The following is a 139,013-nucleotide window of genomic DNA, read 5'->3' as shown; positions in this document are numbered from 1 at the left end:
CTTCTTCCCCAGATGCCTCCTGTTCCACATTTCTCTCCCTCCTCTGCACACTCAGAACCCCAAAGCACAAACTCATACAAGCTAAATCGCTGTTTGCAGAGCCTGTGGCTGCTTGCAGATCCTTGCATGTGTAAAGAGTTCAGCCCTGTTTCAAGAATGTGTCGAGAGTGCTATGCCCGATTTGCCCAGCCCGCTCATGTCAGCTGAGCCTGCCGCTTGCTGCTGTGTCCTGCGTTGCAGGGTCTGTCTGGGCTTTGCAGAACCTTTGTCTTGTCTGCAGGGCCTGTTTCTGCCCCGAGCCTGTGTCTATCTTCAGAGTCTAGGTCTCTTTAAACTGTCTGCCCCTTCTTCCCTGTGTATAAGATTTGCTTTTATTGCAGAAGCTGCCCTGCGAGCAGAACCTATCCCTGTCTACAGAGCTTGTCTGGTGTCTTTGGGATACCTCCTTCTGCCTAAAGACACTGTCCCTGTTTAGAAAGCTTTGAAGCTTTGTCTGTTTACAGTACTTGTCCCTGTCAGCAGAACCTGTTTCCTTTGCAATAAGTGTCTCTGTCTCCAGGCTATGTCTCTGATGGTAGAAACTTCTCCTATTTTAGAGCCAGTTTCTGTCTGCAGATTCTAAGCCCTTTGTGTAGCATCTGTGACATTTTTCAGGGCCTTAGCTTGTTTGCACAGACTATCTGAATTTCCCTGGGTAGAAACCGTGTCTGTTTGCAGGGTTTGTTCCTATGAAGAGTTTGTCACTGTCAGGGGAGTACCTCTGTCTTTCTGCAAAGCCTATGCCTGTCTGCACCCTCTATCCTATTTCCATGTACACAGAGCTGTTTCTAGAACTTACCTTCTTCTATAAAGTCTGTCCCTGTTTGCAGAACCTGGGGCTCCCCACAGAACCCAGCCCTGCTTCAAATCTTGCCCATGTCTGGAGCATCTGTGCTGATTTCTCTGCCAGCTTGTTTCAGCAGATCCTGTCCCTCTCTGGAGAAGCTGTCACTGTTAACGGAGCCTATCTGCAGAACCTGTGTAGGCTTGTAAAACCTCTCCCTATCTGCAAAGTCTCTGTCTATGGAGCCTCTGTCTGCAGGGCCTGTGCCTTTTTTCAGCACCTGAATCTCTTTGCAGAGCTCATGATTGTTTCCTCAGCCTGCTCCCACCTCCCTGTATGCAGGAATTGAGTCTGTTCCAGAGGCTATCACGCATGCAGGGCCTGTGTCCAGAGAGTTTCTGCCTGTGTCCAGAGCTTGCCGCTGTCTGGGAAGCATTTCTCCAGCTGAACATGCTGTGCCTGTTTGCTGAGCCTTGCCCATCTATGTACCTGTCCGTGTCTGCAGTCTGTCCTTCATATAAAGAGTTCCTATCTTAAGGGTTTGTCCCCATCAACTTCTGCAGAGGCTTTCCCAGTCTGCAAAGCTCCTCCAAGGCAGAACCTGTGACTGTTTGTAGAGCCTTTGTCCGCGTTCACAATCTTTGCTTACGCTTGCCCATCCGATCTGAATTTCCGTGGGTAGAGTCTATGTCTGTTTGCATAGACTGTCCTTGTACATATAGAGGGGTCCCTGTCTATAGACCTCACTGCTGCCAAAAGAATATGTAACTGTTGCAATCCTTCTTCAGTCTGAGGAAGCTGTCCCTGTTTGCAGAGCCTTTTTCTGTCTACCTAGCCTGTCCCTGACCGCAGATCCTGTCTTTCTGCACGGCCTGTTTCTAACTCCCTGTTTGCAGAGGTTGTTGCTGTGTTCAAAGCCTGGCCCTATCCAGACAGCTCAGCCCGGTTTTAAGAGTGTACCCACAGACAAACAAGGCCCCTGTTTGCAGAGCCTCTATGTGCTAGTCTGTAGTACTTGTCCCAGCTTGCTGACATGTGTGTGTTTACAGAGCCACCTCATGAAAGTCTTGTGATGAAGGGGCTTTGGAAAGCTGTAGGTGGGGAGAATTCTTGCTTGGAACACAGAGTGCAGGTGGTCAAGGCTTGGCCTCCAGCCTGAGAACTCTGGCTCTTGTTCCCTGTGTCCTCCCTCACTCCTGCCTGGCCTAGGATGGACGTCAGCAAGGGCCTCCCAGCCATCGAGAGCCACAGGGAACTGCACATATGGATCGTTGAGGTGAGAGGCATGACCCAACAGCAGAGTTGGTGACATGGAAGAGTGTGGGGTCTCTGACACCAGGTTCCTCCCACACCCAACTCAGAGCTCTGGGTGTCACAGGTAGGGGGCGCTCCTGAGCTATCGCTGAATACTCTCCTTTCCCAGAACCTGAAGATGGTGTCAGTGCCAGAGAAGGCTTATGGGAACTTTTTCGAGGAACACTGCTACATCATCCTTCATGTGAGTCGCCTGGGGAGTCTGTGTGAGCGGCCGACATGGCCCGGGGCTGGGGAGACTGACAGCGCAGGCATAAACTCTGCCCTGGGATGAGGCGAGTTGAGAGCCCCAGAATCACATCCCACCGGGGACACGGCCAGTAAGGATTCTTAGCCCTCCCTTTCCCCTCGCGCCCTCCTGTCCTTGGAAGCACCTTCCCAAGGTATCCTCCTCGTGGCCCCTGGTACATCCTCGACCTGGACTTCGCTCTTCACCTGCACCTCAGCCCCGGGTCCCTCACCCCACCCCTGGGTCGTCTGTCCTCACCCCCACCCCCACACGCAGACACCTGGGCCCTAGGTCCCCCAGAGCCCGAAGCCAACGCAGGGGGCATCCAGCGACCTGCACTACTGGGTCGGGACGGCGGCGGGCGCGGAAGCGCAGGGCGCGGCGGGCGCCTTGGTGCAGCGCCTGCAGGAGGCGCTAGGAAGCCAGACCGTGCAGCACCGCGAGGCGCAGGGCCACGAGTCCGACTGTTTCCTCAGCTACTTTCGCCCGGGAATCATGTGAGTGCCGGCCGCGGAGGGTGCAGGAGGAGAAAGGGGAACGGGGGAGGGAGGTGGGCGCCTAGGCTGGCGCAGCCTTGGGGTGACCATCTTCCTCATCCGCTGAATGGGGGCAGGGGTGGGCAATGCCTTTATTGAGATACAACTCAGCCCACACTCTGCCCATTTAAGTACGGATACATTTCAGTGACTTTTAACAGATGTGTGCAACCATCACCATAATTTTAGAACATTTTTATCACCGTAAAAAGAAGCCCCACAACTTTTAGCAGTCACTTGGCATTTCCCTCCAACACTCCCTCCCCTGCCTCAGGCAACCAGGCAGTACTTCCTGTCTCCATTTGCCTGTTCTGAGCTTGCAGTGGAAATGAATCCTGTAAGTGGTCTTTCCTGGCTGGCTCTTTCCCCTTACCATACTGTTTTCAGCGTTCATCCATGGGGCAGCATGTATTATTACTGCATTTTTTATTGCCAAATAATATTCCATTGTATTGATATACCGCATTTTATTTATCCAGTGATCATTTAATGGACTTTGGGTTGTTTCCACTTTTTGGCTGTTACAAATAATGCTTCTATGAACATTTGTGTACATGTTTTTATGTGGACAAGTGTTTTCATTTCTCTTGAAACATGGGAGTGGACACCAATGTTGTTTTGAGTTTGCTTTTGTGTGCTGGTAGAAATATGTCTTTTGCTGTAAGTTGCTTCAAGTGTTTTCTAAAATTAATAATTGCAGTATATTTAGGAGTATAGGAAATTGCCAATATTCAACCATTTCCATTTCGTACAGTTGTACCTAATACATGCATACAGTATATAAATGAACACATGCACACAAGTTTATGTGCACATGCAGAAACACACACCACCCCCATGTGTGTCCACCTATAGATGAGCATATGTCAATATTCATGTCCACCCACACATATATATGCTGTTACCTGCTTCCATGCATTCACATCTAGACTTACATGGATAAACAGATGCATACTATGCCCACAAATGTATGCACATGTACATGTATATGCATATGTCCACATCACTACACGAGGATAAACAAATGCACACTCATGCCTCATGTGTGTACCCATGTACTTGTACATACATATGTTCACATAGACTCAAGTGAATATATTCGACAGACACATATCCCCCACATACATATGTGTATGTGCTCACGTCTGCACTCATTTGTGCACAGTCCGTGTTCTTACATAGCACCCCATTCCCTCCTCAGCTACAGAAAGGGAGGGGTGGCCTCAGACCTCAAGCATGTGGAAACCAACATGTTTAACATCCAGAGACTGCTGCACATCAAAGGGAGGAAGCACGTGTCTGCCACCGAGGTGAGGGCTGCCAGGGGGGCCTCTTGACCTCTGGACTCAGCTTGAAGTGGGTGTACTGAGGTGGAAGGAAGTGTGAAAATTGGCAGGGGCTCAGGGAGCTGTCAGTGTTCATTCCCAGATGGCCTTGTTGAATGAGAAGAGAGGGCACCAGACAGACTTCTAGCTTCTAGCCCCACCTCTGCCACTGCTCCCAGACCCTCTGTTTCCTCATCTGTCTCATGGGCATACTAAGAACTTGGGCAGAGGAAGCAGACAAGATGGCGCATGGGGATGATCCTTGTCAGCAGCACCATGGGAGGTGGCATGATGTGGAGACAGGGTGCACAGCCTCACACTCACACGCAATGTCATTGTGCGTGCACAGAGTGTGTGCATATGGGTGCATATGCATAGAGGAGCCTAGGGCTCCTCTAGGCCATGTAGTGCCCTTTCTTCTACTGTCAGGAAGTTAAAGGAAAATACAGACTGTGTTAGAACAAGACATTTTGCTGCCATCTGGCTGGAATTTAGTGTAATGAACATTCAGGTGGACAATGTCTGCAATGAGAATGGCCACCCTTGAGTTATGCATGTTACAGTCTGCACAGTATGTGGCAGCCCTGTGACACACAGACAATTCCACACAGGCTCTGCGTTGTCACCCACAGACCCAGTGACCACACATCTCTGATCATGCAGGGACACAGTACAGCCCCAGGCTTTGCCTATTATCCTGGCATAATCATTTAAAGTACTCCCTTTTGCTCTCAACAGTAGCTCAGTTTGGATAACTATCCTTGTTCATAGGTGTACACTGTCCCTCACACAGGCACACATATGCAGTCATCATGAGTGCACACACTTGTTCACATCTGATGTGCTCCTACATATGTGCATGTGTACATGTAGACACACACAACACAGATAAACAGATACATATGCCCCACATGTATACATGTACAACTACAGGCATGCACCGAGTGAAAAGTGTCATAGTCACGTAGACCTGTGGAATGCAGCATTACCTACAGCCACACATGCCTAGAGATGCACATAACCACACCCACAGAGTGACCCCGAAAGTCACATATGGTTCCACAGATGCATGTCTGTACACCATGACAGGTAGTGTCAGTCACACATACATTCAGTTGCACATAGCTTCATGCACACAAGTGACACATCCCCTGTGCTCCCCTCCAGATGGGTGCTGGTACAAGGGTGCTGAGACAAGTGTGACTGACACCTTGTCTCCCTCCCTGCCCCTCCTGGCTCTGGCAGGTGGAGCTCTCCTGGAAAAGCTTTAATAAGGGTGACATCTTCCTGTTGGATCTAGGCAGGATGATGATCCAGTGGAATGGGCCCAAGACCAGCATTTCTGAGAAGTCTCGGGTCAGTGTCTGCCCCAGAAACTGGGGGGTGCAGGGCTTGAGGGGGGGTGGTCCTCCAGGTGCCTATCTTCCCACCACCCCAAGAGGTGGGCTTGGCTCCCTGCCACTACCCAAGAAGCACCTACTATATACAGGCTGAGTTCAGACCCTGCACTGGTAGTGTCCCCTGGATGCCAGCATGAGGGGACACCGGCTTTCCCCTCCCCATACCCCAGCCTCTGGGAGCCCAGCAGTGACAGGAGGGCTCTCGCTGGGCTGTCTGAGGAGTGAGGGGAATGCTGGTAAAGCCCTGACTGCGAAGTCCTCTCCTGCAGGGGCTGACCCTGACCTGCAGCCTTCAGGAAAGGGAACGTGGTGGTCGTGCACAGATTGGTGTGGTGGATGATGAGGCCGAAGCCACTGATCTCATGCAGATCATGGAGGCTGTGCTGGGTCACAGAGCAGGTAGCGTGCGTGCCGCCATGCCCAACAAGAGTATTAACCAGCTGCAGAAGGCCAACGTCCGCCTCTACCAGTGAGCAGAAGTGGGGCGGGCAGGGTAGGTGGGACAGTCCGGGATTGTATGTCCATCATTACTGCAATAACAGTGTCTCTAGAAAGCCCTTCAGAAAAGGCTGGTGGGTTTCTGGGACAGGCCATGTGGACCTTGGACCCAGCTTGTATTCTTGCATGGTGTGTGGCTGCCTTGATGAGAAACCCATTGTACAGGGACTGTGGCCTTGCCTAGGCTCCACAGCAAGTCTGCAGTAAAGTCAAGACCACGGCTATGGATCCAGCCTCCATGCCTCCGTCTTGCGGTGGGAGGGTTGCTATAAAGGGACTGGAGTGGAGCCAGATCAGGGAGGGGCTGGGTTGGCCACACCTGGGTGCCCGTCCCCCAGTGTCTATGAGAAGGGTGAAGACCTGGTGGTCCAGGAGTTGGCGACCCGCCCACTGACCCAGGACCTACTGCAGGAGGAGGTGAGGAAGGCCTGGTCCCAGCTACCCCCATCTATCTCCACCCCACAACCCCAGTCCAGACTGGACCGCCTACTGACCAGCCCCACCCTTGCTCCCAGGACTGCTGCATCCTGGACCAGGGTGGCTTCAAGATCTATGTGTGGCAGGGACGCATGTCCAGCCCCCAGGACAAAAAGGCTGCCTTCACCCGGGCTGCGGTAAGGCCCTGGGCCCCTGTCTGAGAGGGATATAGCACTGCCCTGGGGTCTGAACAGCAGGCAACCCTGCCTTGATCCGACTGAGGAGGTGGCTTGCCCTAAAATTTGGTAGGGGGTACTCTGCCCTGGGGTCTCAGAGAGGAAACAGCCCTATGCTGGAATTTGAGCTGAGAAACATCCCTATCCTGGGGCCTCATAGGGGAGGTAGGCCTGCCCCAGGAGCCTTGACTGAGAGTGAAGACCAGGTGGCATCTAGGAAACCATGTGTACAAGGGGAACGTGGCCCTGCATTCAGGTCGGGGGAGCCTACTGGGCACCCCTTCCCTTCTGGGGGTGAGGGAAAAGACAGGGCTCTGCCTGGGGTCTGTGGGGGTTGTCATAGCCAGCCTTTCCTGAGGTCCGGACTAAGGGGACCCGCCTGCCCTCAGGGACCTCAGAGAAGTCAGTAGTGACAGAGTCAGTTCGTTAAGTGGGTCATGAGCTCTGTTAATTAATGCTTCTCAGAACTCGGCTGTCCCCGCAGCCTGAGCAGGTCCCCAGGGGGGTGGAGCGGAGCAGTGGGCTCTGGGTCGCAGGCCTGACGGAGCTCCCGCCCCAGGGCTTCATCCGAGCCAAGGGCTACCCGACCTACACCAACGTGGAAGTGGTGAACGACGGCGCCGAGTCGGCCGCCTTCCAGCAGCTCTTCCGGACGTGGTCTACGAAGCGGAGCAAGAGCAAGAACCTGGGCGGGACAAGCGAGCGGGCGGAGCGGGGCCGGCGGGGCGGAGCGGGTTAGGGGGCGTGGCCGGCCGAGAGGGGCGGGGAAGGGGGCGTGGCCGGCTGGGAGGGGCGGGGCCTGTAGGGGAAGGGACGGGCGGGACAGAACTGGGCGGGATGGTTAAGGAGCGGGCGAGGGCGGGGACAGGGGCAAAGGACGCCACTGACACCCTGTGCCCCCCCTTCAGATAAATTGATTCCGGCAAAGCTGGACGTGGGCTTGCTGCACAGCCAGCCTGAGCTAGCGGCCCAGCTCAGGATGGTGGACGACGGCTCTGGGAAGGTGGAGGTGAGGGGCACTGGCTTAGCGGGGGGAAGATGGGCACACGGGGGTGCGCTTCGTCTACAGGTGAGCGGTGTGACTGCTATCTAGTGACCCAGGTACGTGCAGGTGCACGTCCACACACAACCAGGGACGCCGAGGGGCACATGTGCATGTACACACCCCCTCCCAACAGGTGGCTCATACACAGTCACATCAAGCCTAATTATTACACAGCCATGGCCACTCACATACCTCAGACACACGGCACAGTAGCACTTGGACACTTAATTGTGCCTTGTCCTATGTGTCATAGGACAATGCAGACACACATAATCATACCTTATAATCACAGCCTTACAAGCACATAATCACAGCCACGCAATCATAGCCAAGTATACACCTGCAAATATGAAATTGCATATACTGTATACCACAGTCACACACAACCATCAACACACAAGGACACACCAACACAACATTAGTCACACGTCAATCACACCCCCACACACCCAACCCCCAACATACAGTCATACACTGTCAACCTCTCATCTGGTTTCAGACCAAGGTTCTGAGAGACGCAGGGGTTGGGGGCCAAGTCCAGGCTCTGTATACTGTGGGGTTGCATCTTGTTGGCTGACCCCTAGGCAGAGCCCTTAATTCCTTTAGGCCTCAGCTTTTAAATCTGTATAATGGGTGCAGAAACTGTGGTTCCATCTGGCCCTAAGGCTGTGAAATTATGAGAGCAGGACTACTGGGCCTATCTCTGTAAGGGGTCCTAGTCTCAAGGCAGGTGGAGGTCAGAGAAAACACAAGATTTCCTCTTACTTTTGTGCTAATATGGATGGACAGAGGTGATGAGTGGAAGAGACAGAGAGGAGGAGAAGGGTCCAAGGTGGAAGAAGGAGGAGGCAGAAGGAGAGGAAGACAGGGAGGGGGGACAAGGAGAGACAGGGAGTGGGGAGGGGACAGAGAGAGAGGAGGAGGAGGTGGGGTGGAGGAAGAGCAGGGAGAGATGGGGTACAGAGAGAGGAGAAAGGGGGGCCAGGGGGAGATGGGGTACACAGAGACAGAGAGGGCCAGACAGGCAGAGAGGAGATAGGGAAGCAGAAAGGAGGGGGAGGGAGGGAGGGAAGGAGGGCTCTGGGACCCAGGCTCCAAGCACAAAGACAGAGAGGGGTCCCTCCCAGCAGGCAAGTGGACAGGAAGGCAGAGAGGGCCTGAGCCAGGAGGCTGGGCTGCCAGGTAGCCTCTTCGGTGGCATGTGGTTGGAGTCAGCCTCTTCTGCAGAAGGTAGGACTCTGGATGCTTTGATCTGGAGGGGAACTTGCTCAGAGAGCGCTGTCGGGCTCAGTGTGGGTAAAGGATGCCCATGCATTCTTTCCTGCCACATGGAGGTGAAGTGAGGTAGGCGTCTCATTCCTGGATTCACAGGTGGGAAATGCCGAAGCTTAGCATGGTCTCATGGCCAACAGGGGGCTGACCTGGGGTATGACCACAGTCTGCCTGGCTCCATGCTCGGTTACCCACAGCAACAAGAAATCACATCATCAAATGTGAGGAAGTGTTTTCCCTTTAGTCTTTGAACAGGCTTTGTGTTTTTTAAATGACACTTGAAGACAGGAAATTTTTCCAAGAGTTTGAAGGCCTCACTTTCTGCCTCATTTCTGCTGCCCTGGCCTGAGCAGCGAGCGGCTGTGAGGGGACCTGTCACCTAGCAGGACTGTGGCTGGTGGGGTCTGGTTGGGGATGGGCATGTGGCAGGGGTTGGATCATCTCAGTGGCCTCTGGCATCCTCACCACTGTTCACCCAGTTACCACACACAACCCAGAGTCCTGGCTGAGGGCAGGCTGGCGCCAGTGTGGTGGTTTTCAGGGGGCCCTGGGGAAAAGGGTCACCTAAAGACCCTTGCACAAGCCCAGCACGAAGCACGGGGTGGGCACAGAGCTGAGGGTGAGCCCCTCGCCCAAACAGCTGAGGAATGCCTCGGAGGCCGAGGGGAGCTTTCCGACTGGGGGCAGGATGGGTAGGCTGCTTCAGGTAGAGGAGCCACCTCTACCCACTGGTCCCCTGTTCCCCAGGTGTGGTGCATCCAGGACTTACGCAGGCAGCCTGTGGACCCCAAGCATCATGGACAGTTGTACGCAGGCAACTGCTACCTTGTCCTCTACACATACCAGAAGCTGGGCCGTGTCCAGTACATCCTGTACCTATGGCAGGTGTGCCGGCCTAAGGGTGGGGGTACGCACCTCAAAGCCCAAGAGCTGGGATCTGAGAGTGGGATGTGAGAGCTGCACCAGGCCCTCACCGCCCCCACCTGCAGGGCCACCAGGCCGCTGCAGATGAGATCAAGGCCCTGAACTGCAATGCTGAGGAGCTGGACGCCATGTACCGCGGAGCCCTGGTGCAGGAGCACGTGACCATAGGCAGTGAGCCCCCCCACTTCCTCGCCATCTTCCAGGGACAGCTCGTGGTCTTCCAGGTAGGGTCCGCCTTACTGCCGTGGTGGCAGCCTCACCGGGCCTGCATGTGCCCATGGCCCTTGCACACGCTTGCTAAGCACCTTCTCTTCAGGCCTGGGGGCAGCTTACCGTCTCCTGGTTTCCTGGTGCTTGTCCAGGGCCAGGAGTGCCAAGGGTGACCCCCCACCTGAGTTTCTTCCCTTGGTCCCAGAGCCAGGGGAGGAAGTTGAGTCAAAAGGGAGCCAGGGCCTTGCCTGGGGTCATGCACGGGCAAAGCCAGTCCCCACTTTCCCCCTTCAAGGCCTGGACAATTGTGCCCTGCCCCTCAGAGATGGGGTGGGGGTCCAGTTAGAAAGGGCCTGCTCCCTGTCCTGGCCCACACTCCGTATTCAGAGGGTCCAGAAGACAGTGGTGGCTTCAGGCGAGGGTCCCTGAGCCCTGAGGTCGTTTGTCCCCCACTGGGACACGGAGGTGGCCCCCAGGAGCCCTTGCCTCAGCCTGAGGCCCACCTCTCTTTTAGGGGAGCACCGGACACAAGGGAGAGGGGCAGCCAGCATCCGCTGCAAGGCTCTTCCACGTGCAGGGAACTGACAGCCACAACACCAGGACCGTGGAGGTGGCAGCCCGTGCCTCATCCCTCAACTCCAGTGACATCTTCTTGCTGGTCACAGCCAGTGCCTGCTACCTCTGGTTTGGGAAGGTACCCACAGCACTGACCACTGACTCATGCCCCAGGGTAGTGGTGCCAGGCTGGGGATGGGTCCCCTCCACGGGGGATGCAGACTTCAAGTCCAGCCCCAGATAGGCCAATGGGGGACAGGGGGCAGGGGAAGCCACAGTGTCCCCTCTGGAACTTCGGGAAAGTTACAAAGTGACATGTGGGCTGGGCATGGTGGTGTGTGCGTGTAGTCTCAGCTACTTGGGACGCTGAGGCTGGAGGATCAAGAGGCTGCAGTGAGCTAGGATTGCACTATTGCACTCTGGCCTGGGCGACAGAGTGAGACCCTGTCTCAAAAAAAAAAATTAAAAATTAAAGAAAAACACCAAAGTGACAGGTGGGCATGGGAGGGTCCACAGGTCAGAGCCAGGCCAGGCCCAGGTTGCCTCCCCTCCTTACTGCCTTGAGCACAGGGCATGTCCCTTCCAAAGTCTCCTGGGAAAAGGAGGAGGCCTAGTCCAGTTTTCTGGAGTTTTCTCCAATCTTCAGCATAAACTGTGAATGACCCCCTAGCCTGAGGATCCCCAGCGCATGCTCTAGACCCAGGGAGGGCCCCAGACGCTGTGACCCTGACCAGCTGTGGAGACGGAGGCCTGGGGGGTGAGGAAGGGCGAGCCTTTGCTCGTGCGTGCCCCACTGTCAGCCTAGCACCCCCGTCACTGGAGCCCAGGCCCCAGGAGTGGGATGTGGGACCGGAGGTGGAGACCCCTCCCCGTGCGGGGCCTGACCCAGCTCTCTGCCTGCAGGGCTGTAACGGTGACCAGCGTGAGATGGCGCGGGTGGTGGTCCCTGCCATCTCTAGGAAGAACGTGGAGACGGTGCTGGAGGGTCAGGAGCCTAACCACTTCTGGGTGGCCCTGGGAGGCCGGGCCCCCTACCCCAGCAGCAAGAGGTAACCGGTTGGGAGGAGAGTGTTCCTACGCAGAGGAATTGAGGCCCGGAGAGGGTGGATTACTACTTAAGGTTCACACAGAGAGCTGGACAGGCCAGACTAGGACTGAGGCCCAGGAGCGCTGCCCCAGGGGCTCCATGAGCGCAGCCCTCCTGCACTCCCAGCCCGGGGTAAGGGTGGCAGGAAGACAACTGGGAGAGCAGGGACAGTGACGCCCTCTGCTGGCAGAGCCCACTCCCTGCATTGTTCCTGTCTTGGCCACGGGGACAAAGCATCATTCCCCAGCCCCACAGTCCCCAGGGATCACGGTGCCGGTGTGCGTGCATACAGTGTCATGTGACGTGTGGGTACACGGCATATGTGGAGTATTGAGAACAGGTATATGCAGTGGTGTGCGTGTGTGTGTGAGTGGACAGGGTGTGTAGGAGGGTAGGGCAGAGCGAGGCCACAAAGGGCGGAGGGAGCTCAGTCCCAGGTTGCTCCTGGTCTGTGGGGCCTGGCTTCTGAGCTGCACAACCCCCCAGTCCCCTGGGCTCAGTACGACTGCCGCCCTCTCCCCGCCTGGCTTCCCTCCTCCCTCCAGGGAGAGGGAGACTCCCGCTCCCCCCTCCCCACACAGCCAGTCCTCCCCTCCCCTTGAAGGCCTCTCCTGGGACATGTGTGGGGCAGCTCGTGTCACAGCTGGCTGGGGCTAAACTGCTTTCTCATGGACCAAGGGGGCCCCTGTGGCGCAGAGAGGAGCAGAATGCTCCTGGGGTGGGTGGCGCTCAGAGCCCCCCTCACGGCCTGCTGTCCACGCCGGCCAGGCTCCCTGAGGAGGGCTGCAGCTGCCAGCCACGACTGTTTGAGTGCTCCAGCCAGATGGGCTGCCTGGTCCTCACGGAAGTGATGTTCTTTAGCCAAGAGGACCTGGACAAGCATGACGTCATGTTACTGGACACCTGGCAGGAGGTACGGTGGCCACTCCTGTCTGGCTGGGGTGTGGACAGGGTGTGTCTCTGTTTGTGAAACTGGGTGTATCTAACTGTGACTCTGTACACAGGCTGCGAGTCTGTGTGACTGTGTGAGACTGTGTCACTGTGCATGTGACACTGTGCGATTGTGTGGCTGTGGATGTGAGACCGTGCATGCGTGTGTCACCCTGGGATGGGAGTGAGACTGTTGGAGACATGACTGTGTGCTAGGACTCAGGGGTGACCGTGCCCATGTAGTTGTGTCACTCCATGTGCCTTACGACAGTGTATGTGACTCCAGGGACTGAGTGCCTGCGGCTGAACGTGCATGGGTGTCCCGCGAGTGGCTGTGCATGGAACACCTGCTCATACGCACGTGTGTGCTGACGCTGTGTGACTGTGCGTTTCCCTCCGTGTGCACGGCTGTGTGCGCGACTGACAGGTCAGTGGCTGAGAGGTCATGGAACGCCGGGACGGGCCAGACCGGTTCTAACTGGTGAGCCGGGGTGAGAGCGAGGCTGTGTGTGTGGGGCTGTATGCCGTGGCGTCGCTGGCAGGGTGTGTGCAGCTGTGGGATCAAATGTGGTTGTTTTTATGTGCAGCCGTGTTTGACAACAGCGGATGGCGGTGTGTGGCGACGGGTGGTCGTGTGTCTGTGCAGCTGTGATGATGTGTGTGTCTCTGCATCACTGTGTGCGTGTGGGACCGTGTGAGTTAGCGATGAGGCTCTGGGCTCCCATCTCACTCAGAAAAACCCAGAGCCCTTTCCCCAGCCCTGTGCGACCTGGCCAGCCCCAGCTGTGACCCGGGGCCTCCTGCGCACCCTCACTGGTTGTGCCCCAGCCATGACAGCCTCCTTGCGTCCCTGCATGTGCCAGCACACTGCTGCCTCGGGGCCTTTGCACCTGCTGTTTCTTTTGGTTAGGACATTTACCCCCGGACATACACACAACTTGCTCCCTCATGGAAGGGCAGGGATTTTTGTCTATGTGTTGTTGAATCCCAATGCCTAGAACAGTGCCTGTCACACAGTAGGCGTTCAGTAAATGTGTGCCTGTGACCTTGTGTGTTCATGGGTGTGTGGGCGTGGTGGCTTGCTGGGTGTGTGTCTGGTTGGCCAGCGTGTGGGGCTCTGAGACATTTGATGGACAGGGAGTGGGTAGGAGGTGGCCAGCTCTGGGTGGCCCCTCCACCTGCCCCAGGCCAGGCCCCCTCTGTGGCCCAGATCTTCCTGTGGCTTGGGGAAGCTGCCAGCGAGTGGAAGAAGGCGGCGGTGGCCTGGGGCCAGGAGTACCTGGAGACCCATCCAGCAGGAAGGAGCCCGGCCACACCCCTCGTGCTGGTCAAGCAGGGCCACGAGCCTCCCACCTTCACGGGGTGGTTCTTCACTTGGGACCCCTACAAGTGGACCGTGAGTGAGGCCTGAAGCCCCCTGCCCCACCCTAATCTGCGGGAGAGGGGCCTGCCCTGGGCAGACCAAAGGAGGAGCACTGCCCGGGTTGGGGGTCCCCAGTGTACGTGAGGGAGGCCTGGTCTTGTGCTCAGGCCCCTCCCGAGTCCCAGTGGTGCCCCCTCACCCTGCCCTGGCCCTGATCCTTGCCCTGAATCTGCTCCCAGAACCACCCGTCCCATGAGGAGGTGGAGAACAGCCTGGGAGCCACACCTGCCGTCTCAGAGATAACAGCAGTGAGTACTGGGGCCCCCGGGCTTCCCTGCAATGCCCCAGGCTCTGACAGCGCTGTCCAGGCTCGGGGCTGGCCCTGCTAGGTGGGTGGGGTTACAGTGGGGACAGGAGTTCAGTGTGGCCTCCCAGTGGGCTGCCTGTTCCCCATCCTCCCCAGCCTGAGGCCCCTCTCTGGACAGGAAGTCAACAACCTCCAGTTATCCAGATGGCCAGGCGATGGCAGGGCAGGTCCCTTGACCCGGCAGGCCCTCAAGAGCTCCCAGGACAGCTCAGAGAGTGAGCTGGCACCGGGCCCCAAGGCAGGTGGCAGTCGTGCCGGCACCAGCACCATCAGCAGCACCAGCCCCGCGAGCAGTGGGGGCCTTCCCCGGGAACTGCTGCGGCACCAGGCTGCCGAGGACCTGCCAGAGGGCGTGGACCCCACACGCAAGGAGGTGGGTGCCGAGACCCCTGCCACTCACTCCCCCAGCACTGCTGTACCTAAGACTGAGCTGGAGGAGCCCAAGGCAGGGGCGACTGGTGGCAGGCAGCGGGCGGGCTGCCTTGGGAGGGGCGTGTTCTAGATGGGGCGGTGAGCAGACAGAAGTGGGGGAGTCCAAGCCCTGAATGACACTTCTGAGTGGGACAGGATTCTGGGATCTGATGACACCTTCCCTTGCACTTACCCCTTCCCCACCCGGCCCCCAGTTCTATCTCTCAGACTCTGACTTCCAAGATATCTTTGGGAGGTCCAAGGAGGAATTCTACAGCATGGCCAAGTGGAAGCAGCAGCAGGAGAAAAAGCGGCTGGGCTTCTTCTGAACCCAGGCCCTCCCCTGCCCGTGCCACCACACGGCCGAGACCCCTGCTCGGACCCCCACATACACCTGCGCCCCTGGGCAGACCCTGCTCACACCCCCCTGGGAGGCTCCGGGATCACCCTCCCCTTGTCAATAAAAGCTGGTGGCCCACAGCGGGTGCGGTATGTGTGCTGTCAAGCCTGGGTCACTCAGTGGGTCCGCCTCTCAGGAGGAGGGGGCCTTGGGGCTGGAGCGCGTTGACACTCCAGAAGGACTAAGCACTCTGTACCCTCACCCATGCAGGCATTTGTCTCTCCAGACAGCCTGCCCCACTGGGGTTTGTGGGGGAAGGTGGGGAGTGAGGTGCTGGGCTCTGGTGCTCTGGGACACACGCAGACGCTTCACGGAGGATTTTCTGGTGTCCAGGTAAAGAGACCACAGGGCTTGCGCTTATCCTGATCTTTACAAAAACCCTGACCGAGGGCCAGCCAGAGGGTGGAGAGGGCTGAAGTGTTCTTAACGGAATTGAGGGCAGCTCCAGGGACTGGGCAGCTTCGTGTCCCAGAGAGGCAGCAGCACAGACAACAGGCCCTCGCCGAAGGCAGTCCAGGGCCTCTAGCTCCGGGTGCGAGGCTGGGAGCCACACCAGCCCTGCCCCCAGGTGTGCACGGAGGGCCCACTCAGGGTGGACCCCCCTGGACTCCCCCAGCCTAGTCCTGGAGGGCGATCTTCACAAAGAGGGTGGCCGATGGATACTGGTCTCCATTCTTAGACAACAGGTGGACGTGGCGGTATCCTGGCAGGCAGATGGGCAGGAAGGGACACACAGAGTGTTCCAGTCACTCACGGAGGATGCTTCAAGATGCCAGGCCCCGCCTCGCCCCGCCCTGGCCGTCCCCGCCCCTGACAAACACTCACCCTGCTTGAGGCTGTTCAAGGGGATGGTGCTCTGGCCGATGAAGTCGTTCTTGGAGGAGGCATCGTAATCCTCCACCACGAAGCGCACGAGGGCGAGCTCAGGCACAACCACCTCGAACTCCAGCTCCATGTCCCACCACGGGTTGAAACCTAGGGGCACAGGCGCCACATCAGCAGCACGGACACCAGCTCCAGCAGCTGGGCCCAGCCCAGGCGCAGCACGTACCGTTGTTGGTGATCACAGTGGTCTGGCGGCTGGCAACGTCCCGGCTCACGCCGTGGATCTCTACCGTCACCTTGGGGTCCACAATGGAATTCTTACTCTTGTTGACTTTTGGCAGCTGCTGCCCTGAGATGACCTGAGGAAAGGCAGGGGACAATTAAGGGGTCAGGAGCAGTGGGGCGGGGAAGGCTGAGGGCACTTGTCCCTCCTGTGGCTGGCCGTACCCTGATGTGGAGCCGCTTCCGAGCCCACCAGGGCCCCTGCGTCAGGGCACGCGAGTTGAAGCTCGAATTGGGGTCTCTCAGGAAGGCAGGCTTCAGCACGTACCCACAGGCCCCATTGTCCTGGAAGCGGCCCTGGTACACATCCATCTCTGGCCCAGGTGTCTGGAAGTTCAAGGCCACTGCAGGCAGGACAGAGCAGTCACAAGCTGTGGGCTGGCATTGGGGGCCTACAGTGCAGCCTGTTTAGGGAACACTGAGGCCTAGGGTCACACGGCGAGTAAGAAGGAGGGTCCAGCCATCACTCCAATGCCTACTGCCCTCCCGCCACCCTAAGTGACTCACCACACTAACCACACATTCCATTTCTGCTGTTGGGATCAAGGGGCTAGTGTGCTAATGGGATTTCAGCCACTGTGACTTGCTGGTGGGAAACTATTTCCAAACCGAGGTTACCGGCTCCATACACCCCTGCCTCTGACCCTGCTTGGGTCTTCAGACCTCTGTGCATGGCCTTCAAGGCCCCAAGCCCCTGGCCTCAGGTCCGAAAGCCGCCTCCAGCCCCAGCCAGCCCATACCGATCTGGCAGCCCCCGTTCCACAGCTCCACGGGGCTGTAGTTGGAGGAGTCTGTTCTCCACCCAGCCGGGTAGATCCTGCTCAGGTGCTCCACGTTGTGGCGGACAAAGCTGTTTCCTGAGGGGAGGGGGGTGTGGTGAGCAGTGGAGGCCTCCTGGTGAGGCCCGAGCCCCTCCCTGCCCATCCTGTCCGGTAACAGGGCCGGGAGTGCCAGCTCTGGTCCTGAGGGGTGGGGGCCAAGCCTGGCTCCGGCCGGCCCGGAAGGTCAGCCAGGTGGTCGGCACCCTCCAGCTGCGGGCCAGGGGCTCACCTGATTCCTGGAGCAGTCGGAGGGCGCGGTTCTCAGAGAAGGACACCATCTCGTAGAAAGCCTGCCCGGGGGTGCCAGGACTGGGGAAGCCCCCAAAGTGGACACTCTTGCAGTAAATGACCATGTCAGAGAGCTCCTGCGCTAGCCTGAGCTTGTCCTCCTGGGGGCCACGGGGAGGCCCGGGTTAGATTCAGTGGTGGGGGCAGGGTAGGCACTGAGAAAGCCAGAAACCCAGACACAGAGAGACAGAGGGAGACAGACAGAGAGAGCGGGGGGCAGAGGGTCTGAGTGGCAGCCACAGAGAACCGAGACAAGGCCAACATCCCGGGGCTGGCGGGGTGGGAAAGGCCCCCGGGCTGCCCAGCCCCCGCAGCTCCCCCTCGAACCTTGGGCTTGTGCTGCACTCGGCTCCTCACTGCTTCATCCTCCATCTCGGCAGCCTCGTCTTCGTCCGACACGACCGTGGCCTCGGAGCCGCCTTCCCCTCCAGTGGGCAGGAGCCCCCCAAACTTCTTCCCCTTCAGCAGGATCTTCCCCTTCAGTTGCTAGGGATGGAGGGGTAACCAGTCAAGACCCGCCGGCCTCCCAGCCAGTCTTCTGCCCTCTCCTCCGGGCACCTGCTCCCCACCACGCACCTCGGGGGAGGGCAGGCTGGTGGTGACCCCATCCAGCGGCTGGTCCAGCAGCAGGGGGCCCAGGATGGCCCGCAGGTGTCTCGCCATCACACGCTGCTGCTCTAGGCTGCAGTGGTTCTCCAGGGACAAGATGACAGGGTAGGGGGATGCCTGGAGGCCCAAGGGCAGGTTAGGAGGGCTTGTCCGCCCGCAGCATCCTGCTCCTCGCCCCCCAGAGGCACGCCCACCTTGAAGGCGTAGTCCCGGATGGCCCGGAGCACGTCGCAGAAGAGGATCTTGGAGGTGAAAGTATAGCCATGGTAGATGATTGGTTCCAGGTTGGGCCCGTCCCAGCAGTCGAGCTCCAGGCAGCGGCAGCCTTTGCACAGTGCCCTGCAGGGAGGGGTGGTGGCTAGGACGCTTCAGGTCCCATCCTGGGTCCCACCCAGCCTCCCGCCCCAAGGCTTCCCTGGACCGCACCGGATGTAGGCTTCGGTGCTGCTGGGCCCGGTGAGCTGGTCCTCCATCAGGTAGGTGTTGTGTGAGGAGGACACCAGGTAGTGGCTGAGTGGCTGGTTCATGTCCTGGTAGACCCGCCGGTGCATCAGACTGAAGGCGCTGCCGTCAGCTGACAGCAGGTACATGAGGAAGCCATCCTTGGTCATCTGCTGCTGCGCCTTGGCTGGGAGGGAGGAGGCCACCGCCTGTTAGAGCTGGCCACCGGCAGCCCTGGCTGCCCGCCACTCCACCCCCTGCCACCTGTCCTGCGTGGGGCCTCCAGAGCTCTCGGCAGCGGGATACGTCTGAGTCTCCCGACTAGACCGTGGCTACCCCAGAGTGGAGTCTGTCTCCTCCTCCTTCCCTGTCGACACATTCTGAGTCCCTGAGGGCAGAGTCTCATCTCCTCCTCCTTTGTGTCCCCAGACTGGAACCCCCTCCAGAGCAGGGCCCCATCTTCTCTGCTCTGTCCTGTCTCAAAGCTGGGCCCAGAATGGGCACAAAGAAGGAAGCAGGAATAGCATCTGCTTTTCCAGACACCTCTCTCTCTGTTTCTTGGGGAGGATGTCTCCAGAGCCTCCTAAAGGAGGAGCCAAGAGGGAAACTGAGGCCCAGAGAGGGGCAGTGATGCTGGAGCCCTGTCTCCCATCTGCCTGCTTTCACAGGACAGGCAAGTACTGACCGGGGGCCCTGGGCTGGCTCAGGCAGCCCCTTCCCTCCAGGTCCCTTTTCTCTGGCTGCAGTCTCCTCGCAGGTCTCCCCGCCCAGTGTGGCCCTGGGACTGCAGGTCGCAGGCCCTGGCCAGGCCCTCACCAGTCTCGCTGGGCTCGTAGCGCTCAATGAGGGAGAGGGCCAGGGCAGGCCCTGCCGCCTCCTCCCGCTGCTGGTGCTGCAGGAACGTCACTAACTGATCCACGGACAGGGTCTCCCCTGAGCCCGCAGCCTCAGCGAAGGTGCGGTCGATTTCCTGCCGCTTCGTCAGCATCTTGTAGAAGTCTTCGATCTCCTCGTCCTCCAAGGAGTCTGTCTGGGAGCGGTCACACTCCTGCAAAGCCAGGACAGCCGAGGGGGGGCGGTTCAGAGCAGGCCTCGGGCCAGCGCCCAGGGCCCACTGGCTCACAGACCCAGCCTCCGCTTCCTGCCTCACCCTGAAGATCTTCCGGGCGTAGCTGTCGTCCACCTGGATGTTGAGCTCCTTTAGGAAGTTCTGCACCTCCTTGAAGCTCATCTTGTTGTCCTTGTTTTTGTCAGCTTTTCGTAAGCAGGAGTGAATCCAGCTGGGTGAGGAGTAAGGAAAGCACCCAGGAGCCCTGGGACCCACCCAGGTCCCAGCCCAAGCCAGGGTTCAAGCTGGAGCTGCTGCGGACACAGCTCCTGCAGGCCTGACTTGCCGCACACACACATTTCAGGGACGAGGCCCTGGCGGCCTCTCAGGAAGAAAATGCTACATCCTATTAAGGGGTCTTTTTCTATTTGCTGGTTTTGAAACCTTTTGAATTTTTTGAAAATATTTCTCTTCTTACTACAACAGGACTCACTGTAGACAACTTAGGAAATACAGAAAAATAAACAAATCCCCCATATTCCTACCACCCAGGGGTAACCACTATTAACATTTCAGAGTATGTCCTACTGGTTTTCAATATATAATTGTTAGCCAACCAGACTAAAGCAAGCGAGGCTTATGTTATAGGAAATGGCAAATGTCAAGCCACTAACCAGAAGGTGGGAACACCCCATGCAGAAAGAAAGCCTGGATCAAGTCATCAGGATTGGGGCATTTTGGCCCCCCTGCGCCCTCACCTTCAGGAACGAGAGTCCACAGCACATGCCACAGAAATCAGACAACTGAGGATGGAACAAAGACAATGAAACCTCATGAACACAGCAAGAGAAATAATAGCAGGCTTTTACAACAATTCACAAAAGAAATAACAGCATAATCTATGCTATATAAACTTTAAAAAAATCTAAGCCTCAGGCCAGGCGTGGCGGCTCACACCTGTAATCCTAGCACTCTGGGAGGCTGAGGTGGGAGGATCGCTTGAGCTCAGGAGTTCGAAATCAGCCTGAGCAAGAGCGAGACCTGGTCTTACAAAAAATAGAAAAGTTAGCGGGGCATGGTGGTGCGCACCCGTAGTCCCAGCCACTCAGGAGGCTGAGGAACAGGAGTTTGAGGTTGCAGTGAGCTACGATGACGCCACCGCACTGTAGCAACAGAGCGAGACTCTGTCTCAAAAAACAAAAACAAAAACAAAAAAACTAAGGATCAAATAAAGAAAAATATGTCTTCCATCTGACAGACTGAGGGAAATATTTGCACCAAAGGCTTGGAAAAATTAATTAAAAAGAAAACACTATGATGATCCTAATAACTAAATAAGAAAAGAATATAAACTGACCTTTGCAAACATTAGTAATATTCAAAGATATTAAAATTTGAAAATAAGATGCAATTTCTTAAACTACAAAATTGTCAATTTAAACATATAATGCCCAGTGCAAGTAAAGGTGAGGTGAAATGGACACTCATTCACTACTGGGGCAAGGTAGATTGGTACAATCTTTAGGAAAGTTAATCTAGGGATAGCTAAAGCTTTAAACTGTTTTACCATTTGACTCAGTAATTCCACTTCTAGGAATCTATTGGTAAGGAAATACTCTTAAATACTGAAGCTTTTTGGAACACACAGGTTAAATATCCCTTATCTGAAATGGCTGGCACCAGAAGTGTTTCAGAGTTTGGATTTTTTCGGATTTTGGAATATTTGCATATACATGATAGGATATCTTGGGGATGGGACCCAAATCTAAACATGAATTCGTTTATGTTTCAGATATACCTTATACACTTAGTCAGAAGGTAATTTTATATAATATTTTTAATAATTTTGTGCATGAAACAAACTTTTTTTTTTTGAGACAGAGTCTCACTCTGTTGCCCTGGCTAGAGTGCCATGGCATCAGCCTTGCTCACAGCAACCTCAAACTCCTGGGCTCAGTCAATCCTCCTGCCTCAGCCTCCCAAGTAGCTGGGACTACAGGCATGCGCCACCATGCCTGGCTAATTTTTTCTATATATATTTTTAGTTGTCTATATAATTTCTTCCTATTTTTAGTAGAGATGGAGTCTCACTCTTGCTCAGGCTGATTTCGAACTCCTGAGCTCAAGCAATCCTCCCACCTCAGCCTCCCAGAGTGCTAGGATTACAGGCGTGAGCCACAACACCTGGCCGAAACAAACTTTTGACTGTGTTTTGACTGCAACCCGTCACATGAGGTCAGGTGTGAAATTGTCCACTCGTGGCATCATATTGGTACTCATGAAGTTTTGGATTTTGGAGCATCTTGGATTTTGGATTTTCATATTAGGGATTCTTTGGGGTGTTATTTATAGCAGTGAAAGAGTAAAAATATACACCAAAGGAATGGATCACTGATTTATAGTGCATCCGCTCAGTGGAATATTATGCCATCATTAAAGCTATTTATGGAGACTATACTAAACAGGGAAGTAATTATGATTTAATGTTATACAGAAAATGGATTACAAATGTATAATCGAAAATGGAAATGCAGAAAAAAAGATTAGGGGGAGAATGCAAATATCAGTAGTTTCTGGAGGAGGTGGGTGTTGTAGGGCTTTAAAACTTCATTCTAACATATACATATTTTCAAAATTTTATATATGTATATCTATGTGGAAAAAAAACTATGGCAGAAAGCCAGGTGAAAAAAATCATGTTCAGAGTGGTCCAGTCAATCACAGACTCCTGTACTGAAGGCTATTCAGCATGTGGAATGGCTTTATGATCCCAAGGTCTTGGAAGCAGGACCCTGCAAAGGGCACAAGACTGTCCAAGGACAAGCCTGTGCAAAAGGAGTGACTAAGAGAAAAGTAGCAGAGAATTGGGCTTTTAAGAAGGCTCAAACTCAGGCAGAGGTGGCCTTGAGAAATAACACCTAAAAGTCTCTCAAATGCTCAAAAGCACACAGGAAAGAAAAATAACAGGACTCGGAATGTATCCACCACAGGAGCTGGATACACATTAGCAGTGAACAATTTGAAAGCGAAATTAAGAAAGCAGGCTGGGCAAAGTGGCTCACGCCTGTAATCCCAGCACCTTGAGAAGCCAAGATGGGAGGATCGCTTGAGCCCAGGAGTTCAAGACCAGCCTAGGCAACATAGTGAGACCCTGTCTCTGCAAAAAATTAGCCAAGTGTGGCAATGCATGGCTGTAGCCCCAGCTACTCAGGAGGCTGAGGTGGGAGAATTGCTTTACCCCATGAGTAAGAGACTGCAGTGAGCCATGATCAGACCATTGCATTCCAGCTTGGGTGACAGGGTGAGACTCTGTCTCTAAAAGAAAAAAAAAGAAAGAAAAGAAAGAAGAAAATAATTCTATTTACAACAGCATCAAAATAAACAAAATGCTTTAAATTATTTTTTTTAAGAGACAAGGTCTCACTATGTGGCCCAGGCCGGTCTTGAACTCCTGGGCTCAAGAGATCATACCATCTCACTCTCCCAAGTGCCCTGCTTCGGAATAAATTCTTTTTAAGTGCAAAACTTATACTCTGAAAACCACAAAATATTGTTGAAAAAAGTTAAAGAAGATATAAATAAATGGAATTATTTATCCCATGTTCATGAATCAGAGAGTATACAGGGATACTCTCCAAATTGATCCATAGATTTGACACAATCTCTATCAAAATCCTATTGGTTTATTTGCAGAAATTGACAAGCTGATCCTAAAATTCATATGGAAATTCAAGTGACCCAGAATAGCCAAAGCAATCTTGCAAAAAAAAAAAAAAAAGAATAAACTTGTAGGACTCACACTTCCTAATTTCAAAGCTTACTACAAAGTTACAGTAACCAAAACACTGTGGTAGTAATGCAAAGATAGACAGCTAGACAAATGGAATAGAATTGAGAATACAGAATACACTCTCATATTTATGGAAGATTGATTTCTGAAAAGGGTGCCAGGACAATTCAATGGGGAAAGAATAGTCTTTTCATCAAATAGTGCTGGAACAACTGTATATCTACATACAAAAAAAAAATTGGATCCCTATCTCATACCATACACAAAAATGAACTCAAAATGGATCAGAGACTTAAATGTAATAGCTAAAACTATAAAACTCTAGAAGAAAATATAAGAGTGAATGTTATTATTTTGGATCAGGCAAAGCCTTCTTAGATACGATACCAACAAGTACAAACAACAAAAGAAAAAAGTAGATAAATTAGACTTCATCATGACTGAAAACATTTGTGCTTCAAAGAATACTATCAAGAAAGAGAAAAGACAACTCACACAATGGGAGAAATTATTTGCACAGCATATATCTCATTGGGCAGGAGCAGTGGCTCACGCCTGTAATCCTAGCACTCTGGGAGGCTGAGGCGGGAGGATCGCTCGAGGTCAGGACTTCGAGACCAGCCTGAGCAAGAGCGAGACCCCGTCTCTACTAAAAAATAGAAAGAAATTATCTGGACAACTAAAAATATATAGAAAAAATTAGCCAGGCATGGTGGCGCATGCCTGTAGTCCCAGCTACTTGGGAGGCTGAGGCAGGAAGATCGCTTGAGCCCAGGCATTTGAGGTTGCTGTGAGCAAGGCTGACGCCATGGCACTCTAGCCAGGGCAACAGAGTGAGACTCTGTCTCAAAAAAAAAAAAAAAATGTGGCATAACATATAACAGAATATTATCTATCCAGCCTTAAAAATGAAGGAAATTCTGAAACATACTACAACATGGGTGAATGAGGACATTATGTTAAGTGAAATAAGCCAGTCACAAAAAGACAATTAATTACTACATGATTTGACTTATAGGAGGTACTTAGAGTGATCAAATTCATGGACACAGATAGTAGGATGGTGATTGCCAGGAGCTGGGAGGAGGGGAGAATGAGGAGTTGTTTATTGGGTATAGAATTTCAGTTTTGCAAGATAAAAAAAGTTCCAGAGATTTGGGTGCAAAATTATGTAGTTATACTTAACACTACTGAACTGTATACTAAAAATAGTTAAGATGATAAAATTATATTTTATATATACTTTACAGTAATTAAAATAAAAATAAATAGATCTGTTAAAAAGAAGAGCTTAACAACAACAAAAATGTGCAATAGGTATTTTTCAAAGAAGATATACAATTGGTAAATAAACACATGTAATTATGCTCAACATCATTAGCCATCCGGGAAAGGCCAATCAAACCACAATGAGATACCACTTCATACCACAAGGGTATCTATAATCAAAAAGACAGATAATAGCAAGTGTTGTACAGGATGTGAAAAATCGAAACCCTCATATACTGCTGGTGGGAATGTATATTGGTGTAGCTTTTTTTTTAAGTTTGGCAGTTCCTCAAAAGGTTAAACACAGAGTTAACCATACGACCCAGCAATTCCACCCCTAGGAATCTACCCAAGAAAAATGAAAATGTGTCTACACAACACTTACACACAAATGTTCACAGAAGCATTATTCATAGGAGCCCCGAAGTGGCAACAACCCAAATGTCCATCAACTAGTGAATGGACAAATAGAATACAGTATATCCATACAATGGGATATTATTAGGCAATTAGAAAGAATGAAGTACTGACACAGGCTACATCATGGATGAATGTTGAAAACATGCTAAGTGAAAGGAGCCAGTCACAAAAGACTGCATGATTCCATTTACAGGAAATGCCCAGAACAGGCAAGTGTATAGAGGCAGCAAGTAGATTAGTGGCCGTCTAGGCTGGGGGGTTGAGGGGAAACGGGCAGTGACTGCTAGAAGGTACAAGGTTTCTTTCTGGGTTGATGAAAAATGTTCTAAACTTGATTATGGTGATGGTTGCACAACTCTGTGAATACACTAAAAAGCACTGAATTGGGTTGAATACTTTAAATGGGTTAATTGTATGGCATGTGAATTATACCTCAATAAAGCCAGCCCCAGCCCCAGCGCTGGGGCTGGCTCCACGCTAATCCATTCATGCCAGAGGCCCGATCACTATGAATTATAGACCACTGTGTTGTGCAACCAAATTGTGAAGTTAATTTGTTTTAAGACCACAGGCTGGCCTGTACGCCAAGCCCAGGGAAATTCAATCACTCTCCAAAGAATGGCACAGGAGGATACAATGGCCTCCCCATTCCCAGAGGGGAAAAGTGTAGTAACTCTAGAAAACACAACTAAAACATCCAAGACTAGGTCTCCTGTTGAAGCAGCCTGCTTCCCTCAGCCTCCCCAGTCTCCTCACTCCACACTGGTTACAAAGGGGGACACAGGGAGTATCAGGGGCTGCAGAGCTGTCTGGCCTTGGGTCAGAGTAGACCAAAGAGGGTTCCATGCCCTTTCCCTGCTTCCTTTCTGCTGTGGGCTGAATTGTGTTCCCACAAAATTCATTTGTTGAAGGCCTAATCCCGATGTGATGGTATTTGGAAATAGGACCTTTGGGAGATAATTTGGTTTAGGTGAGGTCATGAGGGTTGTGGGGCCCCGATGATGGGATTAGTGCCCTTATATAAGAAGAGACACCAGAGAGCTTGCTCTGTCTCTGCCTGCCATGTGAGGGCATAGGGAGAGGGCAGCTCACAAGCAAGACAGAGCCCTCGCCAGAATGACCATGCTGGCCCCCTAATCTCGGACTTAGAGCCTCCAGAACTGTGAGAAAATAAATTTCTATTGTTTAAGTCCCCCACTCTATGGTATTTTGTTATGGCAGCCCAAACCGACTACACCTTTCATGCCCAGGTTGCCCTTGGGACCAGCACAGCCTGTATCCACAAGCCAGGCCTGAACCCACTGCCGCCAAAAGGATACTGCTGGAGCTTTTGCCGCTGGTCCATGGAGCCCGAGTGTTGGATGATCTTGCGCAGACCCTGCACCCAGTGCTGGGCGTCAGCTGGTGATGGGGCGATGAGGTCTAGTGTATTGCGCTGGTCCTTGAAGACAATGGAGAAGCAGCGGTCCTCAGGCACGTCACGGGCAAACTTCTCCAGGCCTTCTGTGCGGTGCCCCATCCGCACCTCCTGAATGTCCTCTATGGAGACTGCAAGAGGCGGACAGTGGGTGAGAGGGGACAGAGAATACTGTGAGGCCAAGCCCCGCCCCTGACATGGCCAAGGGCACAGTGGAGGGGACACAGCTTAGAGACACAGAGCCAGGCTGGAGCTCAGGCCTTGAGTCCAGAGAAAAAGGAAAGAGGCAGGAGTTCAGACAAGGGGGGACAAAGGGTGGGGGAAGACAGAGACTGAGGCGGAGACAGAGCAAGAGACACAGTTGTAGTAGGCAGAGTGGAGATGCACAGGGAGAGATGGACAGAAACAGGGACAGACACTTTATGGTGGAAAGGGCACCTGGGACCCCAGGCCCACTGTCTTGGTGATGGGGGGAGCAGGGCCCCTGGCAGGGGACTGGGCCAGGGTAGGGCTCTTAGAGACGGGGAGAGACCGTTCTGGAGCATGGTACCTGTGACAGAGAGGGGCCCTCCTGACCATACTGGCCTTTGGGCCTGTCCTCCCCACACACAGCCACAAGAGCCTCCTGCCCCCACCTCCTGATCATTCAGGAGACCAGGGCCACCCTCAGGAAGCCCTGCCCTGGGGCCTAGGGGCAGATGGCCAGAGACCAAGGGAAGGGGGAAGTGCCGTGTCAGAGGGTAGCAGGACCTTGCCCTGTGTGTATCTGCATGTGTCCTGACTTCAGGGAGCCCCTCGGCAGGACGTGCAGGAAGGCTCCGCTCCCCAGGGTCCCAACAGACAGACTGGAGCGTGCCCCTCAGGGGTCTGAGAGATTGCATCATTCTGCCCTTAGGAGCCAGGGGGCCCTCCTGTCACAGCCCAGCCTTCCAAGCTTCAGGGAGAGGCAAGTCCCCCTCTACCCCCATCCCAATGCCCTCCATGGCCTGGCCGGGAGTCAGTCCCACCAGCCAGGCTCATGCTGCACCTCCCAGCAGCAGGGCCCAGGCTCTGCCTCTGCCTACCCCCATCCTGAGCCCGCCTCATCCATCTGTCCTGGGTCCTAGACCTGCTCCGGCAGAAAGTCCACCCTGTGCCCACCCCACCCTGAGTGCCCAGGGGCCTCCTAGCCACCTGCAGGGCCCACGTGTGTGTAGGCTCTGCAGAGTGGGCCACGTGAGCCCTGGGCCATCTGGGGTGCAGAGGATATCCCTGCTTAATCCGTCTGCCCACAGCCTCCTGTGCCCCAGCAGGCCCCGCACTGGGTGCAGCTGCAGCTGCCCCAGGCCAGGAATGAAAACAGGAAGCCTGAGCCATGGAAGCCCCCAGGGTCAGCGCCCCCACCGCACCGAAGAGAAAGTCCAGATGCCTCCACTGCTGATACCTTGTCTGCCTCTGGGAACCACAGTGGGGGGGCGCGGGGGAGTGGCGGCAGGATGGGGGGAGACTTAGAAAGCCGGAAGCAGAGCCAAGGGGAACTGGGGGAGGCAGCTGCTCCACTCCTCCATCACCTGGCCTCAGTTTCCCCAACAGTAAGCAAGGGAAGCAGCCAATAGGCATGCACAGCACAAGACCGTCTCGGGCGCCTCTGACCTGGCAGAAAGCCTCTCAGGCCGTGCTCCTTACCTAGCACACCTGGCTCGCTGACCCGGACCTGGCACCCCTGCGCCCATCCTCACAGGGTGAAGCCCCTCAGCCTGCCGCCCAGGCCCCTCTCCCATCCTCACCCCTGCACGTTGGCTCACACTGGGTCTCCGGCTTGGAGTGCCCTTCGTGCCCTTTTGCTCAGAGCTGTCGCAGAGGGAGGTTGTCATCTCGCCGGCACAAGTCGGGGTTCCTGCTAGAAAGGCCTGGGCCTCCTACTCTTCCATCCATCCCTCGCCCACGCCACCAAGAGCTAGGCACCTACTGGGGAGCCAGGCGACTGTATCGGCAGGTGGGTGGGCTTCAAGGAATCCGCCCCCGCAGTTCAGAGCATGAGATCCCGAGTCCCACTCTGCCCCACCCACCAGCAGCTAACAGGAAACCCCATATCAGGGCAGGAGCCCTGTGAAGGAGCCTGTCTGGCGCCAGAGCCAGGGGCAAGGCCAGGCGGGCGGTCAGTCCTGTACTCTGTGGCGGTGGGCTGGGCTGGGGCAGACGCGAGCTCAGGGCGGTTGTCTGAGAATGCTTCAGAGCCCCCACACCCCCAGAACATGCCCTGTCCTGCTCGGAAACCTTCCACGGCTCCCGGCCCCCACGACCCAGCCAGACTCTCCCCAACCAACCCTGCTCCTGTCCTGCCTCACCTTGGGCCCCGCCACAGATCACAGGCCGGCAGGCCACACCTTCTCAGGTCCCTGTCCGCTGTCCTGAGAGCTGGCAGATCCCTTCCTGGGTTAAAAGCACCCTACTGGGGTGCCCTCAGTGGGCTGGCCCTCCCCTTCCTTATGCCCTCCTCCTACTTCGGCTTGTCACCCGTGTCTGGTCTCATTCCCCACAGACCTGCCACAGGTAGGCGAACGGGGGAGGGATTTCCAGGGGTCTGGGCTGCGTGAAACCCAAGCTGCAATGATCTACAAGCTCTGTCCAATTCAGTAGCCACCAGCCAGTTGTGGCTATTTAAATATTAGATTAGTTAAAATTAAATAAAATTAAAAATTCAGTTCCACAGTCACACTAGCCACATTTCAAGGGCTCAGTAGCCCCAGGTGGCTGGCAGCTCCCATACTGAACAACACAGACAGAACATTTCTGTTACTGCGGAGTGTTCTACTGGACAGCACTGGTCCGAGATTTTCCCACCAAGTAAAGGTGCAGAGGGAAACACCTCATTTTATAGATCTTTAGGGAATTCTTGCACTAAAGGGCAGAAGTTGGCAGGGCTTTCTTCTTCCTGGGGCCTTGCAGGGGGCACTCTCCATTTGCTGACTAAGTCTTGGGTTCCTAGGCCTTTTTAGAAGCTTCTAGAAAGCCCTCAGACTCACACCCTCTAGGGAGCTCCCCAGCCCTGGCCTCTCCCTTTGTGTCCCAGCCCTGCTCTGCCCCAACATCACTGCTGAGGCTTCAGTCCCAGGGAGGATCTGCCTCCTGCGGCCCCACCTCAGTGGCCAAACACTGATACTCGGAAGTACCTTATCTACCTCTGGACTTTGGGCCTGGCCTTTGGCCACACAGCACCTGGAGTCCTAATGTACCCAATTTCCCTTCTTCCCACAACTGCCTGGGAAGACACCTGTGAATCCAGGCAGCACTGTCCAGCTCCCACCCTGCTTCTGAGCCTGCCTGTCCCCATCTGTGGTCATAGCTATGTATCTCCGGCCCCACAGAACTTTAGCATCTCTGTCCTTGTTCCACAACAATCCTCTCCAACCCAGACTAGGCCTCAATTTCTCTACAGGCTCTTGTCCCTGACTCCAGCCAGCCTTAGTTCTCTCATTTCTGGCCCTGGCCGCATGAACTTATGGCCCACCAGGCCAGGCCTCAGTTTCCCCATCTGTAGTCTTGGTCTGTGATTGACCTCTACCCTTACCCCACCGTGGCCAGGTTCCACACTTTGCCCCCTCCCCTGTGGCCCAGGGGACTCACACAACTGGGACTCCGGGGTCCGCATGACCTTGCGGGACTCCTGCCAGATGGTCTTGCAGTCCTCCTGCAGCTTGTAGTAGCGCTCTCTCCGCCATGAGTTGGACTTCACCTTCAGGAGCTGGCTGCCCTTCAGCAGGGCCAGTAGGTCCTCATCACCCTGTAGGCCTGGGGGTCAAAGCTGGTAAGATGTCACCTCCTCCACCAAGTGTCCCAGGCCCCACACTGGCCACGCTCACTGCTGGACCCTCTCAGAGCCCACTTTTCGCCAGCCTTGTCCTCAGCTCTGTTTGCCTCTCCTTCCTCCACATTTATACCCTGTGACCTGCCACCCGGAGCTGAATGGACCAAGGAAAGGCAGCTAATCCAAGACCCCTGGCTCCTGATGGCTTAACTCTGAAAGATAGGGTGGGCCCCTCCTGGTCACACTGAGTGGTTAGAGTGACCTGAAGGAAGCTGACCAGGCAAATCACAGGGGAAAAGGGGCAGACACCGATGGAAATGGACCCCAGAGCATCAAGGAGCCAAACAACTTCCCAACTCCAGTAGCTCCAGAATCATTTGTGCCTACATTCAGGTACCCTTCCTCACCAGCTGAGTGACCTGGGCAATGACTTCATGTTGCTGGGGCTCTGCTTTCCTGTCTATAAAATGGGGATAATAATAGCACACATTTCAAAGGGAAGTTCTAAGGTTGAATGAGATGATGCATGAATCTATGGAGGTTCTAAGGTAATGGCATCTGTAGTTCTTGGTGTCAATACTGTGGTTGCCGTGGGACCGTTGGGCCCATCTCTGCCACCCTCACCCCTGCTGCCCCCACCTCTGACTTGAGTGGATCTCTGACCTTTGCCCCCAGAACAGACAGATGAGCTCACTGTGGCCTGTGTTTGGCCTGCTGGAATGCCCCGTCCCTCCCCACCCTACCCCCATCTCTGATGGCCTGGGTCTGGGACCCCTCAGGATACGGCAGCTTTAAGGCACAATGCAGCCCTTTCAGGAGCTGAGGCAGGGCCTGGCCCAGAGCCCACAGGGAGGACCAGGACCCTAGCTGCTTACCCCCCTCCTGTCCTGCTCTTTTGCCACTCTCAGAGGCCCAGGTAACCAGGCCCAGACAGGAGGCACTAAAGGGACACCAGTCCTGGCTTCTCAGGAGCCCTCAGCCCCAAGCAGATCCAGTACCAGCTGTGATAAAGGACCCCCCACCTTCATCATACCCAACCCAGCTATATCTTCAAGCAACTCCCTTCCCTCTCAGCATAGGGCGAGAACAGTATTGGAGGAGGCATCTCTGGGCCTCCTCAGAGGTGACAGTCTGATGTGACCTTCTTCCTCCTTTGTCCCAGGTCTGTCTGCCCACTTCCAGAGTCACTCTGCCTTAGTGTGAGCATTTCCCCTTCAGCCCAAGGGGAGGACTGGTGGAGGAGACGTGGGCTCCTACAGAGCTGTATCTGAGGGGCCCCGCATAAAAGGAAGTGGAAGGGAGTTCCCAGGCTGCCAGGGGAGAGGGCCACCTCTGTCCTTTCTGAGGCTGAGGTACAACTGGGAGGGACATCTCCTTACTCTTTGCCAGGACCTCACCCCCCAAGCTGCGCACACTCAGCGCAAGCCACAGACAACAGCACAGATGGGAAGGGGGGGGTGCCAGGAAGCAGAAGGTGACCCCACCCTCCCGTTCTGGAAAACACCATGAAGAGATGACATGCTCATCCTGTCCTGGAGCCAAGCTATGACCCTGTTGGCGGTCACACAGAGATAAGCCCCTGGCTGCCGACATGGCTTCCAGAAGGTAGACCTCAGTCCCAAGGTGGGCCATGATATTTCCAGAAAGGTGGTAGCCACTGCCCCGTGGGCCACTGGGACGCTGGGCAGGCACCTCCATCTCAGCCTCAGTTGTGGCCCTTTCATTTCTGAAGCTGCCCATTCTGCCCATTTCTGAAGGGTGCTGCCCAACACCCTTGCTCCCTAAGCTCCTGGAAAGCCTGTGGACACCCCTCACCCAGCCCCACTCAGCTGTAGTACCTCCCCCTCCTGTGGGAGGGTGGTGGTGAGGGGCCTCTGAGCTCAGGGGCCCGCCCCTGGCTTGACTTTGCAGCCTCACCAACCTGCCCAGCCTAGCTGCACTCAGTGAGGTGGCCACGTGGTAGGGCCGAGGGTGCTGCAAGAGCCATTGGGAAGCTGAGGGGGATGCCAGGAGTCCTGCCCACGTAGCTAGGGTGATGCATAATGCAGATACTCTGGGCCTGGGACCCACAGCAATACAGAGCTACACAGAGATACAGCCACACTTGTCACACCACACCACCACACTCAGTCACATGCTGCTACACACAACCTCGAAGAGACAATGAGCCACATACTGTGCCACACTGCCCCTCCCCCAATTACACATTGTCACAGGGAATTGCACAGTGTCATACTTAGTCTCACATAGCCACACAACATGCAGTGCCAGAACATCATCATATTGATGATAATAGCAGCCACCATAATAATAGCTAATATTTGAATAAAATACTGTTCGTAGTACATGTATTTAATCCTCTCAACAGCCCTCTGAGGAAGGTACTATCATTATTCCCATTTTACAGATGAGGAAATCGAGGCTCAAGGAAGTTACCTGGAAGAGTCAGGACTCAGAAGCAGGCCGCCTGCCCACAGGGTCTGTGCTATGAAACATTACTTTAAGCAACCACCACTCAGGGACACACTGCCATGAGGAAAAACATCAGGAAATCTATATAACACACGCCATAACACAGAATGACAGAATCACTCAGTCACCGTGGGTCACCCACTGTCAAATCTGTCATACACAGTCACATTCAGTTGCACAGCATCACACTGGATCACACACTGTCACACTGGGTCACATGCAGACACCCTCAGTTCCATAATGTCACACACTTGGTTATACACCATTACACACCATCATTGCTGCACAATGGCCCCACAGTACCACACATGTGACAGAATTACTCAGTCGCCACTGGATCATATACTGGATCACCCACTGTCACACCTGTCACATACAGGCACACACTTTTGCACAAGATCACACAGTCTTGCAGATCTTGGTTACACAAGCGTACCTGTTACACACTGGGCCACATATCCAGTGGTGCCTTAGAAATTTGTAAACAGGAGGGGTCAGGGTGGCAAGGAATGGGGAGCTTTGGAGGGGCTGAGGTAGATCAGGAAAAAGGGTAACTAATCCCCCCAGTACTCACTCCCCCATGCCACCACTGCAAACACGGCCCCACAGTGGGTCACACGCTCACAGAAGTACTAAACAGGTCCAATCAAAAGCTGAAGGCAGGTGGCCCCCAAGCTCAGGGACAAGTAGTCTGTGTCCTACTCCAGCTGCCTTCCCAATTCCCTGCAGATTTTGGTGCTTCCTGCGCCCCTTACCCAGCCTCTGCCCATTGAGCGCTGCCACCTTGAGGCTCTGCTCCTGCAAGTAAAGCTCCCTGGAGCTGCTCCGGTGTCGGCCCCCCAGGCACTGCATGGCGCTCCACAGTGTCCGGGCCACCGCAGACCCAGGTCCAGGGCAGTGCCGCCAGCAGAAGCCTGCCCGGGTACAGGGGGTGGAGCCGCCGCCCTGGAGGGGAGCAGGGGCGGAGTTTAGGAGTGGAAGGGAGGGGCTAGAACCCTAGAGGAGGGGCCAAGTCTGGAGAGGCGGGGCCGCGGCCCCAGAGAGGGGCGGAGTCAGCCCCCCAGGAGGCGGAGCCCACCCCACGGTGGGTGGGGCCGATGCTCTCTGGAGGTGGGGGGAAAACAAGCCAGGAGAGGATGGGGTGGGAGGGGCCAGAAGACAGGAGGCGGGGCCGAGGAGCAGGGCCTGGGAGGCAGAGTGAGACAAATCCATAACCCAGGAAGCAAATCTGTGGCGAAAGCCAGAGGCCAGAAAGTGGCCCGGGGGCGGAGCCAGAGTCAAGGAGGCGTGGCAGGGGAGGAGCCGGGCCAAGGAGGCGGAGTTCAGGCTGGGAGCCGCCTCGGGAGGCGACGTGGAGGCAGAGCTATACCCGGGAAGCAAACCCGGGGCGGAGCCAGGGCCCAGAAGACGAGCCTGGGAGGATACCGCCCTGGGAAAGCAGAGTCCAGGCAGGGAGATGTTCAGGCAGGCTGGGGCGGGGCCTCGGCGTTGGAGGCGGTGTGGGGCGGAGTCCGACCAGGGGGCGGAGCCTGAGCCGCGAATTCTAACACCAGCTTCGAGGCCGGCGTAGGGCCGCCGGAGACTGAGCTGAGCAGTGTCCCGGTGGGCGGCAGTCTAGCGGGGAACCGAATGGGCGGGGCCAGGCGGAACCGGGGGCGGAGCCTAGGCCAGACACGGAGACCGCCCAGTATTTCACGTCAATTAACCAACGAATTCGTTGTGACTCAGCTTGCTGTTTGTTGCCTCACTGTGAACCTCAGGCAGACCTGCTTCCTTCTCTCAGTTTGTCCACCTGAGTGACAGTCCCCAAGGTGCCAGATGCGAATGGAATTCTTGAAAAAAACGCTGATCTTAAAATGAGCCCATTAACGCAGGCTTGCTTTGATGAATACACGAGAACGACTGCAACTTTGTACAAAACTGTGCTGCCAATATGCTCGGGAACAGTGGGTCCTTTCATGTACATTACAACTTCCCTTTCATTCACCCAGCAATTATTTATTGAGCCCCCTACTGTGTGCCAAGGTCAGGACATCACCCAGAGGCCTGACTCACTCTTTTACTCTCTGCTTCTGAATAATTCTTCCATTCGCTTCACTGCAGCTCCAGCCACCAGCATCAACAGTGAGTCACTGACAAAGCCAGTTTTTGGCACAGACAAGCATAGCAATAATAAACTGAAGCACAGAGTGACTTGCCTAAGGTCACACCACAGAAAATAAATCATGAGCGAAGGTGTCTTAGTGTAGATGAGCTAAAATATGGACACAGAGAAGCTGTTCTTTGGAGAAGGGGAAGCAAAGTGTAATGGGAGCCTGAGTTACACAGAAACCATACGGGGCTTCTTAACCAGACCAAAGATCCCCCCAAGGACCTGTCGATAGAATCACATCTCAATATAATTGGCTTCTTTTTCATTCTTATGTATTTTATTTTCTGCATTTAAAAACATGATGCTGAGAAGGGGTCCACAGGCCTCACCTGACTGCCAAAATGGCCTATGACACAAAAGTTAAGATCAGTGTGGACCAGTGTGGGCCTGGAACCCCAGGGACACACAGCTTTGGAACATAACTGAGGTGGGTGGGGAGCTGGCCACCCAACTTGCTATGATGGCTCTGGAACCATCATCTCTTGGGGACTGGCTTTTTGGGCAACCTAGAACTCCTATGCCCATTAGTGTTTTATCCTCACGGCATCACCTGTGAAATATGCTTGCATCCCATGGAGAGAAAACAGGCCCAGAAAGGCAAAGGGTCACACAGTAAGTAGAAGCAAAGCTAGGGCTCCCGGGGCCAAGATGAAGCCCCTTTGACTTCCACTTTTACAAATGCCAGCTCCTGCAACGGGGCAGGAGAGACGAGATGAAGGAAAGGTTAGTGGAGGTGTGTTCAGTGAGGGAAGGCCCCTGGGAGGTGAAATCCTTTTGGGCACAACAGGGGACCTGCTGGAAAAGCCAGTCCAGGCATAGCCAGAATAAAGACAGCAGAGGAAGGGGGCTGGGGGAGGAGGATGGAGGCTACAGCATCAGTCTGAGAGCTTCAGAGGCACCAGAAAGAGCCCCTTAGTTCTTGAATCTAGTTCCGGTCACAGTTTCCCTGGCTAGGGACTACCCTATGATGCTCCATCCTCTCCCAAAGAACTATAGACAGCAACTCACAGGGCACGGGAACTTGGGGAGGGGGCCTTCTGCAGGAACATAGCACTTACTGGCTACCAGGCACGTTCTAACTGCCATATAAATACTACTTAATTCAATCCTCACAGCAACCTTATGAGACAGGTAGTGTTAATATCCCCCATTTTACAGATGAGGAAACTGAGGCACAGAGAAGTCAAGGGATTTGTCTGAGATGAAAAAGCCAAGACTTGAGCTCAGATACTCCAGAATCTATGTCTGTAATACTACACTGCCTCTGCATGCATCTGTGGTGAGGACGGAAGGGACACATCATATCTAGGTGAGCCCCATAGTCCCCCCAGGCCAGAAGAGAGAACCCAGAGGACCTTTCTGCAGCAACCCACAACTGCCAGGCCAGAGTGTTGTTCTGTAGCACATGCCCAGTGCTGTGGGACCGGCAATGTGAAAGGGATGCAGACTGTCCAATGGAAGTGTAGACAACCTGGAACAGCACAGGGCACAGTGACCGCCCCCTCCAACCACCAATTCTCTTTGACAGGTTCTTTCTTCCCCATCTGGTTTGCAGTGCGAGCAGAAGGCAGTTAAGGGAGGTAGTTTTGGGTGATGAGCTAGAAGTGGCAGGCCCTTCAGGGAAAACAGCTTGGGATGACAGCATTCATGCCAGCCCTGCAGGAGAAGCATTCAGGAGGCTGGTCTGAAATAGGATGGGCCAGGGTGGCCAAGCCATGCCACAGGACTGGGAGGTTCTGACCGAGCTTCCATGTGTCTTCCTCCCATGTGTCTTCCTCCCTGGGAAAGACACGAGGGCTGCCCCAGGAGAAAAAGTGAACAAAGGCACAGACACTGAGGATGGAGCCTGTTCCAATATGAGGCTGCTGCTGTGTCAGAGGCAACCAGAGGGCCTGCGGAGGTCTGAGTGTGAGGCAGGCAGGGAAGAGGTGTCACTCTGCAGTGTGAGAGTGAAAGCAGAAGTCTCCACTGTGTCCTCTGGGCTGCCCAGCCTCCCTTCCTGCCAGTCTGGCAGGAGTATTAAAGATGCCTCTAGCCTGAGAAGAGGGAGCACTGGAAGGGATAGGGACCCCACGACTCATCTGGTGACTTTGAGGAGCCTGGGCTACTGGTGTGAAGGCAACAGCTCTGGTCACAGAGCAAGTTCTCTTTGGGCTATGGGGACCAGGTCTGGGCCAACTGGGAACCACACAACAGACTGGAGGGGCTGGCTGATGGGAATATTTCTGAGTCCCCCTAAATTCCAAGGGACTCTAGTTGAGGGCTGGAGGGCTTTGTTCTCCTCTTTCCCATCTATTATGTCCATAGGTGGTTTAGATGGATGGGTGGTGGTCACTAAAGCCTCCAGCCCCACGGGTACTAGAAAAAAGGGATGTACTGTTAAGCAGTGATTGGTGGGTGTGAGAGGGGCAGGGTTTGTTGAGCTGGAAGATGATCTGGAGGGACAGTAGGGTAAGGCCCCCAATAGTGAATGAGTCCCCCACCTAAAGCGAAAAGGTGCCAGGTCCATGTTGTCCGCCCCCCCCAGCTCCTCCCTCCCCACCCCCCCCAGCTCCTCCCTGCCCAAAGCCTGCCAGACCTGCAGTCCGGAGCCCACACTCCCCTCCCTGCTGGAGGGACAGAGAAAGGGCAAGGAGCTGGCCCAGATTCTGCGTCCAGATCAGAGGAAACAAAGCTCGCTGGACAAAGGATGGAGCCGCGGGCAGTTCCAGCTGAGACCCGGCCCTGTCCCGCCAGAAGGGTCCGCAGTTGCGGGGATCGGGCTGCTCCTCCCAGCCTGGGCATCGCCGACTGTGATTTCGGCGCTTGGCAGTTAAGGCTGCACCGCCCGCCCTCGGCCAACCTTGCACGCATCCTCGCCCCACACCTTTACCCCCCACCCTGCCACACCCTCGCGGCCCGACGCGATCCAGGCACGCCCAGGCTTTGGGGAGGCTCTACGGGCGGCCCGGACGGGGCGGGGAAAACTTGGTGGTTCTTGGATGCCGCTTCCTTCCCTCCTCGACCCCTCCGCGTAAGTCGGACAGTGGAACACAGCCTTTCACCACCAGGAAAAGGGGGAGTCCCCAAGGCGGAGGGAAGTCTTTAGACCCACGCCGCCCCCCTCACCCCAGGCCAGATCTGGGGACAAGCCTGGAAACGCCCAGGGTCATGCCCGGCAGTCCCACTCGGGGAGCCGCGGGTTGAGATTTCCCGAATTGGCGAAGAGGCCGAGAGGCTGGCCCAGGGCTGCGTGGAGGAGGCCGAAGGAGCTGGGCCCCTGCCGAGGGTCCGGAACTGCTTTCCCGGCGTCTGCCCCTGCAGGGTCTCCCCGCTCGCGCCGGTCAGGCACTCACCGTGCAGGGTCAGGAAGTCCCGGCCCGAGTCCATGCCCGACGGCGGCGCGGCGGGAGGGGCACCGTGGGCCACACGTGAGTGGCGACGGCGCCGGCGGCCTCGGGTCCGAGCGCAGTGCGGTGGAGGTACCCGAATGGACTGCGGGGGGAGGAGGCCGGGGGTGGGCTCGGGACACCGCCCCGCCCCCCTGGGCCCGCCAACCCGCGTCTCTCCCCGCCCCCTCCTGGGGACTGAAGAGGGAGGGCAGAGCTGGGGGCCAGGAAGACCAGCCAACCCTGGCCGGGGCCAGTGGGTGCGCCCTGGCCAGAAATAGCCGGATCCCTCCAGCTTCCTCCACCGCTGCCACCCACGGGCCCCGGGCCCTGTCATTACCGCGGGCGGCCAGGTCCTACGCCCTGCTTGTGGGCGCCTGGACCTGGTCGGGGCAATGCTGGAAAGAATCCAGCGTCATTCTGGAGAAGGAATCCTGTAGGGTCATACACCCAGCCAGGTTGCTGCCTTAGGGCGACGCGGCGTCCAAGTGTCCAGCCACAGCTCCCCGGGTCCCGGGTGTCTGCTTTCCCTTCTGCGAAATGAAGGCACGGACACGTATTAGAAAGTCTTCGGAGAGCAATATCCAGACTTTGCCGGGAGGAGGGTCCTCTCCCCTCTCCCTGGGAGGTTTCCAACCCTAGGAGTGCCTTTGGTGGGGGGTTAGGACCGAAGCAGCAGGCAGGTGCAGGGAGCTCACCTTTGAGCCCCTCAAACCACAAACCCTGGAGGACCTGTGCAGCCGAGGAGGAAGACCCCAGGATTCCTTCTTCAGGTGGCCTCCCAAGGGCCTGTCTGGGCAAGGGGACCCTTGGGAGGGTCCCCCAACTCTTGGGACCCAGAAACCCTCTTTATAGGGTGTCCAGAGGACCCCCCCCGCCCCCCCCCACTCCACCAGGGAAGGTCTGCAGATCCTGCTGCCCACCACTCCTTGGGAGAAGTGGGTTCTGGGTGTGGGGGAGCTCCCCGAGGGCCTCTCAGGATAGGGGTGCTAGGCCCCCAGTAAGGCCCCCCGGGCCTCCTGGGCTGATAAAGCCAATGGGAGAGTCTGGCAGCAGATATTTGGACCCCCCGTGGAGGGGGAGACCTGGCTCGCCCCAGCCCCTCCTCTTCTGGGCGCCACCCGGCCTAGGTGGCCTTGAGTGAAGAATGTGAACAGTTGGAGAGCAGTCTATGTTCTAAGGGTGGGTCAGGACTTTGGGGCTTTGGAGATCCCACTTCTGCATGCCCCCCTCTACACAGAGAGACCCCCCCCCCTTTACCTGGCACTCAGCTCCAGTCCTGTCCTCAGGAGGAGCAGCCCCTGACCAGGCAGGCCTGTGAGAGCCCTCCTTGGTTTCCCTTCCACTCAGGGTCATACTCTGTGTTTGTTGAGGAATGGGCAAGTCCACACTGGCAGGCCTCACTTTCAACCCCCAGCCTGGGGGTGGGGAGTATGAGGGGTTCCCTTCTCTCCCTCCTGGGAGCCTCCTCAGGTCTTGCGGCCTACCACCTGTACCTCTGACACCCCTGGGACCTCTTCTTGGCAAGCCAGACCTCCTGAAGCCCAGCTCCTCTTCCTGGGCAGAGCCACAATGAAATTCTGACACCAGTAGTTGAGATAGCTTCATCTCAATCATCACTTCTATTTATTCAGGTCATCTCCCAGCTCTGAGCCCCAGGCCCCAAACCAGGGCATTATCTGGGATCTTGGCCTCTCCCTCTGCCCCAGGTGTCATGGTAGGGGCTGTAGCCAGATCTTCCTTTGCACAGCCTAAACCCACCCCACACAAGCCCTCCTCTGGCCTCTGCCACAGACATAGGAGCTGCAATCTCCTCCCTGGCCCGACATTCTTGGGCAGGACACAGCTGACTCAGAGCTGGCACATATCACTAGGTTCTGCCAGAAGCAAGGCCTGGGCTCCCTCCCTGCTCAGAGAAACCTGGCAGCTGCTGCTCTGCCCTGTGGATCAGTCCTCACTCCAGTCCTCTCCTCTCCTCCCCCAGCTGCCTGCCCCTCCTCTCTCCCAGGAGGTATTCTGCTTCTTTCTGCTGGGTGGATGCCTGTGCGGAGAACTGCACATCTGTATGTGGAGGGGCCGGGGGAGGCACAGCAAGAGGCTTTGTACCCAACCACAAAGTTGCTGGATCCTATTCTGCCTGCCCTCAACTCCAGGGCCCTCTGTGGGCCTAGCCCTGGCCAGGTGCCTAAATCATCTTCTCACAGACTAGTTCTCAGATGCCTCTGCAAAATGCCCTGAGATCCTGTGACTCACAGGGCTCTGCGGCAGGCTTAGTTTGGGTGTACAAAGGGCCCACACATGCCCAAAGACTAGTTTTATAATGGTAGAGTTTCAGGCATCTCGCCAGCCCAACACTGCCGTCCCTAGTCTTCAGTGTCAGGGTGAAGGTGGGTGTGAGGGGTGGGGCTTCTGGGATGACTGGAGACAGGGGAGAGAGGCATAGTGTTAGTGCCATACCTGCCTCAAGTCACTTTCCGTGGCCCCTCCACCATCACCCTCTCTGTATGCCTGGGAAGGGGGGGGACTATCAACCCAAGAATGCCAACTTTCAGGATGCTCAGGCTCCAGGTGTGCCTCTGTGCTGGCCCTGCCTAATCCCTCCCCTATGAAACTCAAACCTATGCAAGTCTGGGTAAGTAAGGATCAGGTTTATTCTGCCCCCTCCCTGTCTTAGGGTCCCTGTTCCAAGCAAGGCACTGGGGTGAAAGTGCTGCTTAAATCTTGACTCTGCACTTTCATGTGAGACTTTGAACAAGTCACTTTGCTTCTCTGAGCCGTATAATTGGGAGCTATAATCATCCTTAGAATTGGCTAAAATTATGGATGTCAAGTACAGGGAACAAATAAGTATCTTCTAGAACACGAGCTGGAATCCCATCTTCCCACAGCCATCCCCTGCCTGGTCTCCTCTACAGATCCTGGTGGCCACAGAGCCCAGCCTGGGGCTCTTGGTCTAAGAGCATGCTCCTGCTGCCTCCAAGGGCTGGAAAACTGCATCTGGGTTTCCTCCAAAGGGTCCTGGACCCAAATCTGGACACATCAGGGGAAAGGTGAAGGCTTCCCCATTAAGGGAGCAGCTATGGCAAAGCTGGGGTCCTCCGGTCACACAGGGTCAGGTCCTCAGGAGCTGACTGTGCAGGGATCTAGGATGCCATGATGGACCACAAGGTTGCTGGGGCTGTCAATAGTCCCAGGACAGTATAGGATTATTTGGGGTTACTTTTCCATAACTATCTTTGTGGGATTTTATTGTATATTCATTTGTGAATGTAACTGTGATGTTTATTTGCCTGTAGACTAAGCCCCAACGCTCACCTCCACCCTGTAGACAGAGTGTGGTGCTTGGTGCAGGGGAACAGTCAGGAGACTTGTCCTCAGACCCTTAGCTGAGGGAGGAGGTGCAGGCCGACCCACCCGAGGGAGGATGCACGCTTAAGGAGTGAACTGAAGAAGACACTGAAACCTCCATTTGAAAACTGTTCTGCTATTTCACTTATATACAAGTATTTACTGAGCAGCTACTGTGTACTGGGCACCGTTCTAGAGGCTTGGGAATCATCAGTGAACAAAACACACCAAAAATCTTGCTCTCCTGGAGCTTAAATACTAAGGGAAAGAAAAGAGACACTATTGTGAACATAAAAAAGTGAACTGAGTAGTATATTAGAAGGTGATAAGGAAATTGAAAAAAGTAGAGTAAGAGTGTTCAGGAATGGGACAGAGTTAAACTTTAAGTAGGGTAGTCAAACTGGATTTTATGGGGAACGTGACATGTGAGCAAAGACTGGGGAATGAGCCATTTAGAGATATCTAGGGCAAAGGATTCCAGGCACAGGCACAGGGAACAGGCAGTTCCAAGGCCCTGAGGCAGGAGCGAGTCCACTAAGCTGGAGGACCAGCAAGGAGGCCAGGGTGGCTGGGCCTCAGAGAGCGAGGAGGAGTGGTAATGGGAGAAGACTGGGAGGTAACAGGGACCAGGTCCTGTGGGGCCCTATAAGGGCTTCCACTTTTATTGTTTTAATTTTTATTTATTTATTTTATTTTATTTTACTTGATGTTAAGATCGATTCATAGTCTCTTTGGTTCATCTATTCAGAAGCTTTCAGCCTTGTAGGGCTTCTGTTTTTACTCTGGGAGAAATGGGAGCATTTGGAAGGCTTCAGGCTGAGGAGGGACATGACTTGACTCATGATTTAGGAAAATTCCTCTGGCTGCTGGAAGAAGTTACCATGGAGGGACAGGGCTGAAGCAGAGAGCCCAGTGAGGAGACTCTTGCGATAAATAATTGAGGCGGGAGTGGATGGTGGCTCAGACCTCAGTGCTAAGAGTGCGGGTCATGAAGAGTGGGGGGACTCCAGCTCCATTCTAAAGGTAGAGCCAACAGGACTTACTGGCAGGGGATGTGTGAGGAGAGGAGTCAAGGAGGGCTTCAAATCTGAGGCCCGGGCGACTGGAAGGACAAAGTGCCCATGAACTGAAACAGGGAAGCTGAGCAGGCGCCAGCTCTCTGTTTTGGACACATTAAGTTTTGAGGTCCCTTCAGACATCCAAGATGAGATGTCAAGTACACGATGGCTGCACAAGTCTGGAGTTTAGGAGGGAGATGTGAACAAGGCTGCTCATTATGGCATTATTTATAGTATCAAAAAAGAAAAAAGTAGTCCTCCTTGAGTTGCTATGGAATGCAATAAGTGAAAAACGCAAATGGCAGGACAGTGTCAATGTATAACATGATTTCATTTATGTTTTTTAAAAATTAAAAAATGGCTTTATAGATATTGGTGTTTGTATAGGCAGGAAAAGTAGCTGGAAGTATACAGAAATAATCTAATAATCTGGGGGGAAGGACTGAGAGAACACTTTTTATTCTTTATGTACTATTTGAATTTTTTTTACAATAATGATGTAGAACTTTTGAAATTTAAAAGTAACATAATTTTTTTTGTTTTTTATATTTTTATATATTTTTTATTTTTTATTTCAGCATATTACGGGGGTACAAATATTTAGGTTACATATATTGCCCTTGCCCCTCCCGAGTCAGAGCTTCAAGTGTGTCCATCCCCGAGACGGTGTGCACCGCACCAATTAGGTGTATATACCCATCCCCTCCCGCCTCCCATCTGCCCGACACCCGATGAATGTTATTACTATATGTGCACTTAAGTGTTGATCAGTTAATACTAATTTGATGGTGAGTACATGTGGTGCTTGTTTTTCCATTCTTGTGATATTTCACTTAGTAGAATGGGCTCCAGCTCTATCCAGGATAACACAAGAAGTGCTAGATCACCATCATTTTTTGTGGCTGAATAGAACTCCATAGTATACATACATTACATTTTATTAATCCACTCATGTATTGATGAGTACTTGGGTTGTTTCCACATCTTTGCAATTGTGAATTGTGCCACTATAAACATTCTAGTGCAGATGTCTTTTTTATAGAATGCCTTTTAAAAGTAACATAATTTTTTGAAGGCCAAAAATGTGTGTGGGAACCCAGAGATTAAAAAAACAAACAAAAAATTGTGGTCAGTAGAACCGGTTATAAAATGAAAAGGGCAGCTCACAAGGAATTCCATTGGTGCTGATGAAGTCCCCATGGGAAGGGAGCTGCAGTGTGGGTCCAAAGGTGACCTGAGCCCTTTGTTACCCCAGTAAGGTCGGAGCCCTTCATTTATTCAGCTAGCCAGAGAGCAAACAGAAATTGAATGCTGGGCACGGTGGAACCAGGGATGAATCCAGTTTATCAGGCAGAGAGATATTGACAGAGGAAGGACATGAGGGTGGAGATAGGGGGTGCACAGAAGAAGGGGGAGAGCAGGGAAGAGAGTCGGTCAGATGGAAGGGGCTGTAGCATCAGATGCTGCTGAGAGCATGAAGAAGAAGAGGACTGAAAAGTGGCTGTTGCCTCTGGAGGGACTGGAGCGTTGCTGGTAACCTTGGCCTGGACAAGTACCAGCTGAGTGGAGGGGCACTCAGAGGCAGGAGAGACCTCACCCCAGCTTCTCAGACTCCCTGTGACTATCTCTGAGGCTGTCTGGAGGCAGGATGGAGAAACCAAAAGTAATGGCAAAAATCCATTGTCCTGTCTTTCCCCTAGGACAGAGACGGTGGCCAGGGAGCCTCCACCTGTGAGACTGCTCCTAACCGACAAGACCACTAGTTTGGGTAGGCCCACCCCTAACATGAGAGCAATGGAGTCCCCCCAGACAGTTCCACTTCTCTTCCCACCCACAGCTCCTTCCTGTACCATAGGGGGCCTCACATGCATGTGGAAAATTGGACAAATGGCCCCTTTGCCCAAGCTCCCTCCACTCCTGTTCCCTTCCCCCACCAAAGCTATCCCTTACTGCCCACACACACCAATTGCCCTGAGGGGGAGTTAAAGAACAGGCTGCACAGGCCCTGGAAATGGACTCAGGATATTTGGGCAAATACTTGTGCAGTCACAGGTACCTCGAGAGAAGGCACAGAGCACATCACCTTGCCCTGTGGCCTCCTGTGGGGAAGGGCGCGGCTGGAGGAAAGCTAGGGCAGGGCCTTCTCAAACACATAGTCCAGGGCAGGGGCCCTGGCTTCCCAGCTCTCAGGGCAGAAAAGGTACTGGAAAGGACAGATGAGGGAGCCAGGCCCAACCAAGAGAAGTGGAAGTGGCCCAGGTCTGTGGGCAAGCATCCTGGGACTCATCTCAGGAATGGTCTTCAGGCTGTAAGGTAAACAAACTCCCCCCAGAGTAGAGAGTGGCTAGTTTTATCCTGAAGCCATGGTGTGCCAATGGCGATGGTCAATGTGATATCCAGCTGCCACCCTGGACAACTGCAGTCCTCTTCCCATCTCAGTGGATGATATGATCACCCAAGTGCCTGTACACACAGGATACTGGGAAGTCATTCTTGGCCCCTCTTCTTTACCTCCCATTATCCACCAGCATGTCTTGTCAATTCTACCTTCTAGATCTACCTCCAACCCATTTCCCTCTCACCCAAGCTCCCTTCACCTCTTTCCTAACCTCTGCACTGATTTCCGAACTGACCTGGTGCCTCCTGACTCTCATCCATTCTCACAGCAACAGGAGCAATGTCAGTAAAACAAAGCTGACTATGGCATGCCCCAGCTTAAGACCCTTGACGGCCCTCCTACTGTCCTCAGAATAAAGGCCAAATTCCTTAATGTGGCCTACAAACCCCTTTATGCCCTGGCCCTTACCTATCAGTTTCAAATTTCTGCCCTCACACTCTTTAAGTTCCATTCCTTTCATTAACAAAATAATAATAATTTAAAGAGGTTTATTCTGAGCCAAATGTGTGTGACCAACCTGGAGCACATGGCCTCAAGAGGTCCTGAGAAAAATGTCACAGCCACTCCTGAATTTCTTTCAGTCTCTCCTGCCTGTGGTGTTCTCTCCCAGCTTTTGCACACCTGGGTCCCTTGCATGGTGTGCCCTTTTTCCTTCTCCCCTGGCTTACTCCTACTTATTCTTGTTTCATAACTTAAAAAAAAAAAGCTGAGGTGTAATTTATGTCGAGTAAAATTCATCCATTACCATGTCCAGTCCTGTGAGGTTTGACAAATCCGTATAGTTGTGTGACCACCATCACAATCAAGATATAGAATAATTCCATCATCCCCCCAATCTCTTGCCCCTTTGTAGCCAACCCTAGCTCCCATCCTCAGCTCTGGCAAACACTATATGTTTTGCCTTTTCTTGAATGTCCTATAAATGGAATCATTCAGCATGTATGTGGACTTTGGAGACTGGTTTCTTGACCTAGAATAATGTATTTGAGATTCATTCATCTATGCTGTTGTGTGTATCAACAGTCTGTTTCCTTTTTAATGCGGAGTAGTATGTATCATTGTGTAGATGTACTACAATTTATCCATTCACCAGCAGACAGGGCATTGGATTTTTTTGCAGCTTTTGGAAATTATGAATAAAGCTACCACAAACATCTGTGTACAAGGTTTTGTGTGCACATAGTTTTCATTTCCCTTGGAGAAATACCTAGGAGTGGCACTGCTGTTACGTGTAACTTTATAAGAAACTGCCAAATTGTTTTCCAGAGTTGCTGTACTAGTTTGTATTTCCATTCACAATACATGAGAATTCCTGTTGCTCCACATTCTCATCAGCAGTTGCTTGGCCCCTTTATTTATTCAAGTAATTTATTTTATTTTTTTTGCCATTCTATTAAGTGCATAATGGTATATCATTGTGGTTTTAATTTCCACTTCCCTGATGACTAATGATATTGAGTGCACTCATTCTTTTTAATCTCTGCTTGGTCTTCACTTGTTCCAAGAAGTCACGGGTTACCCTACAGACTAAGTTCTGTGGTTCCATGATAACCAACATTTATCTCTACCTTGGCCTTAACCCACTAAACTGCAGTTGTTTTACTGTTCTCCCCATCCACCATCCTTTGTCTCTCTCTCTCTCTCTCTCTCACACACACACACACACACACACACACACACACACACACACACACACTACTGTGAGCTCCCTGAGGGCAGAAGCAGCATCTTACTTCCTTTGGTATCTTCAGCTCCCAGCACACACGTGAAACACAGTCTCTATACAATAAATACTAAATGAGTGAATGAACAACTGCTGAACAAATCAAAAAATGGATGGATGAAAGTAGTTACTTAGGCAGAAGGTTTTGTAATACGACTGGCCTGGCTGTGTCAATTAACCTTCTCCATCGGTGCCTCGTACTTGGTGAGCTCAACTCTAAAACTGCGATGGCGAGGACGCGAATGTTGATGACGACAACACCGACGACACCGCCAAGAGGAGGGCCCGGCGGAAGGGGCGGGGCCGGAAGCAGAGCTGAGGAAGGGAGTTAGGGGCGTCTCAGTTGCCATGGAGACCAGAAGCCCTAAAGGGCGGAGGTCCGCCGACTCCGCGATCCACGAGTACGTGGAGACAACGTGGGCGCCAACCTTGAGTCCAGCGGGGTCCAGCAGCCCCAGCAAGCCCACCCGGAAGTCCTGCCGCGCCTACTCCGAGGGCTTCCACTATAGCTTCGCGGCCAGGCCCCGTCGCCTCACGCCGCTCACGCTCGCCCCGCACCCGGAGCCGCAGCTGCTTCGCCTGCGCCCCTCCTCGCTGCGCACCCAAGAAATTTCGCACTTGCTCACCGGCGTTTTCCGCAACTTGTACTCGGCCGAGGTGATCGGCGAGGACGTGAGCACAAACCTGATCAAGTCCCGCGGCAGCGAGAATGCTCGCCACGAGGAGTTCGTGGACGAACTACGGCAGGTAACGCGGCCCTGGCGCCCCGCGCTGCGGACATTGCGGGGGACCCAGGGTGCGCCTGCAGGACCCGGCACGTGCCAGCATCTGCTGAGGGCCAGGCGCTGTCCCAGGCTCTGGGGATGCAGCTGGGAAAGAGCAGATCAAGTTCATGCTCCAGCGGATCCATGTTCTAGTGGAAGGACACTCTGTATACACACACATATATCCGTAGCACCTATCCATAGTTCTCTGCGCGCATACACACATTATATGTTGCATGTATAAATGAAACAGCTTGGGCAGACAGCTGAATCGTTGTTCTCTGGAGGTGATAAAGCGAAAAGTCATCCCTTTTTGGGGTGCCTTTGTATCACAAACCACAATCTTTACTGAGACATTCGTGTCCAGATTTTAGGAAGGATGCCCAATATCTGAACAGCAACTGTGCTTCCTTCTCTGTACATGGAGGATACCAGATGACTTGGGTCCTCAGTGCTGAGTCTGCCTCTGCTGGCCAGATAGCTGTTGCCTCCCTTAAACTTGAGGGCACTCCTCCCCAACCTCTTACCCCGTGTGCCTCCTGCCTCCCAGATCTTCCTTTTTCTTCTCCACTCCATTCTATCCTCTACCTGCCCCATAAGTGACGTACGTCTCACCCCGCACATTCATTCAACACATTTCTTGAGTGTCTACTATGTGCTGTGTTCTGTTCTGGGCAATGGGAATGCAGCAATGAATAAAATGCAAGTGTGCAGCTCACACACACAACCTGTCCTCTGTAGCTTACATTCTAACTGGGATAGACAGACATTAACAAAATGAGTATCTGTGTAATATGTGAGATACTGATGGGACCAGTCTCACCCCCACCATGGGTTTTAGGCTTCTTGAAATCCAGCCAGGGCCTGTAGCTGGTACCCTCTGCTCTGTTCTTCCTGGGCTCTGACATACACTCTGCTAAGATTTCAGCCTACCTAGGCCAGACCTTGCCCTTGAACTTCTTTTTTTTTCTTTTTCTTTTTGGAGACAAAGTCTTGCTCTGTTGCCCGGGCTAGAGTGCCATGGCGTCAGCCTCGCTCACAGCAACCTCAAACTCCTGGGCTTAAGCAATCCTTCTGCCTCAGCCTCCCGAGTAGCTGGGACTACAGGCATGCGCCACCATGTCCGGCTAATTTTTTCTATATATTTTTAGTTGTCCAGATAACTTCTTTCTATTTTTTAGTAGAGAGGGGGTCTCACTGTTACTCAGGCTGGTCTTGAACTCCTGACCTTGAGCGATCCTCCCGCCTTGGCCTCCCAGAGTGCTGGGATTACAGGCGTGAGCCACCGCGCCCGGCCACCCTTGGACTTCTGACTCGCAATCCTGTCATTCACATGAGCCAGAATATGTGAAGCATTATAAACCCATAAACCCCATGACAAGTCTCCCAGTTCATTAGATTCAACCTCCTTAATATCTCTTCCATGAGTAGCCACCATACCAGGGTCTGAACTGGCAAAGAGTGATCCCTATTTCTGGGGGGGGGGAAAGCTTTGAATCTCTTTGAAGATAAAGGTAATACACGTTCATTACAAAAATTTCAGAATGCAGAAAAGCTTAAAGAGTGATCCTGTAGAAATACAAATATGCAAAGGTAGATTGACCTTATCAGTTATGATATATCCACACTGAAATACCATGAAGTTGTTAAAAAGAATGAATTATACCTATATTACAGACAACTGCCTGCTGTTTATCATTTATTTATTTTTTTAGAGACTCCAGGCTGGAGCACAGTGGTGTGATCATAGCCCACTCCAGCCTCGAACTCCTGGGCTAAAGTGATCCTCCTGCCACAGCCTCCTGAGTAGCTAAGACTGCAGGGGAGCGCCACCATGCCTGGCTAATTTTTTAAAAAAAAGTTTTGTGGAGACAAATTTTCACTATGTTTCCCAGGCTGGTCTTGAACTCCTGGCCTCAAGCACTTCTACCTCAGCCTCCCGAGTTGCTGGGATTATAGGTGGGAGCCACCACAACCAGCTGCCATTTATTAATTTAGCAAAGGAGTCATAGAACAGTGTTACGATAATCCCATTTATTATAATGCTATATATATGCATAGAAAAAAGCTGAAAAGTTTTCTACCAATATGTTAACAATGCTCTTAGGGGGCATTTAATTTTTTTTTTTTTTTGAAACAGAGTCTCACTCTGTTGCCTGGGCTAGAGTGCCATGGCATCAGCCTGGCTCACAGCAACTTCAAACTCCTGGGCTCAAGCAATCCTACTGCCTCAGCCTCCTGAGTGGCTGGGACTACAGGCATGCGCCACCATGCCAGGCTAATTTTTTCTATTATTTTTAGTTGTCCAGCTAATTTCTTTCTATTTTTTTTAGTAGAGACGAGGTCTCGCTCTTGCTCAGGCTGGTCTCGACCTCCTGAGCTCAAACGATCCTCCCTCCTCAGCCTCCCAGAGTGCTAGGATTACAGGTGTGAGCCACCACACCCAGCCTTCCATTTAAAATTTTCTTTGCATACTTCTAGATTGTCTGAACATTTGCAATGCATGTGAATTAATTTTATTACAAAAAAACTTTGAAAAGAGCAGGCATCTGTCATTCCACCTGTGTGATTCTTCTGTTCTTGTAACTATATTTCTCTTTCTTTTCTTTGTTCTTTTCCCTTCTTTGCTTCTCATTTGTCTGTGGATGTCACTGCCATATGACTGTGGAGGACTAGAATTCATTCTCCCTAGAGGAGCCATAATTACCATCCATCATGGAATGTCTCTCTTGACTGAGTTCTCCCACGGTCAGCCTCATTGGCTGCTGGTCTTCCCCAGCTCCACCTGTAGAAGTACTATATAGTCTATTGATTAAGAGCAAATGTTTTGGAACCATACTTCCTGGGTTCAAATCTCAGTTCCACATACCACCTGTATGACCTTGGGCAATCCTTACTACTGTATGCCTCAGTTTCCTCATCTATAAAGTGGGAATAATAGTAATATACACTCGATAGGTTGTTTTGGGGATTAAATGAGTCAATACAGTAAAGCATTTACAAAATTGAGCATTTACAACATGGTACATGCTCAGTAAGTGATAGTTGGTATTGTTATTTTTATTTGGATAAGATACTAATTCCTACATCCAAAAATTTGGGTCACGGATTATCAGCTTAAGGCACATGACACAAGGCATGGTAGTTTATATGTAGGGAACTGTCCCAGGCTACTGTCTCCTAAGAAGGTGTTTCCTTATCCCAAGATGATTTAGTCACCTCCTTTTAGCCTTCGTTATATCCTCATTCATATGCTATCATAGCACTTTTAAGACTCTGTTCCACTTATTTGTATCCTTGGCAGTTCCCTGCTGTTAAAATGTAAACTCCTTGTAAGCAAAAACCGTATCTGATTCATTTCTCTCCCCAGATGTACACGGTAAATAGGCAATAAATCCTTATTAAAAGAACACCTAAATAAACATCTTTGAGGTCCCACCAGCTCTAGGAATACAATAAAGCATACTATCCTCTACACAACCTTTTATTTTTTTAAGAGATGGGGTCTCACTATGCTGCCCAGGCTGGTCTCAAACTCCTGAGCTCAAGAGATCCTCCTGCCTTAGCCTCAGCCTCAGCCTCCCAAGTAACTGGGACTACAGGCACATGCCACTGCATCCAGCTAATGCAGATTATATTTCACATTTCACTGTATTTCACATTACGTCACAGACTATATGTCACACCTACAAAGGGAAGGGAGAGAGAGCAGGATTGAGCCATGGAAGAAGTGGAACTGAAATGGGCACCCAGAAAACCTCGGTAAATGCAGCAGGTTGCTCTGGAGAAAGTATTGTCTGTGAAAATTTCTCTCTTTGGGTCAGAATGGCCGGGACTTTATAGCCCTGCCTCTCTCAGTCACAGGATGTGGGTGCTACAGAAAGGACCTGGGCTCAGGCAAGCCCTTTCCAACAGCTTATGTAGACTCAGGGGCTGTCTGCTGACTACGCTCCTGTAACTAGGCAACAAGTCCTTCCTCAAACAGGGATCTGGGTGGCACCACAGGTAGTGTGCTAACTTGTATGGCAGCTCTTTTTACTGTGGAACTAGGACACAGGGTACCAAGCTTAGCTCTGTTACTGACCTTGCTATGAAACCTTTAAGTCATTTCCTCTATGGGTTTGGTTTCAGTTTTCACATGTTGTAGGTTGGACCAGATGGTTGTGATAGTTTTCTGGCTATTCTTCTATGTTTCCCTGGAAGCCCTGATGCTGCACTGTGGTCGAGTAAAGCTATGTAATCTTACCATATTTCTGTGCATTTGCTCGTTCACTCGCCAGATTCGGGAGCTCTATAAGCAGCGGCTGGATGAGGTTGAGATGTTGGAGAGACATATCATTCAGGCCCGGGCACGGTCCCTTGCGGAGAAGGAGCGGGCCATGACCCAGGCCAAAGTGCAGGTCCTTGAGGACCTCGTCAAGTTGCCTCCAGGTGTGTATAAAGAACTCCCATATGCCTGCCACTGATTTCCCAGCTGGTAATATTTTATTGTATTTCCTCCATTGTCCACTCTCTAGTCTTTTTTTGAACATTTGGAGAGCAAGTTGCAGACATGATGTTTCATTACTACAAACCACTGCAGTGTGTGTATCTCCAAAACAAGGACACTCCTGTATAATTAGCATACAACCTTCCAAACCAAGAAATTGGCGTCAGTGCAAGACTAACCTCCAATCCACAGATCCCTGTCAACCTAGATGACAGACAGAGGGAGGTTCTCTAAAAGAAAATGGTATTTGTTTGGGAATGGGCATTGCAATGGGAATACACATGCCATTGTAAACTATGTGCATATTCGGGGAGATAAAGGAAGACAAAGGTTTTTAAAGGAAAAATGAGGAAGATTGCATAATTCTTTTGAGATAATTATCCTTGGCTACAAGGATCAGTAACAAGATGGTGCCAGTCTGAGTGAGGTTGGACAGGCAGTTGCTGAGCAGATTTTTTTGTGTGTAAAGTTGCAATGACCTTTGTGCAAGATTGTGGGTTTGGCAAAATCTTTTGTGATGGTTCTTGTTATCAGGCATTCGTGCATGGCCTTTCTCCAAATCCATTGGTTAGGGTTTTTGACACTAGCGACTCCATTTTGATTCTGACAACCTTCACATCCCATTCCAATTTCACCAGCTATCCCTCTGTGGCTCTGTCCTCTCTGGCCCAGGGTCCGGTCCAGGAAGTCATTGTCACATCTCTTGTTTTGACTCCTTCGTTTGGAGCAACTCCTTTTCTTGTCTTTCGTGTTCTTGACGGTTCTTGACAGGCCTTTTATTCTGTAGGATGGGTCTGTGTGATGTTTCCCTGTGACCAAACTCAGACCGTGCATTCTGGGCAGCAATACCATTTGAGTTATGCTTTGTTCCTCTCACCATGGCACATCAGGCTCACAGGTGGTATTAGCCTCCATCACCTGGGCAGGTTGGAATCTTCCAGAGTTCTCCACATTAAATCCTCCAAATTAAATCATAATTGGTTAGTCTTTTGTGGAGAGGTATTCTCAGATTACACGAATGTCTTGTTTCTTGTCATAGCTCCATCATCAAACCACCAGTGTTCACTGAAAACTCTCTCTCTTCAATCAACTACCTCTATGGTGATATTTTTTAAAATTTATTTGTCGAAGAAATTGCTTTATTTTTCTTATAGACTTGTCCATAGTGTGGATTTTACTGATGTCAGCATTGGGGTGTCATTTAACTCAGCGGTCCCCAGTTTTTTGGCACCAGGGACCGGTTTCATAGAAGACAATTTTTCCACAGATGGGGGTGGGGGAGGCAGAACTCAGGCTGTGTTGGGGAGTGGCTGTAAATAAAGATGAAGCTTCACTGGCTCACCTGCTCACCTCCTGGTGTGCGCGCCCCCAAGTTTCATGGAAGACAATTTTTCCACGGATGGGGGTGGGGAGGTTGGGGGGGAGGGCAAAGCTCTGCAGACCAGTCCCTAACCCTGGTACTGATCTGCAGCCAGGGTTGGGGACTACAGATTTAACTTGTTTTTATGATCCCTGTATTTCCTGTAAGTCAGTAATAAGTTCTAAAGACTTTATGAGGTTTAGGTTCAACTGGGGTAGGGGGTGAAAGACTACTTCATAGGTAGTGCTGAGTGCTTCCCTAAAGGGGTACATGATACCTGGTTATCTATTTTTTCATGATGCTGACAGCCTTTTATTTTATTAAGGGTTATAAATTATAATAAAGTGCTAATGGTAATGATAATTCTATAATTCCTTTTTCATCAGCTGAAATACTTATATAAAGAGAAACTTTTCAGCAACAACTTTGATTACCCGAAGGTATGGGCAGGATTAATTCTTTCCCTTTATTTTGCCAGTTTTTAAAATAATAAGTTGTTTCTTCTAAAATCTTCCAGAGGTGACTGAGATTTGTTTGGTTGTTTTAGTATCATTATGAACTCATGGATATTATGACTATGATTATATTTATTATCTTTACTAGTGCTCATCTTTGACCAGTGAGCCTTTTCAGGTTGACTCCTGACTCTTTTGACAATCAGTTGTCTTTGATAAACTTTCTTGCTTCCTGGAAGGATGTTCCAGGTTCATCTTGGGTATTTCTGGCCCCAGAACTGGAATCAGACATTTTCCCAAGAAGCTCTGGTTCCTTTTATCTCCCTTTGCCCCTCAGAGACTTTGATTTTTCCTCTTTCATTCCTGAAAATTACAATTCCCAGTGAAGTAGGCAGAAAGGACAGTGTGTTTAGGAGACCTGTCACATGTGTAGCCTAGAGGGAAGGATCTAAAGGGAGGAAGAAGTGGAAGATACAGTGCTTAGAAAGGCTTTTACAATTATGGGCACCTGCTAGGGACCCTATGCTATGTCAGTTGCTCTGCATAGGTTATCCCATTGAATCCTTCCTAAAACCCTATGAGGTAGGTTTTCTTTCCATTTTACAGGTACAGGAACTAAACAGAGAGAGATGATCAGATAACGTCCCCAAAGTCTCACAGCTCGGAAGGGGTGGGACCTAGATTTGAGCTTGGGTGTGTCTGCTGTCAAAACCCATCTCTTTCTTCTACTGGAAAGAGGCAGTTGTTGACTAGGCACAGTGTTTCAGGGGTGTTGATGACATCTTTTAGGGTGTGGCCCTGAGCAGGAGAAAACCTATTGTTTGTGAGGCCTGCTGCCTCTGGGGCTCAGGTCCCCTTAGTGAACTCCCAGGCACAAATCTTCTATCTCTTCCTGTCCCCCCCCCCACCACAGCAGAGCGTGGCTGCCTGGTCTCCTCAGCTGTGGCCCAGATAACAATGTGGATTTTGGCAGAGATTACTGTTAGTAAATTTGCAGGAGTCTTTATTGATTATCTGATGTTCCCTGAGCCCTGGGACTCAGATACTGTCCCTGTCTTTTTTTTTTTTTTAGCTAGAGATGAGGAGAGATTAAATGATTAACTATTTGGTTTTTTAAAAATGAAAGTGGAATAAAATATGGAGAACTGGGAGACATGCATGAGTCGGGAGTTTTTCAATGACATTCATTTTATTTTTTACCCAAGATAATATTAAGTTACAATCAGACATTGTCTGCCCTGGTTTCTCAGCTTTCTGCTGGTAATGTGTCTTTCTTTTATTTCAGAAGTAGCAGAAGTAGAGACACCAATACAACTCCACAGATACCCCTCTGGTCTCTGCTTCTCAGAGCAGGGCGAGGTGACTCTTTTATTACTAAGATTAACCGGCAGTGAGGACATTCCCAAGAAACTTTTCTTATTTGAGGCACAGAGGCAACCTTTCTCTGTTGGCTGATAAAAACGTCACAAGGTGGAAAACATGCATAAATTCGCAGAGGGAGGAAAATGAGAATTCTGCAAAACATCTTGTGCTTTCATTCCCATCCCTTGCTGGCAGCTTGTCCATATTACATTTTGGAGAGTGGAACAGTCACACCTTGCAGAGCCATGCTCAGGAGCCATAGCCATAGGGTCGATGTAGGAAGCCCACCCTTCCCAGATGGGAGAAGATGGTCAGAGGGCCCGTGCAGGGTTTTCCAAGGCACACCTGGCACATGTCCAGGCCTGAGGAGGAGAGAGATTTTCCCAAGGTCTGATAAACTGACCCCAGCTTCTGCAGGCATAGCACCTAACCACCCACACCCTGGGGGAGGACTGTGGAGAGAATGGTATCGGATGAGAGAGGATACATCTCCTTTTCATGTGGCTTTTACCCTTTGTATGGAAGTCTTATCTTTTGATATTTCAAATAGACCATCACCAAAGCCCTTGAGAACTGGGCTGGATTGTGTCAACTTGGCATTGCTGCTACTCCCTGCTGAAGTCTCCACTTCCAGGGAGAGAACAGGGACTACATTGTTCAGAAAGCACTCTGCCCTGCCCCCCCCAGTGGTTCCAGGATAGATCTGCTGATGAGAGGCCCTTGGTGAGTTTTGGAAGGGAAGGCCATTATTCTCAAGAAGCAGTAGCAAGGAGATGATTGAGTGGCTGTGAGTTTTGAAGCAGCTTCCGGATAACTTCTTGCGAAACCCCTGCTTCAGTGCTGCTGGCTGACGTTGTTAATGATGGTGTTCTTAAGTCTGTTTGTGTTGCTATAAAGGAATTCCTGAGCTAGATAATTTATAAAGAAAAGAAGTGGATTTGGCTCATGATTCTGCTGGCTGGAAGACTGGGACTCTGGTGAATGCCTTAGGTGGCTTCCCTCATGGCAGAAGGCAGAGGGGAACCAGTGTGTGTGGAGATCACATGGCGAGAGAGCACATGAAAGTGAGAGTGGAGGTGCCAGGCTCTCATGGCAACTAACAGAGTGAGAACTCACTCACACCCAGCCCCCGGAAGGCATTAATCTATTCATGAGGGATCCACTCCCATGACCCAAAAACCTCCCATTAGGCCCCACCTCCAACATTGGGGATCAAATTTCAACATGAAGTTTGGTGGGACTATAGCAGAAGGCTTCCCTGACTTTCTCTTCCTCATTCTGTAATCCCCTGTATTAAAACTTTTGCATTTGATATACATAGAGTGGTTTCTGTTTTCCTGATTGAACCCCAACTATTTCAGTAACTAGACTACACCTCAAACCCTCAATATATATGATGGGGGGAACACGTGTTCTTCACTTATCTCATCTACACCCTTGGTTATAGGGGACCTCCAAAGGGAAAGACCATTCAAAGGCACTATATCTTAAGATAATGTTGGTTAATGGAGCAAGCAACACGGTTTGAAAACATCCAAGTCTTCCATTTATCCTACTTATTCCTTAATTTTTATTGAAGTAATAAATATATGTGGTTTTTAAAAATCAAATGGTTTAGAAGAACTTCTAATGAAGCATTAAAAAGCCTCTACCTATAGATGTCATTATAAATTTGTCCAAATGCATAGAATGTACAGCACCAAGAGGAAACCCTAGTATAAAACATGGACTTCAGGCGATGATGTTGAGTCAGTGTAGTTTCATGGATTATAGCAATGTACCACTCTGGTGGGGGAGCTGATAATGGGGAATGCCTGGATGTGTGGGGGCAGGGGATACATGGGAAGTCTCTGTACCTTCCTATCAATTTTCCTGTGAACTTATAACTGCTCTAAGGAATATAGTCTATTTTAAAAAAAATCCTCCACCTCACCTCTCCCAACCTCTGTCCACTTGCCAAAAGTAGCCATTTCTAGTTTTCTGGAGACCTATAAATAATGTTATTTATATGTTATATAAATGATATGTCTTTGCTACTGTTTCTGGACTCACCAACCGTAGATATTAATGATTAACTTCCTCCTCTGTTAGATGAGGTTTTTTTTCTCACGGGTCTCTGGGTCAGTGGGGGATTGGCTGATCTGACTGGGCTTGGCTGGCTGAACTGGCGTGAAGCTGTGGCTCCAGCTGGGCATGGCTCCAGTGGGGTGTGGCTCCTTGCTGTCCGTTGGGCTCAGGTCTGCTCCACATGGGTTCATGCTGGGGTCCAAGATGAGAGTCAGGGAAGCTCCTATCACAGTGGTGGCAGAGGCTCAATGGGGAAAGCTCAGCTGTGAAGCACATTCCATACTTTGCCAACATCTTATTGGCCAAAGCATGTCACATGGCCAAAGTTAAGGGTGAAGAAGTGCTCTCTGTCTCTAGTAGCAGGGACTGCAAAGTCACATGGCAAAGTGCCTGGATACAGAGAAGGGTGAAGAATTGGGGCCATTTCTTCAATCTGACATACTTCTCTTAATTCTATTTTGTTATACTCCCTCTGTGAGTAACAACATTGTAGCTGAAGTAATACCACAACACACCTTTGCCCAAAAGTTGGTCTCTCTTAAGTGAGTGATAAATACTTAACTAATTAGTTTCTTTTTTTTTTTTTTTTTTTTTGAGACAGAGTCTCACTTTGTTGCCCGGGCTAGAGTGAGTGCCGTGGCATCAGCCTAGCTCACAGCAACCTCAGACTCCTGGGCTTAAGCGATCCTACTGCCTCAGCCTCCCGAGTAGCTGGGACTACAGGCATGAGCCACCATGCCCGGCTAATTTTTTTTTTGTATATATATTTTTAGTTGGCCAGATAATTTCTTTCTATTTTTAGTAGAGACGGGGTCTCGCTCTTGCTCAGGCTGGTCTCGAACTCCTGACCTTGAGCGATCCACCCGCCTCGGCCTCCCAGAGCTAGGATTACAGGCGTGAGCCACCGCGCCCGGCCTAATTAGTTTCTTAAATGTTAACTTTCTCGGGGTTCTGAGAAGGAATTTTGTTAGATAATTTAGGTGTGGAGGATGAAGAAAGTTGGGGTGCAGGTTCTTCCACATCAGTCTGGCTTGAAACACCTTTGTCCTCTCCCTCCCTTCTGTGTAGTGAAGACTGTCTTCAGATGGTGTATAGACAGCCAGTTGCTACAGAAACATCATTTGATCTGCCCAGAAGATTACTACAGCGACACAGTGCCATTTTGCTCTGCACCTAAAGGTAATCAATGCTCCTGTGCTCTCTCAGAGCTTCTGATATCATTGCAGGGAAGTTTTGTGATAGCAGGGCTACATTGGCCACCTGTGCTGCCATTTACTTGCTCAGAGATCTTTTTTCTGCTTTTCTTTAACTTTTCTTTCTTTTTTTTTCTTTTTGGAGACAGTGCTCATTGCAACCTCAAAGTCCTGGGCTCAAGCAATCCTCCTGTCTCAGCCTCCAAAGTAGCTAGGACCACAGGCCTGTGCCACCATGCCTGGCTGATTTTTTATTTTTATTTTTTTTATAGAGACAAGGTATCATTATGTTGCCCAGGCTGGTCTTGACCTCCTTCTCAACTTTGGAGCTGAGAAGGCGTTTGGTGTGGGAGGATTGGGATCCAGAGAATTGAGGGTGCTGATGAGAAGAGTTCCACCGATGGCCTGAGCTGCATAGGGAAGTAAGGCCAGAAAGCTGTAGCAAAATCAAGTGTCATGGAGTGCTAAGACATTTAGTACTTTAAAGTTAGTTGGAAACCCACTGTCTCAGGCAGGTAAACGAGACTGTAGCTAATGTGTTGAGGATCTGCCAGGTGTTGTGCTAAGAGATCTGTGGTGGTGCCAGTTTCATTGCATTCCTGCCAGCAATGAATGTTCTCATTTAACCTTTGGTGGATGATCTTATGTGTGTAAAAAGCTAAAACAAACTTTGATTCCTTGTGTGAACATGCGTGTGTGTGACAATGGTCTGTTCACATTCTTTGACTGTTTTGGAAAACTGGAAAATATTTTAACACTCTAGTCCTAAGTCTTAAATACATAGGATAAATTCTAGGAATAATTCATATGCTGAAGAGCAGTTACATCTTATGTGGTAAATGGGAAAGCTCAGGAGAAAACATCAAGCTAACTGTGGTTTTGGTGGTTTTATTTGATCATCTTATAAACATCCATCTCCTCACCTTGGTGCAGTAACTCAATTTGTTTCCTTGCTGCCATAGCCATCTTCCTCCCTGGATGTTCAAAACTGACATTTAGTTGTGAGAAGCGTTCTGTCCCAAAGAAAGAGCTGAACAAGAAGCTTGAAGTTTCATGTAAGCAGCAGCTTGTTAAGTTTGAAGATGAGTTAGACCACACTGTGGACAGCCTGTCATGGGACTCAACTCCTAAAGTCAAACAAAGGGCCAGAGAAACTGTCAAGGTTAGTTGAAGCCTGTGCACAGTGGTGTGTGGGGGCAGCGGGGACAGGGAGGCAGTGAGGGGGAGGGAGTTCAGACGACACCAGAAGTTGTGATGAATCCACAGCAAAATAGAGTTTGCATTGGTCTGCTGTGGGTCATGCAGTTGACAAAGATGTCAAACGCACAATCCCTTTACCTGTCATTGACTCTAAATTTTTGTGTGTTTCAAAGAAGACAAGTCTGGCAAAAAATAAAAATTGGATGAACCACTTACGTGTGCCACAGAGACAACTAGAGCGACTTCTGCTTGCCAGAATGGAGAGTCGGAACCAGTTCCTAAAAAACCCTCGGTTTTTCCCTCCTAACACTCCATATGGAGGGAAGTCTCTTGTTTTTCCTCCAAAGAAGCCAGCACAGAGAGGAGAATTCCAGAGTGTAGAGCCAGAAGAGAGGTATGTCTTTCCTTGACTTGCACTTTCCGGAAATCTGACCCTTTAGAGTAAAACCTAGTAGGTCCTGGGTCTGGTCTGGCTATAGAGGCTCTTAGACTTTTCTGTGGGAGGGTAGCAGTATCAGACCAGAGCAGGGCTTCAGGATCACCTATAGATGTGGCCTTTGGACATCTCTCAGAGTCCTGGTTTTATGCTTTTCTTTCTTTTTTTTTTTTTTTTGGAGACAGAGTCTTGCTCTGTTACCCGGGCTAGTCTGCCGTGGTGTTAGCCTAGCTCACAGCAACCTCAAACTCCTGGACTTAAGCAATCCTTCTGCCTCAGCCTCCCAAGTAGCTGGGACTACAGGCATGCACCACCATGCCCAGCTAATTTTTTCTATTTTTAGTTATTTGGCTAATTTCTTTATATTTTTATTTTTTTTTATTTATTTTTTATTTTATTTTTACTTTTTTTATTTCAGCTCATTATGGGGGTACAAAAGTTCAGGTTATATATATTGCCCATACCCCCCCATCCCCCCGAGGCTGAGCTTCAAGTGTGTCCATTCCCTAGACAGTGCGCATCGCACTCATCACATAGGTATGCACTCATCCCCTCCCCCCATCCCCCCCAGTCAGAACTTCAAGCGTGTCCATTCCCCAGACAGTGCGCATCACACTCATAAAGTAGGTATACACCTATCCCTTCCCCCCAGCCCCCACCTCTGTCCGATGCCCAATTGGTGTTATTCCCAAATGTTCACTTAGGTGATGATCAGGGAAACCAGTTTGCTGGTGAGTACATGTGGTGCTTATTTTTCCATTTTTGGGATACTTCACTTAGTAGAATGGGTTCGAACTCTCTCTAGGAGAATCAAAGAGATGCCATATCACCATTATTTCTTATAGCTGAGTAATATTCCATGGTATACATATACCACATTTTGCTAATCCATTCGTGAATTGATGGGCATTTGGGTTGTTTCCACATCTTTGCAACTGTGAATTGTGCTGCTATAAACATTCGGATGCAGGTGTCTTTTTAATAGAATGACTTTTGTTCTTCTGGGTAGATGCCCATTAATGGGATTGCTGGATCGAATGGTAGGTCTACTTGAATCTGTTTAAGGTATCTCCGTATTGTTTTCCATAGGGGTTGCACTAGTTTTCAGTCCCACCAGCAGTGTATGAGTGTTCCTGTCTCTCCGCATCCACGCCAACATGTATTGTTTTGGGACTTTTTGATAAAGGCCATTCTCACTGGAGTTAAGTGATATCTCATTATGGTTTTGATTTGCATTTCCCTGATGATTAGAGATGTTGAACATTTTTGCATATGTTTGTTAGCCATTTTTATATCTTCTTTTGAAAAATTTCTATTCATGTCCTTTGTCCACTTTTTGATAGGGTTGTTCGATTTTTTCTTACTGATTTTCCTGAGTTCTAAATAGATTCTTGTTATCAGTCCTTTATCTGATGTGTAGTATGTGAAAATTTTTTCCCATTCTGTAGGTTGTCTGTTTACTCTCATGACTGTTTCCTTGGCTGTGCAGAAGCTTTTTAATTTGATCAGGTCCCATTTATTTATTTTTGTTGTTGCTGCGATTGCCTTAGGGGTCTTGTTCATAAATTCTTTGCCTAGGCCAATGTCTGTAAGAGTCTTTCCTACATTTTCTTCTTCAATTCTAATAGTTTCCCACCTAAGGTTTAAGTCTGTTATCCACTGTGATTTGATTTTTGTGAGAGGTGAAAGCTGTGGGTCCTGTTTCAGTCTTCTACATGTGGCTATCCATTTTTCCCAGCACCATTTATTAAATAAGGAATCTTTTCCCCAGAGTATGTTTTTGTCTGCTTTGTCAAAGATTAGATGGCTATATGAGGATGGTTTTTGTTTTTGTTTTTGAGACAGAGTCTCACTTTGTTGCCCGGGCTAGAGTGAGTGCCGTGGCGTCAGCCTAGCTCACAGCAACCTCAAACTCCTGGGCTTAAGTGATCCTACTGCCTCAGCCTCCCGAGTAGCTGGGACTACAGGCATGCGCCACCATGCCCGGCAAATTTTTTTATATATATATATTTTTTTAGTTGTCCAGATAATTTATTTCTATTTTTAGTAGAGGCAGGGTCTCGCTCAGGCTGGTCTCAAACTCCTGACCTGAAGCGATCCACCCACCTCGGCCTCCTGGAGGGCTAGGATTACAGGCGTGAGCCACTGCACCCGGCCGAGGTTGGTTTTATATTTGGATTTTCTGTTCTGTTCCACTGGTCTGTGTCCCTGCACTTGTGCCAATACCAAGCAGTTTTAATAATCACAGCTTTGTAGTATATTTTGAAGTCTGGCAAATTAATACCTCGCATTTTGGTTTTGTTGCTTAAAATTGCTTTTGCTAAATGGGGTCTTCTCAGGTTCCATACAAAGCGTAAAATTATTTTTTCTATATCTGTGAAAAATGATGTTGGTAATTTAATAGGGATTGCATTGAATCTGTAGATAACTTTGGGCAGTATAGACATTTTAACCATGTTGATTCTTCCGATCTACGAGCATGGTATGGTTTTCCACCTATTTACATGCTCTGCGATTTCCTTCCTCAGTGTTTCGTAGTTCTCCCTATAGAGGTCCTTTACCTCCTTAGTTAAATATATTCCTAGGTATTTTATTTTCTTTGTTGCTGTTTTGAAGGGTACTGAGTCCTTAATTTGCTTCTCCGTTTGACTGTTATTGGCATATATGAATGCCTCTGATTTGTGTGTACTGATTTTGTATCCTGAGACTTTACTGAATTCATTTATCAATTCCAGGAGTCTCTTGGTTGAATCCTTGGGGTTTTCTAGATATAATATCATATCATCAGCAAAGAGTGAGAGTTTGATCTGTTCTTTCCCTATTTGGACTCCCTTGATTCTGCTCTCTTGCCTGATAGCTCTCGCAAGGACTTCTAATACTATGTTGAAAAGTAATGGGGACAGTGGGCAGCCTTGTCTGGTTCCAGTTCGAAGTGGGAATGCTTTCAGTTTTTCCCCGTTCAGTATGATGGTGGCTGTGGGTTTGTCATATATGGCTTGTATCATTTTTAGATAGGCCCCATCTATGCCTATTTTGTTAAGTGTTCTTATCATAAAAGGGTGTTGAATTTTGTCAAATGCTTTTTCTGCATCTATTGAGAAGATCATATGATCTTTATTTTTGCTTCTATTTATGTGGTGAATTACATTTATAGATTTGCATATGTTAAACCATCCCTGTATCTCTGGGATGAAGCCCACTTGGTCGTGATGGATTATTTTTTTGATAAACACTTGGATTCGATTTGCTAGGATTTTATTGAGAGTTTTTGCATCTATATTCATAAGGGATATTGGTCTGTAGTTTTCTTTTTTTATTATATCCTTTCCTGGTTTTGGTATCAAAATTATGTTGGCTTGGTAAAATGTGTTGGGGAGAATTCTATCCTTCTCGATGTTGGAGAATAGTTTGTGTAGGATGGGCACCAGTTCTTTTTTGTAGGTATGGTAAAATTCAGGTGTGAACCCATCTGGTCCAGGGCTTTTCTTTTGGGGAAGGTTTATTATTGCTGTTTTGGTTTCAGATCTAGATATTGGTCTATTCAGGAATTCTATTTCTTCCTGGTTGAGCCTGGGAAGGCTGTGTGTTTCTAAAAATTTGTCCATTTCCTCCACATTTTCCAATTTGTGTGCATAAAGATTTTTGTAGAATTCATAGATGATATCATGTATCTCTGTGGCATCGGTAGTGATTTCTCCTTTCATGTTCCTGATGGAGGTTATTAAAGTTTTTTCTTTTCTGCTCTTGGTTAGTCTAGCCAGAGGTGTGTCAATTTTGTTTATTTTTTCAAAGAACCAACTTTTTGTTTTATTAATCTCCCTTATGGTTAGTTTGTTGTCCTTTTCATTTAGTTCTGATTTGATCTTAATAATTTCTCTCCTTCTGCTGGGTTTGGGGTCAGTCTGTTCTTCCTTCTCCAGCTCTTTGAGTCTATTCATTAGATTGTCTATTTGTAAGTTTTCCGTCTTTTTGATATAGGCATTTATGGAAATAAATTTTCCTCTCAGGACTGCTTTAGCTGTGTCCCACAGATTTTGATAAGTTATGTCTCCTTTGTCGTTTAATTCAAATAATCTTTTGATTTCCATCTTGATTTCTTCATTTATAAAATAATCGTTCAGGAGAAGGTTGTTTAGCTTCCATCACTTTGAGTAGGAATGAGAATTTCTGTTAGGGTTCATTATTACTTTTATTCTGCTGTGATCTGAGAAGATGCATGGTATAATTTCTATTTTTTTAAATTTTTTAAGACATGCTTTATGTCCTAGGATATGGTCAATCTTGGAGAATGTCCCATGAGCTGATGAGAAGAAAATATATTCAGTGGATTTTGGGTAGAATGTCCTGTAGATGTCAGTCAGGCCCATTTGTTCTAGCATTCTATTTAAGTCCATTATTTCTTTGTTCATTTTTTGTTTGGAGGATCTGTCCTGTACTGTCAGCGGCGTGTTAAGGCCTCCAACTATTAAAGTGTTGTTATCTATCATTTTGTTCAGATCAAGTAGGGTTTGCTTTATGAATCTGGGTGCACCTAAGTTGGGTGCATATATATTAAGTATAGTTATGTCTTCTTGTTGAATTGTACCCTTCACCAGTATATAGTAACCATCTTTGTCTTTCATTACTTTTGTTGATTTAAAAACTAAGTTATCGGAGATTAAAACCACCACGCCGGCTTTCTTTTGGCTTCCATTTGCTTGAAATATCGATTTCCACCCTTTTATTTTCAGTCTAAATGCATCCTTGCAGGTTAGATGAGTTTCCTGAAGACAGCAGATACTTGGCTTGTATTTTTTTAACCATTAGGCCAGTCTGTGTGTCTTGAGTGGGGAATTCAATCCATTCACATTTAATGAGAGAACTGATAAGTGAGACTGATTTCTGTTCCTCATGTTGGGTTGAATTTCATTATTCTGTTTTCTCTCTTGAGCCACTGTGATAACTGAGTTTTTATCTTCTCTTGAGTAGTTTTATATTCATGGGTCTTTCTTGTGCTGGTCTGTGTGTAACTCTGTTTTGAGTACCTCTTGGAGAGCTGGTCTTGTCTTGGTGAATTCTCTGAGTTTTTGTTTATCTGAGAATGTCTTAATTTCACCTTCATATATAAAGCTGAGCTTAGCTGGATGTAAGATTCTAGGCTGGACATTATTCTGTTTCAGAAGAGTGAGAATGGGGCCCCAGTCTCTTCTTGCTTGTAAGGTTTCAGTTGAGAAATCTGGCGTGATTCGGATGGATTTTCCTTTGTATGTTACTTGTTTCTTTCTCCTTACAGCTCGAAGAAGGGCCTCTTTAGTGGATATTTTGGTCAGTCTGATAACTGCATGACATGGTGTCTTCCTATTTGGTATGAATCTCCCAGGGGTTCTTTGAGCTTCTTGAACCTGTATATCTAGAGTTTTGGCAAGGCCTGGGAAATTTTCCTCAATTATATCTTCAAATAGCTTATCCAAACCTTGCTTATTGTCTTCTTCACCCTCAGGAATGCCGATAACTCTCATGTTAGGCTTCTTCACATAATCCCACGTTTCTTGTAGACTCTGATCTTTTCTCTTATTTCTTTGCTCCATCTCTGTGACTGACTTATTTAATTGGAAAGTGTTATCTTCGATCTCTGAGATTCTTTCTTCTGTTTGATCTACCCTGCTCTTGAGACTTTCCACTGTGTTTTGTAGTTCCCTGAATAAATTCTTCATTTCTAGGAGTTCAGTTTGATTTTTCTTCAATATTTTGATTTCTTTAGTGAATTTTTCTTCCAAGTCCTGGATCTTTTTTATGGTTTCTTTGTGTTGGTTATTCATTTTTTCTTGCATAATATTCAGCTTATTTATGATCCATGTTTCAAATTCTTCCTGTGACATGTTGCTATTTTGAATCTGGTTTGTGTCAATTGGTAGAGAACTAGTAATCCTCTTTAAGGGCAAGATTTCAGCTTGATTCTTTATACTCCCAGAGTTCTTTTGCTGAGCCCTTTCCATCTGTATCAATCTCTAGGTCCCTTCTTTCAGCTTTAGGCTGGACAGAGGCACTCTGTGCGCGCTGATCTTGGGCTGTGCAGCAGCCCAGGTAAGCTGCCTCCTCTGTCATGAGGGGGAGCCCTTCGTGTGTTGTTCAGGATTTTGCTGCCTCAGCTGGGGGCTGCTCCTGTTGGGTCCAGCCCCAGAGAATTAATTTGACCCAAAACCGGTTTGAGAGTCAAGTCACTGGGCTGTTCTAATTGCAGATGGAAAGCGACTTTTTCCTTGCCTCTTCCTCTCCGGAGGTGGTTTCTGCCTCTCTCTGCACGAAAGACAGTGGCTGGAGGGGAGGAGGGTGCCCGCGTTCGCCCAGCCCCCCGGCTGCTGCAGCTCCCCGGGGGGATGGTCCGCCCGCCCCAATGTCCGCGAGGTCCACGCTCGGCTCCCTCGCAACTGGAGAAGCCCTCAGTGTTCACGCAAAGGCGGAGCTCCTAGTGGGGGTCCCCGGACTAGGGGATGGAGCCGCCGGTTCCCAATTGCTCCACAGCGGCCAGGCTGTGGACCCTGACAATGGCAGCTGCCCGCCCGCAGATCGCTGGCACTGAGGGCGAATGTTCAGGGTCTCGCAGGGGCCGGAGGAGCTGGGATTGCGGGAGCCCGGCCACCCGCGTAAAGGAGACAGTTCGGCGTCCCCCAGGTGTCTGTTGCTGCTGCCCAGCGCGAACCCTCTCCCGCGGGTTGCAGTCCGCCCACAGGGCTCCCGTGTCCGAAATGCCTCCCGCTATTGTCTCCTCTCCACAGAGCCCCGCGTCTCCCGCGGTGATTCCGCACCAGCTTCAGGCAGATCCCTAACTGAGTGGGAGTGGGGGGTCAGTGGGGAAACAGGCCGCTTTCCTGTGGGGCTGAACCCCCCTCACTCACTGGTGAGGCGGGTACAGCCGTCCCATGCTCACCTCTCTATTGTCCGTCCCGCTCTCTCCAGATTTTCACGATCTGATTTCCCATTCACGTCAGTCTTTTCTTGCTCTCTGTGTCCCACACTGGTTCTCCGTGGATTCACACCGCTGTTCTTGTGGGGAGCGATCCTCTAGCGTTGTGGCAGACTGAGATCCATGCCTTCCTCTCCAGGAGCATGAATCCGGGAGGTCACCACCACTCCACCATCTTTCTCTCTAATTTCTTTATATTTTTGATAGAGACAGAATCTCACTCTTGCTCAGGCTGGTCTCGAACTCCTGACCTCAAGCCATCCATCCACCTCAGCCTCCCAGTGTGCTAGGATTACAGGTGTGAACCACCGCGCCCGACCTATGCTTTTCTTACCTGCCAGGGTCTTGAGAAACAGGGGTTGGTGCAACCCATTATTTATGTCTGAGCAGTCTGGGTCAAATGGGAGGAATCTCTACAATTGTGTGCTCCTTCCATTGGATTCATATGTCTTGGATAATAACAAATGTTTAAAGTTTGAATTGTCATAAATAATTAGTGCAAATTGTGATAGGGCAAACTGTGATTTTTCTTTAAGAGTGCCTTTGCCTATATTTCAATAATTGTACTCATGAAAGGAAGGAGTTGCTTCATGGGTTCATAATTTTAATGAACCTAAAACTATTAACATTTCTTTATTAGACAAATAATATATTTTTATTAAGAAAAATTAGAAAAGACTAATATTTGAAAAGAAAAACAGCACCTGTATTAAAAACCCAGTTAACATATTGGGGTTTAAGCTTCCAGGTTTTTCCTGTACATATTGAAAATCAAATACATAGTTACATATATTAATATCTTCACAAAGATTGGATCATGCTGTAAAATTCTTTTGTAACCTACTTTACAACAACAACCAAAAAGATGCCAAAAAACACCCTAGGGCCAGGTGTGGTGGCTCACGCCTCTAATCCCAGCATTTGGAGGCCGAGGCAGGAGGATCACTTGAGGCCAGGAGTTTGAGACCAGCCTGGGCAACATAGCGAGACCTCATCTGTATAAAAACATTTTTTTTAAATTAGCCAGGCACAGTGGCACATGCCTGTAGTCCCAGCTACTGGGGTGGCTGAGGCAGAAGGATCACTTGAGCCCAGGAGTCTGAGACTATAGTGAGCTATGATGATGCCACTGTACCCTAGCCCAGGCGACAGAGTGAGACCCTGTCTCAAAAAAGAAAAAAAAATAAAAAAGCAACAAATGACATATTGTGACTATCTTTGATGTCTTGGATGTATTTATTTTTATATTAGTCAGTCACTGCCTGGTATTTCATCATATGGATGAAACTAATAGCCTTTCTTTCCTCTCTTTTTCCCTCCCACAGTTGTACTGAAGCTCCAGTGTTTCTAGCTAAGCCATCAATTGGATTTTTCACAGATTATGAAATTGGATCAGTTTATGAGGTAGAAATTTTGTTTCTTTACATATCCCACCCCATCTTCTTCCTTATTTTTTGAAGTCTTTATTATGAAATTTTAAAACCATACACAAAACTAGGAAAAAGACTATAACAACCCCTTGTGTGCCCACCATGCAGCTTCAACGGTTATCTACATTTTGCCAATCTGGTTTCATATATTACCCCTACGAACTCTTCGTGTGTGTGTAAGAGTGCATAGGGATGCACTGGAGTCTTTTAAGGAAAAGCCTACACATTGTGTCATTCTTCAATTAAATACTTCAATAAGTATCTCTAACATATAAGGACTTTTACAAAGTAACCATAATACCATCATCACACCCAGCGATATTAACTGTGATTCTTTAATATCAACTAATACCCATCCATGTCTGATCATCCCCCATTTGTTAAAAAAGGTCGATACACAGTTGGTTTCTTTGAATCAGAATCTAAACATTGCCTTTGATTAAAATATCTCTTAATTTTCCTTTAGTGGATAATAATTCCTCCCCTACTTCCTGCTTTTTAAAAATACCATTTATTTTTTTGTTGAAGAAATTGCAATTTCTGGCTGGGCGCGGTGGCTCATGCCTATAATCCTAGCACTCTGGGAGGCTGAGGCAGGAGGATCGCTTGAGGTCAGGAGTTCAAGACCAGCCTGAGCAAGAGCGAGACCCCATCTCTACTAAAAATAGAAAGAAATTAACTGGACAACTAAAAATAATAGAAAAAATTAGCCTGGCGTGGTGGTGCATGCCTGTAGTCCCAGCTACTTTGGAGGCTGAGGCAGAAGGATTGCTTAAACCCAGGAGTTTGAGGTTGCTGTGAGCTAGGCTGATGCCATGGCACTCTAGCCTGGACAACAGAGTGAGACTCTGTCTCAAAAAAAAAAAAAAAAAAAAAAGAAATTGCAATTTCTTACATAATTGGATTTGGCTAACTGTGCTATTATTATGACATTAAACATGTTTCTTCATATTCTACATTTTCCATAAATTGGTAGTTAGTTAGATTAGAGGTTTGATTAGATTCGGGTCCAATATTTTTTTCTTTTTTTTGGCAAAAATACTTCTTTGGTGGTACTGTGTATTTTATATTGCATTCTATCAGGAGGAAGCATGGTATCTGAGTTTCCAATTATCAGTGATGAACGGTGTCAGGTGTTGTAAGCCTGATTCATTCCTTATAAAGTTCTTATCAATATTTCACTTAATGGTTAACAGCCTAGATGACTGCTAGATGATTGTTGCCCAGATCCATTTTTTCTTAAATTAGGGGTTACAAAATGGTGATTTCTAATTCTGTTATTCCTTCTGCATTTATTAGCTGTGATTTTCATTTTAAAAAATTTCCCTCTGACTTCTATTCATATATCCTCTTCCTTGTACTCTCCTTACCTCTGTAGGCAACTATTTCTATTAGTTTGGGTTCTTCTGTTGTTTCTTTTTGGAACCATAGCAAATATGTATATGTATTTGAATCTCTTCTCCTTCTTACTGTCTTCTGCACCTTAATAGTATATCCAGTGATTCCTGCAAGAGCAGTGTGTACAGACTCTCCTCATTCCTTTTTCCCAACTTCTTTCTTAATGCTAACCTCACACTATCCTGGGGAATCAGGTCAAGACCAAGCTTAGCAATCGCCAACTCCACTCACCATGTGCAAAGACAACTAGGCTTAATGATAATAATCCCTTCACATGTGGTTTATTCTTTACAGTCTAAAGAGCGCTTGCATATTCACAGTTCTTCAGGAACTTCTCAACCACTCATGGCAAAAGCAGACTGACATGGCAGTTCTATACGCTAAATGTTAGAGGAAGCATTTTGCTTACTCCTTGAACTTAACAGTGATGTATTCTCTTTTGTACTTCTGTACCTGGCCATCTTGCTTCAAGGACAGTTGGAAAAGTTGCCAAAGACTCAGAGAAAGGGGGCAAAAATCATTGCAGTTGGGGAGTGGAACAGGGCAAGGGAGAGTTGCTTAAGGACGTATGGGAGATATTTATCTGCAGGACTTGAAGCCTGTGCCCAGAGCCTGGAGACCCCGAGGCTGTAGATGAGGTGGACACAGACTGCCAAGGAACAGTCTTTCCTCCCAACTTTGCCTGTGTCTACTGTGCATCCCTTTATCTTATATAATTGTCACTTCTTTGGAAAGTCATCCTAATGACATAATTTTGTATTTATCTTCCCCACTAGACTGTCAGCCCTACAAGGGCAATAATTATTTCTGGGTTTCTGTTATCACTTTATTACCAGTGCTGGCATATAGTAGGCCCTCGGTAAGTATTTGTTGAGTGAATTACATGAATACTTGGATATGGGTCTACCCCTCAGCCCTGCCTACTCCTGAAAAGGTCAGTCAAGAAAGATGCCTGGCCGGGCGTGGTGGCTCACACCTGTAATCCTAGCCCTCTGGGAGGCCGAGGTGGGTGGATCGCTTGAGGTCAGGAGTTCGAGACCAGCCTGAGCGAAACCCCGTCTCTACTAAAAATAGAAATAAATTATCTGGACAACTAAAAATATATATAGAAAAAAATTAGCCAGGCATGGGGGTGCATGCCTGTAGTCCCAGCTACTGGGGAGGCTGAGGCAGTAGGATCGCTTAAGCCCAGGAGTCTGAGGTTGCTGTGAGCTAGGCTGATGCCACGGCACTCACTCTAGCCCGGGCAACAAAGTGAGACTCTGTCTCAAAAAAAAAAAGAAAGATGCCTTATTTTACACACACACACACACACACACACACACACACACGTATATAAATAATATGACTTCCCAAGGGGTTTTGATAAGTTAGTGAATGACAACTCACAAATGGGTTAGTGAGGTATTTATTCCTTTAGAATGTTGCTAAACATGAAAAATGTTTAAATATATGGGAGAGTATATGTAAAATGTTAAAGTGCAACATAATGATTATGACTGTGAAATCTGGGCACATATGGCCAGTTACACAGAAAATCATACAGAATTAGTGTATTTCAGGGAGGGACTTAGGGCATCATTTTTGTCATAAACTTATATTGATACTAATGAAACTTTTTAAATTTAAAAATATATGTGAATGAGAATTAGGTTTCTTACTGTTGCAGAAAATTACAAGGAAAGGAGGAAGGCTAGAATGAACTTTATGATGCTAGATTATAGGTGAATGTGTAAATATGAATTCATGGTTTAAAACTCTCTGTGTGGGTATGTATACACACAGATGGATAGATACAGGAATAGATGTAGATGTATGTGAATGTGTTAGTTAGTATACATCCATATATTTCCTAGCTCTATTGGCTAAGAGAGATAGAAATAATGACACTCTAGTAGCAGTAAGCATATCCAGTGTCCAGATCTTGGTCTCTAAATACCATTTTCCAATAAAAGGAACCAGGGGTCCTTGGAGAACTCATTGATTCCAGAGTTGAAGCAAGGAAAATAAAAGATGAACCTAGAGCATCTTGTGTTACCAAAAAGCAAGGAAGTGCTAAAAGAGAGAGAGAGAGATGGGAGTGGGGTTGGGGAGCATGTCAAAAGGACACAGAGCTCCCAATGGCCAAAGCTGGAACAATTTGAGCAATAAAATAAATAATGATCATATTGGATTATAGCCCAAAGAATGAAATAAAAATCCATGAGTCCATACTGATATAAGTAAATATATGAATTAATAAATAAATGGGGGAGAAGGGAAAACTCTTTGTTACAGAAGAATTCTGATTAGTAATGTGGAAAGAATGAGAGAAATAAAAAGTCACCATTAAATTTCACACTAATAATTTCTTCAGGCAAGAAATACCAATGGGTGCTAAAATTAGTGGATAAAAGTTTAAGTAGAAACAGATTATTTCATAGTCTCCTCCTCATCAAATCTTCAGTGATTACAAAAGTAAAGGCAGTAACTGTGCAGTGAAGAATCCGGGAACCCACCACTTTAAGCAAGTGGTGAAAGTTAACATCACCACTGGCAAGACACATCAACACCACATACCTCCATATGACTTGCTGAGAAAAGCAAATCACTTTGGTCGTATTCTTCCCAATAGTGTATAACCTCAATCTAATCCTGAGGAAACATCAGACAGAGCCACATTGAAGGGCATTCTAGAAGGACATGTTATGAAATAGCTGACCAGTACTCTTTAATAAGTCTCAAGGTCATGGGCAACAAGAAAGGATGGAGGAGCTGTCACGAAGAGGAGGAGACTGAGAATCCATGACAACCTGATGGAATTTCAGATTCTGGGTTGGATCGTTGAGCATTTCTCATTTCTACTCAAAGTCATGGAAGCAAATAATCATTCTCCTGAATGATTATTTTATAACTGAGGAAATCAAGACAGAAATCAAAAGATTCTTTGAACTAAATGAGAAAGGAGATACAAGTTATCAAAATCTGTGGGAACAGCTAAAGCACTCCTGAGAAGAAAGTTTATTTCCATAAATGCCTATATCCAAAAGACAGAAAATTTACAAATAGACAACCTGATGAATAGATTCAAAGATCTGGAGAATGAAGAACAGACTGACCCCAAACCCAACAGAAGGAGTGAAATTAATAAGATCAAATCAGAACTAAATGAAATGGACAACAGGAAAACTATATGGAAGATTAATAAAACAAAAAGTTGGTTCTTTGAAAAGACAAACAAAATTGACATGCCTTTGGCTAGACTAACTAAGAGCAGAAAAGAAAAATCTCTAATAAGCTCCATTAGGAACATGAAAGGAGAAATTACAATGGACTCCAAGGAGATACAAGATATTATCTATGAATTCTACAAAAACCTTTATGCACACAAACTGGAAAATGTGGAGGAAATGGACAGATTTTTAGAAACACACAGCCTCCCTAGATTCAACCAGGAAGAAATAGAATTCCTGAACAGACCAATATCAAGAACTGAAATCGAAACAGCAATAAAAAACCTTCCCAAAAAGAAAAGCCCTGGACCAGATGGTTTCACACCCAAATTTTACCACACCTACAAAGAACTGGTGCCTATCCTACAAAAGTTATTACACAACATCGAGAAGGACAGATCCTCCCCAACACATTTTATGAAGCCAACATAACCTGATACCAAAACCAGGAAAGGATGCAACAAAAAAGACCAATATCCCTTATGAATATAGATGCAAAAATTCTCAATAAAATCCTACCAAATTGAATCCAGGTGCTTATCAAGAAAATAATCCATCACAACCAAGTGGGCTTCATCCCAGAGATGCAGGGATGGTTCAACATACGCAAATCTATAAATGTAATTCACCACATAAATAGATGCAAAGACAAAGACCATATGATCTCTCAATAGACACAGAAAAAGTATTTGACAAAACTCAACACCCTTTTATGATGAGAACGCTTAACAAAATAGGCATAGACAGGGCCTACCTAAAAATGATACAAGCCATATATGACAAACCCACAGCCAACATCATACTGAATGGGGAAAAATTGAAAGCATTCCCACTTAGAACTAGAACCAGACAAGGTTGACCACTGTCCCCACTGCTATTCAACATAGTGCTGGAAGTCCTTGCAAGAGCAATCAGGCAAGAGAGCAGAATCAAGGGTGTCCAAATGGGGACAGAAGGGATCAAACTCTCACTCTTTGCTGATGATATGATATTATATCTAGAAAACCCCAAGGATTCACCCAAGAGACCCCTGGAATTGATAAATGAATTCAGTAGAGTCTCAGGATACAAAATAAATACACACAAATCAGAGGCATTCATATATGCCAATAACAGCCAAACTGAGAACCAAATCAAAGACTCAATACCCTTCACAATAGCAACAAAGAAAATAAAGTACCTAGGAATATATTTAACTAAGGAGGTAAAAGACCTCTATAGGGAGAACTATGAAACACTGAGGAAAGAGATAGCAGAGCACATAAACAGGTGGAAAACAATACCATGCTCGTGGATTGGAAGAATCAACATTGTTGAAATGTCTATACTACCCAAACAGATCTACATATTCAATGCAATCCCTATTAAATTACCAACATCATTTTTCACAGATATAGAAAAAATAATTTTATGCTTTGTATGGAACCTGAGAAGACCCCGTTTAGCAGAAGCAATTTTAGGCAATAAGAACAAAATGGGGGGTATTAATTTACAAGACTTTGAACTGTACTACAAGGCTGTGGTTATTAAATCAGCTTGGTATTGGCACAAGAACAGGGACAGACAGGACCAGTGGAACAGAACTGAGAATCCAGATATAAAACCATCCTCATATTGCCATCTAATCTTTCACAAAGCAGACAAAAACATACAATGGGGAAAAGATTCCCTATTCAATAAATGGTGCTGGGAAAACTGGATAGCCACATGTAGAAGACTGAAACAGGACCCACAGCTTTCACCTCTCACAAAAATCAAATCACAGTGGATAACAGACTTAAACTTAAGGTGTGAAACTATTAGAATTATAGAAGAAAATGTGGGAAAAATTCATATAGACATTGGCCTAGGCAAAGAATTTATGAACAAGACCCCAAAGGCAATCACAGCAACAACAAAAATAAATAAATGGGACCTGATCAAATTAAAAAGCTTCTGCACAGCCAAAGAAACTGTTACGAGAGCAAACAGACAACCTACAGAATGGGAAAAAATTTTCACATGCTACACATCCAATAAAGGGCTGATAACTAGAATCTATTTAGAACTCAGGAAAATCAGCAAGAAAAAATCAAACAACCCTATCAAAAAGTGGACAAAGGACATGAATAGAAATTTTTAAAAGAAGACAGAACTATGGCCAACAAACATATGAAAAAATGCTCAACATCTCTAATCATCAGGGAAATGCAAATCAAAACCACAATGAGATATCACTTACCTCCAGTGAGAATGGCCTTTATCAAAAAGTCCCAAAACAATAAATGTTGGCATGGATGCGGAGAGATAGGAACACTCATACACTGCTGGTGGGACTGAAAACTAGTGCAGCCTCTGTGGAAAGCAATATGGAGTTACCTTAAACAGAATCAAGTAGACCTACCATTTGATCCAGCAATCCCATTATTGGGCATCTACCCAGAAGAACAAAAGTCATTCTATAAAAAAGACACCTGCACCCGAATGTTTATAGCAGCATAATTCACAATTGCAAAGATGTGGAAACAACCCAAGTGCCCATCAATACATGAGTGGATTAATAAAATGTGGTATATGTATACCATGGAGTACTACTCAGCTATAAGAAACAATGGTGATATAGCACCTCTTGTATTTTCCTGGATAGAGCTGGAACCCATTCTACTAAGTGAAGTATCCCAAGAATGGAAAAATAAGCACCACATGTACTCACCATCAAGTTGGTTTCACTGATCATCACCTAAGAGCACATTTAGGAATAACATCAATCAGGTATTGGGCAGATGTGTGCAGGGGGAGGGGATGGGTGTATACATACATAATGAGTGCAATGTGCACCATCTAGGGGATGGACACGCTTGAAGCTCTGATTTGGGGGCGGGGGGAGGGAGGGCAAGGGCAATATATGTAAACTAAACTTTTGTACCCCCATAATATACTGAAATAAAAAAAAAAGCTTTCCACAAAAAGTAATACTAGGCCCAGCTCATTTTACAGGTATATACCAGCAAACATTCAAACTAATCCCTATTTTATATAACCTGTTTCAGAGACTAGAAAAAGAGGGAATGTGCCTTCATTATTAGGTAATGAGCTTAATTACCTCGACGCCAAATAAAAAACACAAGGCAGTCTTGCTTAAGAACATGCAGAAATACTAGGTACAAAACAGTAAACCAAATCAAACAAGGAAAAAACAAACACGCACACATACACACAGGAGCAAATTATGTGTAACCCAGGAATCCAACGAATGTCTTCACAGCGGGCCTTGAGTTGGCAGTTGGCTGCCCTGAACCTATCATGTTTTTCCTCCAAGGCTTCCAATGCTGTTAAGGAAAGCCAGCCCTCGCCACAATCTTTATAATTATCACTGCCCCAAACCTTGCAGGCACCGCAGCTACCATGTGTTCCACCGCCTGACCTTCCACCTGCACCTCATTTCAGTTGACCACTAGGAAAAGCCCTAGTAATCGTGACGACAGCATACCAGGGTCCTCACACCCCACTTCCCACCAGCTAGAATTCTGACAGCCACCACACTGGTGAGCAAGCCAATTCCAGAACTGCATCCTAAGAGTGCTGTTTTAGGACTTTTCTGATGCCAACTGTCATAGCCTAAGTTTCTGTAAAGCAGACCCTGAGGGGATGATACTGTGTGCTAGCATATACAATTCCAGTGAGGAGGGGGGAAAGGAAGGAGGGAAAACCAATATAAGAATGCACTATGGAGCTGACTGCCAATAAGTGCAAGTGATTATTTCATCTTGTGGGACATCCCCTAAGAAGTCATATAAACCACCGGCTCCTGCCTTTCATTGGTTGGAGATTTGCCCTGTGTGGCTGGAGCAAGGCTCTCTCGAGGCTGCTTCAGCTGACATGAGGAGCAGCTGCTGCTGGGAGCACCTTGAGCTATAATGACAGCAGTGGCTGCAAGTAGCTTCACGACCAAGGGAACAGCGTGTACTCTTGTTAGGGCTGGTCCATGCACACGTGCAGAACTGAAGCTACAAAACTGAGTTTAATATCCTCTCCATATGGAAGATAACTTAATCCCCACCTTACTCTGTACCCCAAACAAAACACTTTCCAGCAAAGATCTCAAGGCAAAAAGAGCAACATTTTTAGAAGAAAGTATAGGAGGTATGGAAAGATTTCTTGAAACTGAAGAACGAACCATAAAAGATGGGTAAATTTTCCAGTAAAGTTTTAGAAACTACACCAAAAGACAATACAAGTTTACAAACTTAGAGATGTTTATAACATAGACCTTAAAGAATCAGTATCCAGAATATATGGAGAACTCCTACAAGTCAACAGGAAAAAGATAAACTACACACTGGTAAATGGTAAAATGATATGAATAGACAGCTCACAGAAGAGGAAACCCAAATGGCAAATAAACGTATGAAAAGGTGCTCACCATCATTAACAACGGAGAAATGAACATTAAAACCATAATATGGGCGTGGCTCACAGATGGGTAGATGCAATGTGTCATGCTGGCCCAAAATGGACTTAAATGTTGATTTAGGAATATAAACCTATCAATAAAAGCATGAGGACATACATAGATTTTTATGTGATGGCGAGCTGGCACAGGACTTCAACTTCATTTGTAATGTTTTATTTCTTAATCTGGGTGATGGAAACATGGCTTTTGTCATGTTATCATTTATACATCTTTTTAAGTATAAACTTTCACAAAATACTGCTGTTGGAGGGTTAGTTCCTGGCAACGCCCTTAGGGGTCTCCCAGTCTGGGGTAGAGGGGACAGAAAGTGGAGGAAAGGGACAGGGGGCTGGGTGGGGTGAGTGATGGAGAGAGAACCAGTTGCAACCTGGCATCCAGGTGCCCATAACACCCTAGACCAGGACCGTGGGCAGAATGGCTCAGAGGGTTGTGTGGGGAAGAAGACAGTAAGTAAGAGGTGACATGGACAAAACTTGGGAGCCAGACATCCTGGGCTCAAATCTCAATACTTTTGCTTATCAGCTAAGATGCCTGTTTGAACTTTCTTCTGCTGAGATATAGAGCCAGTTCCCACCTTTTCTGGTTGTTGTGAGGTTGAGGAGGCACACAGCAGGTGCCCAGTATATAGTAGTGGGTATTTTAAACAATAGGACAAAGAATAGGTCAGATCTATTCCCACCTTCATTTTTACTGTGTATTTTGGTTTTTACTACGGAAACCTTCCGAAACAGACAAAAGTAGATAGAATGGCATAATGAATCCCCAAGTGCCCACCAGCCAGCTCCAACAGTTACCAGCACGTGGCCAGGCTTATTTCACTTATACCCCTACCCTCTTCCCACTTAAAGTCAATCCTGGACATCATATCATTTTGTCCACAAAAGCTGCTGTCTAAAAGTGATCACCTTTACCTTTGAACAGATGGTAATCGCGCTGCAGAACACCACCTCGACCAGCCGCTACCTGCGAGTCCTCCCACCTTCCACCCCACACTTCAGTCTGGGGTTGGGTAAGTTCAGTGTGGCAGTTGTCTAGACTGCTTCACAATTATTTGCTGGGCTTGCTGCCGGTCACTGGCCCATCTGGCCCTCAGCTGACTCCCGCCCTGCTGGTGGCCGAGCTCAGGCCCGAGTCTCCCGCAGCGGTCCCTGAGGCCCCTCACACTCAGCTGCCGGTGAGGTCTCAGCGTGCTGACAGCTCCTTTCTCTTGCTCGCTAGGCACTGGCTCTGCCATGTCCCCACCCCTCGTGCCACCACTGCCCTCGGTCAGGCCTTCCTTATTCCTTGCTTAAACCCCTGCAGCAAACCCCCTGCCAGCCTTCCTGCTTTGGTGTCACAGTGTTTGTCTCAAGAAGAACTGTGATCATGTCACTCCTGCTCAGAAATCTCAAAGGGCTCTCTGCTGCCCTCAAATAAATTCTAAGCCATAGGGCCTACCTAACCGTTCCAGGTGGACCGTATCACTCCCCTGGGGCCCTGGCATTTTAACCTGAGTCCCTGCCTTCTCAGCCTGCTCCCCTCATGCGCACTGGCGGTTCTGCCATCAGCGTGGCCTTGGCCCAGAAGGCATTTGCTCAGAGAGCCAGCCCCAGCTGCAGTTGGTGTCTGTAGCAGCTGAGCCCAAGGCCTGGTGGCTGGCTGGTCTCTGATCCTCATTTGAGACCTTTGTCATGCACAGGGATGTTTCCAGGAAAAGGTGGAATGGTGGCTCCTGGAATGACCTGCCAGTACATTGTCCAGTTTGTTCCTGACTGCCTTGGGGATTTCGATGATTTTATTTTAGTGGAGACCCAGTCAGCCCACACGCTCCTGATCCCCCTGCAGGCCCGGAGGCCACCACCAGTGCTGACATGTGAGTGTGCGCTATACCTTCCCATGGCTTCGGGTAGGATTGGAGAGTCCCCATAAGGACTGCCTGCCTCTCAGGTCCCCTTTGTAGCAGCACACAGCTTGGTCCTCGTGGGCAGGGGCCCTGGTCCTGAGGATGAACTGCTAGCAGCTTCTGCAGTCTTCCACGGTGTCAGGCCATAATTGTCCTGCTTGCTTTTGGGTCTTCCTAGTGGAGGTTGACTTACAGCAGGGGAGGAGGCCAGCAGTCTCTCTAACCAACATGGATTTTGCTGGCTGTGGACACCCCTGAGTGGGCCCATGCCACATCAGGCAAGGAAGGAATGCCTGGGCACCCCGAGGAGCCCTCAGCAGATGTCTCTTATGGCTATAGGTGTGAGCTTCCTTTAAAATCTGGCTTTGGCTGAACTCCCTCAGTTACAAGCTTCTTTGGCGGGGCACAGGATGGAAGTTGGATCTATGACCCCCCTCACTTCTGCCACAGCCTGATGGCCATGCTGGATGGCCCTGGCTGAGGCTCAAGTCCACAGTGGGCACTGACTCCTGCTGCTGTAGCCAGGAGTAGCTAGAGTCCCATGCGCTACTGCCATGTGACCCAGCAGCAGCCCGGCAGAGGCCAAGTGGGTGCAGCAGTCAGGGCACGTCCCCACTCATCGTCTCTGCTCAGGGTGCTGGGCTGGCCCTTCCACAGCTGCCCTGAGCTCTGGCTAGACTTCGGGAGAACAACAAGGCCTATTCAGCATGTCCTGTTGTTTTCCTGTACATCTTTTCCTATGGCTGCAGTGTCACCAGTATTGGACTGTGGTTACTGCCTCATTGGGGGAGTAAAGCTGACCAGATTCGTCTGCAAAAATGTGGGCTTCAGTGTTGGCAAGTTCTGCATTATGCCCAAAAAGAGCTGGCCGCCACCAAGTATCAGGGTGAGTGATCACAAAGTGCTAACTGGAAAGAGAGCAAATCCATCAAAGAAAATAACCCCCAGAGGGACTTACAAGAGTGCACCTATGATTGCAGACACACAGAAGGAGAATATTGTAACCTCTCTGTGCAACTGCCATCACTTGAATGAGAATGAATGTGTGGGGACCAGTGCTGTAGTTCTGGTTATGTCACTAATAGCTGCCCAACCCCGGGCAGTTGTTGTATTACCTCTCTTACCCTTCAAGTCCTTGCTCAAATGTTACTGCGTTCACTCATTCAGCCCATTCTTACTGTAGCAAATGTCTGGATATATCAGAGGTTACAAACTGGCAGCTCTTTGGCTGAATTCTGCTGGTATTCATTTGGCACAATGCTTCAAAACATTTTTGAGCCACCATTTTCAAAATAGGGAGATTCACATAAAAGTCTGTATTTCCAATCTCTTTGGAAAATTGGAAGATGTGCAGGCCTAGACTGGGACCCACAGTGACCCTGTTGGCCAGAGTTGGGGGCAGGAGTTGTGCACTCTGCTTAGTTTGCCCATCTCCACCCCACACCCTAGAGCATCCCCAGCCCTGAGACCGCCCATCATCGTGCTCACACCATTATTGTTCTTACAATAGGTATATTCCTCTGTGCCTGTATGTCCAGAGAACAAGCTATGGATCCAGAGGACCACATGTTCCAAGGAAGACATTTCACTCATTTCTGTTACCTGCCAGAGTCTTGTATGCATGGATTTGTGTCGCTGGCATACTAAGTGGCTTCTTGTGTTGGCACTGGGGCTGCAGCTCTGCTAACAAGATGGCAGCTGCCCTCATGACGCAGGAGCTTATGGCCAGGGTTAGGTGGGGGCTGGAGGCAGATGCATACACTGGCATCCACAACACAGGGTGCTATAGTTGAGAAAGGACAATGTGCTTTGGGAGCCCAGGGGTGGGCCTTGTCAGCCCACCTCCTGAGTCAGGCTTTCTCATACACCTCCCATTTTGTGTCCTAAGTATTTGGCAATGGTATTTCTTGTACATCCTGCCAACAATGAGATCTTTATGGATGTTCCGTGACTTACTTGTCTTTAACCTTCAGAACCTCATCTGGTGCCTGGTGTCTGGTTGTCTTAGTGCATTCTGTGTTGTTATAAAGGAATACCTGAGACTGGGCAATTTCTAAAGAGTAGAGGTTTATTGGCTCACAGTTTTGCAGGCTGTACAGGAAGCATGACACTTGCATCTGCATCTGATGACAGCCTCAGGCTGCTTCCACCCCTGGTGGAAGGCAAAGGGGAGCTGGCGTGGCGAGAGAAGAAGCAAGTGGGGGGAACAGGCTCTTTTTAATAACCAGCTCTTGGGGCAACTACTCACCCCTGAGGGAAGGCATTAATCTCTTCATAAGGGATCTGCCCCTGTGACCCAAACACGCCACATCTCCGATATTGAAGATCAAATTTCAACATGAACTTTGGAGGGGACAAACATCCAAACCATAGCACTGGTGATGGTTGAGTAAATGCTGGACAAATGAGCCTCAGTTGGGCTGGATGATCCTTAAGATCCTTTAAATTGCAGAGTGGATGTTTGGAGGAGAGAAATTTATAATCTGAGCACTGGATTTTATAATTTCTTCCACACTGTTGTGTAATCTTCTGCTTTTCTTTAAGGCCGTTGCAACTTTTGGCTTTGTTGAGCAACTTCCGTTTGGAATCCTGCCTTCAGTGTTTGAGCTGGCCCCAGGGTATGCCACATTAGTGGAGGTAGGTAATTAGACATTGCCATATATATGTATTTCATCCTCCTTATCATTGGTCATGACTATTTCCTCAACTACTTGCATGATTGCATTTGCCTCTATGTCTTAAGGACCCAAATGTCCACTCCTATCCCCGGCCCCAGCTTTAGTGGTTTCTGGGTAGGTGCATTTTCTTGCATTCTGTAGGGTGATGTCATTTGATTGTCTTATGACCTCTCTCGCAGAGCAATAGCAGACAGTCCAAGTGTTACCATCACAATGCCTGAGCATTGCTTGTCCATACCTGTAGCCTGAGAGTCACCTCCACCAACATCTAAGCTGCTTCCAAGCTCTTCCCTTGGTTCTTCAATCTCTCTCAGGCCCTCCCTCACCCTACCCCACCCCTTTACCATCTGGGGCAGGTTGGGTCTGCAAGACCCACCCATAGGCCAGGCTCTCTGTCCTCTTGGTGTAGCCCAAGCCTTGTCAGAGCCTTGTTAAGACTTCAAGGAATTGGGGCTGGTCCTCCCTAGATGTCCCCCTCATCCTATCTTCCTGTGATCTCCAAGGAAAGGAAAAGGGTAGCAGCAGGACTCTTTGGGGAGCAGTGAAGGAGTCAGGGGAAGTTTTCCCCTGTGCATTCCTTGCATAGTTTGTTTATTGGTTGTTTGGGGTTTTGTTTTTAAATTTATTCATAGTTCCAAATAAGAAACAAATTCACATGATTGGAAATTCAAAAGATACATATACATAAACAGTGAAATGCTCCCTTTTACCGCAGTTCCTCAGCCACCCAGAGGCCATACCTGACCAGTTTTCTGAGTGCCCTTCCAGAGATATTCTATGCCTGTAAGCAACTGCACGTGTGTTTTTTGTTTCCTTTCTTTCCATTTTTCCCTCATACACAGAGGTGACCACTTTGTACTCTGTTCTGCACCATGTGTTGTGCATTTAACACTGTATCTCAGAGATCATTCTCATATTTTTTATGACTGCATAGTATTCCACTGGATGAATGTGCCATAATTTAGTTCGGCGGGTCCCTCCTGATGGGCATAAAGATTCTTCTAGATCTCTGGCTATTTCAGCAAATAAACATACCTCACCCTGTCCCAAGTGTGATTCTACCCATAGGATACAGTCCTTGACGTGGATTTACTGATTCAGAGGTTTGTGCTCTCACAGTTGTGATCCAGGTTGCCAAAATCCCCACCAGGTGGATTGTACCAGTTTATACTTCCAACAGCAACATGTAGGGGTGCCTGTTTCCTTATACCCTTGCTAATACAGTGTTACCAAATTTAAAAAAAAACTGTTATGGACATTTTTAAACATATACAAAAATAGAGAAAATAGTTTAATGAACACTCATGTATTCATTACCCAGCTTCAATAATTATCAGCTCTTGGTCAATCTCATTGCATCTACACCCCTCCATCTCCTCCAATGAATCCTCACCCTGCCCTTCCTAGATTATTTTGGAGAGAATCAAAACATAATATAATTTCATTTGTCAGAAGGAAAGTAGACTCCTATTTCTAACCAGATACAAAAATCAACTCAAAATGGATTTAAGACTTAAATGCAAGACTTGAAACTGTAAGACTACTAGAAGAAAACACGGGGGGAAATCTTCATGACATTGGTCTGAGCAATGATTTTTTGGACCTGACCTCAAAAACCTCAGCAACAAAAGTGAAAATAGACAAATGGTATCACACTAGAAAGCTTTTGCACAGCCAAGGAAACAATCAACAGAGTGAAGAGACAACCTACATAATGGGAGAAAATGCTGTATTTGCAAACCATACGTCTGATATAAGGTTAATATCCAAAATATATAATGACCTCAAACAACTCAATAGCAAGAAAACAACCTGATTATAAAAATGGGCAAAGGAACCTGAATAGACATTTCTCAAAAGAAGACATACAAATAGCCAACGGGTATATGAAAAATATTCAACATCACAAATTATCAGGGAAATGCATATTAAAACCACAATGAGATATCACCTCGTACCAATTAGAATGGCTATTACCTAAAAGATGAAAGATAAATGTGGATGTGGAGAAAAGGGGGCCCTTGCACATGGTTGTTAGGAATGTAAATTAGTACAGCCATTACTAAAACAGTATGGAATTTCCTTACAAAATTAAAAATAGAACTACCATATGATCCCGTAATCCCACTACTGGGTATATACCCAAAGGAAATTAAATCAGTATGTCAAAAAGATATCTGCACTCCAATGTTCATTGCAGCATTATGCAAGATAGACAAGATATGGAATCAACTTAAGTGTCTGTTGACAGATAAATAGATAAAGAAAATGTGATGTCTGTACATAATGGAATACTAGTTAGCCTTACAAAGGAAGAAAATCCTGTCATTTGCAACAACATGGATCAACCTGGAGGACATTATGCTAAGTGAAATAAGCCAGGCACAGAAAGACAAGCACTGCGTGATCTCACTTATAAAAAATGGACCCCATGGAAGCGGAGAGTAGAATTGTGGTTACCAGGCCTTAGGGGAAGGGGAAGCTTGGAGAAAAAAATAGAAAAAAAAAAAAATCATCGTATTTATGACAGCTAGCTTTTTGCTCTTTGCCTCTATGATGAGTGAAAATCTGTTCTTTCTGGATGGTTTTCATTTACATTTCTTTTATTGTGAATGAGGGTACACGTTACCATTTGTTTAAGTGCCATTTATATTTTGTTCTCTGTGAACTTTCCGTTCGTATCCTTTGAGCATGCTCCCTGCATGGTTCTGCGTGGAGCCCAGGCTGGAAACCCCAGCCTTCAGGGTAAGGTGGGCAGAGAGGAAAGGGAGGGTCGTGTGTCTGAAAAGGAGAGGGTGGGAGGTGGGGCTGGAAGCCCTTTAATGGGAGGTAACAGAACAACCCATCTCTCCCCCAGGTCTTGTTCTACCCAAGGAGCCTAGGGAAGGCAGAGCAGACCTTCATCATCGTGTGCGACAACTGCCAGACACAGGAGCTGGTGATCGTAGGTGGGCTTGCGTGTGCTCCCGGGCAGGGGCAGGGCTGGAATGGCTGCCCCAGCTCCAGGGCCCACCCGCTTCACTAAGGTGGGCAGCGGCACAGCTGCACCCACTCTGTGCCAGGGAGCACACTGAGGGGGTGCTGCAGCCTCCAGGCACCTAGGTCCAGCCTTGGGCCCCTCGCTCTGGTCTGACCTTGGAGTCCCACACCAGTGTGGCCTCCAGGACAATCCAAGGAGTCTCCTAGTGAGAGACAGAGGGAAACCTGGGGTGAAATCTTTCTTTGTTTCACTTTGAAACTCACTTTGATCTCCTTTGGGGAATTGTCAGTGACACACACATGAACAACCAGAGTTTGGTCTAGATTTCTGTAGGGTTAGAAGGGGCATCCTGCTGAATCACCCCAAGATGCCCTGTTCCTTCCTTCCTTCTGTCTATCTGTCTGTCCATCCAGTTTCACCCGGCAGGCATTAACTAAGTGCCTGCTATGTGCTAGGTTCCCCAAATCACCTCCTTTTGGTCTGTGAAGAGGTGAGGACGTGAGTCTGTGCTGATGGCCCCTTTTCCCCTCATGTGTGAACCCCAGGAATCACGGCCACGGCCAGTTGCATGTGGCTGGTGCCGTGGGTCCTGCGGCAGCCTTGGCCATGGAATCAGATTTCGGGCCCAGTGAAACCCCACTGATTTCACTACCCTACTTTGTCAGGAACCGGGCAGCTGGTTGCGCTGGATCTGATCTATATTTCTGGTGAAAAAAGTCAGCCGGAACCTGGAGAGCTCACAGACTTAACAGCCCAGCATTTCATACGGTTTGAGCCTGAAAACCTTCTGTCCACAGCTAGAAAACAGCTGATTATTAGAAACACTACGTGAGTGGCCGCAGCACACAGCCCTTCTCCTCCCTCCCCTGGCCCTGAGTTCCCAGCAAGGCAGGAAGTTCCTGGGCACAAAATGGATCCATATTGGGTAGAAGGATCCAGCTTTACACAGTCCCTCATGGTAGCCACTGCTTTTAAATTTAAATTAATTAAAATTAGAAACCCACTTCCTCAGTGACACTAGCCACATTTTAAACACTCAATAGCCACATGTGCTAGTGGCTATCATATTGGACAGTGCAGATATGTAGGGTTTCCATCACTGCAGGGAGTTGTATTAGACAGTGATGTTCTCAATCATCCTGGACCATCCCTAGACAGGAACAGTTTTCCAAAGAGGTCATGCTGCGCCTGTGCAGGGGAAGCCATCCGAGTCCCAGGGTTAGACAGATGATGGCCTATGGGCTCGGTTCTCACTGCCATTTATTTCCTGACCCACCTCTGAGCACCACCATTACACCAGGACAGACCTCAGAGAGCCTCCCAGCTGGGGCTGCCCTGGGGATGGCAGGTGTTACCCAGGATTCTCACCATTACCCGGCATGATAAGAGGACTCATCTGCCATCCCTCCCCAGTGACAGCTGCCCATCAGTAGCATGTCTGGAGTCCTGCCTCTCCTCCTGCAGTGGAGTTGTCACTGTTCCTGTGGGTAGCCAGTGGGTACACATCTTTCTGGACACAGCTGTCCTGGGAGGCCAGCTGGAGAGGCAGAGGGCAGGAATGGTATCCATGTGACAAACCTTGGGACCTCTTGATTGGTAGGAGACACTGCAGAAGATCTTCCTGATATCTGGGGGATGCCTTGACCCCTCCAGTTTAATGGTTGGGGCGTGATTTCCCCTGAGTCACTGCAGCTCCAACCTCTAGCTGCCATGGGTGGGAAGAGAGGGGCTCCCTTGCATGGTCTCCCCCTTAGACACCCTGACTTGCCTGCTGTTCCTTACCCAGCTCCCTCAGCCTCCTCCATGGGGAGGGCTTGAAGGCACTGACCTGGTCACTTCCTGTTCCTGGCTCCTTTGCTCCTCCCTCCCAGAGCATGGGGTGGGAGGACCTCGTCCCGCAGGACTGGGATGTGGCCTTGCATCCACCGCCCACCATCAGTGTTGCCCCCACAGGCACGTGGAGCTGGCCTTCCACTGGCAGATCGTGAAGCCCAACCTGCAGCCCCTAATGCCTGGAGAAACCTACAGCATGGACAGCATCAAATACCACCCAGACAGGGAGACTGCCTTCTCCATCGTGCCCAAAAAGGGTGTTCTCAGCCCCCACACGGACCACGAGTTCATCCTGAGCTTTTCTCCTCATGAGGTTAAGATGGTGTCATCTCAGTAGCCAAACATGCTCGGGTCATGATATTTTGGCCCTCCGTCCATGTTCTCTAATGACACTGAAGCCACAGCTGGGCCTGCCGAGGCCAGCACTTAGCTGAGAGTGTGTGGCTGGAGGAGGTGCCTGGTGTGTGGGACGCAGCAGCTCCTTGTGCCTGGTCCTGACCCCAGACACACCCCACCTGCAGAGAGACCCTGAGCTTGTTTCCTCAGCTCTGGGCGTCTTCCACATTTCTATGTCATAGAACACGTCCATCCCACCTGTCCCACAGCAGCCCCTAGAGAGTGACGTGCAGGGTCTCAAGGGCCAAGTGAACACAGTGCTGGCCCATTGTGGAAGGAAGCCTCGGGCGGGTGGGAGGGGAACTCAAGCCAGGTGTGAAGAGGACGCTCTGGGGCCCCTTTCAGTGGGTTTGGGACTAGGAGGAGCAGGTCTGCCGCTGGACCCGGCATCCAGCCACCTCTCTGTCTGTCTGGGGACCATGTGGTGCTTCAGACACACTGAGGGCACCTCCAAGGGGTAATGTCAGTGTCAGGAGGCCGTTCCTTCCCACCCCCGGGCCCGGCTGAGGCAAGCCCCTGAGTTGTGGCTCATGTCCCGGCAGCAGCCCCACTTTTCCTAGGGTGGGGAAGACATAGCAGGGAAGCAGCCCTGGGTTTTTCAGAAGGCCTTTCTGGTGGCTAGGCTAAGGGGGGAAACATTCCTGCCATGGCCCCAGCTGTCTCCAGGACAATCTGCTTGAATGCAATTATGTTTCAATGCGCTGTATTTGTCTTGCAGCTGAGAGATTTTCACAGTGTGCTCCAGATGGTACTAGAAGACGTCCCAGAACCCGTAAGGTGAGCAGGGACTGGGCCTTGGATGGGGGGTGGGCAGCTGGGCCTTCCCTCCCCTGGGGTTGTTCTGGGGAAGGTACCAGGCAAGGGGGAATGGGCACCCTGACTCCGGCAGGCTTTGGGGAGTGGGAGTGTTTCTGCCTTGCCCTGGCAACCCAGGTCTGGAGTGGATTCAGCATGCTGAGCTCGCTGAACTCACTACAAGGCCACCCCAGGAACCTTGGAACTGTGCCCCAGGCTCATTGCCACCCTTGGGCAGCCAAACTGGTGGCCCCTGGATGGTGGTGACTGCTGAGGGAAGGTTTTGTCTCAGGTGTAAACTGTCAGGGTGGGTCTCCAGTCAGCCTGGTGTAGAGATCCCAGGCTAGAGTGCTGCTAGATCGTCCCTGGAGGCAGCAGGGCGGGAAATGCCCCTGTTCTAGGTCTTAGGCTATACCATTGTCACAGCCATAGGCATTCATCACTTTTCAGGGCACTGGCTGATGCCTGTGATTTTAGGGGCCTGAGAGCTGTGGGTTGAGCAGTGTTTTCTTTTCACAAGACCAAAGATGTGGGACAGAGGCAGGGACATGCAGGGACATGCTCCTGGGCTGTGTGGGATCCTAACTTATGGTAGGTTTGTGTTCAGCTCAGAAACGGAGAGCCTGGAGGATTCTGCATACTGTGTGGATGACGTGATTGTCCTGGAAATTGAAGTGAAAGGCTCAGTAGAGCCCTTCCAGGTTGTCTTAGAACCATATGCCCTCATCATCCCAGGGGAGAACTACATTGGCATAAATGTGAAGAAAGATTTTAAGGTCGGTCATTGTGTCTCCCTTGCCTGGGCTGGCTCAGGCAGTGCTGGACGTGCTGTGAGCTCAGGGAGGATGTAGCTGGAGAGGTGCACGGGAGTGGCCGCTGCATGGAGGCTGAGGCTGTTCCTAGGGCCCTTGAACCCGACTTGGCTTGCACAGATGCCTGAGCCAGGTGTGTCTGTCTCATTTTATCAGCTTCCCAGAATCCCCTGAAAGTTAGGGCTATGGAACCCATTCCCGTCTTTGGCAGGATATGGCTCCCATGTGCACTGCAGTGTGGAGGGAGGGTGCTGCTGGGTTGAGAAGCTCATGGCTTCTGATGGCCAGGAATTAGCCAAGAAAGTGTCAAGTGGACGCTTCGTGAGCCCACAATGCCCTAGTCCTTCAGCAGGTACAGAATTGACATGGAAGGGCAGTATCTGGGCAGTGCAATCACGGTGTGTCTTTCAGATGCGGAACAACAGCAAGTCGCCCATCAGATACATGTGGGGGAAGATCAGCGACTGCCACATCATTGAAGTAGAACCCTGCACAGGGGTCATAGGTACTTTGGGGACTGCAGGAGGGGTTGAGACCGGCCCAGGGCTGGCTGGGGGAGGCGTCGCCATAGTTAAAGGGGCCTGTGTATCAGCTTGGTGTCCTGTGATCAGCTCCGGCCAAGGCCTGGGACGTGTGGCAGATGAGAAGCCAGTGAAGGCCAGACATCTGGGCCCAACCGCAGAAGAAAACCGCCCCCACTTTTCTCTACCTCTCACTTTCCTCTCTCTCCCAGAGCCCAGTGAAGTCGGGGATTTTGAGCTAAACTTTACCGGGGGTGTCCCTGGCCCAACAAGCCATGACCTGCTGTGTGAAATCAAAGACTCGCCCTCGCCGGTGGTGCTGCACATCGAGGCGGCCTTTAAGGTGCTGCAGGTGCAGGCTGGGCAGCTGGGGGCGCCCAGAAAGGTGGCAGGGCTAGGACACAGAGCCCGTCTCCAGGCGTCCTAGTAACAAGCCCCTCTGGGTATCCCAGGGGCCTGTCCTGTTCATCAACGTCCCAGCGCTTCAGTTTGGTCTCCTCCGCCTGGGGCAGAAAGCCACCATCTCCGTGGAGATCCACAACATCAGCCAGCTCCCAGGCAGGTGGCACATGAAGGAGAGCCCCGTCTGCCTGGAAGAAAGGCTTGAGGATGTAAGTGGGCACTGCTGGCTCCATGGTGCCTCCTCCCCTGCGAGCCCTTTGTGCCAGGGTTAAACAGTGAACTTGCACTGGAGCTTTCCGATCAGAGCTCTGAGGCCGGCAGAGGAAAACCCTGCCTGGCAGTGCCTCTGGTTCTCCTCCTCATTGAGGCAGCTCCTCTCTACAGCTGAACTTAACCCCACCCCAGCGATCCTGTTCCTTTCTCTACCATTGGATTCAGAAATAAGACGTGGGTTTCTCCCTCATCAGAGCAGCTGAGTTGGGCAGGAAGCCTCCGAGGCTGCTGTTGCTAAGGCCACGTTCTCTCCTCTGAAGGGTCTCATCTTCCCGGGGATTGTGCCTGCCCTTTGAGTACCTGCCACCAGGTGGCACCTGGCCATGGGCTTGTGGCCCAAACCCAAAGGCTTCAAAAAGGAAATTGAAGATTCATTTGCATCCAAATAGCGCTTTTCTTTTTACTATAAAATAGAAAAAAAAAGTGGCTAAATATTATCATCATCATATTTAAATTGTGTCATCACATGTAAATACAATGTGCAATCAGGAAGAAGACAAAGTTTCAGTTACTCCGTAACTGCCAGCCATGAGTTGTATGTTACGTCTCTTCACCCCTGATGGCTGTGGCTCCCTGATGGTTTGCACATGTGAGACCCTGACCATGTCTGGTTGGTGACAGCACCCGCTCTCTGACTGCTTCCTGCCGAGGTCCCCATTCTGCCTGTGCACTTGCCCTTCCAGTCAGAACACTGCACACTTTTCCTTCCTCGGTCAGAAGCTGAGGGAAGACAGTCCCAGCCACACGTGTACCTTACTTGCCAGTGTATGGTCCCTTTCTCCCAGGGCTTTCTTTTCCACTCTGGGGAGCTCTTCTCCTTACTGACAGCCTCACTTCTCCAGCCGGGCACTCCAAAACTTAGAAGTTGTGACAGTTTGCATCGAGTCACCAGTGCCGTTGCCAAAATCTGTTAAGAGTTAGTGCCTCCCTCCCAGGGGTCATTGGTCTCCTAGGGTGGATCCTGGAACCACGTGGAAGACGGGGGTGGGGGCTGGGGCTGGGCTGGGGGCGGGGGCAGGGTGGTATCAGTACCTTTAGTGTCCACATTATGTTTAGGCAGGACCCCTTTCTTCGAATGAAACCTTATGCAGAAGCCCAATTTATAGAACAAAGTGTGACTGCTCTGGCCACCCAGAGAGCCCCTTGTTAGGCGCCCCTGCTCGTCCTTCCTCTCCCACATCCAGTCCCTGCCCAAGGCACTTCCGAGGAATTCCCGGGATTCCCGCAGCACAGGTGGAAGCAGACAGACCTCCGCCAACCTCTTCATTTGACAGAGGAGAGACGGGGAGGCCCGGGCTTCCCCAGGGCCGCACAGCTCATGGGTGGTGGAATCATAGGCGATCCTGGTCTCTAGTTCCCAGTCTGTGCTGTTCTCTCACTGTGAAGAATAACTACATCTTATAATTGAAATAATTGTCAATGTCATAGTATTTTAAGATTTATGTCATAATCGAGGCTGGTAGAAATCCTTTCCCTACAGTTCTCTGCCCTCTATTCTTTTGAGCTCTCAAAAATCACGTTGGGATTTGGAGTTTGTTAGATGCTTTCAGGGTAGGGGACCTGGAGCTACTGAGACCCAGCCCCAGAGTACAGCCATGCCCCAAGTCCCCAGGGCTCCAAGGGAGCAACATGAACAACAAAGACAAAATCAAGCAAAGCGGCTCTTTCCTTAGCAGCTGAGCCTGGACCCCAAACGCCACTGCCTGAGTTCTGGCGAGCCGGGCCAGAGCACACGGAGGCCTCTTTTTCTATGAGAGTGAGGCCCGAGCAGCCTCCAGTAAAGGCCAGCCCATCCCGCCCAGCAGTGCCAGGGAGGTAAAACCTCCAGCAAGAGGGCACAGCTCTCCCACCCCTGCCAGCCTGTGGCCTCAATCTGGTGGGGCGGGAGAGGCCAGGCCAGGCCCACCTGTCACCTCCAGACAGGTACAGCCCTGCATTCATGGTCTTGGTCTCATGGAAGGGAGAGGCCAAAGACAGCAATACTGTCCCTCTTAGTGTGACCTTTCCTCTTTTTTTTTTTTGAGACAGAGTCTCGCTCTGTTGCCCGGGCTAGAGTGAGTGCCGTGGTGTCAGCCTAGCTCACAGCAACCTCAAACTCCTGGGCTTAAGCGATCCTCCTGCCTCAGCCTCCCGCTTAGTGTGACCTTTCAATGTCCAGTGGCACCCCTGCTAGCCAGTGTGGCCCTTGGGGGCTTACAGGCCACTCAGTCAGAGAGTGCCCCTTGTCGCAGTCAGGGTTAGGGAGAATGGAATGTAGAGCACCTCCCAGATGTGGACACTTTTCTTCCCAAGGTTTTTCCCTTCCCCTCGCCCTTTGTCTGTGTGCTGGTGTCAGGGGATGGCGGGCCTGGAGTGAATGAGGCCAAGCCGGGGAGTGGGGAGGCTGGGAGGGTGGGGAAAAAAACACATGGGTGCAAAGGAGAAATCTGTGGATGTGGGCAGCTTCTCCACTCCTCTAGTGTGGTGACCCGGTGGCTTTCCTTGGTAGAACCTGTTAGGGTCCTGACACCGTCCTCAGACCAGCATGGCTCCCTGGCTCCTCTCCTGGTCCCAGCCCTCCCCACTCCCCCTGGGGCACCTCCCTCTGCCTTCTACTCTCAGATCTGGGTCAGGGCATGGGGACCTCTAGCTTGTGTATTCCTTTACTTGGAGATTCAGTTTTTGTCCTCTTTACCCTGAGACTCATGCAACTGTGGTCTGGTCCCCGCCCCCACCCCCCCTGCTTGCCACCTTCTGAATCCTAGATGGCTCTTTGAAGAACTGGGGGCAGCTTTGGGGTGACCCTGGCTGGGCATGGCCAGCCCTCAGTTCTTCTGCAATTCCAAGTGTACTCACTCTCATCCTTCCGGATTGGCCTCCGGATCAGGTGTCTCCCTTCGACATTGAGCCTTCCAGTGGCCAACTTCACCCTCTGAGGGAGTGCAGAGTGGACGTCACCCTGGAGGCTTTGCACTGCCAGCGCCTGCAGAGCGTCCTGGAGCTGCAGGTGGAAAACGGGGCCTGGAGGTAAGGGGAGTGGGAAGAGCCTTTGCAACAGACTTTACGCACAGTCACGATACATTTATTTATGTCATGTGTAATTATACATTTTTCTAAAGCTATTTCTAGATTTAAAGCTATTGATACATGTTTATAAAATTAGAAAATTACAGAAAAGAAAATTAACTCATAATCCATTACCTAGACATAATTCCCTGGTAATATTATGGGGTATATCTTTCTAAAGTGTGTATACTAAAGGGAGGTAAATTAGTACAACCACTTTAGAAAACACTTTAGTGTTACCTAGTATTTGCCCTTCTAAATATACTCCCAGAGAAACTCTTACACATGTGCAGTGGGAGACATATACTTACGCAGGAATACGCAGAGCTAGACTGTTGCTAACAAGGAAAACTAGAAACAACAAATGTTTATCAACAGGAGAATGGACACGAAAAATTGGGGGCATATTTAAATGAGCAAATACCATTATATCCTGGGAGAAACACACTAGAGGTTTCAAGGGTTTTAGTAATATTTCTTCTCTTCTCTCTTCCCCCTCCCTTTCCTTCCCCTCCCCTCTCACCTCTCCCTCTTTCGCTCCCTGTCTCTGTCTTTGTTTATTTCTAGTGGAAAACTTTTCACATATATAAAAATACAATAGTATAATAAGCCCCCATGTACTCATCTCTTGCCTTCAATAATCCTCAACTCACTGCAAATATTGTTTCATCCATATCCCCTATCCACTTCTCCCCCCGACCCTGGCCTCCCAAGTTATTTTGAAGCAAAATATTCTCTTAAGCTGGCCAATGGTTATATTTTGTTTCCAAAGCTGGGTCAGGGTGGTACATAGGTGTTCTTTTTAGTATTATTCTTTAAACTGTATATATGTCTAAGCATGTGTTTTTTACTCATTTTTGCATGTGTTTTGTGTTTCATTATAAACTTAAATGCACATGTCAAATCTTTATGGATACTCTTAAATTATCCTCCAAAAAGACTGTGTCATTTTACACTTCCACCTACAGTGTATGAGACCACGCATTACCGCATACTCTCACAGTGACAAATGTTACCTGACTTTTTGAACTTGACCATCTTATGGTCACTCGAATGTACTTTTCCATGATGACCAGCATGGGTTTAGTTGTGAGTCTTCTCACTGGTCCTGCAGGGCACTTTGGCCTTAAATACAAAGGCCAGGTCTGCCTTCAGCTCAGGGAAAATGCCTTCTTTTAAGTCTTTGCTTATTTCCTTTCCTTTTCTGTCTCTGTTATTGCTTCTGAAAGGACCTTGCATTAATCAGAATGTTTATGGTTGCAGGTGACACAGACATAACCAATTTAGGCAAAAAGGAGAAAGCATTGGCTCATGTGACTGGGCATTCCTGCCCTGCTGAATCCAAGGGCTCAAACCTTTTCCTTTGTCTGGCCTTCTGCTTTCTCTCATTCTCCTCCCTCCTTCCCTCTTCCCCCACCTCCATCCCAGCCCTCAACTCTGCTTCTCTTTCTTTGTTGGCCTTTCTCTCCCTTGTTGGCAAGGGCTCTTAGCTACTCTGCCCTGGGGAAGGGCCACTCAGAGCTCCAGGCTCACACACTCCCAGTTTAACAACCTCAGTGAAAAGTGAAACCGGCTCTCTGAAGAGAGAGCCCTGATTGGTCTTCTGTGGCTCATGTGCGCACCCCTTCTCCTGGTGGGGGCACAAGGGGAAGATCTGTCTCCAGAAGAAGTGGGAGAGCTTGCTGGGCAGTGACAACAATAGCTACCACAGTCCACCACAGACCTGCCAGATCTACACTGTTTTTCTTATATTTTCCCATTTCTCAATGTTTTTGTTCCTCATTCAGGGAAGATGCCCTGGCCCTGCAGCTCACTAATTCTGTCTTCGGTGGTATGTCCTTCTTTTGGCAATCATGTTTTTAAATTTCAAGCTCTTCTGTTCTTGAATAGTTCCTTTTCATAGTAATCTTTTATTGTCTTACGTTTGCAACAGCCTCTCAAATTTCCCCAAGGAAACTAATTTTTGTTTTCTTGGATTTTGATTTGGAGTTCTCCTCCTTCACTTTATAGATTTTCTTATTCTTCTAGTAATCCTTGGCCGTCTATTCCTGGTTTTGAATGGAGGAGGAAGTTGATTTGCATAAGGAGCTGGTGGTGTAAGTTTCCTCTGAGCAAGTGGGGGTAGGTGTGGAGTGCACCCCCTTCCAAAGAGTGAAGTGTATGTGAGTCACCACCCTCCGAGCACACAGCCCAAATTCCATGAGAGGAAGGGTCTGTGGGGAAAACAGCCCTGAACACTAGAGGAAACCCACACTGGCCAGCTACACAAAGCAATTCATTCCTTCACTCATAAATAGGAAGTGAAAGACCCAGGCCCAATGTTACAGGCTTTGCCCTGGCCATTCTCCAACCCAAGAGAGTAGTGGCAAACACTGGGGCAATCCAGTCTCCCATGTGCTGCCCCGAGCTCTGGGGCTGGAACCCTGAACTCAACGACCAGACTAATATCCTAGAGTGTTTCCCCAATGTTTTTTTTCCTAGAAGTTTCATAGTTTCAAGTCTTTAGAGTCAAGTCTTTAATCCATTTTGAGTTGATTTTTATGTATGGTAAGAGGGGTCTAGTTTCATTCTTCTGCATATAGTTATCCAATTTTTCCAATACCAGTTACTGAAAAGACTGTCCTTTCCCCATAAGATGTTCTTGGTGTCTTTGTTGGTTGTAAATGCGTGGAATTATATCTGGATTCTTTATTCTGTTCTGTTGATCTATGTATCTGTTTTTATGCTAGTACTATGCTGTCTTGGTTACGATAGCTTTATAGTATTTTTTTTTTTATTTTTTTGAGACAGAGTCTTGCTCTGTTGCCCGGGCTAGAGTGAGTGCCGTGGCGTCAGCCTAGCTCACAGCAACCTCAAACTCCTGAGCTTAAGCATATAGTATATTTTGAAATCAGGTAGTGTGATGCCTACAGCTTTGTTCTTTATGCTCTGGATTGCTTTGGCTATTTGGGGTCTTTTGTGGTTTCATATATATTTTAGAATTTTTTTTTTCTATCTCTGTGAAGAATGTCATTGGTATTTTGATAGGATTTGCATCAAATCTGTATTGCTTTGGGTAGTATTGTCATTTTAACAACATTAATTCTTCGAATCCGTGAGCATTGAATATCTCTATTTTCTTTGTGTCCTCTTCTATTTCTTTCATCAGAGTTTTATAGTTCTCGTAGTATAGATCTTTCACTTATTTGGCTAGATTGATTCCTAGGTATTTTATATTTTTTGTAGCTATTGTAAATGAGATTGCTTTCTTGATTTCTTTTTCAGATTGTTTGCTGTCAGCATATATAAATACTACTGATTTTTGTATGTCGATTTTGTATCCTGCATCTTTACTGAATTTGTTTATCAGTACTAACAGTTTTTTGGTGGTGTCTTTAAGTTTTTCTAGGTATAAGATCATGTCATCTGCAAATAAGCCTAATTTGACTTCTTCCTTTCCAATTTGGATGCCCTTTATTTCTTTCTCTTACCTGACTGTTCTGTCCAGTAGTATGTTGAATAATAATGGTGAAAGGGGAATCCTCATCTTGTTCCAGTCTTTAGAGTAAAGGCTTTCAATTTTTCCCCATTCAGTTCAATGTTAGCTGTGGGTTGTCCTATATGGCCTTTATAATTTTGGTATATGTTCCTTCTATATTCATTTTGATGAGGGTTTTTATCATAAAAGGATGTTGAATTTTATCAAATGCTTTTTGACATCTATTTAAATAATTATTTGGTTTTTGTTCTTGATTCTGTTAATGTGGATATATCAAGTTTATCAATTTGCATATAGTGAACCATCCTTGCACCCCTGAAATGAATCCTACTTGATCCTGGTGAATGATCTTTTTAATGTGCTGGTTTTTTTTTTTTTTTGAGACAGAGTCTCACTTTGTTGCCCAGGCTAGAGTGAGTGTCATGGCGTCAGCCTAGCTCACAGCAACCTCAAACTCCTGGGCTTAAGCGATCCTTCTGCCTCAGCCTCCCGAGTAGCTGGGACTACAGGCATGTGCCACCATGCCCGGCTAATTTTTTGTATATATATTGTTAGTTAGCTAGGTAATTTCTTTCTATTTTTTAGTAGAGATGGGGTCTCACTCAGGCTGGTCTCGAACTCCTGACCTCGAGCGATTCACCCGCCTCGGCCTCCCAAGTGCTAGGATTACAGGCGTGAGCCATTAATGTGCTGTTGAATTTGCTTTGCTAGTATTTTGCTGAGGAGTTTTGCATCTATGTTCGTCAGTGATACTAGCCTGTAGTTTTCTTTTCTGTTGTGCGTTTGTCTTGTTTCTGTATCAGGGTAATGCTGTCCTTGTAGAATGAGTTTGGAAGTATTTCCTCCTCTTTAATTTTTTTGAAGAGTTTTAGGAGAATTGGTATTAGTTCTTCTTTAAATGTTTGGTAGAATTCAGCAGTGACTCCATCAGGTCCTAAGCTTTTCTTTGATGGGAGACTGTTTATTATGGCTTCCATCTGGTTACTTGTTATTGGGTTGTTGAGATTTTCTGTTTTTTCATGGTTCAATCTTGGTAGGTTATATGTGTCTAGAAATTTATCCATTTACTCTAGGTTTTCCAATTTTTAAGCATGTAGTTCATAATAGTCTCTGATGATTTGTTATATTTCTCAGGTCTCAGTTGTTATGTCTTCTTTTTTGTTTCTGGTTTTATTTACATGGGTCATCTCTCTTTCTTTTCTTAGTCTAGCTAAAGCTTTGTTGATTTTGTTTACCTTTTCAAAGAACCAATTTTTTATTTTGCTGATCTTTTGTATTTTTTGATCTCAATTTTATTCATTTCTGCTCTGATATTTATGATTTCTTTCCTTCTACTAATTTAAAATTTGGTTTGTTCTTGCTTTTTTAGTTCCTTGAAGTGCATTGTTAAGTTATTTGAAGTCTTTCTACTTTTTTGATATAGGCATTTATTACTATAAATTTTCTTCTTAGTATTGCTTTTACTGTATCCTATAGATTTTGGTAAGTTGTATGCATTTTCATTTGTTTCAAGAAATTTTTAAATTTCTTTCTTAATTTCTTCATTGATCCATTGGTCATTCAGGAGGTTGTTTAATTTCCATGTGTTTGTGTAGTTTCTGAGGTTCCTCTTGTTATTGATTTCTAGTTTTATTCCATACAATCAGAAAAGATACTTGATATGATTTCTGTGTTTTTGAATTTGTACAGACTTGTTTTGTGGCCTAAGATATGGTCTATTCTGGAGAATATTCCATGTGCTAATGAAAAGAATGTGTATTTTGCAGCAGTTGGGTGAAATGTTCTGTAAATGTCAATTAGGCCTATTAGATCTAGTGTGTGGTTTAACTCTGCTGTTTCTTTGTTAATTTTCTGTTTGGATGATCTGTCCATTACTGAGAGTGGGGTGTTAAATTTTCCTACTATTATTGTATTGCAGTCTATCTCTTCCTTTAGGTCTATTAATGTTTGCTTTTTGTACTTGGGAACTCTGGTTTTAGGTGCATAGATATTTATAATCATTATATCCTCTTGCTGAATTGACCTCTTTATCATTACATAGTGACCCTACATGTCTTTTTTACAGTCTTTGATTTGTAGTCCATTTTACCTGATATAAGTATAGCTACTCGTGCACTTTTTTGGTTTCCAGTTGCATAGAATAACTTTTTCTACCCCTTCACTTTCAGTCTATGTGTTTTTAATAGGTGAAGTGGGTTTCTTGAAGGAAACATATGGTTGGGTCCATTCAGCCACTCCACTCCTTTCAATTGGAGAATTGAGACCATTTACATTCAGTTTATTATTGATAAGTAAGGACTTACTACTACCATTTTGTTGCTTGTTTTCTAGTTGTTTTGAGACTCCTCTCTTCCTCTCTTCCTTTCTTACTGTCTTCCTTTGTGGTTAAATGATTATCTCTAGTAGTATATTTTAATTTGCTACTTTTTATTTTTAGTGAATCTGTTATAGATTTTTGTGCTGTGGTTAGCATAAGGCTTATGAAAAACCATCTTACAGGTATAACAAGTTATTTTAAAGAGATGACAACTTACTCTAGATCACAAATAAAAAAATAAAAGCAAAAGCAAAAAATGACAAAAAAATTCTACACTTTATCCCCCCACATTATTACTTTTACTTCTCTCACTTTACATAGTTTTATATTACCTATCTCTTAACAGGTTGCTATAGCTATTATTGTTTTGGTAGATTTGTCTTTTGGGCTTCATACTAGAGTTTATGAGTGGATTGTACTCCACAAATACAGTATTAGAGTATTCTGGGTTTGTCCTTGTACTTAATTTTACCAATGAGTTTTATACCTTGAAAAGTTTTGTATGTTAGTGTTTTTTTCTTTCATATTGAAGGAGTTCCTTTAGCATTTCTTGTGAGTTTATTATGTGTCTTGGAATAGTCTTTTTGGACTTGAATGTGTTTGATTTTAAGACCTTCCCATACCTGGATATTTATATCTTTCTCAAGTTTTGGAAAGGTTTCTGTTACTATTTCTTTGAATAAGCTTTCTACCCCTTGCTTTTGCTCAGCTCCTTCTTGAACAAAAATTCTTAGATTTGGCCTTCTGAGGTAATTTTTTATATCTTGTAGGCAGTCTTCATTCCTTTTCATTCTTTTTTCTCCTCTATATGTTTTAAAATAGCTGGTCTTTGAGCTCACTAATTCTTTCCTCTGTTTGGTTCATTCTGCTGTTGAGAGCCTCTAAAGAGTTGTTCAGTTCAGCAAATGTATTTCTCAGTTCCAAGATTCCTGTTTGATTTTTTTTTTAATTATTTCAATCTCCTGTTAAATTTCTGTGACAACTTTCTGAATTCCTTTTCTGTGTTATCTTGGCAATTATCGAGTTTCCCTAAAACTGCTATTTTGAATTCTTGGTCAGAGAGCTCACAAATTGCTATCTCATTAGGGTCAGTCACTGGATTTTTACTTTGTCCTTTTGAGGAGGTCATGGTTCCCTGTTTTCTGTTGTTTCTTGAGGGTATGCATCTGTGTCTATGCATTGAAGGATTAACTATTCCAGTTTTCTGTGTCTGGCTTGTTTTGTTTTTTACTGTATGCTCAGCAAATCTTCACTGCTAGGTCACTGCCTCCTTTTCAGCTCTTGGTGGTGTCTTAAGCCCAGGTTTGCCTCAGCTCTAGTAAATGGCCAGAGCACTGACTGTCCCAATGGATTCCAAAGGTATTATCCTATCCTGGCAGTGTGGGAAGGTTGGCTAGGAGTTTATGCCCAGGGGACCTGAGGAACACACCTGCTGCTAAAGAGCCACTGATTTGGCATCTCCTTTGGCCAAGTTACAGAGCAGAGTTTTGGGGACTGGGGCTGGTAGTCCTGCCTCAGCAATTTGTCTCTGCCTGTCTTTAGGAATATTTCTGCCTTCATGAAGATGCTATCCATGGGTTAAGGAAAGGACAGGTCTCCTGCCAGAGAACCCAAGAAGGTGGGGAAGCTGGTTGACAACTTCAATTTCACTTCGAACTGTGTCATTCTTACCCTTGAGCTCTGATTTGTTCCTGGTTTAAATGTCAGCACTGTATTACTTGTTTTTGATTTTATGAGGAGTGGGGAGTGAAGCCAGCTTGCTTCTACACCACCATTGTGGAACTAGAAGTCTCTTGTGATTTCTTTTTTTCTTTTCTTTTCCCTTCCTTCCTTCCTTCCTTCCCTTCCCCTCCCTCCCTCCCTCCCTCCTTTCTTTCTTTCTTTCTTTCTTTCTTTCTTTCTTTCTTTCTTTCTTTCTTTCTTTCTTTCTTTCTTTCTTTCTTTCTTTCTTTCTTTCTTTCTTTCTTTCTTTCTTTCTTTCTTTCTTTCTTTCTTTTCTTTCTCTTTCTCTTTTTGCAGCAGAGTCTGATGGTATCACCTGGGCTAGATTGCAGTGGTGTCATCATAGCTCACTGCAACTTCAAACTCCTGGGCTCAAGTGATCCTCCTGCCTCAGCCTCTCAAGTAGCTGGGACTACAAGCACACCACCATGCCCGGCTAATTTTTCTATTTTTTGTAGAGATGGGGTCTCGTTCTTGCTCAGGCTGGTCTCAAGTAATCCTCCCACCTTGGGCTTCCAAAGTGCTAGGATTAGAGGTGTGAGCCACTGTGCCCAGCTCTTGTAATTTCTTATTTGACTCATCGTTTATTTATGAATGTGTTGTTTACTTTGCACATATTTTTGTTTCCCAAATGTCTTTCTGTTGTTCATTTCCAATTTGATCCTATCATTGTTGGAGAACATATTTTGTATGATTACAGTCCCTTTAAACTTATTCAGGCTTGTTTTGGGGTTATCTTATGGCCTGTTCTGTAGAATGTTCTCTGTACACTTAAGAAAAATATATATTCTGCTGTTTTTCAGTAGAATGTGTGTATATCTGTTAGGTCTGGTTGACATATAGTGTTACTTATATCTCCTATTTAAGTGTTCATCTGTAGTTGTTCTGTCCATTATTAAAAGTAGGGGTATTGGCCAGGCGCGGTGGCTCACGCCTGTAATCCTAGCCCTCTGGGAGGCCGAGGCAGGTGGATTGCTCGAGGTCAGGAGTTCGAGACCAGCCTGAGCGAGACCCCGTCTCTACTAAGAATAGAGATAAAAATTATCTGGCCAACTAAAAATATATATAGAAAAAATTAGCTGGGCATGGTGGCACATGCCTGTAGTCCCAGCTACTCAGGAGGCTGAGGCAGTAGGATCGCTTAAGCCCAGGAGTTTGAGGTTGCTGTGAGCTAGGTTGACGCCACGGCACTCACTCTAGCCCGGACAACAAAGTGAGACTCTGTCTCAAAAAAAGAAAAAAAGTAAGGGTATTGAAGTCTTCAGCCACTATTGTTAAGTTGTCAATTTCTCCCTTCAATTCTGTCAGTTTTTTCTTCATGTATTTTTGGGCTCTGCAGTTAGATACATATATGTTTATGATTGTTATGTCTTTCTAATTAACCATTTTATGATTATAAAATATCCTTCCTTGTCTCTAGTAACAATTTTTGTTTTAAAGTCTTATCTCACATTAATATAGCTGCCATAGCTCTCTTTTGGATACTATTTGTATAGTATATATTTTTCCATCCTTTTTCTTTTAAACTACTTGTGTCTTTGTTTTTTGTTTTTTGTTTTTTTTTTTTTTTTGAGACAGAGTCTCACTTTGTTGCCCTGGCTAGAGTGAGTGCCGTGGCGTCAGCCTAGCTCACAGCAACCTCAAACTCCGGGGCTTAAGCGATCCTACTGCCTCAGCCTCCCGAGTAGCTGGGACTACAGGCATGCGCCACCATGCCCTGCTAATTTTTTTGTATATATATTTTTAGTTGTCCAGATAATTTATTTCTATTTTTAGTAGAGACGGGGTCTCGCTCAGGCTGGTCTTGAACTCCTGACCTCGAGCGATCCACCCGCCTCAGCCTCCTCGGCCTCCCAGAGGGCTAGGATTACAGGCGTGAGCCACCACGCCTGGCCACTACTTGTGTCTTTGAATCCAACATGTCTCTTCTTGACAGCATATATTTGAATCATTCTTTAAAAATCCATTTTGCCAATCTCTACCTTTTGATTGGATCATTTAATCCATTTATACTTCATATAATTACTGATAAAGTGAATTTACCTCTCCCATTTTGCTATTTGTTTTCTATATGTCTTGTGTCTTTTTGTTCCTGCATTCTTCCATTATTGTCTTCTTCTGTGTTTGGATAGATATTTTCTATTATATCATTTTTATATCCATGTTTCTTTTACCTTGGTTCTGTTCTTTCTTTGTTTCTTCTTTTTTTTTTTTCTTTTTGAGACAGAAAACTGCACTGCACTCTACCTGGGACAGGTAGAGTACAGTGGCATCATCATAGCTCACAGCAACCTCAAACTCCTGGGCTCAAGTGATCCTCCAGCCTCAGCCTCCGGAGTAGCTGGGATTACAGGTGCCTAGCTAATTTTTTTTTTATTTTTAGTAGAGACGCAGGTCATGCTCTTGCTCAGGCTCGTCTGGAACTCCTGAGCTCAAGCAATCCTCCTGACTTGGCCTCCCAGGGTGCTAGGATTACAGGTGTGAGCCACCGTGCCCAGTCTTTTGTTATTTTCTTAATGGTTGCCCAGGGCATTATAGTTAGTATCTTAATTTTAAAGGCCTGGTGCAGTGGCTCATGCCTTTAATCCCAGCACTTCGGGAGGCTGAGGTGGGAGTATTGCTTCAGGCCAGGAGTTCAAGAGCATCTTGGGCAATATAGCAAGATCTTATCTCTATAAAAAATTTTAAACTTAGTTCGGCATGGTGGTGTGTGCCTGAAGTCCTAGCTACACAGGAGGCTGAGGCAGGAGGATTGCTTGAGCACAGGAGTTTGAGGCTGCAGTGAGCTATGATTGTGCCACTATACTGCAGCCTGGGCAACAGAGCAAGACCCAGTCCCTAAAAAAAGAAAAAAACCTAGTTTGTACTAACAACAACTTAATTTCAATAGTATGTAATGTTGCTGTAATGTAGCTCTTTTCCTTCCACTTCTTTTGTACTATTATTATCATACAAATTACATCTTTCTACATTATAGACCCATTAACACAGTTTTACAGTTACTGGTTAATGCAGTTGTCTTTTAAATCAGAGTTACAAACAAAAATACATTTATTCTGTGTTTTTTATATTTACCTATGAATTTACCTTGATATGGTTGTATCAGTCAAGATTCCACCAGAGAAACAGCAAAAATATATTTACTAAGAAACTTATTGCAAGGAATTGGCTTACATGACTATAGGGGCTGGCTGGGCAAACCCAAAATCCATAGGGCAGGCCTTTAGGAAAGGCATGCTTGAACCCTTGGGCATGAGCTGAAGCTTCTAGGTACACACGTAATTTCTTTGTCTAACTTCCTTTGTGCCTTTAAAGTCTTTCAACTGATTTGAGTAAGACCCATTGAGATTATCTGGGATAACCTTCTTTACCTCAACTCAACTGATCATGAACATTACTCATACCTAGAAAACCCCTTCAGCCATCCAGACAGGTAAAGAGCTTGCCCATCAAGCTCCTGCCCTCACAATAGGAAAAACTGAATAAACGGAAAAACAATAACTTTTCTTAGATCCATTAGAGAATTGAGGTCACAGGAAAAATAACCACCCCCAAAACCACAGAGACAGGCAAATACAGAGGATTAAGATCAGTTTACCTGAAGCAGAAGCTACTGGAGCCGGCAACAGTAGGAACATTTAAACCGTAGCTTCAGCAGATTCCTGGAGGCCGAGTGTTGACTCGCTGGAGAGTTAAAAAGTCTTGAGTGTTCAGTAGGTTCTTGTGATGAAGACTGGAAAAAATTCTCTTGTTTGGCCAGGGTGGGACAGGGAGGGGAAGTAACCATCCTGAAATAAACCCAGAGTGTTCTCCACAACGATTTCTCTCATACCTAAGTATTTCAATTTTTGGAGTAATTATAAATGATATTTTTAATTTCTGTTTCCACACATTCATTTAGTGTATAAAAATGTGATTGATTTTTGCATGTTGATCTTATACTTTTTGCTGAACTCCACTGAACCCACTCATTAGTTCTAGGAGTTTTTAAAAAGACAGATTCCTTGGGATTTTCTGCATAGACCATCCTGTCATCTGTAAATACAGACAATTTTATTTCTTCTTTTGTGAGCAGTATGCATTTTATTTCCTTGTGGTCCAGCTACCTTCCTGTGTATGCTGAAGTACAGAAGCCCCACGTGTACCTGCAGAGCAGCCAGGTGGAAGTCAGCAACCTCTACCTGGGTGTACCCAGAAAGGCAGCCGTCACACTCATCAATGGCACGCTCCTGCCCACCCGGTTCCTCTGGGGCAAGGTGAGTGAGCACGCACCGTCGTGCAGGTCTGCAGCCCTCAGCAGCAGAGGCCCATGTGGAAGGGGGCGTTGTCCCCCCAGCACCCCGCAGAACAGATACTCAGCTTCCCTCCCACAGCCTGTCCCTCACTCCACAGTGCCCAGAAAGGCTCCAAAGGGGTAGCACATCTGGTCCAGCTTTTTCTTGCCCTACATTTAGGGAATTCCAGTTCCCTACCAGAGTAGAAGTTTCTGATGAACACAGCTAGATTCTCGGGGCCAGCATAGCCATGACTGGCCCACGCTGCTGTTGGGAGCCCAGCTGTGGCACTGCCCCTGTGGTGACTGTGGAGCTTGCTATGAGTGCCATGGGAGTCAAGGCCACGTCCATGTGCGTCAGAGGCAGCTGCCCTCTGCTCCCTATCATTCTGGGCCTCCCAGGGCAGCTTCTTTAGTCCAGGCAACCTCCTGACAGGTGGTGAAATCCATCTGGGTCAGGAAGGAGAGAAGGGACCTGTGGTTTATTCCCAGAACTGAGCACCCAGCCCTGTCGTTCCTGCTGCCTGCCAGCCTCCAGTGTTGCATGCAGCAGTGCTGAGCACTCTGTCTGGATGCTGGTCCATTCTGGGAGACCTGTAAGTGACAACAGGCCCACCCGTGTGTCTGCTAGCTCCTGGGGCACCAAGCAAACTTCTGCACAGTGACAGTGTCTCCCAGACGTGGCCTGCTGGGCCCCAGTAAGGAGTGCCAGATCAAGTTGGAGTTGACTACTCATACCCAGGTGAGTCAGGCAATGTGGGGCCTACTGTTTGCTCCTGTGACTCCAGTGGGGTCCTCATGGGTGGGAAAGAGATTTCTTGCTTTTGGGTCTGTGGTCCCCATTCCTGCTGGGCCTGCTCCCTAGGGACACCAGGATAGGGAGCCTAGTGCGGGCCTGGATGTGCCCTGAGACCCATTGGCTATGCTTGGTCTTTGGAACCAGCTTTTGCCCTTCCCAGGGAAAAAATTCTGTGGCCGCAGGTGGGCCCAGCTTTCCAGTGTGCCCAGAGATCTAGAGCAGAGCCGCTGCTCACAGCAGGCACTGTGCTGGGTGCAACCAGAGGAGGCTCACTGGTGGCCAGGCTCCTCCCGGGAAGGCACCGCTTCTCCCTGGAGTGGCCCGGAGGAAGGCCACCCGGGGAGGAACATGCTCAGTACTTGAGCCATTGATGACTATCTCTTTGTGGTTCTTGTGGGATAGAAACTTCTTCCTTGTAAAGACTTGCAGACTCAGGTCTCAGTTCCTCACCAGCAAACATGGGGACCGTGGGTCTGAGCTCTAGGATGACAGGCAGACAGGCCCAGGCCTGGCACAAAGCAGAACTTGCTCAGGAGTGTTTGATTTCTAGGCTAGCAGCTCCATCAGAGCAAATGTGCAGCCTCTCCACAGGTCCACTTAGTGGGGTGTGCCTTCACGCGGGCACACCAAGATCGGGCCGGAGTCAGACAAGGTGAGCCCCGACGAAGGGGCCGGGCCCCCTGCGGGTAGGGTGTGGTCCGCCAGGCTGTGCTCACGGGAGGTACTGGAGAGCCCTTCTACAGAGGTGAACCTGAACAGAGGTCAAGGCCTTTGTGTTGAGCCGTCCGTAGCAACCTCCTCTTCTGTGGAAGACCATCTGGGCTCATCCTCAGAGGTCCTATCCCTGAGTCTCAACCCTGGATGGGCTCTCTTGTAGGAAGAGCTGACCGATCTAGCCCTCCTTTGTCATGTGTCAGGAATGAAGAAGCCACTGGTCCTAGGCATTTCTGGGAAGCCCAAGGGACTGCAAGTGGCCATCACCATCTCTATGGATGGCTCTGACAGCAGGTGAGCCCGGGGCTGGGGCAGGGGCCTGGGGGCTGAGGCACCCACACAAAGGACCGGCACTGCACTGTGGTCCAGTCCACTCCCATCCAGTCCCTGCAGCTGGGAAAAGGGCACAGCGTTATTGCGGCCCCTCGCCACCTCTGTGGGAACAGCTCCTCTACCCCACACCCGCCCTCTGTGTGCCGTCTCCCCACGCACTCGGAGGCGTGGTGTCCAGCAGGTAGGAAATGGCAGGGGACAGGGTGTAGGCACCTTGGGCTATCCCACCGGAGGCCTGGCAACTGGGAGACACTCAACTGGCCAGGGACAGTTTGTGCAGAGTTAGAGGCCTCTCTCGGCGCCATGGGTGGGCAGGAAAGCTGGGTCTGTGGGCTGGCAGCTCAATGAGGAGGGAGTCCGAGGATGAAGCCTCATGTCTGGACAGCTCCTGTATCCTCCACCCCCACCCAAGGTGGCTCTCTGGGCAGGGCCAAGGGTGGCGTGTAACGTAGCGCCCCATGGTGTTTTCAGCACACAGCAGTGGCCAGGTCACCTGAATGAGCTCTGCCTGGACTTCGGCTCGACAGTGCCACTGAGGACCCGTGTGAATTGCCAGCTCATTCTCACCAACTGCTCCCCAATACAGACCCCCTTCACCCTCAAGTTTGAGTACTTCGGCAGCCCCCCAAACAGCCTGAGCAAAAAGAGCAGCCTGTAAGTCTTCCTTCTTTCAGAGGCAGTTCCTAGGGCAGATGTGTGGCTTAGGTGGCCAGAGGCTGGTCGGTGTGAGAGGTGGAAGTTTGTGTTTTCACAGGTAGACTTGGGGACATGCAGAGAGGAGATGGCTCTTGCTATCCACCTCTCAGCCACTAGATGGGCTGTGGGAAAGGCTGGGATTGTGGCCCCTTCTCCTTGGCCTGGCCTGCTGGAGTGGAGGGTTTCCAGTAGACCGGACAGGATGTTCTTGTGGGCGAGGGAAAAGTTACTGTAGACAGGGGGAGCTTTGGGCAAAGGTGTGGGAGGCAGAGTTCAGGAGCAGGAAGTATTCAGGGAACACTGAATAGCACGCCTGGGCTGACATGGGGAGGTGAGGTGGAAAGAGATGCCTCATAGATAAGACAGACATCAGCAGAGCTACCGTGGTCAAGGGCAGAGGCAATACCTAGAGCACTACTTATAAACACACACACACATGCATACACACGTGCATACATGCATAACATACACAAACATGCATATACATACACATATGCAACACACATATACATATACACAAACATACACAAACACACATGTACGCATACATACACACACACAGTGATGTACCCAAACCAGCTAGTACTGACTTGGGAGAGCAGATGATTAAATATGCAGGCATTTTGCAAGGCTGTAACTTGAAATCAGCCATGGTGAAAGTATTTACACCACAGAAATTGGTAAACACTATTAATTTAGGAGTTTTTTCTCTGGAGGGTTTTAAGCCATTAACTTTGCACTCCCAAAAGTTAGTGTACACCTGATGCTAGAGAGATGTCAGCAGGAAAGACTGGGAACAGGGCCCTGTTACAGAATTCTGGGCTAGAGATGGGGAGTCTGGGCTGGCTTTGCATCCAGGGTAACCAGGGCACAGAGCTGGGGGAGGGATCCCTGTCCTGGAGCCCTCCTGGGTTTCTTGGGAGGCAACCCCTGCAGCTGGCGGCTGGCCTGTAGCTGGGATGCTCTGGGTGGTGGGGTACTGTGGGAGCAAAGACCAGAGAAGGTGGTGAAGAGATCTGACCAGCTCTACCCTGGGAGGAGCAGGCAGGGCCACCATCCTCTGCTGGGCACCTGGTGGGATGCTGGTTACCACAGGACATGGCCTGGCAGGTCTTGGAACAAGCTTGGCTACCTTAATACTATTTCTGTGTCTCCATTTGTACAGCCCTGACATGCCTCCTGCCCTGCTAAAGACGGTGCGGATCCGAGAGCACTTGGCCAGGCGAGAGCGGCTGGGTAAGAGCCGCCAGGGTGGGGCTGCTGGGCCCGGGCCATGGCCAGAGCTGGGCTTGGCATGGCCTTCTGATGATGTGGGCCAGCAGTTTCCAGGGGAGGGGACCAGGACCACAGACCCCTCTCAAGTCTTTCCCAGCAAGGGCCCCAAGGTGGCCAGGAATCTCCACCCAACGGTGCCTTTCTCTTGAATGAGGCCATTTCCTTTCTATGGCATAGGCCCATGCACGGGACCTGGGTTGGATTTGGGATGGATGGTGGCTCATGAGGGAGGGCTCCCCCTGGGGCCTGGCCCCCAGGAGGTAAGAGAGCCTGGCCAAGCAGGGCCCTGAGCTGCTGGCCCCTGGGTTCTGGGCTCCCAAGAGGAGGGCATGTTTACCTGACCAAGGAGAGGGTGGCTTATCTGGGGCAGTGCTTGGCTAATGCCTGAGAGTTTGGCCCTAATTCCCAACCCCAGGGCCCTGAATGCCCACTCCCAATTCCCCCCCAGATTTTATGGAAAGTATGTTGTCTCACGGAAAAGGAGCTGCCTTCTTTCCCCATGTTTCCGAGGGCACGCTGGGGGCCTACCAGCAGCTGAGTATTGACATCACAGCGTGTGCAAACATGTGGGGCGAGTACTGGGACAGCCTCATCTGCACGGTAAGGGCTCACAGGAGGGCAGTGGCCGCCACAGCCCTCCCCTCCAGGCTTCCTCTCCTCCAACACCTGGCCCTCAGCCTCTCAAACTTCACCAAATTGAAAGGCGATGCCCACCAAGCTCGGGATGGGTGTTTGCGTGTGATGCAGCCTCTGGAACTGAGGCTGAGACAGTTCAGGCAGTTCAGGCAGTTCAGACAGTGAGGTGAGGTCCTCACAAGCAGTGGAACCTTCCACGCCTTTTCCCATGAGGTGCAGGGCTGGGTCCACACCGAGGAGGGCAGCAGAGTCTGTAGGCTGCCTGCCTGGGCCAGGACCCACGACCTGGAGGGACAGTAGCAGCCTCCCAGAGCCACGCCCTTTCCCAGCCCTCTGTGCATTCATTCATTCACCCAGGGGTCCATTCATCTACTCCTGCATTTAGCACAAATGGAGCACCTTCTGTGTACGGGCTCCTGTGTGGCCCACTGTACTATGGAGGACACGGGGAGGAATAAGATAACAGACGACACCAGCAAGGGGCTCCTAGTTGAGTGCGGAGGGATGAAACTACATACATCATCCTACACTGTTTAGTTGTAGCATAGAAGATTTTCATGAACTACTTAATAAATTGAACAGGTTTATAGTAGATATTTGCCCTAAGTTGTTTGTCGTATGTATGACAAATGATCAATCTCGTTAATATACAAAGAGTTCTAAATAACAGTAAGGGGAAACAAAAAGTATCCCACGTGGGCAGAGGGTTTGAATAGACAATTCAAAGAAAGACAGATACAGATGGCCAGTAAACATATGAAAATCTGCCACCATCACTGGTATTTATAGAAATGCAAAATAAAAGAACCATGACATACTGGTTTTTGTCAGATTAGCAAGGTTTAAAAGTTGTTGGGGAAGGTGCAGGGGAAGGTGCTTCCAAGCCCGGTGGGCACGAGTGCCGCCCTTTGGAGGCCCTTTGGGAATGTGGGGGGTGCACATTTAAATCTTCCCCAGGGAAAGAAGCAGATAAATGGTTGGATGACCTCATGCCAGATTTCCCTGGTTTTTAGCACTGTTTAAAACAGAGAAAAAAATGAAAAGGAAATAACCTCTGGATCCATGTCCATCAGTAGAGGATTAGATAAAAACATTGGGTCACATCCCTGCAGTGAATTCTGTACAGCCTGTTATATGGTGCCATACACTTTTTATTAGTAAAATTATCTTATATTGTTAAGAGAAAAGAGAATGTTATTAAAGAAAAGCATGTTGTCCAGTCTGCTCCCCTTTTATGTCTGTGTTTTATGTATACAAGTATAGACAGTTGTACCCTAAAATGTTAACAGTGAGTCATGCTGCAGGGATAGGATTATAGGTGGTTATCATATTCTTAAATTTAAAAATAAGCATTTATTACTTTTTATTGGCAGAGAAAAATAAAATTCTTTCCCTTTAAAAGATGCAGAAATTTGATCAATGGGGCCATGAGAGGCCAAAGATCCTTAGGCTGCAGGGCTGGGAGGACGAGCAGAGATGGCCGGAGGGGAAGGGAAGCTGATGCTGGGAGGCCAGGCAGCCCCGGGGTGGGGGTCGAGGGGGCATCGGATGGTGCAGAGTGAGTCTGGGGCCAAGCTGTGGGGACCCTGGGCTGGCTAGACAAGTGGAGGCCTTTCCTGGAGAAAATATGGTGGCTGCCTATGGCAGGAGTGACAAAGGTGTGTGTTTGCAGGTGGGAGACCTGCCACCGGCAGTCATCCCGGTGCATATGGCTGTGGTGGGCTGCCCCATCAGCTCCCTGAGGACCACCTACTACACCACTAACCAGTTCCAGAAGGAGCCTGTCATCAGGTGCCCCACGCTCGCCTTCTCCTCTGCTCCCTGATGCCCCCTCCGCCCTGCCTGAGACCCTCCAGGCAGGGCTGCCCATGCCAGCTTGGTGCTCTCCAGCTGGCCCAGGGCCATTTGGCACCACCTATAAGAAGGCTCCAGGGCAAAGCTGCCTGGAGGAAAGGGCCTCGGGGGACACGGCTGCCATGTGTACATCTCTGAGGGCTTTGGGGGGGCAGAAGACCTGGTCCCCTCACGCGATTGAGCTGGAATCAGCATGGTCGGCTCAGGGTGGGCGGGGATGGGTTGCCAGGGCAGTGAGCACCCCGGAGCACCGGAGCCCCATTCACCAGGTGCTGCATGGGGAAGGCCCGCAGGCCTGGGTTTCAGACCTCTGCAGCGCCTCCTCCCTGCCTGAGCCCAGCCCCCGCCCCAGCCCCAGCCGTCCTCTGTGAAATAGCCCTGCCTGCCAGGTGGACGCTGGCTGTGGCTGTGCTCAATCTGGTCTCCCTGCCTCCAGGTTTGGCACTCAGGTCTCTGGAGGAGACACAGTTACCCGAACCCTTCGCCTGAATAACTCCAGCCCGTGTGGTAAGATGCTCACGAGCTAAACTGGGGTTCTTGTCGTAGGCTGTGCCTTGTGCTGAGCCAGGCTGGGAGGGAAGACGGGGCTGGGGAAGCTGATAGCTCACGAACAGATCCAGGAGTCAGGCGGCCTGCGGTTACCCAGGGAGGCCCAGAGAGCCCGGGCCAGGCTGGGGTTGTCAGAGAGAGCCACTTCCATCCCAGAGGATGGGACTTGCCCTGGCCCAACCTTGGGTCTCCCAGTGCTGGTGGGACCACAGATGGCCTGCTGTCACCAGGGTCACTGCACATAGGGACACAGACTTCAAAGGAACCCCTTTTCTCATTCCTGCAGCCAGCAGGACCTGAGCTACATGTGCCAGGTGCTGGGGATACAGGACAGCAGGGTCTCTGCTGCAGGGCTTACATCCTGATGGGGGGGACAGACGTGACTGTGGGCCACAGTGTTGGGTACAACTGAAGGGGCAGCCAGAGTGCTAGGAATGTATTGGGGGTCCAGGCTTCCCCGTAAGACATGTCGGCTGAGGAAGGGTGAGCCGACATGGCCTGGGGAAGAGCTAGGAGAGAGGCAAGCTGCGTCACGGGAGGGAGGGGATATGGCCGTGCTGGCCCCTGCGGAGGGGACAGGAGCAGGACCGAGGGCAGGAGGGGTGGGGAAGATGGGATAGACCAGGCAGATGTGGAGGCTTGGGACAGGACTTCAGGGACTTCCTGATTTGGGACCTTCTGGGAGATAAGTGGGGCCGCCAGCTGGGTATGGGGGAGGCAGATGGAGGAGCTGGAGAACAGCAGGGACGGCCTGGCACTGTGGTGGTCCGTGTTGGGAGGGAGAGCAATGTGGGCCCAGTTTAGGTTGAAGACAGATTTAGGTGGTGGCATTCTGTTCAGCTGGGGCACTTTCTCCCATGGTGCCCAGAGGGACAGTGCAGTTCAGTTCCTGCAGGGTCAGGCTCTGCCAGGTGGGGGCAGTGGGGGCGAAGGGAGCTCTGAGGGTGCTGGCAGCCCCGGAGACCAGCCTCACTGGGGAAGGAAGTGAGGCAGACGGGCTGCTGTGCGGAGGGGGAGAAGGAGGGCAGCAACCTGTCAGCAAACAGGCCAGAGGGTGAGGAGGCTGTGGGGAGAGTGGGGTGCCTGGATTCGGGCATCTGGACATGGAGACCTGGTCTTGTGACCATGAGGGCTTCGGACAGTAGAGCCAATGGCATAAGCCTGTAAAGACTGTGTTTTAAAAATGAGAATTGCCTGGAGGTGGCATTAGAGAGGCAGCAAGGCCCCCTCCACTCTGGGTATGGGGGAGCGGGTAGCCTCTGTCTGAGGGGTGCGGGGAGGAGGCCCAGAGGAGATGGCCTGCTCCTCCCTTATTGCCCGCCCTGCCCCCCCATGCCTGCCCCAGACATCCGCCTGGACTGGGAGACCTATGCTCCGGAAGACAAGGAAGACCGGCTGGTGGAGCTGCTGGTGTTTTACGGGCCACCCTTCCCATTGCGGGACCAAGCTGGGCATGAGCTCCTATGCCCTGAGACCCCTGGGGGCAGCTTCTCCCTCTGGTCCCCAAGCCCCTCCAATGCGTCAGCATCCAGCCTCGAAGCTGCCCCATCGGTGAGCAGGGGTGGCGGGGCAGGGGGCTGCCGTTCCGGCTGCTGAGGTGTGGCCAGTGGGCCGGGTGAGCCCGTGTGAGCCTCAGTGACTCCTTGGCAATAGGTTGAGGGTGGCTCCAGCGCCAGTGGCAGGGCGGCAGAGAAGTTCATCTCAGTCATCCTGCAGGAGCACGAGGGCGTGCCCTCCGACCACCTGTACTGTGTCAGCCCCAAGCAGGTGGTGAGTCAGGGTGGGGGCTGGGAGCTGTCTTGTGGGGTCTGTGCTGGCCAGCCGGTAGGCACGGGGCAGTGCTGAGGCTGCTGTGTCCATGCCAGGTGGTCCCTGCTGGGGGCAGTAGCATCATCTACGTCTCCTTCTCGCCCATGGTGCTCAGCCCCCATATCCTGCACAAGGTGGAGTGTACTGCCTACGCCCTGGGTTTCATGAGCTTGGACGACAAGGTAAGCCTCCTGGCCTGGGGTGGGGACCACAGCCACCACCTCTCTCCTGGGTAGCACGTGGCCTGCTCAGCCTAGAGACCACCAGTGACCAGGCTTGGGCTTGGCAGGTGGAAAGGGAGATTCCAGGGAAGAGGCGTCGCCTGCAGGACTTTGCTGTGGGACCCCTGAGACTGGACCTGCATGGCTACGTGAGGCTGGCACAGTGAGTTGGCCGGGCTGCCCCATCCCCTCCATCCCCCTGTGGGGAACATCCTCGCCGGGCATGGGTAGGGCCAGACAGAGTCCTCAGAGCAAAAGGACGGGACTGGGAGGGAGGAGAGGCCAGCAGGGGGGCCCAGGGAAAGGCTGGCCCCAGGCCAGGTGAGCAGAGTTGGGGCAGGCAGGAGGCCCAGATGCCGGGCCTGCCCCAGCAGTGCCTACTGCCCCGCAGGTTAAGTGTGGAGCTGGACTGTGACAGCGGCATGGAGTTCCGGTGCCAGGCCAGTGACCTCATCCCCGAGCAGCCCTGCTCTGGGGTGAGTGCGGCCACCCTCCCGCCCTGCCAGTTTACCTGGATTTCACGTGTCTCTCTGGGCCCTTCTGGGGCACAGGCCTTGCAGTCTGAGTTCCCTCCCTCAGCCCTCCCACCCCTCCCCGGGGCCATGGGCTTGAGGAGAGGGGAGAGATGCATCCGTAGCCTCCCCCACCTCTGCGGCTGCCCAGGTGCTGAGTGAGCTGGTGACCACCCGCCAGGTGAAGCTGACCAACACTACAGAAACCCCACACTACTTCCAGCTCCTGGTCTCCAGGCCCTTCTTTGTGTCTCAAGATGGGGCCAGCCGGAGCCAAAGAGCTCCTGGCCCTGGCCGGAAGCTGGCGTGTGAGGAGGAGACGGCCTCGTCCGGCAAGCAGCTGGTGCTCCGCCCTCAGGAGAACATGCTGGTCAGTGGGGGCAGGGGTGGGGAGGGTGTCCGCAGGCCCCGCCTTGATGGCACACACTCACGTGTGTGCAGACGACACAGCTGCACACCCTCGCATCTGCACTCAGACGCAACTGCACAGCTGACCCTGCCGCGCCTGCGCAAACAGCCCATTGACATGGCACTTTCGGTACTTCTGCACAGGTGACTTAGCCGGGCATGGATGTCCCAGACGTAGTGTCCACACACCCGCCTGCTGCAGAAACTCACCCAGACATCTCTCTTTCCGATCCCCTGCTGATGTCCTGGTGGAGGCCCATGCAGTCCTGTGAGCACCTCCACTTCCCACACACACTCCCTCACTTCTCACGCACCTTTGCCCAGGGTTTGTGCCCTGGCAAAGGTGAGCCCGCGGCTGGACTGCCGTAACTGAAGGGCACTCCAGGCCCCAAAGTGATCTTGCCTCTTCTGACAAAGCATCAGTGAGAACAGGATCCTAGATTCTGAATTTGGTGTTGCGGGGGTGCCAGGGCCCCAGTGGGAACCACTGACTTCTGCCTCCTTTGGTCACCGAGGCAGCTGAAATGAGGATGGGGCACAGGCCTCTCGGGGGCTGGGTGTGTGCACCCCCACATCTGCACAGTGGCCCCCCAGTGTGCATGGGCAGGCCAAGGGTAGACAGCCAGGTGGGGTGCCCCACCTTCTCTCCTGCTTCCCCTCCTGCCTTGGAGGCCCTCTTCCTCCTCTCCTTATGCCCATGCTCCCTAGAGCCCCAGCCGGCCCTCGCCCCACTCTGCACGCTCCTGGGTCACCTCATCCACCTCCAGGGCCTTAGGGAACAGCCGTATTCTGTCACGTGTACATGTCACTCTGTGAGGGCCTGCCATGTGCTAGATGCTGGGGTAGGTGATGGGCCTCCCCCACCCCTCTTCACGGAGGTAGGGGAGACAGATGCAGACACGCAGAGGACAGAATTAAGGGCGCCCCGCCCCACCGTGCTCTTGCTCCCTTCTTCAAAGGGCTAAAGTGAGGGAAGCCAGAGCACAGCCAGAGGTCCCAATCCACCACAGCTCCCCATGGGGCTTTGTCCTTAGCCACCAGGTATTTAAGAATCCCTGGGCAGCTCTGGGGAAGCCAAAAGTTTTCCCCAAAAAAGGACATCAGGTAACAGCACTGCATCTCACCCTTGACCTGCTGTCAGTGCTCAGGCGTCTGGCTCCTGACCAGAATTCTCTCCCAAGTTCTAGAAGCAAACTCAACCTGTCCAAACCGAATTCCCCATCCAGTCCCCATCCCGTCCTGCCCACACCTGTGCCTCCTCTTCACCTCAGCAAACACCACCACCCTCCACCCCTGCCCAAGCCCCGCTCTGGTGCTCATCCTGGACTCCTCTCTCTCAGACCAGCCGCTGAGCCCTGCAGATGCCCCTTCTGTATCTCCGCACTTCTCCCTGCTCCCCGTCCTGCACCCGTATCTTGGTCTAGGGCAGTGGTTTCCAAGCCTGGCAATACATCAGTGCCCTAAAGATACAAGCTCCCAGGCCCATCTCCAGAGATGTGAAGGTCTAGGCTGAGATCCTAAAATTTGTATTTTTAACAAATGTCTCAGTTGATTCTGATGAGCTTGTACAAATGACCTGCGTCTGGGAGGCAGGAGGCCAAGCTCCATCCTGTCCAGCCTGAGTTACGGTCTCAGCCTCCGGACCGGTGTCCTCACACCCACGTGGGCAGCGAGCCAGCGACCCCTGTGGGAGGCAAAGCTGACTCGAACCTTTCCTTGCTTAAAACCCGACAGAGGCTCTTCACGGTCCTCAGGATAAAGATCAAGTCCCTCCTCAGCCTAAGGGCCCAGCCACAGCCCGGGCATGCGAGGTGGTAATGGGTGGCTCACTCGCTGTCCCTCCCCCCCTGGCCTCTGACCCTGAGGGCAGGGGCGGCTTGGCGCAGCAGGAGCAGAGTGCTGGGCACAGTGGGTGCTGGGCAGCGTCTGTGGAACGAAAGCACCAGGCGGGGGCGCTGCTGGGCTGCTGGCTGGGCGGCAGCTCCAGGTGGGGAAGTGGCCACCTGCCCGCAGCAGCCTGGGATGACCTGCGCCCACGTCTACCCAGGTGAACGTGTCCTTCTCGCTCTCCCTGGAGCTGCTCTCCTATCAGAAGCTCCCAGCCGACCGGATGCTGCCCGGGGTGGACATTCGGCAGAGCGCCAGTGGCGAGAAGGAGATGGAGTTTGCTCAGGATCTGCTCCTGGAGTACACCAACCAGACCACGCAGGCGAGTCCCAGCCTGCCCCACGTGGGAGGGGTGGAGCCGGGCCGGGCTCTGTCCTGGTCAGAGGAGGACAGCACCAGTGGGGCCCTGCCCTGGAGGCTCAGTCTGGCCTGGAAAGAGGCCCCCCCTGAGCACAGAGAGATGAGGGTCATCCATCCTCACCTGTCTCAGGAGCCCAGAGCCAGGGGAGGGGCTGGAGGGTGGGAAATCAGGGAAGGCTCCCTGCAGGAGGTGGCACGTGAAGCCTGTACACGATTTAATCAAAGGAGAAGGGAAACACGCTGACAGCCAGGCTGAGGGAATGGCCTGATGGGTGGGGACAGTGAGTACCCGAGGCAGCTGTGAGGGACGACTCTCGGGCTCGTGTGGGGCTTTGAGCACCAGGGTGAGCACCACTGGCCAGAAGGTCCCTGGCCCTGGCGTGGTGTGGAGGCTGAGCTGGGGCCGCAGGTAAGGGGTGTGGGGAATGGCCCAGGGAGGACTCCAGAGAGGCCAGAAGCAGCAGGCTGAGCAGTGGAGCTGGCTCTCCAGCCGGGCACATGGGCAGCTGCTGGGGTGGAGGTCAGGGGCCCAGGCGATGGGGTTGTGTATGGCAGGCAGCACCTGAGGGTGATGCGGGGACTAAGTCGTCAGGAGCTAGAGCAGGACACAGGTGGGGCCTGAGGCCGAGGGACAGCGCCAGATGGGCCAGAGCCCAAGAGGAACTGAGGGCTGGACCACAGGGGGCCCCCATGGGAAGAGGGAGGTCCGACTGCACCAGGAGCAGGGACCAGAGCTTGGTGGGTGTGAGGTGGCAGGGGCAGCAGAGGGTGCCGTTCTGGCCTATTCCCTGCACAGAATCTGCCAGCAGCCCCCGGCCTTTGATGGTGGCACAGCGCCCTGCAGCCCACTGGGGTGCTTCCCCTGCTGTCCTCAGGAGCATCAGTACTTGGGGTCGCCAGGGCTCCCTGTGTCCCAGAGACCCCAGCCCAGAGCCCAGCTGGAGTGGGCTAGGTGGCCTGGTCCCATGCAGGTGGTGCCCCTGCGGGCCATTGTGGCCGTGCCCGAGCTGCAGCTCTCCACCAGCTGGGTGGACTTCGGGACCTGCTTTGTGAACCAGGAGCGAGTCCGGGAAGTCTCCCTGATGAACCTGAGTGGCTGCCGGAGCTACTGGACCGTGCTGATGGGTATGTCCTGCCTTCCCGCCTGCCCACTGCTCCCCTGTGGGGCTGTGCCAATAATACAAGACCTGCAGGAAGGGGCCCGTGTGCCCTGTCCCTGCAGGCTGGCTCCCAGGGCTGGCACCACCTGCAATTCATGCAGAGACAGCCAGTCCCCCAATCCCAAGTGACCCCAGCATTGCCCTGGCCTGGGGTGCTTGCTAAGACCAGACGTGCACACCCGAGATGCGGGCAAGCCGCCGGGTGGGTGAAGGCTTCCCAGGACAGTACACGGAGCTGCCCGAGCTGGCGTGTCCTCTCTTCCCCTCGTTGCAGGCCAGCAGGAGCCAGCCAAAGATGTTGTGGCCTTCAGGGTCTCCCCAAACAGTGGGCTGCTGGAAGCACGACCCACCAATGCACCCCCAAACTCCATCACCCTGCAGGTTTACTTCACTGCCAGGTACAGCCCTTCTTGGCCTCCCCCACACTGTCCACAGGGCAGGAGCCCCTACCCAGGGCCCCGTCCTAACCTCTGCCCCACCCACTCCCCACAGGAGCAGTGAGCTGTACGAGTCCACGCTGGTGGTGGAAGGCGTGCTCGGTGAGGCGGCCTGCACCCTGCGGCTCCGGGGCCAAGGCTCTTACGATGAGAGATACATGTTGCCTCACCAGCTCTGAGGCTCTGCCCACCCCTCAGCCCCAGCCCCCAGCTGTGGAATCAATGTGGCCTCGGGCTGAGGAGCAGGTCTGCTGGGCAGAACATACACTGGGACCTCTAAGCAGCTCCTGGAATGGAGGAGCCCCCTTCCATGACCTGGTCTCAGCATAGGCCCTGCCAGTATCCTCAGAGCTAATGTAAACGATAGGTGGAGACCTTAGCAGTTAAGAATCAACACTCAGATTGAGCACAAAGACCGGCATGGCAAAAACTGGCCCGTAGGTTAACACACATTTACTGTGTCTATTACAGTCCCCATCCGTGAATCTCCCTTCCCCCAGGAATTACACGATGACCTTGTGGCCTGGGTGACCCTGGCTGACTTTGGCCCAGCTAGAGGGGGCCTGACAGGGGGTGATCCCCCCACCCCACCCACTCCTATACTATGTCATCAGTGTTCGTGTTTTCCAGATTAGTTCGTGCTTTGATTTCTCTGCTTCCACCACCACCAGTGCTGAATTTTCCCATGTGGTTTCGCTTCTGTAGTGTTGCTCCCTTCCTGCTAGAGCAGGACGGTCTGTGTGGAGCCTCTAGCCCAGGGCCTCCCTCAGTTCCCAGGGTATTCAAAGACAGCAGCGGCTCCCATTCCAGTCCCGATACACATGGACACCACTCCATATGCCCTGTGGAAACAAAACCGAGTTGGCTGGGCAAAGGCATGCTGGGCAGAGGCCCGACCACCAAGCTACACCCAGACCAGGCTGAGCTGGAATGGACCAAGGCCGTCATGGACACAGAGGATGCAGAACCATCAGACCAGATGTGGGGGCAAGCAGTACCCTGACCTTCCGCCTAGGTGCACACACAGGGTGGCAGATGCCCACTGCAGGCCAGGGGCCTGTTCAAACCTGGCCCTCAGGAACACGGGGATCCTGCCCCTACATCCTCAGTTCAGAGTGTTGATGTGTACCTGTCCCCCTCCCCAGGAGCTGATCATCATCCCAAAAGACATAATCCTGAACACCATAATCCCGAATGTTGAAATCCTGAAAGATCAAAATCCTGAAAACATAGTTCTAGAAAAAATATCTTTTGAGTTTTTAAAAGGGGATTTATTTGAGAAACGAAAACACAACAGAGCACTTCATAGGCCACTTTACACAATAAAATAGGCAATAATAACATACATATTTTTGTAAGTGTAAACACTCAGGTATACCAATGACAGCTGCACAAGTTTGTTACGAGCAGATGAACCATATTCATAGAGAAATAGGTCAAAAAGCAAAATTTATAAACATATCACTGCGGTTGGTGATTATGTGCACCCCGCTTTGTAACTGCGGCCGTCAAAATGTTGTGATGGACAAACTAAGTCTTTTGACAAGATTGATCAAAAACCATGATGGCTCACTACCACATACGCAGTTGCCCAAGAGCCAAGAGATCTTGAGAAATTTCATTTTTCACAAATACAGATGTGCAAAAAGGACATCTCTTCATTTACTGAGGAAGTGTCAGTGTTTTCACGTACACGCACAATGCTTACACACAAAGTCAGCGTTGTGGTAATGGACTTTCGTGGAGTCAAATTTCTGATTTCAAGGCAGTAGGAGAAAAGTCTGTCCCAGCTCTCAGGAGAGAGACCAGTTCACCTTCCCTGTTTGTTCTCTCCAGGCCCCCAGCCAATCAGATGGTGCCTGCCAACACTGAGGGCAGCTCTCTCCCACCTAGCGCGCTCAGACTCATACGCTAATCTCCTCTGGAAACACAGACACAGCCAAAATTATGCTTTACCAGGTTTCTAGATATTTCTTAATCTGGTCAAGTTGACACCTCAAATTAAGTCCAAAAATTCACTCCTTGTCAACTTGATGCCCATACACATCTCCTTAAACCATACTTAATTTCCAAATAAATAACAGGTTCCACCTAACATGATGCAACTATCCTATGACTGAAAACATGCTAATCCCTTCCCCAGACTATAGCTTTCAGGATTTCAACATCTGGGATTATGGCGTTCAGGATTGTGTCTTTTGGGATTATGATCCAAACCCCATCTCCCCCATCCCGTGCCCCTCAGATGCCCCAGCTTGCCCCCCCACCCCGACACCCCATGAGGAGCAGCCTTACTTCTTCCCGCGGCGCTTCAGCTCGTTGAGCAGTGTGATGACCTGTCGTGCCCCAGTGCAGCCCAGTGGGTGCCCTAAAGCCACTGCACCCCCTAGAGGGTTCACTTTCTCACGGGGGAGTCCTAGCTTCTCCACACAGTAGACAGCCTGGAGGGAGGCAGAGCATCAGCTGTAGCCCTGTCGCCCCCTCCCCTGTACCACATGCCTGCTTGTTCCACCTAGGCTGCCCATGGCCAAGGCAGTGTTGAGAAACAGGGCTCACCTGACTTGCAAAGGCCTCATTGATCTCAAAGATGTCCACATCATTCACAGTCAGTCCTGCAAGCAAGGTAAAGATCTGCGCTGACACAGTGGCCCCTTAAGCAGGACTCTTAGTCTCCCCGGGGCCCTGCCCCAACCATGGGCCTACAGGCTGCCTGGGTATCTGTTTCTTCCAAAAGCGTGAGCAGGTCCTAGCTTTGGGGTATGGGGTGCTGGCCTGCCCTACCTTCACTCCGCAGCACCCAAAGGGCCTCCCCCCAACCACCTGTCCCCTGCTACACCCCCAGCAATAGCATGCAAGGCAAGAATAAGGTCCAAGTGGGACCCAGATCTAGGGTGTGAAGGAGCCACCTTACCTGCTTTTTGCAAAGCTACAGGGATGGCATAGGCAGGTCCAATGCCCATGATGTCAGGCGGGACCCCAACCACTGCATAGGACCTCAGGACCCCAAGGATGGGAAGGCCCAACTCTTCTGCCTTGGACCTCTGGGCCAGCAGGATGGCAGCTGCCCCATCACTCACCTGGCTAGAGTTTCCTAGGGGCAAATTGTGGCATCAGAGCAGGCTTGAGGAGATCCGGCCCTCCCACATCCACCTTACAGAGAGGCCTGGTCTGCTCCAGACTCCCAGAGCAGAGCACCCAGCATGCGTGCCCCTTTCCTCATGCCCCCCCCCCCCAGCCCGGTCTCACCAGCCGTGGTAGAGCCATCCTTCTTGAATGCAGGCTTCAGTTTAGCCAGGCCCTCCATGGTGGTGCTGGGGCGGATACCCTCATCCTGGGTCACAGTGATGCTCCTCTCGTTGCCCTTGTCATCATGGACCGTGGTGGTCACAGGCACAATCTCAGCTAGGAAACAGCCCTTGCTCTGGGCTCTTGCTGCCCTGCCAGCACCAGGGACAGCCAGGCTCAGGTTCCCTTCTTCCCTCCCCCCCCTGCTGCCTATTTGGGCAAATGCAAACTCAGACTGCTAAATTTGGGGACAATTTAGCCTTGGGGGAGCTCTGAGGGATTGGTGGGGGTTCCTCACCACCCCCACCTGCTCCTGGGAGTTGGCATGCCCAAAGCCTTACAGGGCCTTCTCTGCCATCAGCCCCAGATCTCCAGATCATGGCCAATCCCAAACTCAAAGGGGAGGAGGAAGTTTGGAGGTGGTGTGCCCGCCTTAGAGCCCTTCGTCCAAAAGGGCCTAAGCCTGCTTGGGTCTCTCTGCTAAACTGAGGATGGAGCCCCACGAATATTTGTGCTGGGTTCTGCTGACTTTTCTGTTCAAACCTAACAGCTCAACTTCATCCACTCCCCAGTTTCTACATATTTAAAATGACACATACTAAACTACTCCATACATTTTTGTACTTAAACAGTTTTAAAGCACAAGGCATTTGCAATCATGTGCAAAATATAAGTGCCCAGGGACATTCCAATGGGAAGGAATCTGATGCTTCCCACGAATTTTCCAATGGTTACCTAACTGCAAATGGCTAAGAATCACTGCCTCAGAGAAGCCCACCTGGCCCAGATACCACTCCCTTCCATTGCTGTCATCTCTCTGAACAGCCGGGGCTTACTAACCTAGCCTGTCCCTGCCAGAGGCCTGCGGCCCTGGCATTTCCATGATGTCATCCCCAGCTCCTGCCTCAGCAGGCTACCACAGACACAGCATGGGCCAGAAGCTAGGATGCCAGGGTCCCTAGCACTGCTGGCCCCATACTCCAGGCTACCCAGAGAAGCCTGTGGCTGCCATATCCAATCACCAAACCAAAGCCAGTTAGAGAAGAGAGTTCTGGCCCTCATTCTGCCCCCAATGAATAGATGGGGAAACTGAGGTCAAAGCAGGGAGAAAACACTCAGGGTGAACAGACAGTAACAGAAGCTGGAAGTGCTACAAACCTATAGTGGCTCTGGTCACTGCCCAGCTGTATCCTCAGGACAGTGCTACTTCAAACTACTCAGGATAGCCTCAGCACTTCACTCTCCAGCACTGTGAACACCCCCCCACGCAGCACTCACTTCTGCTGGGAAGCCAGCGCAAAGGCATCCTGCTTCTCCCGTGAAATGCCAAACCGCTCAGCCACATTCTCCGAGGTTATCCTGGAACACAAACAGCAAATAGTGTGGGCACTCTGGGGACTGGACCAGGCTGTAGAGCTGCGCTTGGAACTCTGGGTCCTAGGGCTGTAAGCAGGGGACGACAGGAGGGCCAGTCCAGGCCACAGAGATAGGAGTGATGACTCAGGATGTGGTACACCCACCCCTAGGGTGGACGTACAGGCACAGAGGGAGTCAGCAACGCTGGCCAATCCAAAGAGACCTTCTCCAAGACAGAGGGCAGCCTGCATGGGAGCTGGGGAGGGCTGTTGCAGATAAGAGTTCGTCCCCTGGGTGAGCTGCCTCTGCACAGAGAAGAGGGGTGGAGGAGGGTTTGGGTGGGGACACTAACTGGTTACTCTTCCCTGCCTCAAAGAAAACTGCTTTAATGTAGGGAGATGAGAACTCCCACATCCCCTCTGGAAGGGCCAAACCTAGGCTTTCTGGTCACCTTGCCTGGGGCCTATTCTTATCCTGGGAGCCCAGAGCCACAGGTAGGCCTTTTAGCCTAGGATTCTGGCTTTATAGGCTTCCCTTAGAGATATGGTATGTGGAAGAAGCCAAGGCACTGCCCTCTCCAAGCCTCAATCTCCTCACATATCACATATCCACTGGAGCCAGGCCTCCCTGCCCATGGACCTTGGAAGCTCAGAGACACTGGCTGCAGAGCTAAGGTGCTCCAGACAAATGCAACATGTTTTTCATGTTGCACCTGACAGGGCCTGAGTTCCCCCACCTGCATATTCAGTAATCAAAAGGTCTCCACCTCCTTCTCAACTTTCTAAGCCTCTAAGGATTTGGGGTAAAAACTGCCATTGTCCTTCCTGTGACTGAGTACCTGAGTGTCGGGGTGACAGCGTGGGCTATGTTTGGAAACTCAGGCGCACAGAGAGGACCTGGAGGCCTCAGGAAAGGAAGGTCAAGGGCAGGATCAAATCACACCCTCAGAGTCTCTGCAGGGCAGACTATTCCCAAAGGAAGGAGGCCAAGGCTTGGCACCGCCAGCCACAGAGATGATAAAGTTCCTCGGCCCCTGCTCCAGGCCAGGCAGAAGCTGAGAGGGCACAAACACACGGAGCTAGGGGGACACTCACCCCATGGGAATCAGGCAATCTCTAGCCTTCTCGTTCTCCACCAAACGGGAAGTAATATTTCCGGGGTTCCCTCTGTCGGCCAGGGACATGGACTCCACCCTGAGGAGGAGCAGAAGGAGGAAGAGGTGAGTAGACCCCTAGCAGGACTTCCCCAGGGATGGCTATACATTTGGCAAGTGCTGGGAAATAGCCAGAGAGCCCCCAGGAAGCCCAGTGGGCTGTCTGGGAGCCACAGGCAGGGCACTTGGCCAGGTACTTGGCAGAGCTGGGGACGCAGGACTGCTGAGCCCTGTCTCTGCCTCCACCCCCACCCCAGGACAGAGCACTGCACAGTCCACACTCCCAGGGGCAGGGCTATGCTTCCCTATATAACTGCTAACTCAGCCAATGGCCAGGTGGGGAGGAAAGTCTTCGGGTGTCAGCCACAGTGGAGAAATACATTCAACAAGCTCGGGCTCTGCCCTTGGGGCCCACAAATTCAGAGGGGAGAAGAGACAAATATTTTAAAAGTAACCACAAAGCTCAGATCAAAGAGTGATCTGACCTACATAGAAAAGGAAGTGCTACAAGCTGAGAGGAAGGCGAGCTCCCCAGCTTAGTGTGGTCAAAAAGGGCTTCCAAGAGGTGGGGGACCATCAGGCCTCAAGGGATGGTAACAGGTAACCTTGACTGAGTGCTTTTCACGTGCCCAGCACTATTTTGAACTCTCTGCAGATATCAGAGTGCTTCAAACCATGTCAGTTACAGGGTATGTGCCCTGCAGTGTAACCTGTTATTACTCCATTTAATCTCATCAACTTCAACAGAGCTGAGGGAGGTGTCCCATTTCATAGATGAGGATAATGAGGTCCATACAGGTTGAGTAACTTGTCCACAGTCACCCCGCCTGGATCCAAATTTAGGTAGTCTGGCCCTAGAGCCTACTCCCAACTAGGATGCCTTTGGCCACACGTCATGATCAAAGCTTATGGGGAATAAGCTATGATGTGGGTGTCAGTCCTGGCCCAGATCCTTAATATCCTAGTACCAGGGTCCTTAACCTACTTGGGAATCTGATGCCTTCTAAGAAACTCATGAAGGCTCCATTTCGTTTTAAGTTACTCACACCACCTCTCCCCCAGTAACCTAGAGGGACATGAAAGAAATCAAAGGGCAGTGGCCAAAGTCTCTGCAGGGGCATCTTTGGCCTTATTTACAACTGCAGACAGGGCATTCCAATCCAGTTCCAGTTAGCATGGCCCTGGGACAGGGGCTGGCAATGCTTCTATCAAGAAACACTATCAAGAGGCTCTGAAAGGCAGCAGGAACACATCAGAACCCCAGGGCTGCTCCTGTCCCTAAGCCTGCCAAAGCCCTCACTCCCCCTGCCCTCCCAATGCCCCACAAGCCCAAGCTCCAGTGCCCTTCCCTTCCCTGGAGACACTGTCAAATACAACTTCTGCAACTCTATTCGTTGCAGCCAAAGATGGAGCCACAATCCTGGTAGAGGTGATAGTGACCAAACCACCAAAGATCTAACTATATCCCTCAGAACCCAGTAGGCAGCTGGAAGACCAGGAGACAGACAGCCTAGTAAGATGAACAAACTAGTTATAGAGTAGGCAGCTGTCCCTGGCTTTAGGGAACGAAAACTGCAACTTCTCTCAGCAGCATGATGAATCAACAAGGGCCACAAAAGGAAACCCAAGTGTTATATTTTGTCAAATTTCTTGCCCACATTTTCCAGCCTGCTCTCCCCTGCTAGGCTGAAAGGTGTGAGCAATTTCTGAAGCAGCCGGAGTTGGGAACCACTCCTAAACTGCCTTTGTGAGAACACACTCTCAGCCAGCTGCCTAAAGGGGACAGGGGAATCCTGAAATCATGGCCTCCAAGAATTTAGAAGATAAAAATTAGTTTTATGGTCATAAGTTGGTTAATAAGCTCCAGCAGAAAAAAATTCTTACCCACAGGCCATGCCAATGTCATAAGACCCATTTCTGATGCCACCTGCAACAAAAGCATTTCATAAACATCCTTTGCCAGAATCCATCTGTTCTGGAAGCAGCAGAGCCTCTTCCCCACCTGGTCTCTAGGTGGGACTCAGCCCCAGCCTCAGAGATGGAAGACCCAGGAGTGTTCAGAAAAAGGCTTGGGGCAGTAGCAAGGGGTGTTCCTTCACTCTTTCTGTGGTTAGAGTCCTCTCAGAAATCCTAATTGCTTGCCTAGCAGACACTGACTTTGCTGACCCAACCCACGGGGCCGGAACCAAGGCCAGGCTGGGTCAGTGGGCACCCACTCAGTCCCAACTTACCAGCTATGCTGGCCACTGCCTGTAGCCCCGATGAACACTGTCTATTGACAGTAGACAAAGGCACAGTCTCTGGGATGTCACTGAAACAGAAGGTGAAACAGTAGAGTGAGTCCCCTCTCCCCTGCCAGGCTCTAATGGAAGTCAGGCCTGTGCTTCTAACTGCCCCCATCAGGGGGTACAAAGACCAGGGGAACAAACCCAGCAGCCCTGACTTCATGTCAGGCCAGATCCATGGAATGGGGAGTGGGCAGCTACTGGGGGGCCCCATCTCTGCAGGCTCTTACTCCCCAGGGTCCCACAAATACATGCCCTACCTTCTGTGACTCTCCTCAACCAAAGGCCAAGCACAGCCCAAAGGCAAGAGAAGCCTGTTTGGGCCACAGAAATCCTTCGTTCTCTCCCTTTGAAGATTCAAAATGAAAACTATATATGTCTGTTTCCCCCAAAGAACAGAGAAGAGGGCCTGTTACCAGAACAGAGCACCAGAGCAATAGAAATGCCTAAAGTCTGAGGCCAGAGGCCATCCTCACTCTCTCAGACTTACCAGTAACCACATGGCTAACCCTTCATGTTCCCATTCACTCCTGAGAGCCTGTTCCCACCTGGATAAAGAAGTCTGATGGACACCATGTATTCTAACATCCCTTGCTCTGGTGGTTTCCCTCAGGCTCTCACACTGGTCTGAGCCCTGGACGCTAGTAAGGCTGCCCCTCCTGATATAACCTGCCTTGGCTAACAGTACAAAGCCCTAGGGAAATCTCTAGGCCCTCCACAGACCCATGGCCTCAGAACATCAGGGAGTAAAAGTACCCTGGTGATTCTGGTGTGCAGCCGACGTTGGGAACCCCTGAGCTAGTGCCAGGCCAGGCTCTGCAGAGACCCTTTCAGGTGGACAGCCTTTTAGGCCTGTACAGCCTGTTTAACCCCTCCCAGGTCCCCTAACTCCCTATTTATGTAGTTCCCACTCCTTCACCCAATCCACCAAGTGTTCACTAAATACACACTTAGCACGAGGCACCACTTGAAGGATGCTGAGATGCTTACAAATAATACTGTGCCCTAGAGGATGCCCTAGCAACACACAGAAAATGAATCAACTAGCAGAGATTGAAATAACAGGGCAAGATGGCAAAACCACATCACACAGAAGTACATGGCTAGCTACTGGAGAGGAAGGGGCTCTTATTTTAAGCCTGAGAGCTTGGCTAAGTCATGCTAAAATGGTGAGACTGTGTTTGGATAGGCTTTAGCTAAGGCAGAAAGAGGAGGTAGGGATAGCACTTCAAGGGGACAAAGTGACCAGAAGAGGGAAGATAGCAGGCAAACAGGCTGGCTGACAGAACATAAGTCAAGGCAAGTAAGCAGCTGGGAGATGAGGCTGGAAGGTAAGTCTGGAGTCAGATTGCAGGAGGCCTTGAACTACAGGCTAAGAAGTCTGAACCTCTCCCGGTTCCCAGAGATTTTGGTTTTCCCTGTTGCTTCACTGGCTAATGTTCCTATTATTTCTCTCCAAGCAGGGGGAAGTACAAAGCTAAGAAATTCTTAAATGTACACATGAAAATAATTTAAGACTGCTCCCCCATCTTGGGACAGCAAGTGTTTAAGTGCAAGTTTCCCAGGGCTCCTGCTGGGGTCCCTCCCTCCCCAGAGTTCTGTCCTATCCCCACGTCTCTGCAGATGGGATATGACTGGAGTTCCCAGCTTGCTCAACCAGCATAAAGGTTCAAAGTCACTCTTCAGCATGCCTGCTTGATTATTTACACGACAGATAAGGACAGAGTCCACACTTTAAAGAGGCAAGCAACAAGCTGGCTTTGGCTAAAAATCAAGCCACAGAGAACTTTTGCTTCAGTCCCAAAGGCCCCAGGTGTTTTGACTCAGCACTGGGTAATACACCCTTGCTTCAAACTCAGGGGAAAGGTTAAGTCTACTAGAGGAAGGTGCTAAAAATTCTGGTTGCCTCAAGGTCTAACGTCCAACCTGATCCTCCCCCACCCACAGGCTGAGTTCCCAGGGGCCTGGGCCCACTCATGGGTCAAAGTGGCCAACCCAGAGCTAGAACTAGAAAAGTTTACCTCAGAAATTGGGCAATTCGGGCCATGACTGCCCCAGCCCCAGGCTGAAGCACATTTCCTGTGGACAACAAACCTTTATTCAGTGCCAGGTAATGTTCTGGGCACTAAGATATAGCTGTGAATACCAGAGAGGAGACATTCCAGGTCTTTCTTCAGGACTTTAGCCCTTAGTAGGCTCTTTTGCGGCTCTAGAACTTAAGCGGTTGGAGCAGGAAGAACCAGCCATACAACAGTTTGTCCTGGTCATACACCAGCTCCTGTCCCTGAGGGTTCCAAGCTCACTTGCCCATGCTCCTTGCTTTTCCAAATCAGCACAGATGGGCAGATTGCCTGTCCTTAAAGGCAACATGCAAGACTTTTAAAAAAAGAAGAATGCAGTGCAAACCTTAAAGTCTAACAGAACTAATCCCGTCGGTTAGAGAAATGAGTTTCTGAAAATGCACACCTCCCTGAGCGTCCTCCCCCAAGCCCTGCAATCACTCCAGAGAGTTGGAACCGATTCCCGACCTAGAGGAGGCACCCACTGGATGAGACTCTGGTGCCGTATTATGTTGTTACATGTCAAGGCTGTAGACGTAGGGGTGGGAAGTAGGGCTGGACTGAAGGTGGAGACCACTGACGTTCCCCTCAGTGAAAACTCGGTGTGGGGAGGGCTTTTCAGGAACGGGAAAGAGGGGAGGGCACAGCGCAGGGCCTGGGTGGTGCGCTCACCTACGCAGATGTCGCCCAACTGCTCCGGCCTCAGCTTCACGTCCCGGAGAACCGCCGTCATGACGGCCGAGAGAAGCTCGTCAGGGGTGGTGTCCTGCAGCGGGAAGAGAAGCCACGGTGACGCCCACTCCCGTGTGCCCACCCTGGGAGACAAAGCGACCACATCTCGGGTGCAGAGCTGCCTCCGGCGTCGAGGGGAACCAAGCAGATGAGCCTGCCCCCAGCCCGCCCGGCCGTCTTCTCGCACTCAACGCCCAAACCGATGGGCCTCACCTTGAAGCCCCCGCGGCCCGCTCTGCCGATGGCCGTGCGCCGTCCGTGCACCACCACCACGTCCGCGGCGGAGGCCTGCGGGGAGCTGCTCACGCACGGAGCGGCCTGCGGCGCCCAGCCTGAATCCGGCTGGCCCCTCAGGTGGCCCGTCACTACCTGCAGCCTCCGCATCGCGCAGCTCGGCCCCACAGACGAGCTACCTGCCGGCGAACTGACGGTCGGAGCTAACACACTGTCGCCTGCGCAGGCGCAGAACCACACCCGCAGCCGCGAGGCCTAAGCCCCGCCCACAGCCCTGTGGACAGACGCGAACGTCCTTCCAAAAGTCCCGGCCGCCTCACCGCAGCCAACGAGAAGGCGAATCTGCGTTAGACCCGCCCTCTCCCTTTCCCCAACGGCTACCCTCCCGCAGTCAACCAGGCCGTCTGTGACCAAGCCCGGGGTCTCCACCGACACGAGCTTTCCACCCAAAGCCCCGCCTACCGTAGCCTCTCGCGGCCAACCGGGAAGTTGGCCTTCTGAAGTCCCGCCCAGAAATGCAGACCGTAGCTTTTCCACTTTTTTCAACCTTTTGCTGCCAAACCGCAGGCGGGACCCCCAAAGCCCTGCCCACTGCCCGACGCCAAACAGAAGGCGGAGGGCCAGGAGCTCCGCCTGCAGCTTTTTGCTTGGTGTGGAAGAGGAAGCTGGGGCTCGAATTCCTCTACCCAGTTCCTAGTAGCCTTTGCTATCCCCAGGGTCCCAGCACCCAAGCCGGGCAGCTCAATACTTCCGAGACGCCCGAGTCCTGCTCTGGCGTGGTTGGGCTTTGCCGGGAAGTGTTTCGTGAAGACCGAAGGAATTGGAAATTCCGGGCCAGCAGGGAGAACGGATTTTACAAAGGTGCCTTGGTGTGACAACCTAACAGGAGAGGGAACATCCCACGCTTCTTTTACCAATTTTATACCCAATTGGAATAATTTGCGTGGGTTTTTTTTTTTTTTTTGAGACAGAGTCTCACTCTTGCCCGGGTTAGAGTGTCGTGGCGTCAGCCTAGCTCACAGCAACCTCAAACTCCTGGGCTCAAGTGATCCTCCTGCCTCAGCCTCCCGAGTAGCTGGGACTACAGGCATGCGGCACCATGCCTGGCTGATTTTTTCTATATATTTTTAGTTGTCCAGCTAATTTCTTTCTATTTTTAGTAGATACGGGGTCTTGCTCTTGGTCAGGCAGGTCTCCAACTCCTGTCCTCCAGCAATCCTCCCGCCTCGGCCTCCCAGAGTGGTAGGATTACAGGCGTGAGCCACGGCGCCCGGCCCAATTGGAATAATTTGATTAGTGTCCACCTTCCCCCCTAGGCTGGGGTCTCCTCCAAGGCAGAGAGGTACCCTGTGTCTGGGGAGCCTGCAACGTACTTGATTGACACTTAGTAGGTGCTCAATAAATACCTGTTGAATGAATGAACCAGGGCTCCCCAGGTCAGAACTGTGTCCTCAACCCTAAAGGGCAAGGTCACGTGCCGTCTCGAGGCCCTATGGCAGGGCTATGTGTTTACCTGAGACCCTGGAGAGTAGTACTGGATTTCCCCTAGACACCTGTGATCCCCAACCCTGCAGGATAAGGTCGCAACACACACACCCCTTTCGAGGGCAGGCCCACAGCATGCCTCAGACTCCCGCTCCCACCTCGGGGTGCACAGCAGATCCCTCCCCATACTCCTATAGGCAGGATTGTGCGTTCCCAGAGATCCTGGGGTGCAGAGCTGGTGCCTCTCCCCTTGTCCCCTGCCAGCCATCTTCGAGGGCAGGACCGTATGTACCCCTCAGATCCTCAGTGGAAGGGATGTGACTCATCTCTTCCCAATGCCAAAGAGCAAGGCCCGTTTCCTACAACCCCCAAAGGAGGGTCGTCTCCCCTTTCCCCCCAACCCCCGGATCCCCACCGCCCACCTACGACCCTCGAGGGCAGTTACGTGGACCTCCCCAAATCTCAAAAGGTAGGTTCCAGGTTCCAACATCCACCGGCCCCCCAGACCGCGAGGGCAGGGATGGGGGCCCCCACCTTCGCACATCTGCGCGGGGCTCCAGATTGTAGGGCGGGGCGGCACTTCTCGGAAAGCGAAAGCAGGCGGGACGGGGCGGGGAAAGAGGAAGTGCCGGTTGGCTACGCGACCCGACAGCGCCGAGGCTCCAGGGCGGCCCGCCATGGCTGCAGGGGACCCTGGCGTGGGGTCCGCGACCCCTGCCTCCTCGACGGCCTCCCTCCCTCTGGCTGCGCTCAACATGCGAGTGCGGCAACGCCTGTCGCTGTTTTTGAATGTGCGGACGGCTGTGGCGGCCGACTGGACCGCTCTGGCGGAGGAGATGGGCTTTGAGTACTTGGAGATCCGACAGCTGGAGACGTTCGCCGACCCCACGGGCAGACTGTTGGAAGCCTGGCAGGGACGCCGCGGCGCCTCAGTAGGCCGACTGCTCGAGCTGCTCGCCAAGCTGGGCCGCGAAGACGTGCTGGTCGAGCTGAGACCCAGCATTGGTGAGGACTCCCCCTTCCTGGCCTCACACCCGGGGTGGGGATGGGGAATGAGGAGGCTGACCTTCACCGGCCTCAGCATCCAGTCTTCTCTGGAGAGGCCCCGGTTTCCTGCCTCCGGGGTCTGGAGAAGCCTGCAGAGGAAGAACTGTGCGGGTCCAGTTCCCTATCAATATCCAGGACATGATAGGGACAGGAGAGGAGCTGCGAAGGCCCGAAAAGGCAGAGATGGGAAGGAAACAGCTCAGGCAAAGGCTTTCAGGTAGGGCCAGGAGTTAGAATCAGGCTTCTCTGGAGGCATCTGGGCTGTTTTAAGTAGGGCAACAGGGCAGGTGAGGGACTGGAAGCTGACTGTCTTGGAAACCTCAGGTCCTGAGAAAATGTAGCCCCTTCTGCTAGTCACCAGCACTTACATAATATACATGCCAAGGCATTAGGTACAGCTGCCCACAGACAGGCACAGGTTGCTGGGTTGGAGCCTGCACTGCACTCATTGCACCATTGAGCCCTTCTTGCATGCCAAGCCCCTTACTCTCACATGGACCTTGGATCCCAGAATAAGCCAACCTACCCTAGTTCATTCTTAGAGCCCTAGGGAGGGACAGAGAAGTATAAGCCTTACCTTGGTGGCTTCCCAGATAGCCAGAACACCATTGGCATCCCTTTGGAACAGTCAGAGCCAGTGGGAGCTCAACTTCTCAGAGCTGTCAAGCTACTGATAGCACCAGTGAGCTGGAGAAGATTTGGAACACAACAAGGCCAGAAGAGGTGGGACAGGGGCTGGATCCTGACTGTGGGTAGAGGGGTGGGGCACTCCTGGGGAGCCTGCCACACCCTGTCTCTTCCTCACAGAGGAGGATTGCCAAAAGTATATTTTGAAGCAGCAACAGGAAGAATCTGAGAAGCCCTTGCAAGTGGCCGCTGTAGACAGCAGTGTCCCGCGGACAGTGGAACTGGCAGGCATCACCACACTTGATGACCCCCTGGGTAAGGGTCCAATACTGTTTCCATGGGACAGGTGGAACAGCTGGGCCATAGGACATTGTGGTGTTAAAAGCATGGATGTTGGAAACAGATGGGCTGTGGGACCATAGTCAAGTCACTTCATGTTTTTGAGCTTCAGAGTTGCTATGAGACTCATGAAATGATGTGTCTGTCTTATGGTTAATCCAGAGCTTGGTCCCCAGGGGTACTCATCTTTCCTCTCCTGGGAAGGGCACCTTCTCTGATTAGTCATCTTGGGTTGGGTGTAAGGCCCAGGACCAGGGTTGCCTAGGCTGAGGACTCTCGGCTAGGCTCCTCTCCAGCATTTCTTTGGAGCTCTGACCATCTGCTTTGTACCCAGGGCAAATGCCCGAGCGTTTTGATGCCTTCATCTGCTACTGCCCCAACGACATCCAGTTTGTGCAGGAGATGATCCGGCAACTGGAACAGACAAACTATCGGCTGAAGTTGTGTGTGTCCGACCGTGATGTCCTGCCTGGCACCTGTGTCTGGTCCATTGCCAGTGAGCTCATTGAGAAGAGGTTGGCTGAGGGACCGAAGGGTTGGTAGGTGGGTGGCTGCATGAAACCCAGGGGTCCACATGCTGGGTGTTTCCTTCCAGCTGGGCACTGTCTAGCCTGGGCACAGTGAGCCCCTCCTGAGGCTGTCCCCCCGGGTGTATGCTGAACACAGTCTCCACAGGGCCTGTAGCCTGCCCACTTTCCCCTAGGTGCCGCCGGATGGTGGTAGTTGTCTCTGATGATTACCTGCAGAGTAAGGAATGTGACTTCCAGACCAAATTTGCACTCAGCCTCTCTCCAGGTAAGCTTAACCTTGCACTGGCCAGAGAGGAGTGGGTGGGTGGGGCCTCAGGATGCCAGTTTTCCCTCCCCAAAGGCTATGGATGCAGCACCAAGGAACTCCTGTAGGTCTGTGCACACTTCAGCGTGTGTACGCGTGTGCCTCTTGTGTGGGTGAATGTGTGCCAGGATACCTATTTGGGGGAGGGCTGCTGTTAACCCTTGGGTTGGGCACTGGGCCTGCCCTACCATGGGCCAAGGGCCTGCTGCCAGCATGGTACCCCCTGGCTTGCAGGTGCCCATCAGAAGCGACTGATCCCCATCAAGTACAAGGCAATGAAGAAGGAGTTCCCCAGCATCTTGCGGTTCATCACTGTCTGTGACTACACCAACCCCTGCACCAAGTCGTGGTTCTGGACTCGCCTTGCCAAGGCCTTGTCCCTGCCCTAAAGACTGCCCTGGGACCTTGGGTGTGTATGCATCTGTCTGCCTGTCCACATACTTCTGCCCCTGCGTCCTTCGTCAGTTGTAGGGAGAATCTGTGCTCTACTTGCCTCTTAATTCCTGGAGATGCCAACTCCACAGACACATCTGCAGCTGCTGGATATCATCACATCCCATGCCCTGCCCGGAACCAGTGGCTGTGAGTGGCACGTCTACCTGCTGGGTTATCAGTCAGGACAGTGAAGAACAGGACCAGCTAGGACTAAGAGGAGGACCAGTAGAGCTAGCTCTGAGCCATTCACACATCTTTGGCCTCAGTTTCCCCACTTATGAAGTAGGATAGGAGAACAGGCAGTATCTGTGTTTGAATGACTGGAGGAAATGGTGAAGCACTGCTCTGGGTCTCCTGGGGGAGACAAATCTTGGCTGAGGGAGAGCTGGCTGCTGCTGGGACCATGGCAGTGGCTTCCACAGTGATGCCTACTGACGCGTCAGTGCATCGTTGCACACCTCACATCCCACCTCCTCCTGCCCACCAGGCAGTGGGGAAGCAGGGGGCTCAGCACAAGGAGATCCTACCTTGAGCCCAATTCCCTAATGGGTCCACCTCTCATCTGCATCTTTGACTCCTCCCAGCCTCTGCCCCACCTTCAGCAGTGTCAAGTCCCCGAAAAGACTGGCATGCACAGTTGGGGCTGCTTTTCAGTTCCCCCTGTTGAGATGCCTATGATCACCTCAGCTCCAGCTGGCGTGAGATAGGATCCTGGCCTCTGGCATACCATCAAATATGGGTTCTGGGGCTGGGTCACCATAGCAATATGAGCAGGGAACTTTCCTCCATGGCCATGCACAGAAAGCTTTCCCACCAACTTTCTGCACCATGATTGCCTTAACAAATTTGTTTACAAACAGCAACCACACAAGAGCCCCTGTCCCAAAACTTGTGGGCATGTGGACACATACAAACTCACACACACAGACATATATATGCATGCACATGCACCCTTACACACACAGACACCTGCATACATGTTTGCCTGGGGACAGCTCCGAGGAATGACTAGGTGGCCACCTATCTATCTCCCTTAACAAAGATGGGGCACTCTTGTATTCCTTTTCTCTTTTTTTCCTACTCATTGAAACCAAACTCTGGAAAGGACCCAATGTGTCAGTATTTATGTCCTCCATGAAGTGCAGGGAGAGGAAGAGAGCTGCGTGAACCCACACAACAGGCGATCTCCCTCCCAGGGCAATTTTTACATTACCCTCAAGCTCTCCTTCTGGGAGAAAATGTCATGGTCTCAGGTGTCTGTGCCCCAGGGCAGACCCCATGACCCCAAATCCAATAGAAAATGGATCTATTCTTTGCTCTACCTCCAGCAAGGCTGGAACAAGGTGCCTTCCCTTGGGGTCTCAGGAGGGAATGGAGGCCCCTCTCTGCATCATCTTGACAGCTGCCATGCACCTGCATGCCTTTGATAGTGGGCATTTTAAAAACAATTTCAAGAAAGCATCTTCTATACCTGTTTTGTATGTATTGTGAAAATTTCAAAGATATCTGAGAAATGCCTGTGTTTGCCATTCCTCCTGTATCCTGGGTTTATAATTAAAGGATATTCTACTTTGGAAACATGTGTGTGTGTATGTGTGTGTGGAAGGAGTTTGGAAGTAGTAACCTGGGGTAAGGCTCTCCTTGTTAAGAGAAGCTAGCCCACTGGGTGGGTTCCAGTGGGTTTGGCAGAGGCTTCCTGAAAGCTGAGCCCCTCGTCATAGGTTAAGCCAAAGTAGGGCTGCAGGCAGAACCAGGAATACTAACTTCAGCTCTTGACACTCAGGAGCCTGCTTGCTTCCAGTCACACTGAGTCATCTCTGGGTTGTGCTATGCTCCTGTCTGGCTCAGCCTGTGGATAGGGGCTGACCTTCTAGATTCCAAGGAGAGTGTGGAGGACCCCCACTCCAGCCACAGATCCGAGAACTAAGCTATTATTATTAATGGTCTTCTTTGGGCATAGCTATGTTAATCCTAAGGGTATTGATCTATTTTTAAAGAAAATGTATTCCTTTTTGACTCTTCATTCAAGAAAATTTGGAAAATATTGAAGAAAAAAAACGCATAATACTAATCACAGAGATAAACTCTCATGACATTTTAGAGTGCTCAGACGCTGTCAGTGCATGTGGATTTCTGTCCTCTCAATGGTCTGTCTGTTACCACATCCTGGCTCCTGAATCACCTGGGTGCTGTAGGCTCCCCAGCCTTGCCCCATGCCCCCAGGGAATCCTGGGAAGGCCCTGAGATAGGACCATCCTCTCCAGCATCCTCTGGGAAGCAGAGACACAGTGTGGCCCTGGCAGTGCCACCCACAACTGGGGAGACAGTCCTGGGCCTGCTCCTGGTCATGCGGGGTTCTGAGTAACACCAGATCCCCCATGGGAAAAGCCTCTGCTCTCTCAGGCCAGGGTATTGACCCTAATATGCACTCCTCACACCCCTCACACCTGCCTCCCTCCAGAGCCCACCTTCCCATCAGCTAGGTTCCCAAACGTGGGTACAGCTTCCTCTTCTCATTTTCGGTTTTAGTCCTCTAGGAAACTTTGACAGAGAAACTTTCATTTTCAACAGGGAAAATTTGCTGCTGAAATTAACAAAGGCAAAACCAGGAAATTTTGGAAGGCAGCAGCAAAGTTAAAATAAAAAACTATAATTCTAGGCCGGGTGTGGTGGCTCATGCCCATAATCCTAGCACTCTGGGAGGCCCAAATGGAAGAATTGCTTGAGGTCAGGAGTTCGAGACCAGCCTGAGCAAGAGCAAGAACCGAATCCACTAAAAATAGAAAAATTATTTCCCACCAACTTTCTGCACCATGATTGCCTTAAGTTTGTTTACAAACAGCAACCACACAAGAGCCCCTGCACAAAAAACTTGTGGGCAAGTGGACACATACAAACTCACACAGAGAGACATATATATGCACGCACATGCACCCTCACACACAGGCTGTGGTGGCACTGTCAGGGCCACGTGTGGTGGTGTGCATCTGTAATCCCAGTTACTCGGGAGGCTGAGGCAGGAGAATCACTTGAACCCAGGACTTTGAGGTTGCCATGAGCTAGGCTGACGCCACAGCATTCTAGCTCAGGTGACAGAGTGAGACTTTGTCTCAAAAGAAAAAAAAAACTATAATTCTATATGACAATGGACCTGGATTCTGCCACAAGCCAATGACAAAGGAGAGAAACAGGGAGAGGGATTTCCTCCAGATTAGATAAGACTTGAGTCATAACAAATGAATGTAAATACTAATATAGTACGAATTTGTTGGATCCTGGTTCAAACAGACCAATTGTAAAAAGACAATCTTGGGTCATATCCAATAAGGGGTTAATATCCAGAATATGTTAAAAAAAAAAAAAAAAGACAAAATTCAGCACCCTTTTAGGATAAGAACTCTTAACAAAATATGCATAAACAGAACATATCTCAATATTATAAAAGCAATACATGACAAACCCATAGCCAACATCATATTGAATGGGGAAAAATTGAAAGAATTCTCACTTAGAACTGGAACCAGGCAAGGCTGCCCACTGTCACACTTCTATTCAACATACTGCTGGAAATCCTAGCCAGAGCAGTCAGGCAAGAGAAGGAAATCAAGGGTATCCAAATGGGGAAAGAAGAAGTCACTCTTTGTTGATGATATGATCTTATATGTAGAAAAACCCCAAAGAGTCTGTGAAGAGACGCCTGGAATTGATAAAAAAAATTCAACAAAGTCTCAGGTTACAAAGTCAATGTACACAAATCCGTAGCATTCATATACACCACCAACAGTCAAGCTGAGAATCAAATCAAAGACTCAATACCATTCACAATAGCAACAAAGAAACTAAAATACCTAGAAATATATTTAACCACGGAGGGGAAAGACCTCTACAGAGCTACAAAACACTGAGAAAGGAAATCACAGGGGATGTAAACAAATGGAAAAACATATCAAGCTCATGGATTGGCAGAATCAACATTGTTAAAATGTCTATACTACCCAAAGTGATTCACAGATTCAATACAATCCCCATTAAAATACCAATGTCGTTTTTTGAAGATCTAGAAAAAATAATTCTATGCTTTATATGGAACCAGAAAAGGCCCCGAATAGTCGAAGCTACCTTAAGTAAAAAGAAAAAATCGGGAAATATCACTTTACCAGACTTCAAGCTATACAACAAGGCTATAGCAACCAAAATAGCATGGTGCTGGCACAAGAACAGAGCCCTAGACCAATGAATCAGAACAGAGAACTCAGATATAAAACCACTCTCATATTGCCACCTGATCTTTAACAAAGCAGATAAAAACATACACTGGGGAAAAGAATCCCTATTAAATAAATGGTGCTGGGAAAATTGGATAGCCACATGTAGAGGATTGAAACAGGATGTGCATCTCTTACCACTCAAAAAAATTAATTCATGATGGATAACAGACTTAAACTTAAGACATGAAACTATAAG

General features: G+C 50.1%; 5 protein-coding genes across 21 annotated transcripts in view; 3 read left to right on the top strand and 2 right to left on the bottom strand.

Annotated features, from left to right (window-relative positions):
- VILL (villin like) overlaps window positions 1-15,434 on the top strand; it is a 21,250-nt gene extending 5,816 nt beyond the window's left edge. For 4 of the 9 annotated variants that reach the window (XM_045536645.1, XM_045536654.1, XM_045536632.1 and 1 more), the window contains exons 2-20: window positions 2,033-2,099; window positions 2,247-2,321; window positions 2,658-2,863; window positions 4,104-4,212; window positions 5,473-5,583; window positions 5,897-6,096; window positions 6,464-6,542; window positions 6,641-6,739; window positions 7,338-7,512; window positions 7,687-7,787; window positions 9,843-9,980; window positions 10,085-10,243; window positions 10,744-10,923; window positions 11,688-11,833; window positions 12,640-12,784; window positions 14,012-14,197; window positions 14,404-14,472; window positions 14,650-14,904; window positions 15,158-15,434. In XM_045536645.1, the coding sequence (XP_045392601.1) occupies window positions 2,034-2,099; window positions 2,247-2,321; window positions 2,658-2,863; window positions 4,104-4,212; window positions 5,473-5,583; window positions 5,897-6,096; window positions 6,464-6,542; window positions 6,641-6,739; window positions 7,338-7,512; window positions 7,687-7,787; window positions 9,843-9,980; window positions 10,085-10,243; window positions 10,744-10,923; window positions 11,688-11,833; window positions 12,640-12,784; window positions 14,012-14,197; window positions 14,404-14,472; window positions 14,650-14,904; window positions 15,158-15,271 (2,613 nt within the window). In that variant the 5' untranslated portion in view covers window position 2,033 and the 3' untranslated portion in view covers window positions 15,272-15,434. Of the gene's footprint in view, window positions 1-2,032; window positions 2,100-2,246; window positions 2,322-2,657; window positions 2,864-4,103; window positions 4,213-5,472; window positions 5,584-5,896; window positions 6,097-6,463; window positions 6,543-6,640; window positions 6,740-7,337; window positions 7,513-7,686; window positions 7,788-9,842; window positions 9,981-10,084; window positions 10,244-10,743; window positions 10,924-11,687; window positions 11,834-12,639; window positions 12,785-13,988; window positions 14,198-14,403; window positions 14,473-14,627; window positions 14,905-15,157 lie in introns of those variants that run through there. The other 5 variants (XM_045536662.1, XM_045536670.1, XM_045536674.1 and 2 more) reach the window with 5 other exon arrangements.
- A 259-nt stretch (window positions 15,435-15,693) lies between these two features.
- Window positions 15,694-38,449, bottom strand: PLCD1 (phospholipase C delta 1). Of its 5 annotated transcripts, none has more exons than XM_045536703.1 (15): window positions 38,299-38,449; window positions 30,159-30,323; window positions 26,455-26,683; window positions 19,759-19,888; window positions 19,425-19,656; window positions 18,594-18,795; window positions 18,362-18,506; window positions 18,135-18,284; window positions 17,886-18,044; window positions 17,500-17,659; window positions 17,190-17,306; window positions 16,615-16,793; window positions 16,394-16,526; window positions 16,168-16,317; window positions 15,694-16,045 (listed from the first exon to the last, which is right to left on the bottom strand). In XM_045536703.1, the coding sequence occupies exons 1-15, from the start codon at window positions 38,330-38,332 to the stop codon at window positions 15,960-15,962; spliced, it is 2,271 nt and encodes a 756-aa protein (XP_045392659.1). In that variant the 5' UTR covers window positions 38,333-38,449; the 3' UTR covers window positions 15,694-15,959. The 5 variants fall into 5 exon arrangements, with proteins under 5 accessions (XP_045392659.1, XP_045392654.1, XP_045392665.1 ...); XM_045536698.1 differs by lacking the exon at window positions 38,299-38,449 and adding an exon at window positions 33,567-33,787; XM_045536709.1 differs by lacking the exon at window positions 30,159-30,323 and having other exon boundaries at window positions 38,299-38,428.
- An 8,730-nt stretch (window positions 38,450-47,179) lies between these two features.
- Window positions 47,180-119,308, top strand: DLEC1 (DLEC1 cilia and flagella associated protein). Of its 3 annotated transcripts, XM_045536594.1 has the most exons (37): window positions 47,180-47,605; window positions 51,903-52,053; window positions 58,424-58,534; window positions 59,511-59,710; window positions 59,922-60,142; window positions 68,453-68,531; window positions 78,542-78,629; window positions 79,299-79,472; window positions 80,252-80,388; window positions 82,047-82,139; window positions 85,038-85,128; window positions 85,826-85,988; window positions 87,114-87,306; window positions 88,108-88,166; window positions 88,792-88,960; window positions 89,408-89,501; window positions 89,730-89,860; window positions 89,970-90,128; window positions 93,059-93,198; window positions 104,857-105,010; window positions 105,659-105,769; window positions 106,704-106,834; window positions 107,345-107,527; window positions 108,735-108,805; window positions 109,293-109,444; window positions 111,153-111,271; window positions 111,771-111,841; window positions 113,229-113,434; window positions 113,537-113,653; window positions 113,749-113,874; window positions 113,982-114,076; window positions 114,305-114,389; window positions 114,577-114,795; window positions 116,881-117,042; window positions 118,052-118,205; window positions 118,515-118,638; window positions 118,733-119,308. In XM_045536594.1, the coding sequence occupies exons 1-37, from the start codon at window positions 47,207-47,209 to the stop codon at window positions 118,854-118,856; spliced, it is 5,256 nt and encodes a 1,751-aa protein (XP_045392550.1). In that variant the 5' UTR covers window positions 47,180-47,206; the 3' UTR covers window positions 118,857-119,308. The 3 variants fall into 3 exon arrangements, with proteins under 3 accessions (XP_045392550.1, XP_045392556.1, XP_045392564.1); XM_045536600.1 differs by lacking the exon at window positions 79,299-79,472; XM_045536608.1 differs by lacking the exons at window positions 47,180-47,605; window positions 51,903-52,053; window positions 58,424-58,534; window positions 59,511-59,710; window positions 68,453-68,531 and having other exon boundaries at window positions 60,068-60,142.
- On the bottom strand, window positions 119,116-133,015 carry ACAA1 (acetyl-CoA acyltransferase 1). 3 transcript variants are annotated; one of them, XM_045536627.1, is made up of 12 exons: window positions 132,892-133,015; window positions 129,489-129,582; window positions 128,778-128,835; window positions 126,703-126,782; window positions 126,356-126,398; window positions 124,413-124,511; window positions 123,241-123,321; window positions 121,924-122,114; window positions 121,589-121,768; window positions 121,234-121,289; window positions 120,973-121,118; window positions 119,116-119,519 (listed from the first exon to the last, which is right to left on the bottom strand). In XM_045536627.1, exons 2-12 carry the CDS (start codon window positions 129,547-129,549, stop codon window positions 119,444-119,446), a joined length of 1,071 nt encoding a protein of 356 aa, XP_045392583.1. In that variant the 5' UTR covers window positions 129,550-129,582; window positions 132,892-133,015; the 3' UTR covers window positions 119,116-119,443. The 3 variants fall into 3 exon arrangements, with proteins under 3 accessions (XP_045392583.1, XP_045392585.1, XP_045392578.1); XM_045536629.1 differs by lacking the exon at window positions 132,892-133,015 and adding an exon at window positions 130,245-130,711; XM_045536622.1 differs by lacking the exon at window positions 132,892-133,015 and adding an exon at window positions 129,762-130,199.
- On the top strand, window positions 131,776-136,127 carry MYD88 (MYD88 innate immune signal transduction adaptor). Its single transcript, XM_045536630.1, has 5 exons — window positions 131,776-132,272; window positions 133,122-133,256; window positions 133,615-133,795; window positions 133,984-134,075; window positions 134,349-136,127. Exons 1-5 carry the CDS (start codon window positions 131,945-131,947, stop codon window positions 134,501-134,503), a joined length of 891 nt encoding a protein of 296 aa, XP_045392586.1. The 5' UTR covers window positions 131,776-131,944; the 3' UTR covers window positions 134,504-136,127.
- Window positions 136,128-139,013: the final 2,886 nt, after the last annotated feature.

The sequence above is a fragment of the Lemur catta genome, chromosome 1 (assembly GCF_020740605.2).
Source record: "Lemur catta isolate mLemCat1 chromosome 1, mLemCat1.pri, whole genome shotgun sequence".
NCBI lineage: Eukaryota > Metazoa > Chordata > Mammalia > Primates > Lemuridae > Lemur > Lemur catta.
Note: the sequence above shows the minus strand (reverse complement) of the source record. Positions and strands in the feature narration are given on the sequence as shown.

What these genes read in the sequence shown, in the direction of transcription:
- ACAA1 (XM_045536622.1), bottom strand. Translation starts at nt 129,932, where the DNA reads ATGCGGAGGCTGCAGGTAGTGACGGGCCACCTGAGGGGCCAGCCGGAT. An exon ending in GACATTGGCATGGCCTGTGG is followed by an intron (nt 124,512 to 126,355) that starts GTAAGAATTTTT and finishes GCTCCTCCTCAG; the next exon opens with GGTGGAGTCCATGTCCCTGG. An exon ending in GATTGCCTGATTCCCATGGG is followed by an intron (nt 123,322 to 124,412) that starts GTGAGTGTCCCC and finishes TTTGTGTTCCAG; the next exon opens with GATAACCTCGGAGAATGTGG.
- MYD88 (XM_045536630.1), top strand. Translation starts at nt 131,945, where the DNA reads ATGGCTGCAGGGGACCCTGGCGTGGGGTCCGCGACCCCTGCCTCCTCG. An exon ending in CGAGCTGAGACCCAGCATTG is followed by an intron (nt 132,273 to 133,121) that starts GTGAGGACTCCC and finishes TCTTCCTCACAG; the next exon opens with AGGAGGATTGCCAAAAGTAT. An exon ending in CACACTTGATGACCCCCTGG is followed by an intron (nt 133,257 to 133,614) that starts GTAAGGGTCCAA and finishes CTTTGTACCCAG; the next exon opens with GGCAAATGCCCGAGCGTTTT.
- PLCD1 (XM_045536698.1), bottom strand. Translation starts at nt 33,663, where the DNA reads ATGCAGTGCCTGGGGGGCCGACACCGGAGCAGCTCCAGGGAGCTTTAC. An exon ending in CAGCGGCAAAAGCTCCAGCA is followed by an intron (nt 19,889 to 26,454) that starts GTATCCTTTTGG and finishes CTCCTCACCCAG; the next exon opens with CTGGATTCACTCCTGCTTAC. An exon ending in TCCGGGACTACGCCTTCAAG is followed by an intron (nt 18,285 to 18,361) that starts GTGGGCGTGCCT and finishes TTGGGCCTCCAG; the next exon opens with GCATCCCCCTACCCTGTCAT.
- DLEC1 (XM_045536594.1), top strand. Translation starts at nt 47,207, where the DNA reads ATGGAGACCAGAAGCCCTAAAGGGCGGAGGTCCGCCGACTCCGCGATC. An exon ending in AGTGTAGAGCCAGAAGAGAG is followed by an intron (nt 60,143 to 68,452) that starts GTATGTCTTTCC and finishes TCCCTCCCACAG; the next exon opens with TTGTACTGAAGCTCCAGTGT. An exon ending in ACCCTGCACAGGGGTCATAG is followed by an intron (nt 89,502 to 89,729) that starts GTACTTTGGGGA and finishes TCTCTCTCCCAG; the next exon opens with AGCCCAGTGAAGTCGGGGAT.